Below are 144,179 nucleotides of genomic sequence, written 5' to 3' on the forward strand. Positions count from 1 at the left end.
TGGCCACTGTCAGAAGTCAGGATATTAGGCTAGATGGACAGTGGGTGTGACCAACCTGGCCAGTCTCATGTTCTTATAAACATCCCTGCATTTTCTCACTAACAAAAACATATAAGCTAATAAATGTTCTACAAAATGTATACAAAATGATTTTCAGGCTTTGCCAAGTAGTCAGTAAAACTAGTTTTAGTAATTTGTTACTGGGGGTTCTTTCAACCCAAAGCTCTTGGTAGCTTTTACTCTGTGCGAGGTGGTGTCAGGAAATAAATCAGGGGAGACACGGCCTTCCAACCAATAGATGGCTGGCACAGACACGACAACACAAGAGTGCTTTCACTTAAAGCTAAACTTTACTTAGTCTCAAGCACTTATACATATGTCTGCAACAGGTTAGTAAAACACCCCCAACCCTTGATAATTACCAAAGCTGAGTGTGGCTCTCGAGTGGCACAGCGGCAGCTCGTCTGCTAGTGGGGAACACAAGATGCATCCAGAGGGAGAGTCCAGTCCTGAAGAGTCCCACCACCTCAAACTTTTCCCCCTTATTTATACATTAGTAATAGAATGACATGTCCCTTAAAGAAAACTTGTTAAGCAAGCAGTTCCAATGGGCAAGCAAGAGGCTCCTTCTGATTATCGATTAACCAGGTGTGGGTTTTTCTAGAGTTTGCAGCCTTAAGGCCCCAATAGACATTCCTGGGGCACATCTTACTTTAAGATGCATGTATCAGCAACTTCAACAATTCTTTTCAGGAAGGATGCAGGGGTCAAGCTGCCCTTTCTGTGGCACCCAAAAAACCCCTCCCCTCCTGTCTTGGTTAAGCTAAGCCTGCTGACTTGGCTAACTTACAGCCTGCTGACTTGGCTGCTTTTAGCAATAAGCCTTAGTGGTTTCAGGCATTTTACTGGTTTGCCAAAGTCTCCCCGTAGAATTGTGTTATATAGGAGGTCTAACTGGATGTTAGGCTATGTTGTGCAGTAGGTCTTGAGTTATGAAGGAGGTCAGACTAGATTATCATAATGGTTCCTCTCGTGAGTGCCCCCTTACTTGGATGTGCACCTCTTTCAGTCTGTGGTGACCCCTTCCGGCAGTTTCTCTGGCAGTTTCTAGTGATTCATCCCTCTGGCCAAATCACACAAAATCAATATGGAACACAACTCAAACAGACCCCTTCTGGGTTTTACTCCAATAAAGTTTTTAAGCACTCCTGGTCATGTCCCTGAGCTTCCTCCCTGGAGATTCTTTGCCCACTCTGGTTTGTTCTGGCCCAAGCTGGGCCTCTTAATAGTTCAGATCCCCTTTTAGGGATCTATCACTGTCCAATTGTAGGCCACATCCCCAGTGGCTTATAGAGTAGACTTGGGCCCACCCACTACTCTGGGTCCCAGTCCAGGGACCCTAAGAATAGCAACCACGTACTGCCATATCCCCTTAACTAAACTGCTTTCAGTTCCCTGAGCCACTTCCCCATGACCCCAGCCTTCACAAATGCTTCACCTTTACCTCAGAGCTTTTCTATGTTCAGGCCTAGCAGCCAACCAGGAGCTCTTTCTCATTCCTCCAGTCCTTGCCAGCACTGAGCTGTCCATGGTGCTACAGTCTTTCAACCCACTAAGAGCACCTTTTTCACTCCTCAGACTCCAAGCATCAACTGAGTGACTCTGGCCTTTCAGCTCCTTTTATATGCCCTCCTGGGCCCTGATTGGCTGCTCCCTGCAGCCTCTCTCCAATTGGCTGCTTTCCCCGCAGCCACTCTTGGCAATCTGGAGGACTTCTCTACTACTCTTTTCCTAGGATGGGTGTGACAGCACACTGAGGCCTCCAGCAGGGAGCCTCTGGGTCTAGTCCACCCCATCACATTCCTTTTGACCTGAAAATATATGGATGAAATTCTGACCCCATTGACTTCAATGGGGCTAGGATTTTATCCTGTGAATCTATGACTTGTCTAAATATTATAATGGCTCCACGTATGTTCTTTCAGTATTAAGGACCAAAAAAGGTATTTTAAGGTAACAATGTTGTTATTATTATTATTAATAATATTTATACAGTGCCCATACTGTGTTAGATGCATTGCAGACAGAAAATAGGCTCCAAAGCATAAATCCATATTATTTTAATGTGTCCGTGACAGTTTGACTTAAAAAGTAAGCCTTTAGGAGAGTTTTAAATAAGGAGAAGTAGTCTTGGAGAACTGAAGATATGCAGAATGGGACTAAGGGGATGGCATGGAATAAGACATGAAGATGGCCTACAGACTGGTATCATTGGCAGAACAAAAGGCTAAAAGAGAACATTATAAGAAATGAGATCCAATATATACTGTAGGTTGCCCTGGATTTATGTAGGGCCTTGAAGGTGAGAATGAAAAAAGCTTTAATTGGTACAATGGGTAAGGTGGAGCCAATGGAGGGATTTAAAGAGGGGAGTGATGTGGTTTGATTAACAAAAGAACAATAATTTTAGCAGCAGTGTATTGCCCAGGGAAGATAGGAGCTGGGAGGATAGGGTTTCAGAAAGGTGAAGGTTGCAGAAATCAAGGTAGGAGATGACCAGGACCTAGATATGTATTTTGTTCATCTGGACAGAAAAGAAGGGTTGGGTTTTCAAAATGTTATACAGGAAGAAGCAGCAGGACTTGGTGACAAACTGGATGTATGTAAGAAAGAGAGGGAGGAATTGAAGATGACTCCACAGCTGTTAACCTAAAGGCCAGATTTCAGCTGGACTGTTTGAGAAGTAAGGTACTCCTCAACATGAATAAGGGTATCAGAATCTGACCCTGAGATATTACATCATGTTAGAGTTTATTAATGCAGCAGGAAAGACTGATAGTGAGCAGCAGGCAAAACAAGAGGGCAATAATATTCAATGGAAAATTAAGTCTGTGTATATAGTTAACAAGTTGCCTAAGGGAAGTCCATATTTCAGGATGCTCAGCCTCAACCATCAACTGTTTTGTTTACTAAGTAGTGGATTAAAAAAATGAAGATGCCAAGAAACTAGAAATAATAATGTGTCTTTTGTGAGTCAAGATTTTATATTAGGATTGACTGAATGATTTATATGAGATGTTGATTAGGGTGTGCAGGTAACATCTGACATAGGAATCAAGTGCAAATAAGAGTTCATGGTCAAGTTTGTCAAATGAGCACTGACATGAAGTAAAATAAAGCAGTCCAAAGCTTGTAAGTACAGCTTACGACTCAGAAGCATTTGTAGGCACTGTGATTTAGTCTAAAAATATGAATGAACGGAAGTGTTGACATTTATGGTACAATCCAAGAACACTGTTTTTCAAGGTCTACTACTCATTTAACAAATGTATTAATAGTGAAAAAGACCAGGACATGAGTGCTGAAAAGTGAAAAAAATCACGTCACCTGCCACTGAGCTAGAAATTGTCTCAACCTCTCCTCAATCGCATGCACAAAAATGAAGAATTATTTAAAAGTTAGGTGAGACAAATTGTTATAGAAGAGTATTATTTTATTCATTTTCATTAATTTTATTCTTTTGGCACACAAGACAGAACAAATGCCAAAGACAGAGAATGACTTGTTACTTACCCTCATTTTGGCTAACAAAATCTCAAAAGGTCTGATGAAGTTTACCAACCTTCTTGAAAAACTGAATAGTTAGTCCTCAAGAAGCCTCAACTCGACCCTGAAGATCTCTCCAACTACCATCCTAATTCAGGGGTCAGACCAGGCATGGTACAGAGATGTCTGTAGTGGCACTAAAGTACAACTTCCTCATGGACATGGACACAGGAAGGATCTTTATGCTCCTCTCTGCAGCCTTTGACACAGTGGACCTCAAGGTACTGCTAATATGCCTACCATGTCATATCAGAAGAGGATGGCTCCAGTTGTTCCTCTTCAGCAGAACTCAGAATGGTGATGGGTAACTGCTCCTCCTCTTAGAGGTCCTCACCTTTAAGTCCCACAGGGACAGTAAATTGGTAGTGAAACAACAAAGGCTATTTTAAAGAAGCAAAAAGTAAAGTCCTCATGAATGTAAGCTAATAGGCAACAGAGTGAAATTTCATGGTAAAATAAGAATTAAAACAGGTTTTCAGAAAAAATACTGTATTTCAAATCCAAATGAATAGATCCTACAGAGAGCCTCAGCAGACAATGTCATCTGTGATCCATCGCATTAGCTATGATAGAGGAAATATGTATTAGTGACCTGCCATAAATAACAAATAAAAATTGCAAGGAGTTTTCAGCTCATCTGAATCATTAATACCCAAAAGAAAATAAGTGTAATGATTGAACTGAGCTCCAAGATGCACAAGCTGTCCTGCTCTCCATACCATGTGGGAAGAACGTTTAATGGGAGATTTCAGAATGTCTCAGCACAGCAGGCTTATTAATTAATTTGACTCAAAGTTGCAATATCAGAAATAAAATCTCTAAGAGAATGAAATAGAGTAACCAAGACTGTGATCACAAATCATAATATTTACACATTTTCTTCCACTGATTTTAAAATTAACATGATTTCTAACATCCATCCAGAACACTGAAATAAGATTTTGAGCCAGTTTCTTCAAACCATCTGTTTCCACAGCTGATTTCTTAAGAAAAATGACAGCAGTGGATCACACACATTCATTCCTAACTCTCAAGTAAATTATGTTTCATATATTTTAGCACTGACTTCCCTTATAGGACTATAGCACCCACAGCATCATTTTTCTAGGATTTAAGCTGTTTCAAGTACAACCTTTTCTGTTGTTATTAAACAATGGCAGTGGATTTAATTCAACCAATTTGGACACAACATCGCAGACCTTTCTAACTCATCCTTTGTAAACTGTACGGCAGCAAAAGCAACTATAGGTATAAGCCTTCTCTCTCTCAGCAAATCATGTTAGCGAAATACAAAATCTGCAGATTTTCTCATTTAATTGGAATAAAATCCAATTGAATTCCATTTCATTGGTGTGTTTTGTTTTGTTTTGGTAAGACAAAAATACAGCACTATCTCTTTTTAGTTGATCTGAGATAATTCCTTCTCAATTATTGCATCGGATATTTTCCTAGCAGATCTATATATGTATTTATATGTCCCTAAACACCATGTTATATATGCACATCCCAAGTACTATATTTTTGGATTTATACTTGCAAAATCTGTGTGGTAGGATATTATTATCCACATTTTACAGATGAGGAACTGAAACAAGAGAAATTGAGGGACTGATCCAATGCCAGTTGAAGTCAATGGGGGACTACAAGCAAGATTTTAAAAGGTACTTAGATGCCTAACTCCCTCTGAAATTTAGGCACCTAAAAGCATTTAAAAATCTGGCCCTAAATTATTTTTGCAAGGTTACATAGGAAGTCTTTCACAGAATCAAGAACCAAACCCAGAGCTCCTGAGTCCAAGTCCAATTCTTTAACCGCAAGACAATCCATATCGTCATCTTTCAAACAGAGGCAGATGGAAACTGTACAAAAACTTCTCATTAAGACTTGGCATTCACCATGGCCAATTTTCATTCCACTGAATGACAATATTTTTAGGCAGAACTTTTTGCAGACTTCAGCGACAAGTTGATACCTAATCAACCAGTTTATTCAGGACCTCAGGTGTGTTCTTTGAAAGGAGCGTAGCCAAAGATCACAGTAGCCACAGACCTTTAATGCATATTTGGCAAATGCCGGGCTGACTCCTGAAGTCCTCACACAGTTCCTATTTCATAGTTTACTTCAATGGCCATTTTGCCTAAGTAAAGATGGAGTTAAAAACCTGAGTAAGGAATTCGGGATTTGGCCCTATGATAATAAAATAACAACACCACTTTGCACAAATATACTACCTTCTATCCAAGGATCTTAAAGCACGTTGAAGAATTCAGGCTCACAGTAACTTGAGGATGTACTATTGTTCCTATTTTACTAATGGGAAAACAAGAGCATAGAGAGGTGAACTATTTGCCTACAGTCATGCAGAGGACGTCTGTGGAAGAATCCGGCATAGAACCAAGATTTTGTGATTCTGAGATTTCTGTGTTAGTCGCAAAACCATCCTTTCCCTGGATTCATTGATTCCAAGGCCAGAAAGGACCACTGTGATCATCTAATCTGACCTCCTGTATATACAGGCCATAGAACGCCCCCAAAACAATTCCTACAGTATATCTTTTAGGAAACATCCCATCTTGATTTTAAAATGGTCAGCGATAATTTTCAATCCCCCAGGCATAGTACCTTGGACATTTGAACCCAGCCCTTCTTAGCCTGTAGGCAAGTGCCATACCACTGTGTCATCCAGCAGCTTCCAATATGCAAGGCAGCCACTTACCCTAGCCTTAAAGTGAAGTGTGAGCATGTAAGGCAGCAATACAACAACATGAAAATAATCCGTTTGCTAGTGGAACCACCACATAAAACTTAAGAGGAGAGAGAAACAAGACAATTAAACTGCCCTTTACATCTTTGATGATGCATTAGGCCATTGAGCTTGATAGGCTTTTTCCTCCACCCTTGTTTTCTCTTGACAGCAAATGTTTTGGTTTTAAATAAATATTCTGTGCTGACGTCACAGCCCTCTTGAATGCCCCTCCAACAAAAAAGCCATCTGGGGGGGGGCGGGGGGCGGGAAACATGGTGGAAAAGTATTTCTGGAATAAGGTGGTTTTTTCTGTGACGTTTCCAAAAGATTATTATCTAATCAGCACATACAAAACTAATTTAAATTGTATTAAAAATAGGTTGGTCATATCCTTTTAATGTAGAGATGTCTATCACAGTAAAGCAACTGTACTGTAGCCAGCTGAAAAGATTGAGATGTTCATAAGATACAGGTAAGGACACTGGTGAAATGGCAACTTTTTAAAGTCTGTTCTAATGCTGCTTGTCTGTTATCATTGCAATTTGTGTTGGCTTTAGATTTGCCTGATTGTGTTGACTGGAGGGTTTTCTCAGCTCCTCCTTACATTACAGTCTATTGCTTTGTTTTGTAAGGCTGATGATATGCTTAACTTGTTAGATAGCCCAGAAGTCTGAGCATAACATTCTGAAGACTTTTTTTTTTAACTGTTAATCTGGTATGGTACCAGCTGCTTTAGGGAATGTGTATTTGTGCTGACTTCAACTTTGATGATGAGGAACCATTTAACATAGAGATCAATATTTAAATTCAATGCCTTTATTAGTTCACTCTTGATCATTTTCCAAACAGAATGTGTCATATGTTTCCAAACTAAATGTTGTGGTGGCAGTGGTGTGAATATGGACGACTGTATACAATGACCTGAAGATAAGAGAAACAAAACGACCTTGATTTGAACAGAGGCACCTTATGTGACAAACCAATGCTAAAGGGCAGTCAGATCTCGCTTTGTCATTTCAAAGTGTGTATTCAATATAACTTTTCAGAAAACATGATGAAATGTAATTCTTTAGCTTCAAAGAATTTCTTTTGAAAAGTTGTGATATTTCAACAAAAGATGACAATGTGCCAACACAGAATAACTTGTGAATGCAAATACAGCTCACCTCATTGTTCCTGGTTTCCTTCAGAAGCTGCACATCTTACTTTCTAAAAAATATAGGCTGGAGAACTAATGGAATTGAAAAGAACTTTCTTTCAATGTGAAGAGTTGTAAAGAGTGTTAGTTGTCCAAGTCTTTAAGGAAATCCAATTATACGTCTCTTTATATTCCTACACCTTACCAGAAGAGGAGCTTTTTTCTCCCTTGGTGTCATTTTCTCAGCAGGGACTCCACCTTGACATAGGTGCTGAGCTTCAGTGCCTTTCTCATTAGAAGACAACTAGCATCAATTCCCAAGGCACTAAGGCGGTACCCAACCATCCTGCTCTAGCCAGCAGCACTTTATAAAAGGTTTTTAATGTTCAGAAGCAATAAACACTGGTTCCCCAAAGACCACTGCTTTGAAGCTTTAAAAAGTATATTTTGCTGACAAATACAAAAGTCTTAAGATAATATACATCGAAGGGTTCTCACAATGTACTGTGAACCTCCAATTGGTTATTGTTCATTTTTTATTCATCTCTGTTTATAGCAGAACATAATCACTGCTTAATATACCTTAAGTCTAAAAAGGTGTCAGTTTTATAAATTTAGAATCAAGTAAAATTATAACACCTGTAATTGTCTAATTCATTTTTCATTGCTTTTTGAACTTCAACGTATTTTGGGAAACCTCAAGTTTAAAATGAAGCAAGATATTAATTGATGAAGTCTTGGTAGACCATATAGGAGATTGAGTTGTTCTATATGAGACACTCATAAGACTAATTTTAAATCTGTGGATCAGAACACTTTCAAACTAGCAACATTTTAACTCCTTCAAGAATCATGTTTGCATAACATTCTTGTAACAATTGTTATTTACAGTTATGCAGCCATGCTTTGAGTTTAAATACTGCTTCTTTTTTATTTTGATCAAAAATCTGGAATTTTTGATGCTTTCAGAAAGATTTTCAAAAGTAAAAAGGAGTGACAGGTGCCTAACTCCCCTTTGAAATCTCCCCCTTATTGTTTAAAGGTGAAGCATTATGCTCTTGGCTGTAAAATGGAGAATAATGATTAAGTATGAATTCTGTCATGGCTGTCATGGGAATCGTGATTTTCATGCATACCGTGTTTCCCTCAAACATCAATGACTTGCAAAATTGCTCCTATGATTCCACTATGGCTTTTTCATACAGTGTACCCTGACTAACCTCTAGCCCTAACCTCATAACTTTCATAGTTCTTGTAGATTTACTGAGCCAATTCCCTGCCTCAATATGTTTAAAAGGTTACTACCCATTATAGAGCCACAATATACTTTAGACACCAATAGGGTGTTCTATTAGATATTTATTTTTAAGTAATTAAAGGACATGCTGTAAATATAAACTTTAAAGAACATTTAGAAGTACTAAAGTTTAAGACTTCTATATTAATCTGCCATAAAGAGGTTGAATGTGGCTGATGTACGAGAGAGGGCATTATATTGAAAAAGGGGGAGACAGTGGAAGTGGCAAAGACTTTCTTCTGGTTAAGATGGCGGGGCACGGTGCTTTCCCCCGCTATTTCCATCTATGCCTTACATCACCTGGCGGGGTTGTGCTACATAGCAGCAAATCCAAGAGCAAGTATTGTGGGCTTAGTCTCTTAGAGCTCCTAAGATCCAACCAGAAGTTGAAAGCTTTATATAACAATGTTTAGCACTTCTAAAGCACTGTGCAAACAATAGCTAATTATAATCCATATGAAAGGATTTTGTATTTGGCAGTTCGTGGCAAAGCCTTTTACTGCATGACAATAATTGCTTAGGGGTTTAGAAATCTAACTGCCTTGCAAAAATTGCTGCTCTGTGACACCAGTGGTTCATGATGTGGACAAAGTCCTGCCAAGCACTCTCCTATGAATACAGTTTTGATACAATGAGTATTCTAGTAATTGGTGTACCTGGGACCTTTCTACTGGAAGTAGCCATCTTGGTCTACACAATAGATGCTCTGTTGTATGAATGTCTCATTTTGAGACTGGACACATGAAGTGTACCTACAAATTATTGCAAGTACACAGCAAACATATGGAGATAGACCTTCTGCTAGTGTAAACTGATGTTGCTCTATTTACATGAGTGAAGTTATTCCAATTTATATCAGTCAAGGATCTGAACCATAGTTTATAGACCCATAAAATAAAGCAACATACTTAAAAACAAAGTAAATTATGTACAGCTCTGGAGAGGAAACACATATATGACCAACTACCTCAATCTGTTGATTCCATATATAATAATTAGGATAGCAAGGCTGAGCACAGAAAAAACTCCTTTACATTTGTGATAAATAGCAAAAATCTTGCAGAATTTTTACACAAAAAGATTGCACAACATTAACACAGCCGTATAATTCTAGATACAAATGAAGAATGCAAGGAAGCAAAGTTCCTAGATCAGTTCTGATATTAAAAGTTTTAAGAGAATTCTGGTGAAAAAGTGTGAAAAGGTATCAAAACTTGGAGCTGTGAGTACTGTCTGCAAATGCAACTCCTGGCTTTTGTTCAGCAGTGCTTAACTTGGGCCAAGTCTTGCCAGGGCTGAGCCCTGGCACCTCTAGGCTTGGCAGTTCATAGCCCCAACACCTTTGGGGTTGCTGCATCAGTTATGAAGGTAAAAAATTGCTTGAGCCCCAGCACCTCTCATTACAAATTAAGCACTGCCGTTCATTGCAATAGGTGCACTGTATTTCTAGCATCTATTCTGGCTGATTACAGTATTATAACTCTCCTGTGCCAGGCATATCAAAGTTTACACAACAAAGAGGAAAGTTCCGAAGTTTTTCAGGTAAACATGAAGATAGAATCAAGCCCAAAAGCACAACCATGCCATTGTCCAGCAGTATACAAGTATTTTTTTATTTACTGAGTACCACCAGTGTTCTCAACACTGTAGAAATGTATAAGACAAAGCCCCTATTACCAGCACTTAGATTCTAAGATGATAGGTACTATAGAAATATCATTGATTAGGTAGATATAATAATATAATATAGACTGATAAATTAGGTATCCATTACATCAGAAATGGTTATAAGTTTGAGATAGAACAACAAAGGTTAATGGTTACTCCCATATGTTAGTGCATGATCCCTCCTAATACGGTTTTATGGCCACGATACACTTTTGTGATTGGTATACACGACTCAGAGCGATTGTTTATATTGAAAATGCTGAATAATTTTATGCACCATCTACATTTTCCCAAAAGCATACAACACACCCATATTTTCTAATTCTTTCATTGGCATGTGTTGACTCTTTTGTATTTCGGTTTCAGTTGAGGCCCCTGCTGCTGCTCTTGCAAAAATAGACTGAAAAAAGAGGCCAGTGTAGAATTTGAGATATTTTATTGCAAGGTACAATGTTTGACAGAATGTGCACTTCACATCAAGCAGGTCATGCAAAGGGGCTGTGGACAGTGATGAGGAGCTTCAGAGTCCAAGAAATACTGCAAAAGAATGTAATGAAGCTGATTTACACCAGCTGAGTACCTGGCACTTTTATTTTCCATTCCTAGAGTATGCACATGGTCAACTGGTATAATATAAATACCATGGATATACTAGACAGATGTACAGTTTCTGATGTAGTCCTGTCTGCATGTGACGCTCACTTCTCTGTTCAGAATGTCATACCCAAGCAAAATCATCTAACAATTGGGTTGGATGTCATCCTCTGAGGGATGCAAGTAGATCATTCCACATGTCAAAACTGCCACATGTAGTGAGGGACCACCTGAGAAACTGCTTCAGGAGAAGAATGATGGGCAAACACTGTTCTTATTACATAGCAGTGGTGGCATTTTATCCTGACGTCACAGCACAGTCCTCTCTCTTGGTCACAGTGTTGATCAGCGTTGTCACCAAAGAGCAATCATTTAGTGTACTTCAATCAATTCAAAAACCTGTAAGGAAAGGATGTGGATCGTAGCAAATTTGGCTCACTTACCTACCACTCCTACACATACACCAGAATATTTAGGGTGATATTGACCAAATGCCAGAGAGAGAGATTTTGACTCTTGTAATTATGTTACTTTTGCTTATATCTTGTGCGTGAGAAGTCCTTTAAACACACCCTTTGGGATAAAGATGAATTCATTTGTTTAGGTCTCATGATCTTACAACTGCATAATCAGTAGAAGGTCTTAATAACTCTATTTTTAATATTGTGGATGCGTGGTACACATTTTCATGTTTAACGTTTGGAAGGATTTGAATTAAATATGAAGTGTATTTTTCCCCATGACTATAAAGCCAAATTCTATTCACTGGTGTAAGTCTAAAGTACTTCCATTAGATGGGAGCAGAATCTAACCAATAATCTTTACACTTAACAACAGTCTCACTGGTCTTATATATCTGGGGTATTGTTTGTCCAATAATGCTAACAGGTTTCATGGGGTCAACAGCTTGAAGAAAACATATAAGGACTAGCCATATCTCTGCTTTTCATGACAACATGGCTAGCTGAAATGTATATGATACAGGAAACCCAAGAGATCTTTGTGCTTTCATTCTAAAAATATCCAAGTTCTAAATCTCCTTACAAATATGGCTCACACGCTCAGTGACTTTCCAATGTCATGGAAGCCATAACTGCTCTCAGCTACCTCACTGAGTGAAAATATCCCATTCAACTGAAATAGTTTCAAGAAATTAACAAATTTACCCAAAAAACAATGAGGAGTCCAGTGGCACCTTAAAGACTAACATATTTATTTGGGCATAAGCTTTCGTGGGTAAAAAAACCACTTCTGCAGGTGCATGGAGAAGAAATGGGTTTTTACCCATTAAAGCTTATGCCCAAATAAATCTGTAAGTCTTTAAGGTGCCACCGGACTCCTCATTGTTTTTGTGGATACTAGCAGACTAACACTGCTACCCCTCTGATACAAATTTATCAAGTTTCCTGAGTCTATTTTGGGTCTATGGTGAAAATGCTACTGGTTGGATGGGAATCCCCAGTTGACTCGCTGCCCTTGCAAATTCCCATCTATTGGGGAAAAGCAGCCAACCAGAACCACTCTAGTGTGCTGAGAGGGAAAGCCCTTGGAGCAGCCTGTGCTGCCTCCCCTCCCTCTTGCATATACCGAGCTGGAGCACACCTGCAGGCTCAGCCCTTAAAACACTGCACCAGCGAGAGAGCAGCTGCTCTTGCCAGCCCAGAATCTCCTGTCTACTCAACTCCCCATCCTCTCTGGAGGATGTAAAGTCTCCTCTCCTGCTGTCTCCCACCAGGACTGGAGGAGGTGGGTGGACTTCTTCCTCTTCTACCTTCCTTGATAGCATCTTTTCATTTTATTTATGCTTTCTTCTTTTTGCCTGTTAGTTTGGGGTTAGCATCACCTACAAGACATGCAGAGTGGGTGATAAGAATAGGAGTGCAATGTCCAACACTTATGGAAAGTTACACCACAGATCCTCGCCAGTCCTGCTACCTGTTTTGTGTTAAAGACAGCAAATAGCACAGTTAGTGGCAGACCTCTGCTGTGTCTCTGTAAAGCTCATCCGTGTTCACAACCCTGTCATGGGAAAGCAGCAGCTGGGTGACCAAGTGAGTATCGTAAAGGATTTATGAAGAAATTGCCTTGAGACTTTTTTCAAGTGTAAATATCAGTCTTTTTTTATTACCATAGAAGAAAAGAGCATAAACAGATCTCTACTCGAGCAACAGAAAAACAATAAAATAAACACTTATAAAATGTAGTTCAGGGCCTATTGAGATAACTTCTCCCTATTCAACAATCAAGACAGGACCATGCAAAGATGAGTCAATCACATTCTACAAAGGAAGAGTATTTCCCAGAATTCCCTATTGTAGAGGACCAATTAAAACAAAAAAATATGTCCTGGGATGTTTTTTTGCAGGAACCACCACATTAACTCCTTATGTCAGGTCTCTCCATAGAGATATTTCCCCTAGAGAGGAAGAAATCTGTCAAAAAACTCCCCAAAGACAAGCCTTCAGTGAATAGCTATGCTTTCAACAAATGAAAAGCACAAGCAAAGGTGAAACTGAATTGAATTTCAGTTGAATTTTCAAACTTTACAGAATGATATTGAAAAAGTATTCAGAGAAAAACCACAAGGGTAGCATAGAAAAAGATAAGGTTTTAAACTAGAAAGTTGATTCAGGTCAAAAATTACCAAACTAACAGGCTTGCAATCTACAATAAATTAATAATAATGAGGAAAATAATCTTTATCCCATGCTTTGTTTTTCTCAGGATAAAAATAAAGTCTTGTGGAATGGAAGTTTCAGACAAAAGTTGGTGCATAACCCATTGCTACCCGAGCGGATAAGTTCAGACTTCCCCTACCAGGCTGAGATAAGAAATTCCCTTGCACTCTCACTGCTGGGCCTCCTAGGCTTTCATGATGGTGTACCAAGAATGCCTAGCAACATCTAGTCCCAGTAAAAACCTCTGGAAGAACCAACGTCAGTGATTTTACTTCAGCCCAGATACTAGGGTCCCTTCGTTCTCCTCCTGAGGGAATTCCAACTCACATGTCACTGAAATTGTGTCCACACTCCCCCCAGCAAGGCTCATCCCCTTGGATGAGAATTCTGGTCAATTTGTAGGCATGTAGGAAGTGTGGAGCCAATTATTCACCTCTTCCCCCTCTGTGGTCATTTACATTTGAGCAAAGTGAATGCTAGGCAGTTGAGAATCAGGCTTTGTATGGGGATTAGGGCCTCCCTTCTATTCTGCCCCACTGAGCAAATACTGCATAAAAAAAATCAAATTATTCATTCAGATTCTGAAATGAATTTGTTCCAGCAAGTCTTGCCCCTCCTTTTCATTTGTTTTCTGTGGGCATTCATGAGATTCAGTTTTACTAGCTCAAACACTGACATAGAACAAATTCTAATCTCGCCCACCTAAACCCCATTAGACTATACCCACTTAGATTTCAAATTCTCTTTCTGCAGCCATTCGCTCCCGTAGTCTAATTATAAGAGTTACTCATCCAGTCTGGGAACTGAAGCAGTACCATGTGATTTATGTGACCAATCACAAGTAAGCAAACACAACTTAGACAGCAAACCATTGAACAAATGAGTAGAGTCATGGTGTAAATGAAATTTTTGGGAAAAACCTATCTAATTTTTGATTAATGAACAAACTGGAGAAAATCATAACAGGCTATGAAGTGAGCTGACCCCTGTTATGTGCCAGGGGTATTAACCTTCATAACACCGACTCATGTCATGTTTCTGGCACCAAGAAATGAAGATTGATCTCTTACCAGCAACTCCAAAGTGTCACAGCTTTATGACAATCGTGATTTGTATGTGGACATTCTGTGAAGAGAAAAAGAGAGGAAATATTAAAAATTATTCACTCAGTTCTTATTTCCACATTCACCTGTCTAGGTTAAAGTATGGGGTTACATTTCCCTTAAATATCACCTTAGTGCCTCTAAGCTTCTTACCCTGAATAACATTTTGAGATACAGGCTGTCAAGTAAATAGTGATTCTTTTCTGATATATTAAACCAGACCTAGATATTTTTAGCCTGAAACCTATCAGTTCTACACATAATAATGTATATTAAAAATCTCATATATAGAATTAGATTCACCCCTGCTGGCACATCTCCAGTATTGCCAACCCCAAATGTTCAAAAAGCATGAGTCAGGCTGACCAAAAATCACAAGACTGGCTTTAAAATCATGAGATTATGCAAAAATAATAGATCTGGTGTTCTTTTTCTTTGCCTTCTGCTTTTTTAGCACTTTAGGGTGCACTGGGGTCTCATTTTGAAGCTTTCTCCACAGCCACGAGGACAAGAAACTTCCTTGAAGAATGAAGGCTGAAATCATCACATATCCACTTGACTCTAGGAGCTGGGGCTTTAAGAAAAATAATTATCATGAAACTCATGACAAAATCATGAGAGTTGGCAACACTGCCTGCCGCATCCTGCATCTGTATGCTTGAGGGGCAATTCACTCAGAGTAAGGGCAATATCTGCCCTCCCTCTGAGCTTCTGGCAGGAAATGGCAGCTTTCACTTGCAAGTGAGGTTCTCCAGTAAAGGCTGCTCAGGTGATGAAGTGAACCAACACATTCTCCAGCCACCACATCCACGTCCCTTGTAAGACTAGAAGTCAAAACTGACATATTAGCCAAGATTGTACTGTAATATCCTCAGAACGAAATTTTGCTCCAAGATATGCAACTCCCATTGTGTTTCATAATAAATGTGCAGCACAATATCGGAGCACAAAATCTGGCCCCTACAACTAAAATCTGCTTTCGGTTATAGCTACTCAATCACAGTTATTTCCATGGATTTGCATGGGGTCATACAGGAGGAGCAAAAATGTGGTCCTGCCCTTGCTCCTCTAAATTCTCTTTCACCATTTTGTGGTTTTGTAGTGGTGTGGGGGGATCTTTTTAATCTTTTTTTCCCTTGACCATTAGTTTCCTTTCAATTTTATTTGACAAGCCCTCCTCCATCCTTTAATGTATTGTTATCTACCTCCTCTTTATACATTTCTGTTCATGTCTAGTGTGTTTGAGACCATCTTCAAAATGTTAGAAACAGTGATGGAGAAACCTCTGCAGGTTTGGATTCATTTTAGATAAGCAACCAAACATTACCCTACTTATAAAAACTTTGGCGGTGTCTCTCACACCTCCCCCTGCCCACCCCCCGCCCCAAGCATTCTACCCTCTCTCACCACTCAGCTGCCCTCTTCCGCACACAAGTCTAATGATATTTTCTTCCACCACACAATCCTCTTGTTCCCCAACTGGATTCTGAAGCCTGCAACCTCCTCCCTTCAAGATCACCATGAGAAAACAGGAAAGCCTCCAGCTTTCTAAGAGCTTATTGGGATTGCTAGCTGCTCTGCTCCTTGCTTCTGTTTGTTTCTGCTGGTCTGCAAATGGAGATTGAAGAGTACCAAAAAATATTAAAGGACCAGAAGCAACAGCTGTAATGTGACCAAGCCGAGCATTTCTGCTCTACGCTAGAGCATGGAATGCATTGACATAATGGAATCCTTGACTCAGACATAAGCTGCTTTCCCACCAGAAGACCCCTCAGGGGAGGACTGGAGCACAAAGGCCAGCCCATATAGAAGTACGGAGAGACTGCCTGCATATCATGGAGTAGACTGTAGGCTGCTGGGTATGTGTCTAGGACATTTTCCCACTACAGGCAGAGGACATGATGAGTGAGCCTAAAGGAATGGTCGTACAGTCTCATTCTCCTTTGGAAGGGAAGAAAGCTGGACTAGTCTGTTAAAAAACATGCCTCAGAGGTTTGATTTTCATTCAGTGTCAGGTCTGGTTTGATGGTTGTGAGGTGACATAGGGTGGAAGTGGAGAGTTCCTTCCCCTTGCCCCTCCCCCTCTCCCTTCCCACCTCCCTTCCCCCCCCCACCCCCCACCCCCCCTGCTTAGGAAGCACAGAAGAAAAAGAAGTTCTGAACAGTCTGAAACCATGCGGCCTTTGACATTCTCCTGCAATTAAAGATAGGTGTTCATTTTAATTGCATTGCTCCAATTCAACTGTTTTATCTCGCTAGGTTTTGCAAGCACTTATTTTCTTTCCTTTAGAGCAACTTGAAATCTAGTAACAAAGGTAAAAGGAGAAAACAATTAGTCTGCAATTCTTAAGAGACAATTATCATTGTCCACTTTGGGATGTGATACATCACTACCCCCTCACTCACAAGCCTAGCTGCCAGAGCACATTTGTCATTTGTCAGGGCTTAGATGCACTTAATGAACTATACAGGCAAAGGGTTAAAAATAAGCTATCAGATCTTCAGTTGCTTACCAAGTTCTCTGGAGTCTTTAGGTACTTGATGATGGTTTAGATATTTACGGAAGAAATACATGCTTTAAGGTCAGCCCGAAGAGGTAGAGAGCAAACAGTAGCTGCACTAGTTCACCTCCGCCTTCCGGCAAAGGGAGGAGCCAGTGGGCAGGGCAATTTCATTCCAATCTACCTTCTCCCTTCCCTCACTATATAGGGAAGGAGCCAAATGTTGTTTTCATGACCACTGCCTTCTCTGAGGGAGGGAGCCAGCAGCATTTTCACTGCCCCTCAGCATCTGCCAGCTGAGAAACATAGCCAAAAGGAGTTACATCACATATATGAACACCTTGGCAAAAATCCCAGCACTGGAAAAGCATTGCACTGTGTCTAAGATTAAGGAGATGGAGACTATTGCATCAAGCTATGCACTTCAGTTTACAGTGACTTTTTTGCAGCCCCATCTTATACTATTTATCATCATCATCTTTTAAGTGACATAAGTGTACTCAGCACTGTGCAAGACACATACAAACAAAAAACTTCTGCCCCAAAGAGCTTACAATTTAAGAAATGGATCCAAAAGAACAAGATACGCTGGGAAGCTGTAGGAGGGAGTAGGTTGAAAGGATATTCATTTCTCTCTTTGTAATATGTTAAAATGACACTGACAACTTAAAAATCACATTTCTGTCTATACTTACTTTACCTACCGTTAGTCTACTAAGTAACACATAAGGTTACTGTCAGTGAAAGAGATCAGAGAAAACAATTTTCCATTTTGTCAGTTTGCTCATTTTGTGCATTTGACAGCACTTTGGGTGAAATTCATCCCTTATGCCAGGGGTCAGCACAAGACCTGTGCACTATGGCTTAAACTGATGCACAGGCTTGGTGCTGGCCCTTGGCACAGAGGGGAACATCAGCCAAAGTGCTGTCAAATAATGACAGCCACAAAAACATGGCTCTGTCTTTGGTCATGGCTGTCCACTGTGAATCTGAGAGCGTGTTTGCCCTACAAACACAGAGGACTTTCTCTTTTCACTCAGCCGACCACCAGAACACTTGAAATTCTGACTGTGAAGGCCCAGTTTCTATCAATCACTCATCCTTAAGTGGTTATTGTTATGCAACCTCACAGTCTCCTTATTGGCAAGTTAAAACATCCAGGCAGAGTCCCCAGAATAATGACACTGGCACAAGCTCAGTTTAGCAACAGAACCACATCTTTTTATTGGTGAAAGATAGTACACAGGTAGCTCTACTCCTGCTACTGGTGTCGCTGGTATCAACAACCGCTTCCTCTCTCTCACCATCGCAGAAATTATATACCTCAACTTCTCGAAGTTACTTCCTGAGGCAGCAGTTCTTCCTCTCTGGGAGAAGCCACACCCAATAAGGGCTTCCTGTGCCAAGAGACACCCACTCACCCAGACAGACAGCACAGTAACTCTGTTACAGTGTTACTCAGCATGAATAAAGGTAGTAGAATTTGGCATTAAATTAGTGGCATTAAAAATAAATCCCAAGTGGAAGTAAGTAGTATAAGGGCCCTACCATCAATCAAACCCTGACCCCGCCCTTGACCCCTCAGCCCCGCCCCTTGACCTCTTAGCCCCACCCACCGGAAGTCCCGCCCCCATGGGTTATTACTTCCGGGGTCAAGGCTGCCACATGACCGGAAGCAAGGTGTGTCATGTGACACCCACCCCACCCCCTTGACCCCTTTAACCCCACCCCTTGACCTCTGCCCCCCCCCACCGGAAGTCCTGCCCCATGGGGTATTACTTCCAGGGTCAAGGCTGCCACGTGACCGGAAGCAAGGTATGTCATGTGAACCCTCTAACAACTCCTCCCACTGCCCTCTACCAATCAGGATGGGTTTCGCCCCGTAGGACTTCCCCCCCAAGAGGAGCTTTGACCAATCAGGGCGAGTTCTGGAGTGGGGTGTCCTCTCCGGAAGTGGGTCTTGTGACCCCTCTAACAACTCCTCCTCCCCCCCCACCAATCAGGATGGGTTTTGCCCCGTAGGACCTCCCAGAGAGGAGCTTTGACCAATCAGGGCGAGTTCCGGGGTGGGGGTGTCCTCTCTGGAAGTGGGTCTTGTGACCCCTCTAACAACTCCTCCCCCCACCCCGCTACCAATCAGGAGGGGTTTTGTTCCGATAGGACCAAGAGGAGATTTGACCAATTAGGATGAGTTCCGGGGGCGGGGTGACCCGTCCGGAAATGATTCGTGTGACCCCTCTAACAACTCCTCCCACCAACCTCTACCAATCAGGCCGGCCCGAGAGCAGATTTGACCAAAATAGGGCAGGTTCTGGGATGGGGTGAACCACCCAGAAGAGGGGCGTATGACCCCTCTGCCAATCAGAGCGCAGCACCATCACCCCATAAGGCCCAGCGTCGGGCAGAAGAGGCTGTCTTTTACCAAGAGCGCGTGTTTTAGAAATCGTGGAAACATGGACTCCTTCACCACCCCCGTGAGAACTTCGGACTTTGTTTTAGCCCCGAGGGCCTTCAACAAACCGCGGAGAAAGCGCTACATCAGCGACAGTTCCGAGGAGGAGGAGGGGGCAATTGAGGGGAGCCCTTTGGCCCAGCCATTGATGGATACCCCGGACCCTGAAACCCAGCCGCTTGTGGGGCCCCACGATGAGCGTGATGGCCTCTTGTTGTCCACCCCCCGGGAGGAGGAAGGTGATCGCAGCTCGGGGAAGTCACTAGTGGACAAGATGAACGCTCAGGTAAATGAATGCTTAAGAAGTGACGGTCGGGATGGGGTTGTAACGGGGCTAGGAACCAGGGATTGTGTAAATCAAAAACCGAGCAGTGGGGTGCTTACGCTGTTTCTTTTTTGAAAAAAATCTCTCAACAGCTCAATGATGCCTTTCTAGAGGACCCGGAGACTCTGGACAGCGTTGCACCAAGCAGCGAAGATGAACCGGGCCCACCTTGTTTTTGCTCAACGCCAATACAAAACGTTGAAGAGGACTCCGAGGATGACGGCTATGAGGAGTTTAGGAGGAGGCTTGGCATGGAACTGACTGAGCCAGTGCCACGTCGTGAGCGTAACAAAGTCATGCGGACTATTGTACGCGTTGCTGTTTATTCTGTTCTTAATCACTGTCTTAGGGAAAAGCTTTTTGAAGATTGTGTGGGCTGTGTCATAGATGCACCAGGCCAGCGGCACCATGACTGTGTGACTTGGACTTCAGTGGATATAAACTGCAAGCTCCGGGGCCTGTGTGCTGAGCTGTGTTTGGAAAGCTTATTAAACACTGTGATTGCCATAGGTTATGCTATGCAATGTCTATGCCTAACCCAAGAACATTTAGCACAAGGGGTGACCTTGATAAATGCTGTGCAATTCAGTGGAGACCCTGACCATGTTTTAAAGAAAATGACCAAACCGGAAGATGCCTGCTTAGAGCGTTATATTGACCGTCTGGTCCACACAAAAAGTTACAGAACCCTGCTTAAGAAAAAGGCTATTTGTAAGAAATCTAAAAGGATTAAGTTAGAAAATGGTGAGGTGCCAAACATGCGATATAAAACTTGGTAGCTGTAAATTTAAAAAAAAAAATCTCTTGAAAAGGGCTTTGTGACTATTTGTATTTCTGTTAAAAGGTCTCTGGCCCTTAAGGGAGCTTAAAGTCTTTTTTTCTTTCTTTCTTTTTTTAATGGAGCATCTTGGTTTGTTTTGAAGGAGCTGTATGTCTTTTAAATAAAAAAAAAATTGTTTGTGAGAACCTAGCTCTTGTGTCTTTTGTGTAAGAGAGACCCATTTACAGCAAAAAAAAAAAAAAGCTGAAATGTATGTTGTGGGAGGGGGAAAAATACCCTAAAAATGTGTTTACAATAAAACAAATGGGGATGGTTCAGACATGTGGTTGAGTACAATAGAGTTGACTTATTCTGTTGAACTGAACGGGTTTAACCACCCGCCCCCCCCCCCTCACTGAATAGCCAGGGTGACTGTGATTACTCACCCTTGTTGCCATAGGGTTAATTTTGATGGGGGTGCACCCATAGTAAGGGAGGTGGGTGGGTGAGGATGGTGAGTTCTGATTAATATGAAATGAAATAAAACCTCAGGAGTTATCAGATGCTATTGGGCAGTTTAAATATAACCCCTGGAGTTGGTGGAACGCTATAGGCCAGTTTAAATATGGCCCAGGAGTTGGTTGAAGGCCACGGGGCACTTTTTCTAGACATCACCCCCCCCCCCCGTCCCACCAAACTTTAAGCATGAAAGAACATGTTTTTAAAAACAAAAACAAGCCCCAAGACATTCATTGATATCTGCAAAGGGCCCCTCACTTGAAATGGTTACTGTAAGAAGGCCCTACAGGGTGGGGGGAACAAAAAGTATTTGAACTTAAAAAAGAAAAAAAAAGAAAAGCAGCCCAATTGTGCAGAAAAACTTATTCCCCACCCCCGATCACAAAAGGGAATGCTAGGGAGGGGTGATCCAATCAACCTGCTAACTATTTTGAAACAAAAGAGTTAGGATGGTGTAAAAAAAACAAAACAAAACCTCAGGTAGCTTGGAGACTGTCTCTTTCAACAGAAACTCTCTTGAATTGCTGCAGGGCTGCAAGTGGAGGTATGTTCCCTGGTTTTTTTTTTTAACTCTGAAAATATATATATATATTATATAATGCCATTTTTTGGCCATGCTATCTTAGTAAATAATGGTGCATATCTGTATTGCAGTGTGATCTGTTTAGCATGGAGCCGGTAACTTTAAGTTGCAGTTCATCACCAGGCCAAGGTAAAAACCATTTTTAACTGTAGTTGTGCTTAATAACTTCAGGTATTACATAGGTTGAATAGGGATTTGGGAGCTAATACTAACTAACATTTTGGCTTGTTTTTCTTACCCCAAAGACCCCAAGCACACATGGCTGGGGCAGGGCGGGGGCCAGAACAACCAGGGATCTTTTTAAAAGCATGTGGGTTTATTGAAAAGTATTTTGTTGCAAACAGTGTTTTAAACTGTGTGTGTGTGTGTGTGTGTGTGTGTGTGTGTAAAACATAGGCAGTTTTTAAAAAGTATATGTCTACAAACTGATGGTGATGGTGTGTTTCCAATTAACAGGGTTTTTACTTTGCAAAATGAGATGTATTTTTAAAAAAAATATATTTGTGGGGGTTGTTTTCAAAGTGGTAGAAATAAACTCAAAACCTGTGATTGTTGTACAGCCTGAAATGGATTATTTTGTTTTAAAGCTATGACTTTTTTAAATAGAAAAAACACTCTAATGGATATTATTTTATTTTATTTTAAAGTTTACTAGACAGTTTCATGTGTTTTATTAGAATGTTGTTTGCTTTACAGCACGGTCAAAACTTGAGCGGGTAAAAATGCATTTAATCGACCGTGAGGAGTTTGCACAGGGTTACACCATGTTTGCCTTTGACCTGTCCCCCAACCAGGAATGCTCTTCTCCCTCCAGACAACTATCACAGACAGAAAAAGAGATATTCGACCCCATCTATCCAGTGGCTGTTGTATATCTCTCAAAAAGAACATATACAAATACGGCACGCTTTACAGGGTGGGGAACTACAGGTAGGCCCCTACTTTTTAGACGGTTATGCCAATATTGACGGGGTACACACAGCCTTTGAGTTTAATGGGTGTTTTTTTCACGGCTGTGTCGTCTGTCATTGTGAAAAAGCACAAAACCCTATGATGGGTACAACTTTTGGGTTTCTTTATTACAAGACGCAGCTCAAGACCGACTATCTAAAACGGCTTGGTTTTGTAGTGAGGACTCTTTGGGAGCACGAGTGGGTGGTGATGAAAGAAACAGACAGGGAGCTTGCGAGCTTTTTAAACCGAGCCCAGTTACCCCAGCCTCTCATGCCTAGGGATGCTCTTTTTGGGGGGAGGACGAACGCCATCCGTCTATATTATAAACCTAAGCCCGGGGAAGAAATCCACTATTATGATTTTACCAGCTTGTACCCTTTTGTAAACAAAACGAAAGACTACCCTATCGGGCACCCCGATATAGTTTATGACAAATTTGGACCCCTTGCAAATTATTTTGGAATTGCAAAAGTTAAAGTGTACCCCCCACGAGGCCTCTTTTTCCCATTGTTACCTGTCAGAGTGGGCGGCAAGCTTATGTTCCCGCTATGCCGAACCTGCGCGGAAACCATGCAGCGGGAGACGTGCACCCACACTGACGAGGAGAGGGCCATCCTGGGGACTTGGTGCACTGTGGAATTGAACGCAGCCATAGCGAAGGGGTACGTGGTGGCTAAAATCTATGAAATCTGGCATTTTAATGAAAAATCTGATAAACTCTTTTCGGAGTACATAAAATTACACCTCCGCCAGAAACAAGAGGCTTCAGGGTATCCCAGCTGGTGCACAGACGAAGACAAACAAAATAAGTATGTTAACGATTTCTACCAGAAAGAAGGCGTGCTTTTACGCCGACACGAGATCAGGCTAAACCCCGCTAAACGCCAAATTGCTAAACTGTTTTTAAATTCTCTGTGGGGTAAATTTGGCCAAAGAACCAACCTACCCAATACCAGCATCGTGAGAGACCCCGACGAACTCTTTCAGTACCTATTTTCCCCCAACTATGAGGTTTCATCCTGTGAGTTTATCGACGATGAAACAGCGTGCGTATCTTGGAAGCACGCAAAAGACCGTTATTCTGTCTCTGGCAATACCAATGTTTTCATAGCCTGTTTCACCACTGCTTATGCCCGCTTAGAACTATACAACCTCCTAGACGGATTGCAAGAGCGGTGCCTGTACCACGACACTGACTCTGTGATATTTGTGAAAAGGGAGGGGGCCTGGAATCCCCCTCTGGGGGATTATTTAGGGGACTTCACGAGCGAGATCCCACCAGATCAACACATCACCGAGTTTGTGTCGGCAGGCCCAAAAACATACGGGTACAAACTGTCGGGAGGAAAGGCTTGTATGAAGGTCAAAGGTATTACTCTGAACGTAGCAAACTGTGAAAAGATCAACTTTGACAGTTTGAAAGATCTAGTCCTGGACTATTGCACGGGTCTGCGAGAGAACCCCTCAAAAAAGATAGAGGTGCAGCAACCCTCTATTGTAAGAAACAAAAATCAGTGGCAAATAGAGACAAAAACCCTTAAAAAAACACAGAAAGTCGTTTACAACAAGAGGGTCCTAGGAGAAGGGTTTAAAACCCTGCCCTACGGTTTTTGAAAAATGGATACGAGGTGGAGACACCCCTTTTCTGCAATTCTCGCGGGGCCTAGCAACTGCGGGAAAAGTTACTTTATAAAAAATGTATTGGATAATGCCAAACAAACATTGTCTGTTACGCCTGAGAATATTGTGTGGTGTTACAGTTGTTGGCAACCCTTGTATAAAGAACTGCTCTGTAAATACCCCTTTATCAATTTTGTGGAGGGTCTGCCTGATGCTTTTGACGATGACCGTTTGTTTCCTACCAATAAAGTGAACATGATTATCATAGACGATCTGATGAACTCCGCTTGTGAAAGCGATGAAATCGAGAAAGCCTTTACCAAGTACGTGCATCACAGGAACCTGAGCATTATGTATATAGTTCAGAATGTATTTTGCCAGGGAAAAAAGAGTCGCACTATTAACCTAAACACAAAATACATGGTTCTGTTCAAAAACCCCAGGGACAGATTACAAATTGCTACACTTGCTCGGCAAATGTACCCCAGCAAAGCTCAGTTCTTTCTAGAAGCTTTTGAGGATGCTACCAAAAGGCCTTATGGCTACCTGGTGGTGGATTTAAATGCTTCCACACCAGAAGCTTATAGGCTAAGAACTGGTCTTTTCCCTCCAGACTGGCCGGCAGTTTATACTTTAAAAAGAACAACAGCCCTGTATAAAAAGAGATGAATTATTGGCAGGTCCCTTTTTAGCAGCCAGGGTTGCTGACTGAAAACATGTCTAGCTGCGTGAAAAGAAACCTGGGCCTTTTAAAATTACTTAGCAAATCGTCCCCACAGCAAAGGAGGGCTATACTGTGCTCGGCCTCTGACGATCTAGTAGCAGCCATCTCAGAAATAGCGCTCAACACCTTAAAAGGAAACGTACCTTTAACACCGAAGCAAGTGCGTGTGCTGAAAAAGAAACACACGCTTATAAAAACTTTGTGTAATAAAAGGGTTTCACTTAAAAGAAAGAAGCGTCTGGTGAAGCAGTCTGGGGGGTTTATAGGACCCCTGTTAAGTTTTGCTATCCCTCTGATAACGGGGCTTTTAACTAATCGATAATGGAGTATGCAGAAAAAATGTACCTGGTGCCCAGCCGGCAGTTGGAGCAATTAAGTGCTCCCCCTCCGGCAGAGGAAAATATCAGAACGACTGCAACTCGCTTACTGGATGCTGAAATGAAATCTGTTCTTCAAAGAACTGACTTAGGTGAATATGAAAAGGCTAAACTTTACAGCACCGTGCTTCAAAGGTACCTAACGTACGTGAAGCAGAGCGATGTGGACAAAGGAAAACTAAGTCTGTTTCTACCAGAACAGGAACAGAGTGTGACTGCCAAACCCTCCGAAACACCAAAGACCTCAGACTCTGTTGCTCAGGAGGTGTTGGATAACGTGAATAATCGTTATAAGAAAAATGCATCAGTATTGCTAAATAAGCTGGGCCAAGATAAAAACATTTCTTCATGGACCGATAAAGGGTCTTTTGTGTACAAAGGCTCTGTGGTTAATGGTTCTAACATGCTCGACTTAGTCAGGGCCGTCACCCAGACGCGCTCTGTTCCTAGCAGACATGTACCTAAAGGATGGGATGTGTTTATGAATGCCATGGCGGAACTGAACATGCCATCTTCCATCATGGGCAACGCGACCAACAGAGATCTTTTGGAACGCCTCAAGGCCTCAATCGCCGACACCGGTGTGGACCAAGAAACAGTGACCCCTTTTTTGCCATCTAAAAAACGAAAATTGGCTAAAAGAGCCGAATGGCTCAGTTTGTGATCTTTTTCACGTTCTATTTTTTTTTAAAACTGGTAATGTTTTGCTTTAAATAAAACATTTCTGAATTGGGTCATTGTGTTTTGTTTTTTTTTAAAAAAAACCACGCCAAACATCGATTGTCTTTAAACTCCCCACCTGGGGTGCTTTATTGGGTAACATGACTATGAAAATCGTTGCAAGATACGCATGTCTGGGCTTGTTGAAACATGCTTTGAGCAAGGCTAGGCATGGCCAAGTATTTAAATTTATTTTTTACAAAATTCATCACCATCCGGTCGTTTTGCACTAAGTCATTAGAATACAATTTTAAAATCCGGTCAAAAGATAAACCCTTGCTACGATGGTGTAAGAAAAACACGCAGTGATAGCCGCAGGCAACGGAGCTGGGGTCTTGTAATTGTCTGTTGTGAAACACAATGTCTGTGGCATTTTTGTTTAAAAATTTCATAATGCTTTTAGGAAAGAACACACTGTTTGGGGGATGCCCGTATGAGTCAAAAAACTCTCCAAGGTTACGCTCCACCAGATACACGGCAAGCCAGTGTTCACCCGGTCGGCTGTGTGGATGTGTGTTGACCACCAAACCTAGGGGTCTCTGAGACAGCTTGCCGCCAGGGAGCCAATCGCAGGGAAACACGTCTAAGAAATTCTTTTTCGTGTAAGGGTCTGTTGATAAGACACGTGAGAGCTGCACGGTGTCCATGTTCACATGTAGTCAAACAGAACATTTCTCCTCTGATTTATCTCTATGACGTTGTCAAAAACCCCATACACGATCATATTGACGGTAATGGTTAAAGCCTTCCCAAAACGAATTTCTGCTCTCAGGTTCCCGGTTTTAATCAGGGAATAGTGATCGGCGCATTCCTGGTCGGGGGACAGGTCAAAGGCAAACATGGTGTAACCCTGTGCAAACTCCTCACGGTCGATTAACAGAGAACGATCTTTCATGTGTTTACCGGCCGTCTGTACCAGATTCATGTATTCTCTCACGCAGCGTCCTGCCTCGAAGTCTGGTTGCAGAGGCCTGGTCGGTATCTGCTCACCATCCACATACAAGGCCACAAAATTAATATCGTAATGCTTAAAATGAAAGGGATTTTTAGCGTAACTTCCGCTAAAGGCATCGTTATCCACGAACCCCAGGACAAGCATTTTGGGCAACTGTCCCAAGAACAGGTTCTCCTGGTTACTGACCCTGCTGCCCGCAGGGATGCTAAACACTTTCATTCCCACACGGTCCACGGGGTATTTGGCATTAGCGGTAAGCAGGGCTTCGGCGTGCCCCAGACGAACGCTCGGGGCCACACGTACTTTCTTCACAAAAAGGGATGCTGATAGAATGCGCAGTTTAAAGCCTTCGGTTCCGCTGCCCATTAAACAGAAAGGATCTTTACTGCGCGTCAGTTTAATTTTCACATCCACTCCGTTCAACAATAGTTTTTCTTGAAAAAACAGGTCGCTGTGTAGATGACCCAGAAGCTCTACTGTTCTGCTTTGAGCGGTCAGCTTTGCACGCCTCACAAACCCTAGATTCTCGCCATCCAAGTCTGTGTCTTCCTGTTGTCCGGCAGTGTCTTTGTAAAAGAGGCCAGCGGAAAATTGCGTGGCGAGGGTGTCGTTGCTGTAATTGAGCACCGATTCTATAAAGGCCCTGTAAGGGTAACAGTTGTTGCTTTGGCTTACAAGACGGTCTCCGAGCGTGACATCCAGCTGACTAAAAATAGAGGCCACTGGGTAATTCACCAGGCCCACCTCGGCACCCGCGTTGAGTTCAGTTCCGTCTCCTTTTACAATCTTGCAACACAGGTACAGCAGTGTGTTGTTTAAATCCATATAATCTACGCCATTCCCTGCTATAAAGAAGTCAATGGGGGCAGACTCTGTAACGGCCGACAGAGGTGGCACCTCGATGTAGATGCTTTTCTCAATGCTGGTCTGCGTAGGGGCTATTTGGAACAAGTCTAGTTCGGATTTGGTGCATTCTTCAGACCCGCAGTGAACGAAAGCCATGTTGATTAAAATATATCTCTCGTATCAGCCGGCGAGTGTTTCCTCTTTCGCCCAGGCTTCCTCTTGGACTTTCGCTTATGGCCGACCCTGCGGGTCAAAGCCCTTCTTTTAAAGGGTTTCGGGGGACCTGCGCGTTGCGGGTATGACGCATTTCTCTTTCTCTTCTTCCTCCTTTTAATGTACATCAGCCCCAATCCTTCCTGTGAAGCTGTGTTCCCCACCTTCTCCAGAACAGCGCGGAAGACGTGACCTACCACGTCTTTAGCTATGTTTTGAGCGGCGGTTTTTACGTGGGGTTTAATAATCTCTAGCCCCCTCCTCAAAAGCGGTACGGCTTTTCGAAAGAGGCTACGGAATATTCCACCCACGCCTGCCCCATACATCACGGGGGCCCCATGATATCCGGGAAGGGCGTATCCCGCCTGGGCTTTGTAATAGTTTCTGTAGACGTTGGGGTCGCCGTAATTTTTTAGGATCGCCATAATACTGTTTTGCTTTTTTAGAAAACTCGCTCTCTCCGGGGGCGCAGGTGTAGCTTGATGATCACCTTGCCAAAGCGAAATGAGACGCTTTTGTTCTGATCTGTCTTTATTTCAATGGTAATTGTGTCGATGTGGTGTTTACTGATAGGGATGTAATGAGGTTTATCGTAGGTGATGGTGACAAACTCGTTGTTCCTTCCTTGGACGGGGACACAACGTAACAGGGGAACAGAAAAATCCCCCACAAACTGATGTTCTACGATATCCGTGTACAGATACAAGGAATTAAAACCCCCTGTAATGTCTGCCGAGAAAGGGAATTTTTGGACGCTGTGTTTGGGGCCCAAGCCCAGAATGTTAGCTAGCTCCCCGCTGGTAGAAAACATATAAGTAAAAGCGGCGGATTTAAGTCTAATTTTTCTACCCACAGGGTCATAGTTCATGACCATCTCAGGCGGTCTGGGGTGACGAGCTATGATACTGTTCATATGATCCAGTAATTCGGGTATGGACGCGTAATAACCTCGTCGTAGGATGAAACTCCATGCCATATCTCCAAAGGTGACTTCAAAAGGGGTGTCTTCGTTGATAGTGTTCCAGCTGTGCGGGTATTGTATTTCCACTAACCCCACCTCCCAGGCACCCCGGAGATCCAAGGGCTTAATTAGCCGTATTGTAAAGTTCGAGCTGGTGTTTTGGGGAAAAACTGCAGCGCTGGCGTTGCTGGGCAAAGTAATGTAAAACCCGCCGTCGCTCATCTTCTCTGACTTTGCGGGGAGGAATAACTTTTGTTTGTTTGTTGTTTGCGTCTAAATGTCACAGAGTTGAGAAGCTTTCACCCAACTGTTAAACTTATCAGGCCACCCCAACCATTTTACCAGTAGTTGCTTTTTTCTCCCTTTTCCTTTCTCCTCTAGAACTTTTTCAACCCTGTAAATCCTGTCTCGTTTGGGGTTTACTTTTTGTAATTCTTCAGGGTAAAAAGATCCAGTAACTGTCTCACCCTCGTAGTCTTTTAATCGGTATACAGGTCTGTGACCCCTGGTTAAGGCTTCATCCACTATGAATATCTCATCGGTAAATGTCTGTTCATAACCTTTTTCAAAAGCTCCTTTGGTTTTAGATAGTCTCACGTGGTCGCCTTTCCGAAAAGGGGCAACAACCGGTTTTATTTTAAAATCATCTCCATAAACCATTTTCCATACCTTCAGAGAATTTGAAGGGTTAACATCAGCGGGTCTGGTATGTATAGTTCTGTGAAAGCTCTGGTTGTAACTCTTTATAAAGTCAGGTAACACATCGATGTAGCGAAAGGTGTTATGGGCTGTAAAATATCTCCACATCCTAGTTTTTAAAGTTCTGTTAAACCGCTCCACAACCCCTGCTTTGACTTCATTATTAGTAACAAAATGGTGAATGCCATGCCGTTTTAACAATCTGCTTAAGGGTTTGTTTAAAAATTCTTTCCCCCGATCGGTTTGTAATTTTTGAGGCACACGCCCTTCGCTAAAAATAGCTTTAAAGGCCTTGCATACCTCACCACTCGTCTTGTCCCTTAGGCCTAAGGCCCAGGCATATTTGGATAGAATGTCTACCACTGTTAAGATGTACTTAAAATTGCTGTTCTGTTTGGAGAACTGGTGCATATCCACCAAATCTGCCTGCCATTGCGCATCCACATCTGAAACAATGGTCTTGTTTCTTTTAAAACATATTCGAGCCGGTTTGTGTAAAGTATAAGCATCCTGGTCTGAAAGCCAAGCTGTTACTTGTCTTCTATTTAAAGTTTTACTATGCTTTTTGGCCACTTGAAAAAGAGGGTTCACCCCGCCAAAGCTCCCAACTTCCCCGGGGGTATAATATATTTTCTTTAACAGAGCTGCCTGTGGAGACATGACTGTTACTGGTACCATCTTTTACTAACACAAGTGTGGGTGGGGGACAACATTCATATTAACACGTTTAAATAAGTTTTATTAATCGCCTGGTTTAACACAACCTTTTACAACCGCCTGTAAAAATGGACGCCATGACTCCTAACATGAGGGTGTCTGTGCTGGTTCATTCTTCCATTTTGTCCTTTTCCTCTTGAGATCTGTGTCTCAGACATGAGCAAAAACAGCTGACGCATGATACATTTACTCCCACAGGGCTACCGATGTGTAAGTTCTCAAAGGCCTCCAGAAAGGCATCATCGAGCTGTTGAGAGTTTTTTTTTTTCAAAAAAGAAACAGCGTAAGCACACCACTGCTTGGTTTTTGATTTACACAATCCCTGGTTCCTAGCCCTCCCCCCCCACCCCCATTACACACCCCCACCCCGACCGTCACTTCTTAAACATTCATTTACCTGAGCCACGTCTTTTTCATTCACCTTGTCCGCCCGTAACTCCCCCAAGCCGTGATCACCTTCCACCTCTCGGGGGGTGGACAACAAGAGGCCATCACGCTCATCGTGGGGCCTCACAAGCAGCCGGGTTTCGGGGTCGGTTTCCGGTGTGTCCATCAACGGCTGGGCCAAAGGGTCCTCCTCAGAACTCTCGCTGATGTAGCGCTTTCTCCATACAAGTCCAAAGGCCTTCGGGGCTAAAACAAAGTCCGAAGTTCTCACGGGGGTGGTGAAGGAGTCCATGTTTCCACGATTTCTAAAACACGCGCTCTTGGTAAAAGACAGCCTCTTCTGCCCGACGCTGGGCCTTATGGGGTGATGGTGCTGCGCTCTGATTGGCAGAGGGGTCATACGCCCCTCTTCTGGGTGGTTCACCCCATCCCAGAACCTGCCCTATTTTGGTCAAATCTGCTCTCGGGCCGGCCTGATTGGTAGAGGTTGGTGGGAGGAGTTGTTAGAGGGGTCACACGAATCATTTCCGGACGGGTCACCCCGCCCCCGGAACTCATCCTAATTGGTCAAATCTCCTCTTGGTCCTATCGGAACAAAACCCCTCCTGATTGGTAGCGGGGTGGGGGGAGGAGTTGTTAGAGGGGTCACAAGACCCACTTCCAGAGAGGACACCCCCACCCCGGAACTCGCCCTGATTGGTCAAAGCTCCTCTCTGGGAGGTCCTACGGGGCAAAACCCATCCTGATTGGTGGGGGGGGAGGAGGAGTTGTTAGAGGGGTCACAAGACCCACTTCCGGAGAGGACACCCCGCTCCGGAACTCACCCTGATTGGTCAAAGCTCCTCTTGGGGGGGAAGTCCTACGGGGCGAAACCCATCCTGATTGGTAGAGGGCAGTGGGAGGAGTTGTTAGAGGGTTCACATGACATACCTTGCTTCCGGTCACGTGGCAGCCTTGACCCTGGAAGTAATACCCCATGGGGCAGGACTTCCGGTGGGGGGGGGGGGCAGAGGTCAAGGGGTGGGGTTAAAGGGGTCAAGGGGGTGGGGTGGGTGTCACATGACACACCTTGCTTCCGGTCATGTGGCAGCCTTGACCCCGGAAGTAATAACCCATGGGGGCGGGACTTCCGGTGGGTGGGGCTAAGAGGTCAAGGGGCGGGGCTGAGGGGTCAAGGGGCGGGGTCAGGGTTTGATTGATGGTAGGGCCCTTATACTACTGAAGTAGTCTGGCAGCCTAATGCAGAAGCTGCAAGTACAGCATTGCCAGCTCTTGTGATTTTGGTATTTTCCTGAGAGCCCCAGCTCCTGGGGATAAGTGATTATATAGGTCATACTGTCTGAAGTGGCTCACAACTGTGAGTGCCTCCCTCAGGGCAGACTGTTGAAAACAGGGTAGGCACCCCAAACTGGTGATGTGTTCTATAACTAGATTTCACCAAGCCAGTACCAAATGTGAACTCTTGGATCACTATACCAGCCTTACCATGTGGTCACAGACAGTCCTCGTAGACTCTCCAGTCTATCTTGCCACCTAGACAAACTGGACTTACTGATAAATGGTCACTTATATAAAAAATCACCCCACGATCAGGTTGCTTCAGTCCCAAGAGACCAGTCATTTATCCCCAATCAATTGGTGTCCTAGATCTTACACCACAGACAATGCCTGTAGCCAATCCTGTAATAAACAATCTAACAGTTTATTAACTTGGTAAAAGGAATAAGAGTTATTGACACGTTAAAGCAGGCAAACATATACACACAAATGAGTTACCATCTAAATCCTAAGAGTGACAGAGTTGTAGTGACCTGTCCATTCAAAGTGCTCTCAGGGCAGCCTGAGGAGGCAGCTCCTGTGAATCTCTGGCCCTTCAGAGTTCAAACAGCCCAAACAGATGGAAAATTTTCCTGTGGCTTAGTCTTGTTTTCTTCATTCAGCTCCCAAGTCCACAGAACAAGCTCTTGCTTGTATATAGCATTTCCCAGGTGTGATAGGGCCATTAACCAAGTCTTTGAATTGCAATGGTCCTTGATGACATCTGATTTTGATAATCCTTCTGGATGAACAGGGGATTGGGGGAGTATGATTCCCATGCCTGAGTTCATAAGTTCAGAGCAAACATTTTCAAAGTTATAAAGCAAAACTTACATATTTCCTGGCTTATAGCATGGAATACAGACATTGTGAGATTAATGCATGCAGCAGCTTACAAGCATTTCCTACAGTCAAAACACTAAATACGTTCTTATTAGACTAATACCCATTTTGAGCAAAACTAACATTCAGGTGACCTGCTTTAGTTTCCAGCTATGAGGCTGTCAGTTCTTAGCTAATGCCTGCAACCTGGGCAAGCGCTGGCATCTGGCCTGCCAGCATTACAACATAACAATCTCCGCTTTCATTTTTAAAAAAAAAAGTAATTTCTCCAACTCTTGTGGTTGCAAATAAAAGCTTGAAAACATGACCCGGGTGCACCCTAAAATCTCAAGAACCAGTGGGCAAATAAAAAGATTCAAAAATTATTTTTTAAAATCAAGATTTTTAAGCCAGTCTCAATGATTTTGGCAGAGCCGGGAGGCTGACTCAATTTTTGAACGTGTGAAGCTGAGATGGGTTTTTAAAGGTATTAAGTGCCTAGTGGAATTTTCAAAAGCACCTCTGTGCCCAAGGGTGCCTGAGGAGTTAAGCTCCTAGCTGCTTTTGAAAATCCCATTAAGCTCCATCTGCATCTTTAAGCACCTCAGTACCTTTAAAAGGTGCCAGGGAGGGAATAACACCATGCAGTGCTGTCCAGCTATGAAAGTGACATTGTTGGACTCCAAGGGTGAAGGTGTCCTCTTCAGTCAATGACTTAGTTGCCACTGTGCAGGGACTTGGAAAGTGAAGGGACAGAGGATAACAAGAGAAATTAGGAGATCCCACAGGAGTCCCCACCCACTGAAAAAGAAAATTTAAATGTGAACATCCAGTGGGAATTTTTTTAAGTAAATCAAGAATAAACTGATTGTCAGTTTATCATATAGTAAATCTTTCCCCATTGGACCCATATCCCTTGCAAGGTGACTCAAATCTGGATGAAAAAAAAGGTTTGAAGCCAGCTTAATTGTTTAGCACATAGGGTACATTTCTGGTGTGGTGTGTCACCTTCTAAGGCAATGAAAGTGCACCCCAGAGTGTCATGAGTTGTAGCATGACCTAGGTAGGAAAATATGTTTGGGACCATTGCCACTCATAGATTCATAGTTGGATGTCACAACAACCTTTATCACTTTCTGAAAGCTCCAATAAAACAAGCATGCAAAGCTAAGGCTGTCGTTTCTGCCTATTGATTTATTGACATCAGTTGCTCTCCCTTTCCCAAACTCTATAAATATGAAGCAAATGGCAGCCCAAAAAACCCCCCAAAAACAAAAAACCCTGCAAATCAGGCTCTCGTGTAACATTTTCACATTTACTGCTACTTGACACTTACTTAGAATAAACGCAGTCACCAGTTTAGGATAAAATATATACTTAGCTGAACAGTGAAACTGGGGAAATGAAAGCAGAAAGAAAGGAATATACAATTCTCGCTATCCAAACAGATTCCCAACCCTAGTTGTTTACCAAGAATATTTTTAGGCTTGGCAGAATTTGATTTTTCTCCATAGTTTAGAGGGATAATATCAACATTTATTTTTAAACATTTTTTTATTTGTATGAATTTAAATGTTCACAGTTGCACAAAATTATGTGTTTTAAGCTTTTTCATTTTTTATTGATTTAAATTTTCACAATCGCAGGAACTTATGGGGGGACAGGCAATTATTTAATGACAGTAGACATTGTGATTCAAAAAGATAGAGATTTATAATCATTAAAAGACAAATTGTCAACAACACATGTCAAAATATAAAAAGTAAATATCCTTAAATCAAACTCTAGTAAGTTCTCAAGCAGCATTTTTTTTACTTTGCCGATCTGTAAATTTCTATTACTGATGAGAATATATACTGATAAAAATCTAATCCTTCCAAAACTATATAGTTTGCTGTCTTCCTCTGTCTAACTTTACTGCTCCTAGGACAAGGCAGCTTCAGTGTGTATGCACCAAGTTAAAAAAAAAGTAGGGGAGGAAAAATGCCAGGGAGGGTCTGTGACGGGGTGTACCAACCCCACACTGGGGCAACGGGGCAGACCAATCACCATGGGCCTAACAGGCCACGCCCCCACTGCTCATGCTTCCAGTGGAAGGGGCAGATAAAAGGAGCAAGTCCTGCTCAGTCTGGTCTGACTGAGGAGGAGGAAGGATGTGTATTGCAAGCTCCTTCAGAGATGCCTGAGACTCTCCAAATGGTAGGAACCGTGGACCCGGACTATGCTGTGGATGACCAGATGACTGCAGAGATTGACAGGGACTCTGAACTGCTGCCAGCCAAGGAGATGCCTGAAATGTACCTCACGGTAGGAAGTGACCCAGGGAATGTAGTGGAAGTTAGTGCTTAAACCCTTAATGGGGAATCCCTGGGCTACATTGGGCCCTGAGTCAGAATCCGGTGGAGCAGGGTGGGTCCAAGTTCTCCTACTCTACCCCATTTGCCATTAGATGTGGCTACTGTTTGCCTGCCCCAGCCAGAAGGCACAGGGGTCCTAGACTGTCTGTTTACTCTGCCCTGCCAGGGGGCTACAAACTGACTGTTTGGCCTTGTCCAGAGGCTTAGAACCCCCATTACTGTTTGCCTGCCCCAGCCAGGAGGCTCAGGGTCCATATACTGCTTGGTTGTTCAGCCCCACCTAGGGGCTATAGACTGACTGTTTGTTCTGCCCTGCCCAGAGGGTCAGAAAACCTAATTGTTACTATCTGCCCTGGCCAGGAGACTCAGAGGGTACGGACTGCTTGTCCTACACAGCCTGGGGGCAGTGGGTTGATATTTGTTCAACCCCACCAGGGGTCCTGAGACAACATTGTTGCAAGTATTTGATCCCACACCACAGGGAGTCCAGACGACTGTGTAATGGGGTGTACCAACCCCACACTGGGCCAACAGGGGCGGCCCCACTTGACAAACAGCTCCCCATGTCACAGGGACCTTGACTCATTCTAGGACCTATGCCTTATTCTTTTATAGCTCACAAATCAAGACAGTCCTGCTTCTGATCAAAATGGAATACATTTCATAGAACACATATGTGTATCCACTGTTCCTACCAGACAATTTTCATAGCACTGCCATAAGCTATTGAGAGTCTTTTTACCTTCCTGTAATCACTGCTGACATTTGCTTCAACAACAAAAAGGGTATTGAGATAGCTGGGGGTGGCTGGTGTTCTTGTTTTGAAGTTCAGCAGAGGAAGGAGAGAATTTATTCTTACTAGATTCCTAGTCTCAGGTGGCACTCTTTGTTTTATTGTATTGTTTTTCTGACACGTTACTTTGAATAAGCAGAGCTGCTGTTACTGCTGTTTAGGGTGGCACATGCTACATCTTCAACTTACAAGCTTCTTACACTCCTTTGATGTTCCTTGTGGTTGTTTCTCAGTTTCCCTTTCCTTCTGAGACATCACTGGTCCTTGTTTCATTGTCGAGTCACGCAGGAGATGGAGGGATGGGCTTGTGAGGCAATGACGAAACGGGTACTGAGTCTGCACAGTCTGTAGCAGTTTATTATTGCTGCCAGTGAAAAAGAAATCTAACCTTGGCAGGCTCAGCCTGCTGTGAATCAATATTTTACAGGTAGTGTACTTTGAAGAGATGACACAAAGACAGACTTTGGCAGGGGAAGGGGAGGGAAGAGAGTGAGAAAGAGAAGAATTTATCCTGACATGCTTTGACAGACTTTTCCAGCAAAAATGAGGGAAAACAAGCAACAATTGCTGCTGCTGCTTTATCACAAGGCAGGACTGAATGCTTTACAAATGGTATTATTCCCCTTTTGCTTTCTCCACAATTGCTCCACCACAAAGGGGAAAAACCAGCCGTGATTCAACTCAGCACACCCAAAAACTGTTCTTTGGAATTACTACAGAGTAAGGGAACAGAGTAACACCCTCACAATGGGATACATCAGAGTCAAAGCCTCTGGGCAGCAGAGGAAATGGTAGGGAGGGGTAAGATATATTTGATGCCCCAAGCTTTTCTTCCTACCATTTTAGGGCTCTTTGCAAAGCTTGATTTTTATTTGTTGACTTATTTTGGTGTGGTTGGATGAGCCATTCTTCATTAATTATCAGTGTACAACTGACCAGTTTCCTAATACACCATACGGTTCTAAGGCATCTAGTTACTCAGCACTGGCTGCCAGTTTACTTCCATGTGAAATTCAAGGCATCAGTTACAATATACAAAGCTCTGGCTATCTCAGAAACCATCTCTGCTCGCCTGCCTCATCTCTACATCTGCATTTAGCCTGGATACTTTGGCTGCTGCTCCAAAGGGTGAAGATTGCGGAAACCAGGGACATTTTCATTTGCAGGCCCTCAAACTCCAGAATTCCCTGCCATCACAAGTAAGTTTGGCCCGAATCCACAAAGGGACTTAGACACTGCAACACTCAGCATCACAGTGCCTAACTTCTTGTGGTTTAGAAAATCACAGGGCAATGTTGCAATCCACAAAGCCTGAATTAGGTGGCTAGGCTCCCCATACAATCAATGGGGAGAGATAGGGACCTCGGAATGTGACCCACAAAAGCCACCATTCTAGGTGGGGAGCCACCTAAGCTAGTCAATGCAAGATGCCAAAGACAGGAGTGTGTCCTAAACGCCTCCAATCTCACAGAGACAGGTGCCTAAGTCCAGGCTGCAGGGAGGCGCGTATCTTTGCTCGTGATCCACAACCAGGAACCCATCTCCCGGAGTCAGGCAGCTTTGGTGCCTAAGTTGTTTCTTGTGAGGATAAATGAGATGCTGGCCTTGTGCCACATACAAAATGGCAGGGAGCAGGGGAAGGTTGTGGTGGTACAACTTTCAGCGCACTAGTTACAGCACTCACCTGGGGATGTGAGACACCCAGGTTCAATTCCCCCCACCCATGGGGGTGGGGGAAGGTGGAAAGATGAGACCTCAGTTCAAATCCCAGACAAGTGCTCTAAACACTGAACTATGGGATATTCTGTTGTGGACGCTCTCAGTCTCTCCTGGGCAAGCTGTTCCACTGTGTATACACAGTTAAATAGTCACTGGAGTAGGGGGACTAGACCCTGGGTCTCCTACCTCCCAGGCAGGTACCAGGCAAGAGTCATTCTCTTTCTTGCTCTCTCTTTGGCTCAATGACTCTTTCAGTGTTTATATTCAGTGGAGCAGCTTCAACAGGAGAGAATGAGGCAGCTCCCCAGCGCAGAATAGCCCATTGCTCAGTGGTTAGAGCACACCGTTGAGAAGTGGGAAGCCCTTGTTCAAATTCTTTCACCCCCATTATGCAGAGGTGAAAACCTGAACCTGGGTGAGTGCTCTAACAACTGAGCTAAAAGTTATAAGGTAGGCATCAACCCCCCTACTCCCACCCATATTTGATCCAATCTGAGTACACCTCTTGGATCAGGCCCTGCAGACGGAGATAGGCATTTGCCCACCTATCTTCCCCCAGTCTGTGAATTGCTCTGGGGCTTAGGTAGGAGATAGGCATCTGGACACCTAGAGTGAGTCAGCAGTGCACGTGACCAGAGGCAGAAACATAGGTTCTGAGAAAAAACAGCGAGAAGGCCTTGTGGCACCTTAGAAACAAATCAATTTATTTGGGCATAAGCTTTCTTGGGCTAAAACCCACTTCATCAGATGCATGGAGTGAAAAATACAGTAAGCAGCATATATATTACAGCACACGGGGTGAAAGTAAAATACAGCTCTTACTGGTATGGGTCCTACTCTCTCCGCACACCCCCCCCAGAAAGGGTGGGGCCTCAGGCGGAAGGGGCAGGGCCAGGAGTGGAAGTAAGTTACATTTCTTACCCCTACAGTCCAAACACAAGCAACGCACCTCTCCTACATACTTCATGGATCCCTCCCATAGCATGACTTAGATATAGAAAATAAAGCTACTATTACTACTACCAGTACTCTCTGTAATAAAACTTTACTATTGGAATAAGCCTGAAAACTCACGGTGACATTTTTCTCCTTGACCTCCCTCCTCCTCCTCCTCCTCCCGCCAGGCTGCCGACGGGGCTAGGCTCCGCATTCCCCCGACCCCCGCACTCAGCATGGGCTGCAGGGGCTCCCCTCTAGCTTGTAGCAGGGAGCAGAGGGACTGGCTGAGGGAGAAGCCTCCCCAGGTAGCCTGCTGCCTGCATAAGTACAGTTTAAATTTAGCTGTTCACTCCACGGTCTGAACCGTGGGAGTAGGGGCTATTTCTGGCTTCCTTGTTAATTTCACACAGGGTTATTGCTGGGAGTGGGGGAGGAAGCGTTGTGTGAAACCAAGGCAGGGGCAGAATACAATAGCCATTTGGCTGCACAGCTTAAATCCAGAGCTAATAAAAGCCAGTGGAAGGGGAAAACTCACCGTCACATCTGGATTTAAGCTGTGTGGCCAAATGGCTGGAGGAGGAGAGGGGGAGAAACGACAAACAAATGTGACAGTGAGTTTTCCCTTTCCAAGTTTTTATTAGCTTTGAGATTGAACTTTTTGTTCTGCAGCCAAAAGAGGTGAAAGTAAGCCAGTATTGAATGCTCCACTTCTTTGCCAGTACACTACTGTATCTTTTTTTACCGGTACTCGGTACGGGACCGGACTGGCTTACTTTCACCTCTGACAGCACATGAAAAGATGGGAGTTGCCTTACCAAGTGGGGGGGGCGTCAGTGCTAACGAGGCCAATTCAATTAAGGTGAAAGTGGCCTATTCTCAACAGTTGATTACTTTTGTAATCAAGGTGGATGTTGCCCATTTCGAACAGTTAACAAGAAGGTGAGAGTATCAGCAGAGGGAAAATAACGTTTTTGTAGTGACCCATCAACTCCCAGTCTTTATTCAGGCCTAATTTGATGGTGTCCAGTTTGCAAATTAATTCCAGTTCTGCAGTTTCTCATTGAAGTCTGTTTTTGAAGTTTTTTTGTTGAAGAATTGCCACTTTTAAGTCTGTCCTGGGAGACTGAAGTCCTCTCCTACTGGTTTTTGAATGTTACAAAGTTCTTGATGTCTTATTTGTGTCCATTTATTCTTTTGTGTAGCGACTGTCCGATTGTCCGTTTGGCCAATGCATGGCAGAGGGGCATTGCTGGCACATGATGGCATATATCACATTGGTAGATGTGCAGGTGAACAAGCCCCTGATGGTGCGGCTGATGTGATTAGGTCCTACGATGGTGTCCCTTCAATAGATATGCAGACAGAGTTGGCAACGGGGTTTGTTGCAGGGATTGGTTCCTGGGTTAGTGTTTTTGTTGTGTGTGTGTGTGTAGTTGCTGGTGAGTATTTGCTTCAGGTTGCTTCAGGTTCCTGTAAGTGAGGACTGGCTTGTCTCTCAAGGTGTGTGAGAATGAGGGATTGTCCTTCAGGATAGGTTAGTAGATCCTTGATGATGCGCCGGAGAGGTTTTAGTTGGGGGCTGTAGGTGACGGCTAGTGGCGTTCTGTTACTTTCTTTGTTGGGCCTGTCCTGTAGTAGGTGACTTCTGGGTACTTTTCTGGCTCTGTCAATCTGTTTCTTCACTTCACCTGGTGGGTATTGTAGTTGTAAGAACACTTGATAGAGATCCTGTAGGTGTTTCTCTGTCTGAGGGATTGGAGCAAATACAGTTGTATTTTAGAGCTTGGCTATAGACAATGAATTGCGTGATGTGGTCTGGATGAAAGCTGGAGGCATGTAGGTAAATATAGCAGTCAGTAGGTTTCCAGTATAGGGTGGTGTTTATGTTACCATAGCTTATTTGCACTGTAGTGTCCAGGAAGTGGATCTCTTGCGTGGACTGGTCCAGGCTGAGGTTGATGGTGGGATGGAAATTGTTGAAATCATGGTGGAATTCCTCAAGGGCCTCCTTCCCATGGGTCCAGATGATGAAGATGTCATCAATGTAGTGCAAGTAGAGTAGGGGCGCTAGGGGATGAAAGCTGAGGAAGCGTTGTTCTAAGTCAGCCATAAAAATGTTGGCATACTGTGGGGCCATGCAGGTACCCATAGCAGTGCCACTGATTTGAAGGTATACATTGTCCCTAAATCTGAAATAGTTGTGGGTGAGGACAAAGAAACAAAGTTCAGCCACCAGGTTTGCCATGACATTATCGGGGATACTGTTCCTGACGGCTTGTAGTGCATCTTTGTGTGGAATGTTGGTGTAGAGGGCTTCTACATCCATAGTGGCTAGGATGGTGTTTTCTGGAAGATCACCAACGGATTGTAGTTTCCTCAGGAAGTCAGTGGTGTCTTGAAGATAGCTGGGAGTGCTGGTAGCATAGGGCCTGAGGAGAGAGTCCACATAGCCAGACAGTCCTGCTGTCAGGGTGCCAATGCCTGAGATGATGGGGTGTCCAGGATTCCCAGATTTATGGATCTTGGGTAGCAGATAGAATACCCCTGGTCGGGGCTCTAGGGATGTGTCTGTGTAGATTTGCTCCTGTGCTTCTGCAGGGAGTTTCTTGAGCAGAGGGTGTAGTTTCTTTTGGTAACCCTCAGTGGGAGGGTATATGCTCCTTAATTTGTGTGTCCTCATCTAAATTTTACAGTAAAGGCATCATTTTTAACCAAATACTAAATGTGGGGCTCTTTATTTGACTTCTTTTTTCTGGGCCCTTAGGGTACATTTGGTTCATGTTTTCAAACTTTCATCCATAATCATGAGGGCGAGCAGTGTACTTTATTTTAAAAAAATAGAAAGCTAAGATTCTCATGCTCTCTTCATTCCAGTAGCTGAAACACTTTAAGAAAAACATTAAATAGCATGAGACTCACAATAAGATCACAAAAGCTGACAACACTGAGTGTACCCAGATACCACGGTGACAGGTACCTTATGAGGGCATATGATGATGTTGCATTAAAATTAGCATAGAAGTCAAAACAAGGAAATAGCTTGTTTATAGCACTCAGATCAATCTCTAATCAGAATAGGAAGTGTAGTGTCCTTGATATTCATTAATGCAGGGACCATAGATTGTGAACTTTTGACTAGCACAGCAACACTTATTATGTTTTATGTTGAAATCTGAATAAAGCTAAACTTTCTAAAAGGAACTAGAATAATATTTCTCAACCTTTGCAGAGTGATGTCCAAAATGAGAAACAGAGGTGAGATTTAGTACAGCAGTTAGTCCCAAGGGATAGAGAAATAACTGTAAAGATAACGTCTGCCCATAGTTTTACCACAAGAAGGCTAAATTTCTAAAATTAATATTTCATGGCAGTAAAGTAATGGCTCTGCGCCTTTAAGGGACAGAGAAAGTTTGATATCAAAATAAGGAAATTCCCGATAATGATAGACTAGTTACAAACCAATCTCATTAAAAAGTTGTTAATGATCTTCAGTGAACTCTATGGCACAAAATATTAGTGATTACAGACCCACTAGCAACTGCCTGTAGCAAAAGGAGAAGGTTAGGCGTACAGGAGTTATTGTGACTCAGTTCTGGACTTCTAGGGTGATTTGAAATTTGTAATAGATTTCTATACAAGGCAGATACCAGTGCCCATCTCCCAAACTTACTCATGAGATAGATTAATTGAACTTGCATTTGAGGCATTCTGTCTGAAGTAGACATCAGATCTCTTGTTCTAATATCCTTATCTTTAAAATCTGTGAAACATAGTGACCAATGGTTCAAAGCCACACTGTGATGATAGTTATTAGCAATAACACATGAACTCTACAAAGTAATTTTGGTCAGGTATAAAAGGATTATTTGATTTGATCACAGAGAATTATAAACCAAATTACTTCCAATACAAGAGATATTATTAGTGATCTCCATGGCCTCGCCAACTCATTTAAAAATTATTTTGCAAATTTGAATAATGGAAAGTGAAACAATATAGATTTTTCTCCTCCAAAATGTATAGATGAAAAGATCCTTAATCCACCTGTGTGTACCTAGAATAATAACTGATCCAGGCTTACTTTTAAGTCTGTGCTTGCTGATGAGGTTGATAATGAGCTGACATGAATTAGAGTAAATAAAACTCATGAGACCTATAACCTGGAACCTCAGTGTATTGGAATTGAGGTCTTAATTAATGCTTAAATTACAACTCTATCATTTTAAATATTGAATACAAACAATGAAGGAGAATACTACAATATATTCGTTGTAAAATATATGTTGAGATCTCACATACTAAAAATGGATCCATCACTGCTTTATGTCTTTCAGTTAGTTAGTTAGACTCTTCTTGACCTGCTGCTCACAAACAGGGAAGAATTAGTAGGGGAAGCAAAAGTGGATGGGAACCTGGGAGGCAGTGACCATGAAATGATTGAGTTCAGGATCCTGACACAAAGAAGAAAGGAGAGCAGCAAAATATGGACCCTGGACTTCAGAAATGCAGGCTTTGACTCCCTCGGGGAACTGATGGGCAGGATCCCCTGGGAGAATAACATGAAGGGGAAAGGAGTCCAGGAGAGCTGGCTGTATTTTAAAGAGTCCTTATTGAGGTTGCAGGGACAAACCATCCCGATGTGTAGAAAGAATAATAAATATGGTAGGTGACCAGCTTGGCTTAACAGTGAAATCCTTGCTGATCTTAAACACAAAAAAGAAGCTTACAAGAAGTGGAAGATTGGACAAATGACCAGGGAGGAGTAAAAAAATATTGTTCAGGCATGCAGGAGTGAAATCAGGAAGGCCAAATCACACTTGCAGTTGCAGCTAGCAAGGGATGTTAAGAGTAACAAGAAGGGTTTCTTCAGGTATGTTAGCAACAAGAAGAAGGTCAAGGAAAGTATGGGCCCCTTACTGAATGAGGGAGGCAACCTAGTGACATAGGATGTGGAAAACTTTAATGTACTCAATGCTTTTTTTGCCTCTGTCTTCACGAACAAGGTCAGCTCCCAGACTACTGCACTGGGCAGCACAGCATGGGGAGGAGGTGACCAGCCCTCTGTGGAGAAAGAAGTGGATCAGGACTATTTAGAAAAGCTGAACAAGCACAAGTCCATGGGGCTAGATGCACTGCATCCGAGGATGCTAAAAGAATTGGCGGATGTGATTGCAGAGGCATTGGCCATTATCTTTAAAAATCTCATGGTGATCGGGGGAGGTCCCAGATGACTGGAAAAAGGCTAATGTAGTGCCCATCTTTAAAAAAGGGGAGGAGGAGGATCCAGGAAACTACAGGCCAGTCAGCCTCACCTCAGTCCCTGGAAAAATCATGGAGCAGGTCCTCAGGGAATCAATTCTGAAGCACTTAGAGGAGAGCAAAGTAATCAGGAACAGTCAGCATGGATTCATCAAGGGCGAGTCATGCCTGACTAACCTAATTGCCTTCTATGTCGAGATAACTGGCTCTGTGGATGGGGGAAAGCAGTGAATGTGTTATTCCTTCACTTTAGCAAAGCTTTTGATATGGTCTCCTACAGTATTCTTGCCAGCAGTTTAAAGAAGTATGGGCTGGGTGAATGAACTATAAGGTGGACAGAAAGCTGGCTAGATTATCGGGCTCAATGGCTCCATGTCTAGTTGGTAGCTGGTATCAAGCGGAGTGCCCCAAGAGTCGGTCCTGGGGCCGCTTTTGTTCGATATCTTCATTAACGATCTGGAGGATGGCGTGGATTGCACCCTCAGCAAGTTTGCAGATGACACTAAACTGGGAGGAGTGGTAGATACACTGGAAGGTAGGGATAGGATACAGAGGGAAATAGGTGAGGATTGAGAAAGAAATCTGAGGTTCAACAAGGACAAGTGCAGAGTCCTGTACTTAGGATGGAAGAATCCCATGCACCGCTACAGACTAGGGACCGAATGGCTAGGCAGCAGTTCTGCAGGAAAGGACCTAAGGGTTACAGTGGACGAGAAGCTAGATATGAGTCAACAGTGTGCCCTTTTGCCAAGAAGGCTAACAGCATTTTGGGCTGTATAAGTAGGAGCATTGCCATCAGAGCGAGGGATGTGATCATTCCCCTCTATTCGGCATTAGTGAAGCCTCATCTGGAGTACTGTGTCCAGGTTTAGGCCCCACACTACAAGAAGGATGTGGAAATATTGGAGAGAGTCCAGCGAAGGGCAACAAAAATGATTAGGGGGCTGGAACACATGACTTATGAGGAGAGGCTGAGGGAACTGGGATTATTTAGTCTGCAGAAGAGAAGAATGAGAGGGGATTTGATAGCTGCTTTCAACTACCTGAAAGGGGGTTCCAAAGAGGATGGATCTAGACAGTTCTCAGTGGTAGCAGATGACAGAACGAGGAGTAATGGTCTCAAGTTGCAGTGGGGGAGGTTTAGGTTGGATATTAGGAAAAACTTTTTCACTAGGAGGGTGGTGAAGCACTGGAATGGGTTACCTAGGGAGGTGGCGGAATCTCCTTCCTTAGAGGTTTTTAAGGTCAGGCTTGACAAATCCCTGGCTGGGATGATTTAGTTGGGGATCATCCTGCTTTGAGCAGGGGGTTGGACTAGATGACCTCCTGAGGTCCCTTCTAACCCTGATATTCTATGATTTTATGAATTTCTTAAACAATATGAATCCACTCAGAAATAAAATACATGACCTATATAAGCAACCCCTGGATGGGTCTGGTCTGCAACCTGTTTGACTGCCTGTATGTTTCCCTTACAGAAAAATATCGAGTGTGAAGCAAGCGTATTTTGATGGAAGAAACGTGTTTGAAGCACATATGCTGCTTGCCTCTGTTTCTGAAAGGGAACAGTCTGAGCTAGAAGATGGTTCAATCACCTTTCCCATTCAATTCTTCATTTACCTAATGAAAGAGCCTGCAACATCCTCATTTTGTATGTGTTTTGCGATCGGAATGCCTAACACTAGGAAGTGAACTAAGTCCACTAACTTATTTCTTGTGAAGTAAGTTAATAGTCTCACTTTAGTTCTTACTGGTCATTATTAATAATAAAAAACCCGAGGAGTACTTGTGGCACTTTAGAGACTAAATTTGTTAGTCTCTAAGGTGCCATGAGTACTCCTCGGGTTTTTTTGCTGATACAGACTAATACTGCTACCACTCTGAAACCTGTCACCATGCAAGGCACTGAATTATTAATAATGATATTTTTCATAACTAGCTCTTATATCGTGCTTTTCATCAGTAGATCTCAAAGTGCTTTATCCCCATTTACAGAATGGAAAACTGAGGCACTGGGCAATTCACTTCCAGTCTCTAAGTCACACATCAGACCAGTGGCAGAGCTGGGACTTGAACACAGGTCTTCTGAGTGCTCTAGCCACTAGGTAGGCAACACTGTGTCCCACTAGTTCCCATTTATTAAGAAAGTGAAAGGATTGAATGAGCATAGAAACTTATTTGATTAAGTGTGATGAGAAAAAAGCTCTTACTCAAATGTCCTTTCCAATGCTAAATCCATTTCTTGTACCATCTATAAAGCTGATAGGCACTAATATACAGACTTTATACCATTCTGAATAGGGAATAGCATGCACTATTATCCCTATTTTAACTAACACATTGCCCTTTGTGTATATATACACATGCTTTATGCACTGTAGTCAGGCATCCAGGTAATTATTATTACCCAGCTACCCACACTGATCTTTGTCTGTTGGCACATGCAGAATAGTTGCACAGGGATTTTCACGTTATTGAGAAAGTAAAAATTTCCTGTGCACCAGCTCTCTCTGTCTCACTCCCTAATGTTTTAGCTGTAAACTTTCCACTTACAGACTGCTGGTCCTCACATCTCACCAAACCTGGCATCTGTTGGACTGTGAGAGACAGCAACCTGTTTCTAGACACAGTCCTATTTCTGGAGCCCAGGTACACAAGCTCACAGTGGCTTTTAGCTAGCAATTAATTGGGTATTTTTCCACTTCAGTCAATGGTTTGCTTATCATAGGATTTCCATTCTGTATGATGTATTATAGCAGTGTGAAAATCTAACTTCTCAGTACAATTATCTGGAATATATGGGATACCCAATATGCACTGTACATAAAATACTGAGGGGAAAAAAGTCTTTCCCCTTAGTCTGTCCTACTGAAATGTGGCTGCTTTTAGAGGTTAGGTTTTGAAATCTTGGTACATTTTCATAGTTAAATCTCAATTGTGGAAGTTAAATGTTAAAAACTGAACTGTACAAAAATTAATTTACAAGCTAATCAGAAGGATCTCTCACCCATCTGAACTTGCTCTCATTTCTTAATAAGTTATTAATTTTTCATCTGTTTCTATTACTCCAGTGAAACTATGGATCACTGGTACATATGGTCACAAAATTACAGACAGGGAGGGGATGAACTCTGCTGTATTTGATGTTATGTCATTAAAGAAAATTCCAACAATTCTTCCCCTAATCTTCTTATCAACAGTCCCCTCAACTTTGTTTATCTCCGTTTTCTCCCAGTGTCTCATTTCTTTCTTGTCTAATGGGAGAGTGCAAGGAGCCTTCCATACTCATACCCACTGTGTAAAAACCAGGCTCGATAGCCATTCCAGCTCTCTAAGTAGTGGGATGGATACCTTAAAGTATCCCCAAGGGCAGTAAATAGCCCCAAAGAGGTCAAGGTGGAAAGGCTCCCTCTGGGCTTGTCAGTAGAGGGGAATGTACACTGTACATTTCTAAGGGAAAGCACACAGGGCACTGTCAATCAGCCTGGTAGTGAGCTCTGGCAGGCACTGTCTCTAGCTAAAGCCAAACTGAGCCAGTACTTTAATGGACCAGTCTGGTCTTTCAGGTGTATAGGTTCAGTGCTGTAAATACTGCCTGCCCCATGGGCAGAGCTTGTCACCATGGGTGCTCCTTTTGAAGCCAATGGAGCTGTTCCAGATAGTAAGACTTATAACCAATAGCAAAGGTTTTCAAGATCAGGACCTAAATTTGTAAAGCACAACATCAATTTACAATATTATATACATTATTTTTCATGCTAAAACTGTTGGTATCTTTGGTGTACAGAGAAAAATAGATGATCTGTAAGGGGCACCTCAGAAAGCTCAGCCAATATGCGGTGTTCTGTCTGACCTCATCTGCCTACCCAAATAAAAGGAGCAGATGTCAGTTTTTCACTCTCGATCCCCTGGGTGTTTTTTCTCTCCTTGTATGTGGCCTTATTTGGTGATAAGGAAAAGATTTGTTACATACAATTTCACTTTAAAATCAAAGGGAATTTGCTGGAAACTGAAACACTTGATCTCTCTGAATAACAATGCTGTATGATTTAGCTCTGACACTGAAAAACACTGAGTATTAAAAAAAAGAGAACAAGAATAATTACAGTGTTACAGAAGTAAGATTATATTATACACATCTCTGAAGTTCAGATCACTGTTATACTTAATTCTACCATTCAAAGTACAGTAGTTGTAAACATATCAACATATCTGTTCAGTTTAGGTAGAACGAGTGCTTTGGATTTTGAAAGGAATCAACTTTTAAATGGCTAAGACAGTTTTATGAATCTTTCCCTGTCTACAAGATGAAGTATATAAACCATTCTCATTCATGTGCCTGTATTTTCAGAATGCTAACAGACGGTTTCCTTTCTATATACTGATGACTGCTTACTAGGCTGGCACCTTTTGTGCAGTATAATAGGTAACACATCTGCAATGTCGTTCTCAGATACAGGAAAGGCAGCTGTTAGAATTACACTTTTCCTGCTTTAAAACCATCAGCTGGTTGCAAGGCTTGTGAATATCGTTAGGGAGTAATCTTACCTCACCTCTGCTTCTGAACTACAAAACAAGACCAATGAAAAACAACTTCCAGGCACACTGCTCATGCATTTTCACAACAGTTCCATTTAAATGAAGCACAGTAGCATAGTCAACACCAACTAATTCTCAACCACTCGGAAATCAGGTTCCCATTACATAAAACTGAATCTATACACATATATAGACATGTATACAGGAAGATTTGGAGGTCAGTCCTTCCCCCACTGAAGTCAATGGGTGATTTGCCCTTGACTTTAATAGAAGCAGGAGTGGGTCCATGGTTGGTTATTATTGTACATATTCCTCATATTTTTACATGCAGATATTTGAATTGTTCATAACAGTGGCCAGAGCAAGGTACAACCAGGGAATGACATACAATGTCTTATGGGAACCCTATGAGGTTGCTAGCAGGAACGTCAGTTAATAAAGGGCAGAAAACCAGTCAGCAACTCAATATTTCAATAGAAAATACTCAGCATCCAAACAAGTAAGTAAACTCCCATGTTAAAGATCATAGGTCTAATCTAATCTATCATAGATCTAATCTAATCTGTCTGCACATTTGTAGTTTACTATACTCAACATTCTAGCACCTTAAAAAGATAATCACAGCCATAAAATAGAGGCTTACATGTGGCATGCTAATCCAGACATTCTCCTTTCCCTTTTGTCTACCACAGGAAGCTCTTCAATAACATACGTTATCTGGATGGTAGACTATATGTAGGCATTTCGGGGTAGAGGATTTTTTCTCCTGTGAAGAATGTGGGAGATGATGGTATTATTTTTATGAATATTGTGTGTACCTCTGTGTATTTGATTGTTATGCTCTTTGCCACTGGGTTCAAAGGGTTAACTCCTACAGAAGCTTGTTCTGTATGCATGTTCCAGGAAGGCAAATATTACTTTCAATAACGCAGTCAACAGTACTTAACTGACAATACAGGTGTCAAGGCCTTTGCAGTTTGACAGACCAAGCTGGGCACAACACTGCCTACCTTGGGACAGAGAAGGGACTCTTCAGATAGGAAGCCTTAAACAAAACACTTTGGAACCATTGTGGGGGGGCAAAAAACAAAACCAAAACAAAACACAGAGAGGGAGATGCAGGATCTGCAGGAAAGCAGATAGAACCCCAGTCTCCAGAAGCCAGAATACTTGGAATAAATTGGGTCTGTCTAAGTCTCAAGGGGAAAGGGGAGATGCTAAGCTTTAAGTAAAACAGATGCGTGTTGGTCTTTTGTTGTTTTAACCCTTTCTTCTCTGATTGCTATGCTCCTATGGATAAATAAATACTTTGTTTTGAAGAAACTGTTCTGAATCACTGTATTCACCAACTGGCCAAAGCTCCAGAAGGGAAGTCTCTTGCAGGGGTTAAACCCAGCTGGACCTGCTGAGGAAACACAGCTGGTAAACAGGGGTGCTCTTGCCAACTTCAAGCACAAAAAGGACTATTAGATGGAAAGGGATCTTTCTGGAATTTGAGCTAACATTCTAGAGCCCCTCCTGACAGTTATATTTAGCACACATGGGGTCAGATCCTTTTCCTATTAAAGTTAATGGCAAAACTTTCATAGACTGCAATGGGTACAGGGCTGGGTTCATATAGTACTTTTCACTTACCCCTCATCGTTATGCAAGACACAAAATGAAGACACTGCCTGCTCTGAAGCTCCTACAACTGAACAGATGAAGGTGAAAATGCAAGGTGCAGTGGCAGAGGCATACACATAATCCACATTTTACAGAATGGAAACTGAGGCAGAGAGGATAAGATCAATATTTTCTAAAAGGTCAACTAATTTTGGGTGGGTGCTCACCCTAAGTAAACTAGGCCCTACTTTTCAAAGGTACTGATCAATGGTTAAAGTGGACTGAAACAGAAAGGGGCAGCCAAGGAAGAGCAGGAGGTCTAGGGGAGATTACACAGAAGAGAGGGAGATCCCCTCTGCTTTCAAGCAGAGGAGGGAAAGCACTTTAACCTGTGATCCTGGTCACCCACGCCACAATTCCAGATGAAGTTAATAGGAGCTGTGCTTGATCTATACCTCAAAAATCTACCTCGGGGGTACTGGTAGGGTGAAGAGATTCATCTTTGCACTGTAGCCACTTTGTGACAGTTACACTGGTGCAAAGTGGTTGCATAGCCCTACCAATGACATTTCCAGTGCATCAGGGCCCTCTGCTAACTGTACCTTTTCAGAAGATCTTAGTGCAGGGGACATTCTGGGGCAGGTGGCTATGGGCTGGAGAAAGGAGGATACAGACCAAGGGCAAGAGATAGTGTTGGCCAGAATGTTCTTATTCCCCAGTGACTCTGTGTTCTGAGGGATGACCTTGTCTTTTCCAAACTGGCCCCTAGTGACCAGGATGAATCTGCCCATAGCTAGGAACTCAAAAATTTAGACACCAAATATTAGTGGACACTAAGGAAAATGTGGGCCTAAGTGATTTACCCAAGGTCACACACAGTGCATCAGTGGCAGAGACAGGATTAGAACCCCAGGAATTCTATGTTCCCCTTCCCGTGCTCAGGTCTCGAGGGGGCTGCCTCTAATGAACTCTATTGTTATCTATTAAGCCTCATGTCCTTATATCCTTAAAAAATAGTATATGCTTCCATGATTTCTAGAACTTCACAACAAGCTCTGGTGAGGTCTTTTAACACCAGCCTTTAACGGAATGTTTAAAAAAATCCATAAAAATCACGTATACAAGCCCTAGTACACAAGATACAGGTAAGATACATGGTTATGGTACCCAGATATCAGCTTTCCATGGCACTGTTTGTCCCTCATTACTAAACATTTTCTTTAAATTATCTTGGCTACTCATTAAATATTATCAACTACTTAGAACCAAAGGATAATTATGAGTTTAATGAAGCGTGTACCAGCTTGCTCAAGTCTAACATTTGTTTCTCTGCTGGGACTCCATTTTACTTTGCACTTATCCCTCAGCAAAGCTACTCTACAAAGTCACTTTGGCAATAAGAAGTATTTAATTAGATTAATGAATTTTTATCACCTCTCCTAGGGATTAGGCTTGTTAAATCCTGGCGACCAAAGAACAACAGATTTTTTATTACAAAATGTTTAGGGATGCATTGGTTGTGTTGCTGTGGCAGTCCTCGTAAGTCAGGCTGCTCTGGGCAGTTCTACCTTATATATCCCTGGGTAGGCTAGGGATATTTGGCAGGGATAACCTGTGCCTTCAGTTAAATCACAGAAATCGAAATGCAAATGAAGGCATGAGTACTCCAGACAGGGCTTCCAGCAGCTGACTTTATTCCAAAGTTTTCTGAGTCTTAGCTCCATGGGAAGATTAATGAATGGGTTCTTCACTGGTCCTTTAAAAAATAAAAATAACACTAATATTATGGATTTGGTTTAGCATACAAGCTGAAGACTGAGGATACTGCAAAAGCTGATGAGATCATTTATTATTATGTGTATTATCATAGAGTCTAGGAGCCCTAGTCATAGACTGGGACCCCATTGTGCTAGGCGCTGTACAATCACGGAACAAAATGATGGCCCCTGCTCCAAAAGAGTTTACAATCTAAATAATTTATAATATCATTCTAGATACACAAGATCAACGCGGGGAGCACATTTCTTTATGGAATATATGCCACCTGTCAGTGGTGGGTGGGTAGTCCCCACATTTACTGTAAATGCTGTAAAAATGCTTTGGGATCCATCAAATATACAGTACTATATTGTAATGATCTTAATACTTAGCTCAAACATATGGCTTGGCATTCTCAAAGCACTTTATAATATTAATTAGTCCTTCAAACATTCCTGAAGAGTCGGTATATGAGTTATTAGGTCTGTGCAAACAGTTCACCTAGAAATCTGAACCCACTCCAAAACAAGTGAACCTCTGCCGGAGTTTAAAAATGGGGCATGAATCTGGGCTGATGCTTTTCACAAATTGAACTTACAGGGGATTGCTTTCACAATGCAAACCTTGAATCACTTGCTCAGGTCTAATCATTATCTCCATTTTACACATGAGGAAACATGTGATTTGTAGGAGGAGATTTGCAAAAGTGCCAAAGGGATTTAAGGGCATGTGTCCCAACGAAAGCCAGATGTGTGCTCCAAGTCACTTTGGCACTTTTGAAAATCACCCTCTCAGTGACTTGCCTAAGGTAACAAACAAAGTTGGTGTTAGCACTGGGTTTAGGATTCGAGTGTTCCTGGCTTCCACTCCTGTACTCATACCATGCCAATTATTATTAGCACTCTGCATTTTCCATTACCATACCATATTGCCTCTTTCAGCATTGCCCAGCACCTACCAATGAAAGCTACATATAGTACTGGGTTTTTCCCTGCCAGACTCTGTACTACTTACTTATACACTACTTGTACACTAATCTTCCCCACAGCAGCAACTGTAGTCAGGCATTAATAGGAAACATTGCCTCTCCCTTGAGCAGAGTTGCCAATAGTCCCTTATTACAAGAGATGTCCCTTATTTTTTCATGTCTGTACAACAAGATCGGGAGTTGTCGAGTGCTGCAAAAAAAGCAGCAAGAAATACCCCAGGCGAATGTAGGTGAGTGCTGCTTATTAATTATTATTATTGCTAATAATGACAATAATATCAGGAGGAGCGGTGGGCGGGGGTGCTAAGAAAACAATCCCTTATTTTTGAAATATCACGTTGGCAACCCTACGCCTTGAGTGACTTAAGAGAGCCTGGGACAGGAAGTCAGGCTAGTGGCAGCAACAATTCTAACAGTAAAATCCTTTTAAAATGACTGTTTGAAATAATAAAAAAGAAAATACAGTATTGATGCACAGGGGCAAATTTTCAAAGATAAGTCTGTGCAATTGTATGCATGCATTTGCAAAGGCATCCAATATATGATCGGTATGTGCATAACAGGTGTTTGCATGTGACCTTTTAGACACCGAGCTGACTATGGGCATGAACAAATACCCAAACTGCCTGTGCACATTGAATCTCTTTGCACATAATCTAAGCACGATTAATGTGTGCATGCCTTTGTGTACCCCTGCCTTTACCAATGTCTCACTGGACTATCACAGGGGTGGCCAAACTGTGGCTTGTGAGCCGCATGTGGCTCTTTTACAGTTAAAGTGCAGCTCCTAGAGCTCCCCAAACACCCCTATTCTCTGCCTACCAGACTTGGGGGAGGGTGAGCTGATGGTTTCTGCCCTGTGGTGGGGCAAGGGGCTTCTGCCAGGTATGACTGGTGCCTGCTAAGAATGGGGGGGTCACAATTTAAAGGCTCAGAATCACACATCCCTTTTTCCCTCAGCAGCCCCTCCCTTCAATTCCCAGGTATTAGTTCTGCATGGAGAGGCAGCAGCAAACAGCTGGGAGCTGCAGGGCGGGGCCTTTGCTTTAGCTCCTCAGGGAGAGGCAGCTGCAAAAGCATGAGCTCTCCAAGCAGCTCCCAGCTGTTTACCACTGCCTCTCCACAAAGTGCAGCTCCCAGCACACAGGCTCCAGCAGCTTCCATGCCAGGGCGGGGCCCTGGCGGCACCATGTGACTAAGCAGGGCCAGCAAATCCTGGCAAAAACCTGGGAGGGCACATGACCCCATGTGTCCCCCTCCAACATTGCCTCTGGCTTCAGCCCCGTGAGGATGGAGGTCTCAGGGTGGGGATGAAGCCCCAAGCCCAGCAGTTGCGCCCTGGCTCTCAAACTTCTGAAGATTGTCGTATGCGGCTCGGAGGGTCAGTAAGTTTGGCCACCCCTGGATTATTATAAGGAAGCAATCATTAAACTGTTCCATTAGGGGGAGTGAATGCTTTTGGGCAGCTAAAGTAAAAGGCAGTAATTGTATAGTCATTTGAACTGTTAGTGAAGATTACTCTGTGCTAGTAATGCTAGGAGAGGAAGACAGAGTTAAGAGAACTAGAGTTTATCTGTATTCTGCAGAGTGCCTCTTAGTAATAAAGTCACCTTCCTCAGAAACCTTGTGCCCAAGAGTGAACTCTATTCACAGTTTAAAAGAGTCTTATATTGTGCCTGCATGAATAACAGTGAGTAATACTTGATTATAAAACTTTTCAAGATGAGGGACACAAAGGGGAAGGACAGAGAAGAGAAGCAATGAGTGGGAGGAAACAAAGTGAAAGGGGAATGTTAAGTTAAAAACTTAGGAGACAAGCAGATCTCCCTAACACGTACCAAGGGGGCTGTGGAAATGCAAAAGCTGGGATTTTCAAAGCAGTTCAGGGGATTTTTTATTCACACATCTGCTATTTGTTCTAGAATAAGATGGGTGGCTGAATCTCCTGTACTGCTTTGAAAACCTCAAGCAAACATGTATTTAAAGGAGTGATTTTTTAAAATAATTTCTGTCTTAAAATATAACATTAGAAGCATCCTCCAAATTTCAGCATATTAGACACCAGAAAATTGTAGAATGCTGCTAAAATCATAATAGTCAGAAATTTTTAAAAAAACCCTATGATTGTGCCCAGCTCCTTTCCATGGCAGGATAGGTTTCCCCAACATACCAGCTATTTAAACCATTGCTATGTTTGATCTTTTTACTATCTGATACAGTGAATTAAATATTTCATCTGCTTCCAAATGGCTGTCTAGCCCAACTAGTTTCCTTTTTGCTTTTGCTTTTATTCGGTCATTAAAAACTCAATTTATAAATTCCACAGAAGGGTATGTATGGCTGGTCCAGAATGAAACTTCACCAACTCACTGACAAAATGACCCTTTCAGTTTGTACCTGTACAAAGAGTTGAAGGTACACAGCCATTATCCTAGTTACACAGACATTGTTATGTTACTGGAACCTACCCATTTAGCTCTGCTCACGGACCAGGTAAAATCTGCATTCATTGACCCTGTGGGCATCCTTTGCTAACTGACTTTTTTCAGAATAGAATGCAGCCCCCATCATTTATTTAAGTAAGGAAGGAATGATGGAATGGTGGGGGAAAGAGAGGGAGGGGACAGAACAACACTTGAGCAAGTGGAGAAGTAGTAATAATGAGTACAGAATCTTGCAATCTCCTGGGCTATTAGTCAGGATTGTCAAAACTCTGCTACTGAGAATCTGGCCAAGTAGGGAAACAGGTGGGAGAAGAAGTGGAAACGAAAAAGAAGAAAATAAAACAAAAAGGAATAAGAGGCCCTAAAAGTGGGAACAAATGTGAAGTGCCAAAGCCTAAAACTCACATACCTAAGATAAGTTTCAGAGTAGCAGTCGTGTTAGTCTGTATTCGCAAAAAGAAAAGGAGTACTTGTGGCACCTTGGAGACTAACCAATTTATTTGAGCATAAGCTTTCGTGAGCTACAGCTCACTTCTTCCAATGAAGTGAGCTGTAGCTCACGAAAGCTTAACAGAGGTGCCACAAGTACTCCTTTTCTTTTTGCGTATACCTAAGATAAAATGCTAGCTTTCATTTCTTTTATCTGCAGTTAAAAAGACACAGTTTAAAATAGCTGAGTGGTTGCCTTTGTGCTAATATCATTTAACACTGTGGTTTGAGTGGCAGGTCTGATTCATCAAGGAAGCGAGATCTATCCTGGTTCAGATGGCTCTTCTTCACCTGGGAGACAGTTAAATGACTGAAGTTTAAGAATCTGCTCTTGAAAACGAAGTCCAGTGTCAGACTACCCTCTGGTGGCCAAAAAAGTAGAAATACACAGACATGGGTATTTAGTTACTTTTTCCTATTTTCAACAATACCATCTGAACCCATTTATGATTTACAAGCCTAAGACATCTTTGCTAAAATTCCAAAGCATTTGCCACGATTAGATCTTTCACAGATTTTTACAAACCCATCCACAGTTACAGTTCAGTTTCAAGCTTATGATACCTATATCTGTCAAAACTTAATGTGTCCTAATTTCTCTCAGCAAAAGTGCTACAGTTTATTTTCTTTATATTTTCAGATTGACCATGAGTCAGTGTGGCCAAGAGGTAGAGGGGTTTAGTGCAATATGTGCATCTGGTTTATTAAATGCGCAGATTAATCAAGCAACGTTAGGTTTGCAAAGGCCAACACTCTAAATCAGGATATTTTATAAGTAAAGGTTTCTGATGCACCAGAAAAGTTCGCAAAAAGAAAAGGAGAACTTGTGGCACCTTAGAGACTAACCAATTTATTTGAGCATAAGCTTTCGTGAGCTACAGCTCACTTCATCGGATGCTTATGCTCAAATAAATTGGTTAGTCTCTAAGGTGCCACAAGTACTCCTTTTCTTTTTGCGAATACAGACTAACACGGCTGCTACTCTGAAACCAGAAAAGTTGTGAGTGATACAACTACTATCATATTGGGTCAAGGAATTGGAAGGAGTACTATTTTAGTGCAACTCACAGATACAAAATTAGTGTTAATACATGCACATCAGCAGAGCTGGAATCTAAATGAGAGATTTCCAGTTTCAAACTACACTACTGCTCAACTAGCACAAGGTATAAGTTCAGCATGTGTTTGCTTATGGTAGAAATAGAAAACAGAGCTTAGGAAACTTACAAAAATGACGTGCATCCAAGGCACAACACTGGATGACCCAGACAAACCGGGAGTGTTAATTTACCTGTTTTGATAGTAGCACGCATGTAGCACCTCTAGACTGTCCCACGAGGGAAGACTTAAGATTGTTTTTAGAATGTGCAATGTGATATTTTACCTATGTACATTTATTGAAGAAACTGGATGAAATGTGAGGATATTTAAATATTTATCTACCTTCCTACAACTGGTCATTTCACCTTATAAAATACTTAAGTAGCTTTTAACTGTAAGCTTCTCAGTGCAGGGACCTTCTTTTTGTTCTGTGTATAGTGCCTAGCACAATGGGGTCCTGGTCTACAATTGAGTTTCCTAGGCTTCCTTGCAGTATCAATAATAATCACAATAATTAATACATGTGTGTTTCAATTTTAATGTTAAGTAACAAACCTGCTCAGTGGTTTGAGCATTGGCCTGCTAAACCCAGGGTTGTGAGTTCAATCCTTGAGGGGGCCATTTAGGGATCTGGAGCAAAAATTGGGGATTGGCCCTGCTTTGAGCAGGGGGCTGGAATAGATGACCTCCTGAGGTCCCTTCCAGCCCTGATAGTCTATGATTCTATGAAACCTAAAAGTAACCAAGTTTTTCACCCGATTTCCTTTTTTGGAGACATTTCAGTTCAGGTTAATAGGTTAATTTATAATTCTCTGTAACTCAAAAATAGTTAGTTTTCTGACAAGTTTGCAGTAGAATTCTCTCTTGCCTTCAATTTTCAGGTCAAATGAAGTTTCCTAGCCATCATTATATGGGGACCTAAAAATGGAACCTAATTGCAACTTTAACTATGCTTCCATTATAATTCAGGAAGATTTCATTCCTCGAAACCAGACTGCAGTTTGCATAGTAATTTCTTAATAATAATTCAATGTAATTTACTGTGAAATCATCAGGCATACTGTATGACAGTGCTATTGTGTAAACTCGGACCAATATGGACAACACTGGAAGATACCAAACTTTGCCAGCTGAAATTGAAACTCTAACTAACACCTATGCAGTCACCATATAAGTCACTTGAGTACCTAAAGCACAGGATAATTTTATTCTGTATCATAAGGGTACGTCCACTGTAGTATACAACATTTTGGATTTCCGCAATGGAATCTGTTATGCCTTTGTAAGAGCTGCACAGTGTGTATGCTAACTACTTTCTGCAAAGCCTTTGACAAACATATGAAGTTTAATTCAATATTGCCAGCTTCTGTTTTAGCAATAAAATAATTTCAGCATTATAAATCTTTCTGTTTATCTGTGCACTCACAGATAAAGAAGCATGATGGATATGTCATAATGTTATCTTTGTTGTTGCATATAGCATTTAATTTAATTTTACGTTATATGGCATTTATTTTATCTGTTATGATTAAACTAATTCTTCAAGCGACACATGGAAGGTGACTGAAGGTGACCCATGCAGTCTCGTAGAATGTGGATCTGCATAGGCAACCCTTTCTATCCAGCTAAGATTGGAAAAGCCACTGAATATGATTAGAGGGAAGGTCTAGACAGCGTCTAGGCTATTTGGCACTATTTGGGAGGGATTACAAAAAAAAAAGAAAGGTAAAACTATAATCTAATTTTGAAAAATGAGGATTAAAGTTTCCATTATTCATGCTGTTTTCACTGTGTATGCTGAGGTAACTACATATGATTTTACTGAATGAAAATATGGGCCACATACAAAGCTCATGTGGTGCATATAAATCCCCACAGGGTCTGTAATGAATGCAGGTTAGTGCCGAGTCGGTGTGTGGCTGGAAACCGTTTTAGGTTTTGAGCTGGTGTAAGAAGAAGAGATTGTTCCTTGCCGTACTGGGGAGAACAAAACACATCCCAGAGATACAGCGTGGCACCATGCAATATCTTCCTGCTTACCGTGTTCTAATGTGAGGATTCAACATGTGAGTTCCCAGCTTGCGGTGCTGGTTGTTTATTTTCTCTGAGATTACTTTAGTTTTATATATTTGGTAAATTGGTATTTTATAGGAGGGGTTTTTTTTGGGGGGGGGGGGACTAGAAATGGAGAGTGAGTCAGTCCAGTCAGTAATAAATAATGCAGATAGGGCTGCACGGCCCTTTACAGAGGCAATGAAGGGGGCTTACGTTTAAATTAGAGATAACACAGCAAGTAGTGATGGCCTACAAAGATAGGGAAGAAGGAGAGTTTCAGTAATAAAAGATCCACATGACTTCATCTACATGTATCTTATTAGTTCCAGTGTTTTCATAGCTGGACAGGCGCATCAGGAGTAGATGGATGAGAACCTAGCCAAAAGAAGGGAGTTTTGAAGAGAGATTTGAAGGAGAAGAGAAAGGTCATTTGAGGCACAGATAAGAAAGATGTGAGCAGTTTTGCTGCACCTGTGCTATCAATAGTATATGTTCTAAGCAGACATGTTTTTAGCACTGGGTTAGATGACATGGTGGTTTACTCCGGAGTTTGCACCACTGCTGAGGAGTGGTTCGCATTTTTCCTAGTTTAAGTGCAACCACAGAGGGAAGCTTGGAGATGGGGTGAAACGAGGAATAGAGTCATAAATACGAAGATGAGACAAAAGGAGCAGCATGGTGAGAGAAACCGGTGAAGCATAAGGTGCAACAAGAGAGACTGATGGAAATAAGGGAAACAACTAAAAAGGCAACATTTTGGGTTTAGTCCCTTTTTACTGGACTAAAATAATACATACATAAATAAAACTATCCTGAGCTTTTGTGATTTGCAGGGCCACATTTTCAAAAGGCCTCTGGAAGGAGACTGGCTTACATGGGAGCAGTTACACATGCAACAAAGGTTCCCATTTTGTGTGCCTAAATCTAGGATTACATATTACCTGGAGAGGTGAGTCTGAGCCGCAGAGATTGGATCTGGACTTTCAGTGGGGCAGAGATCTGGGGGGGTTTCTTCAGGCCTACTTCTAGTTAAAGTATTAATATAGTTCAGAACTCCAGGCTGAAGTAAGGAAGAACGTTGTCCTAAAGAACCTTGCCATTTTCACTGATTCATATTTACCCTCTTTTAATGATGGTTCGCAATGCAGTCAAGTCTCTCATTCAGGTGTCCAGAATCAACCTTTTTGCCACTCTATCTATTGCTTGATCTCACTCATATTCCAGGCACTGATAGAGAGACTATGATTTTCCAAAAGTCATAGCTGGATGTCTTAACTAGGAGGCTTTTTAAACTTGTCGAACAAAATCTTACCACCAAGAATTTCCTGTTGGTTTTGTTCTATGATTAGGTGGGTTTTCCTGATTTAATTTTGGTATTTAGTGCCTATGTTATTCTATTACTGTTCCCTGGGATGCACTTTCTGCTCCATTTCAATATGCCAAATGTGCATAATAACAAGGCCAAACATTGGCTGGCAATAAGCAGACAAAAGGGGAAGATGGTTGATGGGTAGCAGGGTCCCAAGGAGAAGAAGCAGGTTTGTCAGTTGTCCACACCTGACCCATTCAGGCACTGTGTGTTTTCTGGAATGCGAGACACAGACACTGGGTTAAATTTTGGCCCCGCCAAAGTCCATAGAAGTTTTGCCACTAACTTGAAGGGAGCTAGGATTTCACTTTTTGTTGTTTGCTGAGAGTATATGGCTGCTCTGAATCATTTTTCACTGTTGCATACTGTACCTAGAAGGGTTCTTACTAAACTTCCTAAAACAGGTCCTAGCTAGCTTGGAGCAATGGACAAGACCTGGTCCAAAACACTACTATTGCTGCTTGAGGACTGAAGGTGATGCTCCATAGAAGAACAAAAGATGGTGGTGAATTAATGACTTAAAGAAATGCTACCTATTGCTATAATATAAATATCTAGTATCCTAGGCGTTCTATAACTTTTTCTCATTTTATTTAGTGCCAGAAGACATGACCAATTATATGAGTATTGGCAGTCTCAAGCGTCCAAAATCAGGAGCCAGGCCTCAAAAACTCATAACGTTATAGAAAAATAATAAATTTGGGGTTCTTTTGTGTAGCCTTCAGTTTTCCAGCCTAACTAATAACCATGAGGTCTACAAACTTATTTTTTTCTTTTTAAATGAAAGCTGAGATACTCATGTCACAATATAACTCTAGGTACTCGGGCTCTGAGAAAAAACACTAATTTAATATTGCAACTGATGTCAGTATTTTGCACAGAGGCTGCCTAATTCACTTGACAAGCCTAGATTGACAGGTATATTCCATTTATTAAACAAGCAAACACTGCATGGAAAAGGACAAGTATACAAGTCTAGGCTGTTTTGAGCTCTCGGCCAGTCTCTTCGAGCTGTTAATGTTTTAAAATTTTCCCTTCTCCAAGCTAGTGCAGATTACCCTGCACGGTGTGGTTGGTGTTTACAGAACACACAAAAAAAGGCCAGTAGCCTGTGATGTCTTTGCCTGGTATTGATTCCTATTTCTTCTCTTTGTGTCTTCCAGAAAATAGCTAAGTCCCTGATATGGTCCAGCCTTTGTTTCTAATTTGTTTATGTGATTTATTTTAGAGACCTTCATCACCATGCTGTATAATAATTAAAAATGTTAAATATATTGTTGGGAGACTCTTTGTTTTGGTCCGTTATAATATAGGTGTCCGAATGTGTGCACATACGCATGAAGAAAAAGCTTTACTTGCATCTGCAAAGCAGCTCTACAAAGTATGGGCTTGGCTATTGTAAGAGCCATAGCAAGCAAAGGAGGAATGGGGAAGACCTTGACCTCTAATAATCAGCGCACAGAAATAAACCTGTACAGACAGTGCAGTTGCTATTACAGCAGTTTTCCTGGAAGCCCTGAAAGATCTTTTAGACTAGAGCACAGGGTTAAGTGCAAGTGCAATCAGTGCTAATGAGGGTGTGACTGGCTGGCGTCTTTTCACAGTCTTTCAGCACTTTTGGATTTGGGGTTGGTTGGTTGGCTTTTCTATTGTTGTTTGTTTGTTTATTGGGAGAGAAGTTTTTTGTGGGAGTCTGGATAAGTGTATTTTAAAAGGAACTCAGGGAGATTGCATAACCCAGGGGATTGGAAGTAAGATATAGAATTTTTCACCTTTAGGTCACTGGTTCAAATACAATCCAGATGTCTTTTCAGTGGTCACTGTGAAACTAGTTGGTGATCTCAATCCAGGACAAATGAAATTAGTTGGTGTTCCCAGTCCAATCCCTGCTGGGCAGCTATTCATTGTGGCACTCTTGTTGGAAATCTTGTCAGATGCTTCAAAGACTGAATCAAGTCTAAATAAGATGGCATGAAGCTTAAACTACCTCTCACTTCTAGCACTGGCTTGTGTATGTTATGGTTGAATGAATCCACTAGTGGGTCTAGTGACTCTAGTGGTAGAGAACAGAAAGGGATTTTTTTTGTAATGAAAATGAGGAGGATTCTTTACTGAGGCTGCTGGACAAACAGATCTGTAATTTTCTCTGGCTCTCTAGCTTCAAGACTGGCTAGCAGCCTATGCCAGCTAGCGTAATCACACAAGGCTTCCTTAAATTTTGGGCTTCATTTATAGTCATGGAACATTCAACTACTACATTGTACTGGGGAAGCTTGAACTTCCACTGCCCATGTTATGCCTGTTCTGTGGACAGGTCTCCAGGTCTGTCAATCTGGCACTTTACATAAAGACTAAAATAATGTAGTTTTATGCTTTAAACAAACCATCATTTCTGGCACCATCATCCAGTTCCCAAAATTCAAGTTTCCATGGCTTTCTGAATCTTGCTTGCTTTAATGTGTGGTAACAGGGCACTGCACCTCTACCCTCAGAGGTGTTTATTATATATACTGTGAAGATTTATACAGCAATCAACTGCTTCAGCATCCTGAATCATTCTAGCAACAGACAGTCCGTAAATAGGGAGGGGGCAGAAAACGTAAGCTGAAAATGGAGTTGCTCTAGCAAGTGAAATACTTAAAATAGGGGATGATCTTCACTTCTCAAAAGAGAAAGCTGACAACCTCCTCCATAAAGACATTCTGATGTTGTAAGGCAAGTTAGAGGAAAAGTAGCTATAATACAAAACGGGGCCTGGAAAAATGGAGGGCACAGAAGACGACTTTTCATCATTTCCTTTCCTTCCTATCAATACACTTGTGAAACATGGACCAAAACTAACATGGTGATGGTGCTGAATAAATAAAGTCCCACAAAATTTTGGATCCCACTTCAAACACTACCAGTCTGTAATCAGCCCTCCTTAGAGACACAGGAACTACAGATGGTCAAAATAAAAACCCCAGGTCCTAAACGCTCACAGACTTAGGGGAAGTTAAGGCCCAGATATGAACTTCGTGGCTCAGGTCGACCTCTAACTAGTACCCTCTTACTGAACCAAATCTAGGGACCCAGTACCCAGCTTAAGTAGCCATTTTGTGCTAGGTATTTCCAGCTGATAGTAACAGGACTGAGAAGAGAACAGAGCCACTCCATGGAGGCTACTTTGTGACAGATGTCAGTCACCTTGCTCAGTGCCTTTGTGGAAGGCATTCACATATTATGATGATGAGCGTGGTATCAAAATCTGAAGAGAAAAGAAGAGAATGAAGCTTTCTGTGCTTCCTACATTTCCTCCCTAGTTGGGCAGGAAGGGAAAGGACTGGATGATCCACACAGCAGCAGATCCTCCTCCTGACTCGGAGCAAGCATGTCATCTGAACTACCGCACCCAGTTATAAAAGACCGTAACAAACACAGCAGGACACATGCCTGCATCCCCAGGCCTAGTGCCCTGTTGCAGTCCCCTACATCACATGATTTTATTTCTCTTCACTGACTGAACGACTGAAACTTTTAAACATGAGAATAATGAACAACAAATAATGACGCGTGCATACTGTTGTTCCCATGGTAGTGCCCCTGTTCACATGTAAAAGTGAGTAATCATATGAACAGCAATTCCCCAACCACTCATGAAAAGAAAATCCAGCCTCATGTATCATGTATTGTTTGATGTGTGTTATGCATCAGATCCACAGAAGCTAACGGGTCTGCCAGATGCCAACTAGGGGACATAGTCTTTTAATTCAAGCTGTTGAGACTCATGCTGTGCCAGGCCCAAGCTCATACCCCAACAATGACCGAGATGACAGTCATTAGCCTTGTAAGTATTCAGGAATAGCAAATAATAATCGCCAAATCAAACAGCCATTTGGAATCTGAATGATGTTTGTGAAAATTGGTTTTGCATTGTCAAGGAGCTCTGCCCACCACCATCACTAGAAATCAACAGAAGCCATTAAACCAGCTCTGCCTGTCAATGTGTGTCTTCTTCCTGTCTGTGCACTTACAGCCCACTCATTACTAGTAATGGAACATTTTCACAGTGCTGTTGCTTCCATTTTAGTCTATGAACAACAGAATAAAACAAAGCTTGCTTCCGCAACAATTTCCTACTGAAATACAAGTACAAAGACAGCACTGTGCTGCTCGTGACTGCTCATGTCTCAACAAAACACGTGGTTCTTGTAAAATAATAACATGCTCTCACAGATGTTCATTGGAATGGGAACAAGGTTTGAAGACGGTATCTTAATTTATTAGAAACATGGTGCTGCTCCATTCTCACCTTAACCCCCAAAGTCTATTACAGTCCAGAAAGGGGCATATGCTCAAATTATTCTGATAAACTTGCTTGTGCCACCTTGTGGATTGCAGTTATAAATGCACTAGCAGCGAGACACTGCAAAGCTTAGCTTGCAAAACTATCTATTCTTAGGTAAACTTCTAAGGATAATAAAAGAAACTAGCACCACGAAAATCTAGAACTGCGTAACATGCATTACTATCACATAAGAAGCTCTTCCAGCATTCACCTGGAAACAATCATAGGTGACTTTAAGTCTAAGTTGCTGTGTCTAGAGAGTGTCTAAATTGGTGAAACTTACATAATCTTCCAGCTGCTCCCCACAACACATATGGTACACCAACTTCTTCATTGAGCAGGGATCAGTTCTTGGGCCTACACTATTTAACATTTTTATCAATGACCTGGAAGAGAACATAAAATCATCACTGATAAAGTTTACACAAAATAACAAAGAGAACATGTTACTGATACAGAGTGATCTGGTCACTTGCTAAACTGTGTGCAAGCAAACAATGTGTGTTTTAATATGGCTAAATGTAAATGTATACATCTAAGAACAAAGAATGTAGGCCATTCTTACAGGATGGGAGACTATCCTGGGAAGCAGTGACTGAAAAAGATTTGGGGGTCATGGTGAATAATCAACTCAACATGAGTTCCCAGTACAATGCTCTGGTCATAAGAGCTAATTTGATCCTTGAATGTTAAATAGGGTAATCTTGAGGAGGAGTAGAGAGGTTATTTTACCTCTGTATTTGGCACTAGTGCAACCACTGCTCGAATACTGTGTCTAGTTCTGGTGTCCATCATACAAGAAGAATGTTGATAAATTAGAGAGGGTTCAGAGAATCACCACAAGAATGATTCAAGGATTAAAAAAACATGCCTTATAGAGCAAGAAAAGGAATTCAATCTATTTTAACAAAGAGAGAGTTAGGGATGAGAGGAATACAGTCTGTAAGTACCTACCTTGGGGGGAAAATTGGTAATGGGCTCTTCAGTCTAGCAGAGAACAGTACAACACAGGGGTGGGAAAACTTTTTGGCCTGAGGGACACATCTGGGTATGGAAATTGTATGGTGAGCCATGAATGCTCACGAAATTGGGGGTTGGAGTGTGAGAGGAGGTGAGGGCTCCAGCTGGAAATATGGGCTCTGGGGTGGGGCCAGAAATGAAGAGTTCAAGGTGCGGGAGGGGGCTCTGGGCTGGGGCTGAGGGGTTCAGAGTATGGGAGGGGGCTCTGAGCTGGGGCAGGGGTGCAGGTGGTCAGGGTGAGGGCTCCGGCTGGGGGTGTGGGCTCAGGGGTGCGGGTGGGGATGAAGGGTTTGAGGTGCAGCAGGATGCTCCAGGCTGGGACTGAGGGATTTGGAGGGCGGGAGGGGGATCAAGGTTGGAGCAGGGGGTTGGGGCATAGGAGGAGATCACGGGTGCAGGCTTTGGGTGGTGCTTATCTCAAGCAGCTCCCGGAAGCAGCGGCATGTCCCTGCTCTGGCTCCTACGTGGAGGCGCGGCACCAGCCAGGTAGCTCTGTGTGCTGTCCCATCCACAGGCACCACCCTGCAGCTTGCATTGGCTGCGGTTCCTGGCCAATGGGAGCTGCAGAGCCAACACTTGGGGCAGGGGCAGCGTGCAGAGCCCCTTGGCTGCCCCTATATGTAGGAGCTGGAGAGGGGACATGCAGAGCCATGGCACATGTGAAGCGGGGCAAGCACCCGGCCCTGCTCCCTGGCTGGAGCGCCGGAGCAGGGCAAGCCCCCGAACCTGCTTCCTGGTGGGAGCTCAAGGACTGAATTAAGAGGTGTGACGGGCCATGCACAGCCCGCAGGCTATAGTTTGTTCACCCTTGGTATAACATGATCCAATGGCTGGAAATTAAGCTAGACAAACTCAGACTGGAAATAAGGCACTGATTTTTGAAAGTGAGCATAAGCAAGCATAATCGGAAAATTTTAAGATTGTGGTGGATTCTACATCACTGGAAATTTTTAAATCAGGATTGCATTTTTTTAAAGCTCTAGTTTGAATGTGGAAGTCCTATGGCCTGTGTTATATGAGGGTGGGGTCAGACTAGATCATCACAATGAGCACTTCTGGCCTTGGAATCTATGAACTTGGATTCCCAAGGCTTGATTTTCCTTACACGTGTGTAGTCATTTAACTGTGCAAAGCACTGTCAAATCAGAATGGTCATGCTTCCCACTGTATTATCACAGGTGTGAGTACCTAAACAGGGTGTGCAGCAGTGGAGAATCAGGCCTCCTGAGATTTACCTTGACTCTTCTGACTGACTTCTCAATTACACCAAGGCTCCTTATACTACTCTGGCAGCATTAAGGGCTTCAAAGTGGTAATAAAGTGTAATTTATATCTGCTTCAATGCTCGTTTACACAGTTGGATGGGTGCAAAGGGGCCTTAGTGAAAAATGAGAGTCAGGCCCTTAGGATCACATCCACTTACCAACATGTAATTTAATCTCTTCACCTGTATTATCCTCTTGATTTGGCTGTCTGAAACTAGGGAAGTGTGGGCTAGTGAGATTCACACATAAAAAGGCTAGAAAAGAGGAGCGTATCAAGAAAAGTTACTAGTAGGAGAGTATAGGAAAGTAGGTGAAGTAGGCCACTCTCTACTTTAACAGAGGGCTTATCTATATGAAGGGATTAAACTGGATTAAGTTGAGTGAATCCAGTTTGAAAACATTTGCATACACACAAAGCAATTCAGTATTCATATATATAACTCCACATATATCACAAACTCAATTCCTCTTTCACAATGAACTAACTTTGCTGTGAATTGAGCTAGTTCAGTCTGTTGTTTCTGTGTATGCAAAGCTGCTGCACGCTTTTTTGAAAATCCTCCAACAGCTATCCCACACTGCTTTGCGGGTAACTGTTACGGATCTGCCTGTTTACCTTCCTCTGCTTTCATATCAAGTTGACTGGATGTCCCCTCCTCCCTTTTTTTTTAAACTGGTGGGGGGCAAGATTTTGTCCATTTGCTCCTGGATTGGAGTATATCAGCACTGCTGCAATTGTTATTCATGAAGCCCTATAACATGCCACAAGCAGCCACTTGCAGAAGTGCTGAGTCCCTGGATCTCATTGCCATCTGGGAGTAAGCGTCAGTGCAGGAAGCTTTTATGGCCAGCCACTGGACTAAAGATTTATTTGTGGACAGTGCTAAATAGATTTGGTTGCTGACTCCCAGCTACAACCCTCTGCTATGCTTTCAGACTGTGACTCTGGTAAAACTTTTAGCTTAGGCTTTGGTTTCTGGCATCCAGCTATGACCCTTGACTTCACTCCTTGACTGGCCCCATCTGGATTCAGCTCTCACTGCTAGGCTGACTCTTGCTCCAACCACTAGGTCAGACCACCCATGACTCAGTGGTTGACAGTTTGAGCAGCCCACTGTGAATGACTGAGTCATGGATGGTCTTGCCTAGTGGATGGAGCAGGAGTCTGGACTACCAGTTTGAAATGAATCAGAAGAGAAGTGAAGGTTCAGATCTGGGTATCGAAACCAAAGCCTAATATGAAGGGTTATCCAAAATCACAGTTAGAAAACAGAGATGAGGATCTGAGCTGGGACTCAGAAGTCAGGAAGAAGCGAGGGTGAGAGAAGGAGTGGGCACAGGTTAGGACATGAACAAGGCTAGAGACAGCAGAGGCAAGGACAAGACCAAGCACAGTTGCAGGCTAGGAATTCATTGAGCAGCCACTGGATTGCTGCTGCTGCTGCACTTAAGTATCAGCCTGCTGACTCCTTCAACCAATTAGGTGGCACAGTTAATCAGACAGTTTCTATCAGTTGCACTCATTAGTTACCAGGTGACAGGCTCTGCTGCAGGCTAGGCTCCTGAAAGAATCCTACCAAAAGCTGAAACATGGACACATTGTAAGGAGAAGTACAGAAGAACAGCACAAGCATGTAGGGACAAAATGAGCTACACCTAACAAAGGACATAAAATGCAATAAGAAGAGGTTTTTAAATATATTAGGAGCAAGAGAAAGACAAATGAAAGTGTAGGTCCTCTACTTAGCAGGGAAGGTGAAGTAATAACTGATGACATCAAGAATGCTGAGGTGTTTAATGTCCATTTTGCTTCAGTCTTCACTAAAAAGGTTAATAGTGGCCAGATACCTAGCACAATTAATATTAACAACGGGAAAGGAAAACAAGCCAAATTAAGGAAAGAACAAGTTAAATAATATTTAGATAAGTTAGATGTATTCAGATCATCAGGGCTAGATGGCATTCATCCTAGGGTACTTAAGGAATTCACTAAATCAATCTCGGACCCATTAGTAATTATCTTCAAGAACTCATGAAGGATGAGTGAGGTCCTATAGGACTGGAGAAGAGGAAACACGGTACCTATTTTCAAAAAGGAGAACAGGACCAGGGAATTAGAGACAAGTCAGCCTAACTTCAATATCTGGAAAGATACTGGAACAAATTATTAAACAATCAATTTGTAAGTACCTAGAGGATAACAGGGTTATAAACAATAGCCTATATGGATTAATCAAGAACAAATCCTGCCAAACTATCCTATTTCCTTCTTTGACAGGGTTACTGGTCTAATGGATGGGGGAAAATGGTATAAGTGATGGATCTTGATTTTAGTAAGTCTTTTGACATAGCCCAACAAGACATTCTCATAAGCAAACTAGGGAAATGTGGTCTAAATGAAATTACTACAAGGTGAGTGCACAACTAGTTGAATGACCGTACTCAACAAGTAGTTTACTGTCAAACTGGAAGACCATATCTACTGTGGATCAGTGGGGGTCTGTCCTGGATCTGGTACTAGTAAATATTTTCATTAATGACTTGGATAATGGAGTGGAGAATGTGCTTATAAAATTTGCAGATGACACCAACCTGAGAGGGGTTGCAAGAACTTTGGGGGACAGGATTAAAATTCAATATGGCCTGGATAAATTGAAGAACTGGTCTGAAATCAACAAGATGAAATTCAATAAATACAAATGCAAAGTACTATACTTAAGAAGGAAAAATCAAATGCACAAATATAAAATGGGGAATAACTGGCTAGGCAGTAGTGCTGCAGAAAAGGATTTGTGGTTGTAGTTGATCACAGATTGAATATAAGTCAACAATGTGATAGAACTGCAAAAAAAGATTAATATAATTTTGGGGTATATTTACAAGACAAGGGAGGTAACTCAGCACTGGTGAAGCCTGAGCTAGAGTATTGTCTACTTCTTGGCCACACTTTAGGAAAGATGCAGACAGGAGAGCAACAAAAATGATACAAGATTCAGAAAACCTTACCTATTAGCAAAGGTTAAACAAATGAGGGATGTTTAGTCTTGAGAAAAGAAGATGAGAAGGGACCTGATAACATTCTTCAAACAGGTTAAGGGATGTGAGAAAGAGGACAGTGATCAATTGTTCTCTACATCCACTGAAGGTATGGCAAGAAGTATTGGGATTAATCTGCAGCAAGGGAGATTTAATTTAGATATTAGGGAAAAACTTTCAAACTGCAAGGGTATATAAGCTTTGTAACAGGCTTCCAAGGGAGGTTGTGGAATCCCCATCCTTGGAGGTTTTTAAGAACAGGCTGGACAACCATCTGTCAGGGATGGTCTAGGTTTCCTGCCCTGCTTCAACGCAGTGGGTTGGACTTGGTGATCTCCTTTCCACCATACATTTCTATGATACTATGTAAGAAATCTGTCTTTACAGTTTATTATTATTATCATGCTATGCTGCCATGCTGGCTTCTTTTCCAGGTGCCAGAGCTATTTTAGGCAGATGTGATCTGGGAGCCTTTCTGAGTCGAGGCCCACGCTGTCCATTCAGCCCTCCCAAACATTTCCAAAATGGCAACTGCTCTGGTCAGGCAACTGGCCTCTGTCTCATGATAAAGCAGCTGCTATTGACTGTTTTTAGGCCCCTGGCATAGAGGGCACATGCCCATCCACCTATTTTTTCCCCTCTCCTCATTTGCTCCAACCACATTCACCAGCTCAAAATGGCAGCATCCACAGCCTCTACTCCACCCAACCTCCTGCAGCAGGTTCTAATCATGAAAATGTTCATTTGTGTGAAATGCAAAAGCATATTGAGATAGTGGTTACAGGAAAAGAAATCTGGTTAGTGTTCTCAGTTTACAGGATGTAGACATGGAGACTGCATGCCCATAAAGGGACAAGGATTAAAGCTCCACTCTGAGGTATAAATGCCCTGTAACATGAATTATTACAGGAGAAGAGCTTTACCGTAGTGATAGCAAAACTCTTAATGTCCTTTGACAGGTTTGTATAGAGAAAAACTGGGAACAGTGCATGCTTCACACAATCATTGCAGAACCCTCAGTATTTTTCTCTACACTTTCACCATGTCTTCAGGGAAGATAAAGCAGAATCTCAGGCTACGAAATTGCTCTATTTTTGTCCAGACATTCTGAGGGATAGCTGCATGGTCATTCCCACCTCCCCCCAGGTATAGTTCACTACTTCCTTCCACTCCTGCAGCATGTCTGGGGGCGGGGACCATCTTAGCGCATAACTTTACAATATATTTCACTGGTCTGCCCTTTGGTTTTTTGAATAAGGCCATTCTCTGCTTCCTCATCACCCACCTCAGTGTAACAACATCAAGAGTCAGGATAGCCTAATGGGGATGTAGAGGGGATTTCTATCCAGCTTACACCAGATCTCACCTGCCGATCACTTCCAAGGTACAGCAAAACTGAAAGCCAGATTGTGAACATAATTTCTGATCCACTACCCACACCAACACCTATAGAGACTCCAAGGCACAACAGCAAAGCCAAAGACTGCACAGACAAAAATCCCAATACAGCTTTCCTCTCTGCTCACACCACTTACCATCTCAGAAGTCCCTCCAACCCCAAGACTGGGAAGAATCTCAGAGAGGGGGAGTCAGAAATGCATATAAAAATGCTAGCCTTGCTTCTCTGGAATATGAGCCATCACCACTTGTGGTTTTTTGTACTCTCACAGCACCTGCACTACCCCGACTCTCAAGGACAGGGCTTTTATCAATGGCTTAGCAGCTGGCTATCCTGAGAAGGAGAAAAAGCAAAACTCGTGATGAAATGTTCATTGATGTCATTTCAGAGTCTTCAAAAAACCCGAAAGTAGCGGAGAGGCGAAGGCCGTACATGAGGACAGAGAGGGAGACAGACAGAGCTCTCCAGAGAGCTCCTGGTGTGGCCAAGGACAGTATTGCCATGGCAAAAAGGCAGTATTGAAAACAACGGGGAGGTGCAGAGGCAATTGCTTGAGGCAACACAAAGCCAGAGTGCCCTGTTGCAGCATATGTTGCTGTTAGGGCAGCAGGCCATGCAGTGCTGTGAACCAACAACCAGACATGTCATGCAGCCCCTGGACAATACAGACTACTAGGACCAGCAGCAACCCTTACCCCTGTGCCTCCACAGCACTGCTCTCAGAAGCCCAGGTAATATAAGAATTGCCAGAATGTTGCACTTCCCACCACCCATAAACAACACTGAACAGCTCACAATCCCATCCCCTCCCCTTCACTCCCCACCCACCCACACCTATCCTCTATGAGTTAACAGCTGGATGTACAGCTGCCAAGTTTCAGGCTTGAAAGTCAAAATAGGAGCAATAGCATCCCTGATAATATTGCCCCAGTTTTCTGCTGGATGCCTTGTTGGCTGCTCAAGCCACTGAGCAAGTCTCTGTGCCTCAGCCTTCCACCCATCGCTAAGGCTTTCTCCTTACTCTCACAAACGTAAGAGAGCTGCGTTAAGTGGTGGGACCTGAAGACATCCCGGGGCGGATTGGCGATCAGTTGGCAGGGTGGCCAACAGTGAGGTGCAGTGGACAGCCAGCAGGGCAGCCAGCAAGGTGGTTGGCCAGCAGGGTGGCCAGTGGAGAGGTGCTGAGCACCAACTGTCCAGCAGGATGGTCATGGAAAGGAGCAGCAAGCGAGTGCCCAGTCAGCGGAGCAAGTAGGGTGTCTTCTTACCCCTCCTGCCACTTAGGGTGGGAGGTGAACTCTACAGATGCACCTCTGAACTCTGGGCCTGTACTGGCCAAGAACAACAACTGTGAGTGGGGTGCAGAGAAGGGACAGGCACATTAAAGGGACTTTTGGTTGCTGGATTTAAGAACCTGAGGCAAAAGTGAACTACCCAATGTATTTGGGCTTTTGCTCATGGTTTTATGTTTATGACTCCTGCTTGCGGCATTTTCCCAAATTAATGACTTCCCGCCTTTTATTAAAAGTTTCTTTCCTACACTCAGACTCTGTGCTTGCAAGAGGGGAAGTATTGCCTCTCAGAGGCACCCGGTGGTGGTGTGTAAATGTCCTAAGTTACTGGGTGGGGGCTCGAGCCGGATTTGTGTTGTATTGTTGAAGAGGAACCCCTAGATGCTGAACCCTGCCCTTGTTGCTACCAATTCCAATGGGCAGAAGGGTTAAACAAATATTGTGCAAAATACAGTACGCTGCTGTAATCTTTTACATGGATGTTTCCTGCTGCTTCCAGGCTATTCCACAGACAGTGCCACCTTCTTTTCAAACAGCCAAATGCACACGCCACCCTGCAGCTACTGAGCCGATAGTTAACCAGTTCCTCCCTTCTGTCCAAGTGGCCTGTGAATGGCTTCGTTAACCAGGAAAGCAGAGAGTAAACTGGGTCTTCCAGGATTACCGGAGCAATCTCCACAGCATTAATATCCATAGTGTTTCTGGGGCAAACAGTCCTTTTTCCATTAAGGTAAATAGAGCTGAGTTCCAAAAGATCCTAGCATCATGGGCCCTTCCAAATCACCCTGCATTTGTGTCCATAAACCTTCCCCAGTCATCAACCAGCCCTTGAGGCACCACAGACAAATACCCCTTTCTGTTTATAAATTCTGAGCCCTGATTGGTGTGCGGGACAAATAATAGACACCTGGGTCCCATCAACTGCCTCAATACAGCTTGAGACCCTCATGCATGCAAAGCCATCAATATTCTCCTGAGCATTACCCAGCTCTATAACTCACTGCAACAGGACCTTTTCCATGGCATCACACACCTTCATGACAATAGCCTGAATGGTCGATCTCCCCACGCTGAACTGGTTCAGTATGGAGCTGTAGCATTCAGGGTCAGCCAGCTTCCAGATGGCAATGGCGAGCGTGGGGCACAGCTTGTTTGTATGCTCCCGCTGCAGCTTCAGAGTTAGTTCAGCACATATCCTTAAAAGGGCTGCCTTCCCCATCCCGAAATTCTCTTGACACTGCTAGTCATTCCAGGTCTGCACAACAATCGTTTCCCACCACTCTGTGCTGGTTTCCTGAGCCCAGAAATGGCACTGCACAGTGTGAAAATGATCCTGAATGATCAATTGCTCAGGGTCTCCCTCTTCTTCCTCGTCCCGCTTCTGCCTTTGAAGGCTCTCCCACTGCTGCTGCCACATTATCCCCTTAGTGGTGTGGTGGGCAGAGTTCAAACCCGAATTCATACAGCTTTGAGTGCAAAATACAGACCAAGCAGCCTCTGCATATGCACAGTTGCCAGCAGAGCAGCACAGCGCATTGGTGGGGCCGTACTGACCAACAGCAATTCAAAAATGACACTAGCGCATCAAGAAAGAATAAATGGGGCAGAGCCACTGGAAACATGGGATTTTTTTTTTAATTTGTACCCACCTGGCTTCTGCTATGCATATCACAGTGTACAGTGAGAGAAATTCCAGCATGCACACTGCTGGCAGAGAACTAAAGGCCACACATTTAGTAGACAGGAAGCCACCGCCATGTGTACATCATGCACATTGAAAGAGGGAGCACCATCCCATGTGCATGCTATTAGTGCAGTTTTAGTATTGAGCATGACCTCAAAGAGATGAGAATTAAAGCCCCCCATGTAGACAAGCACTTACTCCTTTTTCCTAGGCATGTAAGGTACACCAATTTAGACACCCATTTCATGTTGGGGAGTGGGTGGCAGCAGGGAGTTTAAATTAAACCAGCTTCCACATCACCTCCGAAACTGACCCACTGTCTTTGTTTTCAGATGTAGAGTTTCTAAACTGTCGATCCAATTCATCCCTACATCTAAGTTGAAATTGGTCTCCTTCACTGAAATCAGTTACCTGATTACACTTCAAAGGGACTTTTGAAAGTTTATGAATGTAATGTTTCTTAAATTTAACAGTCACCTTTGAGGAGGAAAACTTTATATTCTGTTTTAACTGAGAAGGGCCCCAGGCACCTGGGTTTAAGAAGTGGTGTGACAAGAAATGAACATTGAATTTCCTTGACATATGCACAAGTGACACCTCAAATAAGTAGTAGAGCTTCATGAATTTAGCATAATCCTCATCCACAGCTGTAGACCCTACACTTGACAGTTCCAGAGTTGAACTGTGCTATGCTGGATAACACAGTACAATGCCAGTACTATTCGTGTATTTTATTTTCAATGAGGAGAGAAAAAAATCTCTTATTTCTCACTGCTTCCTTTTCATCAAAAGAGATTTTACTTCCTCATGGTTATATCTGATGTTTAAAATTTTGCCACGATTATCTTAAAAAACCCAACACACGGGGACACAGGAGGAAAAATGGAGAGATACAGAACAAAAGTGACATGCTGGACTCAGTTTTCGAACATGGATGCCTGAATCAGACATCCATATCCAGAATCTGAAGCTAGATTCTGCCACGGGGTACAACACATGTAGTTTCCACTGATGTCAATGGGAACTATGCTTGTGCATATGAGGTCAGAATTTGGCCCCAAAGTACTTAAATCTATATTTACCTGTGTAAGATTTTGCTCCAGAGTACTGATCTAAGTATCCAGATGTAGGATTTTTGGGCCCTGTTAAAGTACTCATGTTTACTACAAGGTGCTCCCTTTTCAGAAAGGATTTAGTAAAATCTTCATTTTTTCTCACTCTCTTTACCTAAAGTATTTTTCAAAAGCTATATTTACAAGGCCCTCTTCTCTATTCTCATTCTTTTTGATCCATTCACCTCTTTTGATGCAGGTCATCAATCCCTGCTTCTCTCTTCCCAAGACTTCAGAGACTCTCTGCTCTCCTGTCACTCCAATCATCACACTGTATGCTTCGTGGCTCAACTTCCTCCCTCCTCTCTAGCCATATTCCCCAGTTCTTTGTCCTCTGCTTTCTTCTGTTTCCCTCTAGATGCTATCCTTAGGTGACATCTATTCACATCACTAGTCGGCTGACTCACAACCCTACTTCTCTGACCTCATCCCTTCGGTTATGTCTCTGGGATGTAGCTATGTTGCAATTTAGAAATGTAAAGGTGCAGTACATGGAAAACTAAGTAGCTTGGCTGTGTGGAGAGGCAGCTGCCATTTTGGAAAGCGGGATTAGTTCAACATGCTACAGAAGAGACATGTGATCTGTCACCGAGGGCTTTTCTTGATTTGTTGCTTCCCTTAATCTAAAATAAAAATAATTCAAACTGAAAGTATATGATTGTTCTTTCTGTTTAAAAAATAGAATAGTTTCCTATAGTTCACTGTTTAATACCCCTCCTAGATGTCCCATCTCCAGTTCAAACTCAACATGGCAAAAAGTGAATTCCCTATCTTTCCTTCCTCTTGCTTTTCTGTCATTGTGGACAACCCTCCCACTTAGCTAAGCTAGTAACACACGTGTCATATTGGACTCCTTTATTATTATTTGTATTTCAGTAGTGCCTACAGGTCCCCAGTCAAGGATCAGAGTCCCACTGAGCTAGGCGTTGTACACACACAATGAAAAGACAATCCCTTACCTAAAGAGCTCTAGTCTAGTCTTACATTTTAAAACGCTTCCCCCCACCCCCACACCCACCCCCATCCCATGTACAAGGCTGTCACTGAACACTGACAGTTCTTCATGTTCAATATTCATTGTTTTCTCTACAAAAGGTTCATCAATGCATTGGTCGTCTCTCATATTGTTTAATGCAACTTCCTCTCCTGCCTTCCAGTCTGTTTCAAAGAGTGCATCAAACCTCAGATTCTCTCTTACCCTAAGTCATTGGTATTTATATTGCAGATGTTTAAATTCTGAAATATACTGACAGTTCTGTTGTAGTGATACATGAATCTCAAAGACTCAGCTGTTTAACTTTTGGGTTCTTGTCACAGGATGCACTCACCGCTGAGGGCACCTCCTACTGTTTAGCTCTGACCATGCATTGCACCCTCCCTGGCGGTGTCTCTCTCATTGTCCTTTTACCCTGTAGACCCCTCTCACTCCAGGAACTGCAGTCTCCTCCCTCCAGCCAGGTCACTATACATGTTCCCACCTTCCAGGGTTTCAAAGTCCTTCTTGACAAATGGGCTCAGGCAGCTTTCCTGCTCATTGCCCTGCCGGTGCCACTTCATCGGCGACTGGTAGGGGGACCCAGACCCACACTCACTCCGGGTCCCAGCTCAGGGGCACTCTCATCAGCAGCCCAGGTTTGACCTACCCCATACCTCGTTGCTCTTTCCCCTGAGTCTCCCCCTTCTCTGGGCTTGCCAAGCCACATTTCCTCTTCCCAAGGAATAACTGTAGACTATTTCCTGCAAGCCCCAGATACACCCCCCTTTTCCCAAGGAGTGACTGAGGACTCCTTCCCTCCAGCCCCTTTCTGTTGCCAGCTTCCTGGTTTATGTAGGTTGCCTCCTCTTCCTGCCCAGCTGAGCCTGTTCTACTCAAATCCCTGCTCCCTGTCTCCTTCTCCAAGTGCAGCCTGGGCAGTTAATTGTCCCACTTTGCCATCTTAACCCTTCCGGCCCTGTGTGGGATGAACACCCCATCACAGTACTGAATCTCTTTCGCCTGATTTTCAAAAGTTGCTGAGAATCCAAGGCTCCTTCTGACTTCAGTTAGAGTTGTGGGTACTCTGCAACTTTGATAAAAATCTGATCAATAGATTCTACAAATTTCAGAAAGAAATATCAAACAGCCAAGTTCTCTTGTGAAATTTTCAATACTTTCCTCTTCCACCTGGGCTAGAAACACTAGAAAGGGCAGCCTTTCTCCCCATATTCTGGAATTTTTGGCTCTAGTAAGAATCAAAATGTGTAGATGGGGTGTGAAAAATGAAAAATAGATGCATTTTTAACATTAACCAAACTTATTGAAACCTCAAAAAAATCCATTTGGGATTGTTCTGAATGAAGGTTCAAGATGGTTTCTATTTTAGCCCAAGTGCTTTCTTCATCCCTGTGCAGCTGAGGGAATTCAAAAGCACCTAACACGCGGTTGGGGCTATGATATAATGCTAATTTATAATAATTGTATATTGCTCAGTGTAAGGTTAGTTGTGACTTACTCGTCCAAAGCAGAGTCCAGTTCCTCCTTTGGGGAAAAGGGTAAATCCACTTAATTTTGGCCAAGATTTGTCTGTGTGTGTGATCAGTTCCCACAAGAATGGTCGAGAAAACAATGTGGTAGGCTGGAAAATAAATGCTTGCTCCCAAGCCCACTGAAGTCAACGGGTATTTTTCCATTAATATCAATAGATGATGGATCAGGCCCTAAATGAGGTGTCCGCTTTAAGATGATTCCTGTCTAATAAAACATAGGCACACCATGTGACTCTGATGGCAGAATTTGGCCCTAAATCATCCTGTCACATCAGCTATACAGAGAAGTGCAATAATTCAAGTGGGTTATGACAGTCTGTTGAAGTGTGAGATAACTCCTTTAAAAGGAAAAGAAAGCTACTAACCAGCAGTGTCAAAAAATCAGGTGATGAAAGAGAATGATCATGGAGGGTTTTTCACTCAGTTATACAGCAACAAACTCTCCCAGTCACAGAAGAGGACACCAGTATTCTAAGCGCTTCTTTTCGTACATGATAAGTTGCCTCATGTAGTAGAATCTTATTATTCAAAATCATTGACTGAGGGAGCTCAGATACCATAGCAATTAGTGCATTATAAATATATAGATAGGTCAATTGATGCCTTACCTACATCACAGTATTGATTTAGAAGTATATTTAAAACACGGAGATCCCCCTTATGAAAAGATCCCCTACAGACATACGAAGTATTATTCAATATTAGGGTTTCCTTTATTTCACTGAATGCCACTACTAACACAATAGGTGAGGTTGTAAAACACTTTCAGTTTCAACTCTTTGTTTTGATATCCTTACAACTAATTTTTTAAGTTGGCTTTTCTGTTTTTGGTCTCTTCCAAAAAGAACATGAGACAAAAAGAATGAGGAATACTTGTGGCACCTTAGAGATGAACAAATTTATTTGAGCATAAGCTTTCGTGGGCTAAAACCCACTTTATTGGATGCATGAAGAGGAAAATACAGTAGGAACATATATATATACACAGATAACATGAAAAAATGGGTGTTGCCATACACACTATAACAAGAGTGAGCAATTAAGGTGAGCTATTATCAGCAGGAGAAAAAAAACCTTTTGTAGTGATAATCATAGAATCATAGAATATCAGGAGGACCTCAGGAGGTCATCTAGTCCAACCCCCTGCTCAAAGCAGGACCAATCCCCAACTAAATCATCCCAGCCAGGGCTTTGTCAAGCCTGACCTTAAAAACTTCTGAGGAAGGAGATTCCACCACCTCCCTAGGTACCGCATTCCAGTGTTTCACCACCCTCCTAGTGAAAAAGATTTTCCGAATATCCAACCTAAACCTTCCCCACTGCAACTTGAGACCATTACTCCTTGTTCTGTCATCTGCTACCACTGAGAACAGTCTAGATCCATCCTCTTTGGAACCCCCTTTCAGGTAGTTGAAAGCAGCTATCAAATCCCCCCTCATTCTTCTCTTCTGCAGACTAAACAATCCCAGTTCCCTCAGCCTCTCCTCATAAGTCATGTGTTCCAGTCCCCTAATCATTTTTTTGCCCTACGCTGGACGTTTTCCAGTTTTTCCACATCCTTCTTGTAGTGTATGGCCCAAAACTGGACACAGTACTCCAGATGAGGCCTCACCAAAGTCGAATAGAGGGGAACGATCACGTCCCTCCATCTGCTGGCAATGCCCCTACTTATACGTCCCAAAATGCCATTGGCCTTCTTGGCAACAACGGCACACTGTTGACTCATATCCAGATTCTTGTCCACTGTAACCCCTCGTCCTTTACTGCAGAACTACTGCCGAGGCATTTGGTCCCTAGTCTGTAGCAGTGCATGGAATTCTTCCGTCCTAAGTGCAGGACTCTGCACTTGTCCTTGTTGAACCTCATCAGATTTCTTTTGGCCCAATCCTCTAATTTGTCTAGGTCCCTCTGTATCCTATCCCTACCCTCCAGCGTATCTACCTCTCCTCCCAGTTTAGTGTCATCTGCAAACTTGCTGAGGGTGCAATCCATACCATCCTCCAGATCATTTATGAAGATATTGAACAAAACCGGCCCGAGGACCGACCCCTGGGGCACTCCACTTAATACCGGCTGCCAGCTAGACATGGAGCCATTGATCACTACCCATTGAGCCCGACAATCTAGCCAGGTTTCTATCCATCTTATAGTCCATTCATCCAGCCCATACTTCTTTAACTTACTGGCAAGAATACTGTGGGAAACCGTGTCAAAAGCTTTGCTAAAGTCAAGGAACAACACGTCCACTGCTTTCCCCTCATCCACAGAGCCAGTTATTTCGTCATAGAAGGCAATTAGATTAGTCAGGCATGACTTGCCCTTGGTGAATCCATGCTGACTGTTCCTGATCACTTTCCTCTCCTCTAAGTGCTTCAGAATTGATTCCTCGAGGACCTGCTCCATGATTTTTCCAGGGACTGAGGTAAGGCTGACTGGCCTGTAGTTCCCCGGATCCTCCTTCTTCCCTTTATTAAAGATGGACACTACATTAGCCTTTTTCCAGTCATCTGGGACCTCCCCCGATCGCCATGAGTTTTCAAAGATAATGGCCAATGGCTCTGCAATCACATCCGCCAACTTCTTTAGCACTCTCGGATGCAGCGCATCCGGCCCCATGGGCTTGCGCTCATCCAGCTTTTCTAAATAGTCCCAAACCACTTCTTTCTTCAAAGAGGGCTGGTCACCTCCTCCCCATGCTGTGCTGCCCAGTGCAGCTGTCTGGGAGCTGACTTGTTCGTGAAGACAGAGGCAAAAAAAGCATTGAGTACATTAACGTTTTCCACATCCTCTGTCACTAGGTTGCCTCTTTCATTCAGTAAGGGGCCCACACTTTCCTTGACTTTCTTCTTGTTGCTAACATACCTGAAGAAACCCTTCTTGTTACTCTTAACATCCCTTGCTAGCTGCAACTGCAAGCGTGATTTGGCCTTCCTGATTTCACTCCTGCATGCCTGAACAATATTTTTTTACTCCTCCCTGGTCATTTGTCCAATCTTCCACTTCTTGTAAGCTTCTTTTTTGTGTTTAAGATCAGCAAGGATTTCACTGTTAAGCCAAGCTGGTCGCCTGCCATATTTACTATTCCTTCTACACATCGGGATGGTTTATCCCTGTAACCTCAATAAGGCTTCTTTAAAATACAGCCAGCTCTCTTGGACTCCTTTCCCCCTCATGTTATTCTCCCAGGGGATCCTGCCCATCAGTTCCCTGAGGTTGTCAAAGTCTGCTTTTCTGAAGTCCAGGGTCCGTATTCTGCTGCTCTCCTTTCTTCTTTGTGTCAGGATCCTGAACTCGACCATCTCATGGTCACTGCCTCCCAGGTTCCCATCCACTTTTGCTTCCCCTACTAATTCTTCCCGGTTTGTGAGCAGCAGGTCAAGAAGAGCTCTGCCCCTAGTTGGTTCCTCCAGCACTTGCACCAGGAAATTGTTCCCTACACTTTCCAAAAACTTCCTGGATTGTCTGTGCACCGCTGTATTGCTCTCCCAGCAGATATCAGGGTGATTGAAGTCTCCCATAAGAACCAAGGCCTGCGATCTAGTAACTTGCGTTAGTTGCCAGAAGAAAGCTTCATCCACCTCATCCCCCTGGTCCGGTGGTCGATAGCAGACTCCCACCACGACATCACCCTTGCTGCTCACGCTTCTAAACTTAATCCAGAGACACTCAGGTTTTTCTGCAGTTTCATACCGGAGCTCTGAGCAGTCATACTGCTCTCTTACATACAATGCAACTCCCCCACCTTTTCTGCCCTGCCTGTCCTTCCTGAACAGTTTATATCCATCCATGACAGTACTCCAGTCAAGTGAGTTATCCCACCAAGTCTCTGTTATTCCAATCACATCATAATTCCTTAACTGTGCCAGGACTTCCAGTTCTCCCTGCTTGTTTTCCAGGCTTCTTGCATTTGTGTATAGGCACTTGAGATAACTTGCTGTTTGTCCTGCTTTCTTAGTATGAGGCAGGAGCCCTCCCCTTTCACGCTTTCTTGCTCGTGCTTCCTCCCAGTATCCCACGTCCCCACTTACCTCAGGGTTTTGGTCTCCTTCCCCCTGTGAACCTAGTTTAAAGCCCTCCTCACTGGGTTAGCCAGCCTGCTTGCAAAGATGCTCTTCCCTCTCTTCATTAGGTGGAGCCCGTCTCTGCCTAGCACTCCTCCTTCTTGGAACACCATCCCATGGTCAAAGAATCTAAAGCCTTCTCTCTGACACCACCTGCGTAGCCATTCATTGACTTCCACAATTCAACAGTCTCTACCCAGGCCTTTTCCTTCCACAGGGAGGATGGATGAGAATACCACTTGTGCCTCAAACTCCTTTATCCTTCTTCCCAGAGACACGTAGTCCGCAGTGATCTGCTCAAGGTCATTCTTGGCAGTATCATTGGTGCCCACGTGGAGAAGCAGGAGGGGTAGTGATCCGAGGGCTTGATGAGTCTCGGCAGTCTCTCCGTCACATCGTGAATCCTAGCTCCTGGCAAGCAGCAGACTTCTCAGTTTTCCCGGTCGGGGCGGCAGATAGATGACTCAGTCCCCATGAGGAAAGAGTCCCCGACCACCACCGCCCACCTCCTCCTCTTGGGAGCGGTGGTTGTGGAACCCCCATCCCTAGGACAGTGCATCTCATGCCTTCCAATCGGCGGAGTCTCCTTCTGTTCCCTTCCCTCAGATGCATCATCTAGTCCACTCTCCGCATTAGTACCTGTGGCGAGAACATGGATATGGTTGCTTACCTCTATCTGCGCTGCTGGTACATGGACGCTCCCCTTTCTTCTTCTGGAGGTCACATGCTGCCAAATTTCTTCACCGTCCTCCTGTCCCCGCTGCGCAGCCTGCTCTGAATCTTCAGAACATTGTGTCCGTAGAAGCATATCCTGATGTCTGTCCAGGAAATCTTCAGTTTCTCTTATGCAACGCACGGTCGATACTTGTTTCTCCAGACCTTGAACCTTCTCTTCCAATATGGAGACCAGCTTGCACTTTGTACAGACAAAGTCGCTTGTGTCCTGTGGAAGAAAGACAAACATGGCACATCCAGTGGAGGTCACAACAGCTGAACAATCCCCATCCATATTACCTTCCTTCTATGAGCTTCCTCAGGAGTTGTAATAACTACTCAGAGAAGCCGGCAAGATGTAAGTCTCAGTGGGCTCTCCCCAGCAGATCCCAGGCAAACTCCCTCTGTTAGCCTCTCTGCTGTTCACGGCTGAGCTGGTTTGCAGCTGACTGGCTTTTTATAACAGTCAGGCCCAAGGCTCACCTGGAACAAAGCACTCCCAATTCACACTTTTCAAACAAGCACACAGTCAAACTGTCCCCACAACAGACACTCAGATACTCACCAACACAGCCTCCCTAATGCAGTCCTTAGCGTACCTTCTCTCAGACAGATCCCAGGCAAACTCCCTATGTTAGCCTCTCTGCTATTCGCCGCTCAGGATGGCCCATTTCCAACAGTTGACAAGAAGGTGAGAGCAACAGTGTGGGAAGGGAGGGAATAAGCATGGGGAAATAGTTTTACTTTGTGTAATGACCCATCCACTCCCAGTCTTTATTCAAGCCTAATTTAATGGTGTCCAGTTTGCAAATTAATTCCAATTCAGCAGTTTCTTATTGAAGTCTGTTTTTGTAGTTTTTTTGTTGTAATATTGTGACTTTCTCCTGCTGATAATAGCTCACTTCACCTTAATTGATCACTCTCGTTATGGCAACACCCATTTTTTCATGTTCTCTGTGTATATATATATCTTCCTCCTGTATTTTCACCGCATGCATCCGATGAAGTGGGTTTTAGCCCACGAAAGCTTATGCTCAAATAAATGTGTTAGTCTCTAAGGTGCCACAAGGGCTCCTTGTTGTTTTTGCTGATACAGACTAACATGGCTACCACTCTGAAACATGAGATTAAAAAAAATTTCAGACATTCCATTACAGTGATAACTAATTGTAAGTGGGCAAAATTACATTAATTTTCTTTTTGCTTGCTCAGAAAAGTAATTTTATTTTCAAATAATATAACTGCCTGTATTACAATATCTGATATATGTTTATAAGGGCCCTCCAGCCTGTGTCTTTTTGGAAGCAAAGTGCTCACTGTCTGACCAAATCCTAAAACTACTTAGCTGTACTTTCTGGTATTTTGCACAAAAGCTCTTATAAATATATATGTACAGCAAATAATTGCAACCCTTCAAATGCTTACTAATGTTCACAGAGCACCCTTTTCTTAAAGATGCCATCCATGGATAAAGCCTGCTTCGTTGTACCAGGAAATTCTGTAACAGGACAGCACAGCTGCAGTCTCAGCAATGTGTACTGCATAACATTGTAACAGCCTCAGTCTTGAAAGATTTATACAGTGATCAGCTGCATCAGCATCCTGAATCACTCTGGAGACAGTTTGTAAAGAAGAGGCCTTAGGGAACAGAAAAGTGAGCAGGAAGTGGATTCACTCACTCACACACACACAAAATAGGAATTGATACAAGAGGGGAACGGCGAACCGTGGCCACTGAGAGCTGTGGGCGGCCATGCAAATGTAAACAAACTGTCTGGCGGCCTGCCAGTAGATTGTCCTGACGGGCTGCAGGCTGCCCTCCACTGCATTAGACTGTCCAAACCAGAATGGACTTTCCTGTAATTTCTTTACTGAACATAACCTGTCCCTCCTTAGTAAGTAAGATTAGTATAATAGGCCAAATCCTGCCGTCTCTTTCACAGCTGTGTAATTTTCCCAAACACATTAGAACCAGCGTAGTTCTGCTGTGTGAATTAGAGGGCAGGATGCGTGGCCCCTGGCAGGAAGTCACATCTCCTGTGCTGCATGGGAATGAGGTCTGCAGGGTCATCCCCCACCCCCCCACCCTCCACTTCTGTTGAAGAAGAATTTGGGAGAAGGGTAGTGGTTGACCAGGAGATCAGTGGGAGCTGTGGTTCCACCTGTCATGGACTGGTTACAGAGAAACTAACTACTGCAGCCTGAAGGCTGACAGTAACAACCCTGGCCCAGCTCCAGTGCTACGTTTCTCTGCAGTGAAAGCTATATCTCCGCCACACTGAAACTCTTCACCCCCAGCCTGTAGGACTGTAGTTAAAAACAATTGTCAGAATGTTTAGAGAATGGTGGGGGTGGGGGAAGAGATGTATATTTTCCTCACTCTTCTCATACTCAAAACCAACTGAGCTATTTTTACTCTAAACTTTCAAAATATCTACTTTGTGCAGAGACCAGGTCTGGATAATTTTAGTCCAATAGGTAGGAGTTTTGGAAAGTTATGAGTGACTCAAAATAGGAGTTTGGAATGGAAATGTGTCAGCAACCTTAATTGTGTAAGTTGCTACCATTCTAGCTATAATCAAAAGCCTCAATTAACCCCATGAGATCCACACACACACATCTCGGGAAGTTAAAGTGCAGTTCTGCTGTGAAAAGTGATTCTAAAACTGGCATTCTGGTGTCTTATGTTTATTCTCTCTCCTTTTCTGTATTTCAGGTGTTCAGTTTACAAGTAAAAGGAAGTTTCTCTAACTGCCAGTCCTGAGAACTCAGCCTGGAATCTGAGATTCGTACTGGGTTCTTTCCTTCTCATGCATCATCACTTGTAATAAAGATTTGCCAGTCAATTTAGGCCTTCTAATACATTTTTGCAACTCCACTAGCTTCTGATGTAACTGACTGGAATTTAGCAAACCATAATGTTGATAGTACATGAAAAGGAATAGAATCCATCTTCCTTAGTTGTGCTGGTTCTGCACTGCCAACAGAATCAAAAAGCAGCTAAAAACCTACTCTTGCCATTAAATTCAACAGCTATTACTCTGAATACACATAGGTGAAGAAATGGTTGAGCAAAAAGGTGCCATTTTTTCCAGTCACTTTTCCAGACTAGAACCATTTAAGGAAAAGTGCGTGTGAACTATTTGACTTTGAGTTGGGAATGCAGCACTAAATCCATTTCTTCAGTTCTCCTAGGCATATCTTTGAATGTTGTGTCAAGGTTCTCACAGTAACTCTAACCTTCAATCCATACATCACTGGGTATTCCCCTATTAGAAGAATTCAGCATGCACATCACCAAGATAAGTTTAAATAAAAAGTTCAGCAGAGAAATCAGACTGACATTAAATATTTTTTTATTGCTATGTAAAAATCAGGTCTAAGTGATACAGCATATTTTCCCATGCTTATATACGTACCATTCCCATTCAGACATATGGAAGTTACATGTGAGCATCAATGTGAAAATACATTCCTTTGAGAGTTGTTCTCATTAGTGACTTTTGTTGAATTACACTCTTTAATACAAATATTGGAATTATTGAGATGATGTAATTTAATTAGCTAAACAACAAGTCTTCTTTATCTTTCTTTTAAAAGATTGGTTATGTTGGCGACACGACTAATTGTTGGAAAATTTCTTCTGCAAGGAATGCTACCAATTTAAAACTGAAATCGTTCAGTTTGCCTTTCATCTTAACTCGCTCTTCAAATCCAGTCCTGGGCATCCGTGACTGGAAGTTGCTACTGTCTGACAGCTGTTCATTAGGATCTGTTGGTGGTCTCAGTCCAGTTCCTAGTGGACAGGTGGCCACATGACAAAATAAACTTCTTACAATTAGCACTAATTGACACTCTTATGGGCAGTACTCAGAAGGGAGGTCAAGGATTGAATGAGATGAGGGACTCTCATTCTTAGAAGTGCTCCCAGAAGATCCGGTCAGAAGCACAGCAGCAGGGGCATGTGAGGAACCTTACATTACTACCACTGTCGGTGCTGTAGTATTTCTAGGTATAAAACAGAAAATTCGATCTCCAGTGCTTTGATTCCAACACGATTCACCAGTATCTTCTCACTGCCACCAGTCCCATTGTTCACTGCAACAATGAATTGGACCATTTGGGCATTAAGTGAGTTGCAAAAATGCTTCAGTCTGCAATTACACTTTTTACTGTCTCTCTGACTTTGCGCCTCACCCTCCTCTGTGCTCCCACCCTGCTTTCACCCTGGTGGACCAGCTTTCTGAGTAGACTCAAAGGCTGTTGCCATCTTCCACTTTTTTTTTCTTTTAGGAACATTTCCACGTTAAAAATGTGCGGTCGATTGACTGGCTGCCACCCCTTGATGCTAAATCCTCTCTAATCTGGCTTGGGAACACTGAAATTTACAACGTTAGTTGATTATGCAGCTTCCAAAAATAATTGAGTGCAGCAAGGTAAAAGGTTAGCAAGTGAAGGGAAAAGGCACGTAAACTCCTTGCTATTATTTGTTATTTGCCAACAACTTTCCTGGTGCTGTTACAAGGGAAATTTACCCCTTTGCAGAAGACAAGTACAAAGCCTCTGCGCCACTCAAATGTCACAATTTTGGGATGAAAAAAGGGCCTCGTGCTGGTCTTCTGCACAGTAGTGACTTTCACTCAAAATGGAGGCAGCCATTGCCATGCAGATCTTGTAAGCTGATTGGAACTAGGCTAGCCCAAAGGGGTGGAATAATTTGGGAGATGTTTGGGTTCTTTTAACATTTGACTTGGTTCATTTCCTGTGGGCATCGCAAAAGGAGCAAGTCTTCAGAAGGGGGCTCCCTGTGTCAGTCTTGGAAATTTACTGTACACAAGACAAAATATATATATTTTTTAAAATATACTCTAATAAAATGATCATGGAGTATCTAGATGCCCCCAAAAGATTGATAAGGAAACCTGAAGCTTCTCATCTCTAGATTCCAATTAATACTCAACCTACATCAGTATCAGTAATTCATTGTCCCCCCTTATAGCCATCTAGTAGCTTTTGCAAAATGAGATGGTCCATCCGTCTGCTCAGTACTGTAGTAATCAAGTGCCCTGGGGGTTTTAGTCTAGTCCTGTAGAGAACAGGTGTCCACATCACAGTCTCAGTAGTAATGTCCAAGACTGAATGGACATGGAAGCTGAACTGCTCTGACTTCTGCAGAGATGGTCCCCATGCCCTGGTCAAGCTTGAGCCACATTATTAGAAAAGTGTTGCCTGTGCCATACAATCTTAGCAGATACATGTTTTAAGAAACGTGGAACCAAAAAAAAATGGGTTGGGTGTGGCGTGATGTTGCTGAATCTACCTTTGAGAAGAAACTCAGAATGTGACTACACTGGAGCTGGTGACGGAGTAATTTCCAGCTTGGGCAGTCAGACCTGCACTAGCTCTGATTAAACTAGCATGCTAAAAATAGAAGCGAAGCTGATGCGGTGCAAGCAGCAGGACAGCTAACCACTGGGTTTCAGACAGGATCATACTCCGGCAGCTAGCCCGTCCTGCCACTCACACCAGCACAGCTACACTTCTATTTTTAGCATGCTACCCTGATCAGAGCTACCACGTATGTCTACCCAAGCTCTGGTGTAGACATACTGTCAGATAGCAAGTTTGAACCTTGCACATACATCTACACACCATTATTCTCCTTTGTAATGCTGGGTTTTATGAGTGTAACCACTTAGGAAACAGTCCTGGGTGTCACTATGAACATCTGAATCAAAACCTCTGCTCAATGTGCAGTGGTGGTCAGAAAAACAAAGACTGTTAGGATGCATTAAAGATGAGATAGGAACATATTGAAAATACTATGATGCCATTATATAATGCTTCAATCATTAAAGTAATCTGATGCTAACCACTTCCTGTTGCACCCGCATGATGTAGATGAGATTACACTTCACAAATTTTGAACAGGTTTTTTTAATTAAATAAGCCCCAAAGGCATAGGAACATAGAAATTCCTGTAGTAGATCAGCCAATAGGTCCATCTAGTCCCATAAGCCCACATCCACACAAGAGGCATCAGAGACAGCTTTGCTTATGTTAGTTGTTCTAACTAACAAAGCATAAGATGGGGTACTAGTTGGTGACTGTAACAGACCACCACATCATACTAGGGAACAGGATGACTGCTTCTTATATGCACTGACCTACGACATGTAGGAAAAAAACTGTGAGATCAAGGGGGACTTCAATTTGAGTGACATATGCTGGAGGTCTCATGCCACCAGTATTAAAATATTCTTGGAATTTCTAGACATTATAAATGACAATTTCCAAACTCAAAAAGTGTTGCAGCCAACTCAGGGGAATTCTTTGTTAAACCTTGTCCTAACAGATAAAGAGGAACTGATCCCAGAACTAAAAATTAAAAGGTAGCTTAGGTACAAGTGATCATGACTTGATCACATTTATAACATGCAAGCAGAATAAAATTCAGAGCACTAATATATACGCTTGGTGCTTTAATAGGGTGAATTTTACAAAGCTGAAAACAATTATGAGCCAAATCAACTGGAAGGAAGAATATACTCAAAAAATGGGAATGATAATTGGCAATCATTTAAGAACACCTTACTAGATGCCGAAAAAGCCACAACTAAGGAAAAAGGCCATACTGGTTAAAAAAAATGACGTGGTTTCGAGGGGAAGTGAAGGCAGATATAAAAAAATTATAAGAAAGAAAGGGGAAGTTGATTGTAATGACTATACGCCAGAAGTTAGGAACTGTAGAAAACTGATAGGGGACACAAAGAAAAATCTATAATGAGCAGAAGTAAAGACAATAAGAAGATTTTTAAATTTATTAGGAACAAACAGAATCATGACAATGGTATTAGTCCATTACTAGATGGGAATGGTAGAATCATCAATAATAATAATAATGCAGAAAAGGGCAGAAGGGTTCAATAAATATTCCTATTCTGTACTTGGGGAAAAACAGATGATTTAGTCTCATTGTATGGTAATAACATTTTTTCCATTCCACTAGTATTTTTGGAGGATGTTAAACAGCAGGTACTGAAGTTAGAGATAATTAAATCAGCAGGTCCAGATAATTTGCATCCAAGAATTTTTAAAGAGCTGGCTCAATGGATTTTTCATTTTACTTTTCAATAAGTATTGGAGCACTGGGGAAGTTCCAGAAGACTGGAGGCAAGCTAAAGTTGTACTTATTTTTAAAATAGGGTAAATGAGATCAAGTGGGTAATTATGGGCCTATCAGTCTGACATCAATTCTGGGCAAGATAATGGAGCAGCTGATACTTAATAAAGAATTAAAGGAGGGTTATGTAATTCATGCAAATCAACATGGATTTATGAAAAATAGAACCTGTCAGACTAACCTGATTATTTTTATTTTTTTTTACAAGATTACAAGTTTGGTTGATACAGTTAATAGTGTTGACGTAATATACTTAGACTTCTGTAAGGGGTTAGACTTAGTAGCACATGACATGTTGATTAAAAAACTAGAATGATATAAAATTAACAGCACACATTAAATAGATTAAAAACTGGCTAACTGATAGTTTTCAAAATGTAACTGTAAATGGGGAATCGTCATTGAGCGGGTGTGTTTCCAGGGAGGGTCCCACAGAGATTAGTTCTTGGCCCTACATTGTTTAACATTTTTATCAATGACCTAGAAGAAAACATAAAATCATCACTGATAAAGTTTGCAGATGACACAAAAATTGAGGGAGTGGTAAATAATGAAAAGGATAGGTCACTGATTCAGAGTGATCTGGATCATTTGGTAGACTGGAAGCAAGCAAGCTTTTTGAATTTTAATACTGTTAAATGTAAATGGATGCCATTATATAAACTGTATATGTAATACAAAGGTATGCATCTGGGAACAAAGAATGTAGGCTACATTTACAGGATGGAGGATGCTATTCTGGGAAGCAGTGACTCTGGAAAAGGTTTTGGAGTCCTAGCGAATGATCAGCTGAACATGAGCTCTGAGTGTAATACTGTGGCCAAAAAAGCTAATGCAATCCTAGGATGCTTAAACAGGGGAATACTGAGTAACAGTAGAGAGGTTATTTTACCTCTGTATTTGGCACCAGTGCAACTGCTCCAGGATACTGTGTCCAGATCTGGTGCCTTCTCTCAAAGACAGAGTGAGTTATATGTCTATAAAGAACTTACTAAGGAAAAAAACTAAGAAGAGATGAGTTTTGTGTTTAGTACTGAAAGTCACAATGTCCATGGTCATTCTTATCTCTTGCAGAAGCAAGTTCCATAGTCTAGGTGCAGTGCCTGTGAAGATTCTGTCTCCTTCACTCACAAGCCTTTCCCTGTTGGTTCAATCCTACGAAAAAGAGCTTTAACTGTATTCAGTGTGGAGTCAGTGCAGAGAGTGAAGCACCAGCATGATGCACTCACAGTGACCTGTGCTGTCAAACAGGTAGGTTGTTGTCAGGTTACAAGTTGGAACTTTTTCAGGGTGTTGTGGTTCCACTCCTACATGTAAGTAGTCAAGCAGAAGTCAAGCCTAGAAGTCAATAGTGCCTGGCTCAGCATGGCCAAGGCTGTATCTGATGAGATGAGACTCAGTTTTTCTGACAACTTGCAAAAAGAAGTGAACTTTTTTTTGTCACTGTGCTTATTTGAGCATCTGATAGCATTGGGAAGAGTCCAAAAAGATCCCAAGGATGTACTATAACTTAATCTAAGGCTTTAGGTCCTCAGATAGTGAGGTTTATTACAGATAAGGCAAGTTCTTCAAAGAACTTCCCTCTCCTGACCAGCAAGACTTTAGTCTGACTTGCGCGCCACTCTTTGTCCAGGTGCTTAGTTCATGCAAGCATTATGAAAACTGGAAGATGGTGTTATTTATACTTGCCCAAAAGGAGATGTAGAGAAGAGTGCTGTATGTGTATTGGTGGCATCAGCTATCCTAACAGTCTCACATAACTGCTGAATAATAAGAGGGAGAGGACAGCGCCTTTGGACAATGAAGGTAAGATGGCAGAATAGACTCTTTTGGTTGGGTCCAAGAAGAAGGATGCGACTCATTTCAGAGCATTCCTGTTTACCATGATGGCTTCTTAGAGGCAGGATAAGAGTATTTTGTTATCTACATCAAATGTCAGCAGGATGAGTATCAGTACTTCCACAAGACTACCCTTGCTCTTCTAACCAAATAGAGCTATGACCGCATTCCAGATCACTAATAATTTGGAATGGCTAGCTGGAATATTTCAGGTACAGTTAAATTGTGAAAATAAACTATATTTATTCAAGCTTCAGCTAATAATTCTGTCATTCAGCTTTAACTCTAGCTTTAACTCTGTCTCTTCAGCCACATAAATCACACTTCAGTTTTACACTTCAAAACAATAAATAAAGGTCAAAGGAGCACTGACACACAGTAATTATCAGGGTTGAGTTCGCAAAGTGCAATGCAAAAGCAGGATGCATTGCTGTTGGTTCTTATGGAGAAAAATATAAAATAGAAAAAATTAGAAATGCACAGAATAAAAACGGAGATTACTATTAGGACGTGCGCTCCTTGCATCATTTGTACCATATATCTCTGCACCTTTTGTGTTGCTCTTTATCCTTTACTGGAATTAAATTAGCTTTCAGTCTTTTTTTTTTTTTTTTTTTACATTTGATCTTATTTAAATCAGCCCCTTAGCAGGTTGGCTGTATTCTTGAAAACCTAGCCCAGCTTGCAGATGTCTGTCTGTGCAGCCACATGGCAGAACCAGGCTTTGGGAATCCCTAGAGCCTAGCATAGGACTAGGAACTTCTAGGTACTGGTTCCAAAAATCCATATCCCTTTCCAGTTCATTACAAACGCCTATTGTTTGCCATATTTATCTGCCATCACTGCTGTTTGTTAGCAAATGGAAAAAGAAATGCCAGGACTAAATTTCAGCCTTCCCCTAGAATAGTGGAAAGGGGCTACAGGAATGGAATGACAGATGGTCTTTGAATGATATACAGAACCTCTGCCCTTGGGCCTGCTTTGGAGGAGCTGTTTTGGTTGTTGCTCATCAGAGTGGGAGGTTGTTGTGTGATATGTGATTATTCCATAATTATTTTAATTATTTTGCCTGTTTTCAAACAATAGTCTCAGCCTTTTTTAATTTTTACACTCACTGAGTTGTGACACGAGCATTCTTTTCCCTGTGTTAGCAGGGATTAAAAAATCAAGCCCTGTATCCCTTCCCATTTTTCACATAATCCATGTTTAAATAAATTACCTCCGTCTGGAAAAGTGAGTTATAGGGCATTCTCCTGGTATTCACAGTGGCAAGGATAAAAGGAGGGGAGGGAGAGAGAAGCTTTATTGTGTTTTCTAGCATGAGATTGTCACTGTAAAAAGTTTCAAAAAGAGGCTGCTCTTTAACTCTTCTTTCTCAGCACTGAGAGCACGGCTCTGGGAGCCTCATTTACATGCATATGGGTATCTGATTGGATCTGTTCAAAGGTACAGTCGGAGTCAGTCAGATTGCATATGATGTGCATATAAATGAAGTTCCCAAAGTGGGGTGTGATGCTTCAGGAGAGACAGGGAAAATATGCTGCTTCTGCTTCATCCAAAGTCCATAGAAACTTGGAGATATTTTTTAATTGGCTACAGATAAGCAAAAGTGCAAGCTACATTCACCCACCCACCTCCCCCCCATCTTCAGAATTTAAATTTGATACCAAATGCAATTCATCGCTGAAACCCCACAAGCTATGTTATCTTTTCGCCTTCCTCTGTAGCATGGGGCACGGGTCACTTGCTGGAGGATTCTCTGCTCCTTGAAGTCTTTAAACCATGATTTGAGGACTTCAATAGCTCAGACATAGGTGAGAGGTTTTTCGCAGGAGTGGGTGGGTGAGATTCTGTGGCCTGCGTTGTGCAGGAGGTCAGACTAAATGATCATAACGGTCCCTTCTGACCTTAGTCTATGAATCTTTGTACCGATAGAACACAGGTTGTTTGGTTTACAGGACTACTTCATACCCCAGTGAAATCACTGGATTTAATTCCCTTGCAGCATGAACAGTACATGAGACATGCCAGTGCTGCTGCCTGCTGTGTTGTCCCCCTGGCAAATACCACCCCATCTCTGACAAATGGAAAGACCAGCAATCTTTTCTTGATAGCATATGGGCTACAATGAATCCTGTTCTGGGCAGAAACCATAAATGCATTAATATTCTAGTTATGGTCTATTCACTGAGCATAACAGTGCATGACTGCCACTGGAGTTTGTTTCTCACATTCAGTTCACAAGGCCAGGAAAGGCTGTGGATAACTCGAAGTTTGCAGGCAAAACTGACACAAAACGAGGCAAGGTGGATGAGGTAATATCTTTTATTGGACCAACTTCTGTTGGTGAAAGAGACACACTTTCAAGCTACACAGAGGTCATCAGGTCTGAGAAAGATACTCAGAGTGTTATTGCTAAATAAAAAGGTTAAACAAATTGTTTAGAATAAGAGTTAGCACATATTCTAAGGGACCATTCAAGGTGAAGTGGCCTGTTAAAACCCCTGCAGTCACAGGACAAAAAATTGAGGTTATTGGGTTACCAATTTACTCCTGAGGGAATTCTGTGCCAAAAAATTTAAAAAATTCTCCACACAATATTTTAAAATTCTTCAAAATTCTGCAAATTTTATTGGTCAATAAATAAATGTGGCTCCATCATGGCAGTAGGGAGCACAGGCCACTGACTGCATTGAGGTGGGAGATCACCCTGAAGCCCCCATCTGCCCCGGTACAGGTACTCGGCAATGAGGCTGCACCTGATCCTGACACAGTGCAAGGGCTGGGCCTGCCCCAGAAACACCCTGGGGCCCTGCCCTTCTGCACCAGGTACACCAGGAATGGGTGAGCAGGCTCAGCCCAGCAGGATCCAAGTGTGGAGGGGCTTAGTGTGGGGGGATCCAGGTGTGGGGTAAGAGGTTTCTGTGTAGGGCAATTTGGGTGTGAGTGGCTCAGTGGGAGATCTGGATGCACAGGGGCTCATTGGGGGGTTCTGGGTGCAGGGCAATGGGACTCTGCAGGGGATCCAGGGGAAGGTGATTGGGGCTCAGAAGGGGGGTCTGGGTGTGGGGGGCTCAATAGGGGTGTCTGGATGTCGGGGAAGTAGAGCTTGATAGGGTGGGGGACATGGGCGGCAGGTGGAACCCCCCTTAGGGGAGGCTAGGCCTTGGCTTCACCCCTTCCACCCCCTCCCTGAGCCCCTCACCCCCTGCAGCCCAAGCCCCCCGCCCTCCCTCCGAACCCAGAGCCCCAAGACCCCCAGACCCCCCTCTGCAGCCAGAGCCCCGAGACCCTCTGTTCCCCCTCACAGCCTAAACCCTCCACTTCCACGGCCAGAGCCCCAAGACCTCCTCCATTCCCCATGGCCGGAGCCCCTGTTGCAATGTATCAATGTGGGGGAAGAAATTAAGGATGTTATGGATCCCCGCTAAGAAGTCACAGGTGCGGCTGTCCCTGAATTAGGATCTATCACCTAATTGATCTCAGTGCAAATAAGGATAAGGGACAAGAAAAGGTAAACTAAAAAGGTCCTTCATTTAACATAAGGTAAGTATATGGACAAAATATCTCAGTGGCTTACATGGGCATGAAGCCCAGAACCCTCTCCCTCTACAAATGACAAAGGTGTTTATACTTTACAGATCAAAGTTCGTCTGCCTCAGCCTCGAGATGTTGGATCCGAACCTACCACTGCACTTGGGAATGACAGGCGGTGCAGGCAGGACTCGGACCTTTGATGACTACTGGATCAGGATCAGGATCACTTCTCAGGTAAGTAGCTGTGGTGGTATGTCTCAGAGATCTTCTGGTGGTTCTTGATCCTATGACACAAAGGTGGGCTGCCACTAGGGAGGACCACACTCTAGAGCCTGTGTGTGGGGATTTTATCTCCTACAGTCTCTAGGCCGGGGTAGGCAAACTTTTTGGCCCGAGGGCCACATCGAAGCTGCAAAACTATATGGAGGGCTGGGTAGGGAAAGCTGTGCCTCCCTAAACAGCCTGGCCCTGCCCCTTATCTGCCACCTCCCACTTCCCGCTCCCTGACTTCCCCCCTCAGAACTCCCAACCCATCCAACCCCCCCTGCTCCTTGTCCCCTGACTGCCCCCTCTCAGGATCCCCACCCCTAACCACCCCCCCCGGGACCCCACCCCCTATCCAACCCCCCCTGCTCCCTGTCCACTGACCGCCACCCCCCAGAACCCTCTGCCCCTTATCCAACTGCTCCCTGTCCCCTGACTGCCCCCCAGGACCCTCTGCCCCTTATCCAACCCCCCCGCTCCCCACCTCCTTACCATGCCGCTCAGAGTGGCAGGACTAGCAGCTGTGCAGCGGTGTGGCTGTGGGAGGGTGAGGGGGGACAGCAGGGGAAGGGCCAAGGGCTGGCCTCCCTGGCCGGGAACTCAAGGGCCAGGCAGGATGGTCCTGTGGGCTGGATGTGGCCCGCGGGCTATAGTTTGCCAACCTCTGCTCTAGGCAGATTAGTGATCACCTGACTAGTCCTTTTCCCGCCTTTCCACAAAAGAGCGCCAAACTCAAACAAAAGGGCGCCAAAGTTCCAAAGAGAAGGGTAGGCAACATGGCTGCCAAACAACTACTAGACACCATTCAAGATGGTGATTTTAACAAATTTTTGACATTCCCATTTCCCAGGTAAATAATACAAGATACCACACAGACATAAATCAGAGCAAAACATATTAAAACATAAATGCATGAATAATGCTGTACACCCTGAGACCCCCCTCCCTGCCATTGGAACTCTGAGACCTGCTGTCCCCCCTCCACCTACAGCCAGAGGAACCCCAGGCCAGCCGGAGTCTTGAGCCTGCCCCCAACCTGCTCAGAGGAGCCCCAGGCTGGCCGGAGCCCCCACAGCCACGCCTCCCCTCCGCAGCCCCCAGGCTGCCCCGCAAAAATTCAAAAGCTCTTCTCTTCTTCTCTCTTCCAGAAGAAGAACCTGAGCTTTTGCTATGCCCCATACAGGTTCCGGGGCAGCTGAGGAGGTGGTATGTGTTACTCAGCATCTCAGGTTCATCAGTAATCTCCCTGGAGCCCAGGGAGATTACTAATGAACCCAGGAAGCTGAATAGCACATTCTGGCTCCTCAGCCTCCCCGGAACCTGCATGGGGCATAATAAAAAGCAAAAATTTCCCCCGCCAAACCTGCAAGTGGGGTCCCGTGGCAGTGGCTGCGCTAGGGGAGGCAGAGCCTCCTCTGGCCTATTATACCCACTGCCCATGGTGGGGATCCAAGGAGCAGCTGGTTGGGGATCAATGGGGTGGGGAACTGGGTGTGTGGGGCTTATCTGAGGGGTCCAGGTGTAGGGCGGTAGGGCTTGTCAGGGTGAGGGTTTGATGGGCCTGCTTAATGGGGGAACACCAGCTGCTGCCAAGGCTACACTGCATGCCGGGCTCCCGCTTCCCCCCACAATTCGCCTATCCCCTTTTCTTCTCCATCCCCTTCTCCTTACTCCCTCATTCCCCTCCCCCTGCCCTATTCCACCCCTTTCCTTTCCCACTGCCTCTTTCCCCCATCCTACCCCCTTCCCTCATTTCCCCCACCCCCCGTACCCAGCCCCACTGCATGCACTCACTGTTGAAACAGAAAACAGGAAGGCTCCCAGCACACAGAAGGGGATCATGACTGACACTAGGACCCAGGAGGTGGCATTCAGCTTCAGAATCAGCAGAGCAGAGAGGCAGCCTCCTTCAGCTGGGCAGCTCTGCGCTTGCAGAAATGAGTGGGCGGCAATGGCATGTAACCTTGTGAGCCTCCCCCCATGCCTAACCTCTATTTAAACTGAGCCCATGGTCACCCCTGCCCCTCCCCTCCCGATGCAGCTTCCCTGCGGTTTTCTGCAGGGAAGCATGGGAATTCTGCAGGGGAGGGGGGTGTTTTATGTAGGCACACAGTCACGCAGAATCCCTCCCAGGAGTACCAATTGTTGTAATAAGCCATAGAAGCAGTCTTTTTATTAAGACCATGACTTTTAATGTCTAGCAAAGTTATAAATGTAAGCTCCCATTCTCATCTTTTGAAGGTGTTGTACAAGTTTCCTTTGAGGATTAAGATGGAGAGGTCGGATATGGAGTGATCATTTTCTGAAAGTATTCCCCTACAGGTGATAGGGTGTTTTTCTCTTATCTATGAGAGTTTTCTGTGAGAGTTCATTCAAGAGCATAGTGATTACATGGTTTTACCCACATAGTTGTTACTGGGGCATTTAGAGCCCTGGATGTGGTACACCATATGTGATAATCATGCATAACAGTAGGCTCAGTTTTCAACAGCAGTTAAAGATTATACTTGATGTGACTGAGAACTGCTGGACTACCAACGTTCTCTTTGTTCAAACTGCTCCTTAAAACACACATGCTCCATGCATCTTTCATTAGAAATCCGCCATCAAAAAAAGCTTTTAGAAGACTATATAAACCAATTTGTAATTAGGCCTCCCAGTCCATGGTGATCCAGTATTTCATTTGTGACTGAACTAGATTGTCTGTCCAGGTTAGACTGTAAACTTCTTTTCCTCCTCTACATTCTGTTAAGCACGATGACCATGCTCAGTAATAAGCAGAATCACTCAGAAAAAAAGGAAACAAAATGACACAATTTTTTGTTAAATGTTGCTGACCAGTTTTAAGTCATAATATGTTACTGAACCAGGGTTAGATGAAACAACTCTGCCTACATATAGAAGCTACCACTAACTAACAATGTGATCCAGTGGTTAGGCCGCTAGCCTAGAAATTGAGGGAGCTGTGTTCAAGTCCCCACTCCACCTGACACTTGCTCTGTGATTTTAGGCAAGTCACTTTAACCTTTCTGTGCTTCAGTTCTATAGCTGAAAAATGGGGGATTCATGAGGGTGATGTGAGGAGAAACACATTAAAATTGGGAGTCGCATAGATACTGTGGCACTGGGGAACATATAAGTACCTAAGATAGATTCTCAATCCTGTGCCATATAAGCTTTTGAAAAACATCGTCGATGTCTGTCTTGCCTACTTAGACAGCAACAGCAAAGTGTCTTGCATTTCCCTTGTCTCAAATTAGCTGATCGGCATAACTTCTAAAATAAGGCACTGAGCCTATGTGACTGACTAGCAATGGTTGTTACAAAAGAGAAAGACAAAGCTCATATAATGTAAGCTATAAATAGAGGACTCCTACGTATAATTCGGGGGACATATTCTGTAACGTTTGCAGTTTTATTATAATCAAATCTTAGGCACCTCTCTGTAGAGAAAGAGTCCAACTCATCCAGCAGTTATTACTCCCCTCACATCAGTAGAGAGTGCCTAGGAAATATAGTCCACCTGTCCATAGGGAACACATGCCAGTGATGAAATCTAGCCAGTCCCTGCAGGGTTCTGTTACACCAGAGGCAAACTCAGAGAGCATTTATTCAAGAGTGGGGAGGGGGAGGGAAAAGATTCACAGTATTCCCCAGCACTCACCATTGCAGATAGACTTGAAGAAAACAGTATAGACAGTGATGAGGATGCTTTGATAAACAACAATAGCCCCTCAAAGTCACAAAAGGTTCAAAATCCTTAAAGTAACAGTGTACATCTCCACAAGAATAATTTCCAAGTAATTTTTGAAATTGAACACAAAAGCTTTTTGACCTACCGAAACCTGTGTTTCAGGTGTTATCTTCTCTCATGACATAACACATTATATTAACACTTAGGAAGGTATCATTAAAGGGGATTAGCAGCTGCATTCACTGCACTGCATTAGATTTTACCAAGTGATATCATCAGTCATAAAAACAGCCTGGAACTTAGGCGAATACAAGAGAAATGTATTTTCAATTCTGATGTTTTAAAATAATTGTTTCTATAACTTGTGGATGTTTCCTACTCCTGGTTTGTAATCTAAACAATTTATCTTCTCCTTTCTCTCTAAAATATGTTCTTAACTCCAAAAATATAATCAATAGCAAGCAGAGAAGCAGTCATGTCTAAATGTTAGCCATTGGAGCCTTTTTCCAAGACAAGGAAAAGTAAGAGGACTAGATGACACAAGGAACTAGTAATGGAATCAGATCCTTCTACTTCTAAATCACTTGCAAAATCTGATGCACGTCAGTAGTGACTGAAAAGTTATTACCATTCCCTGGCTATTCAGCAGCCTGCTACATGTGCAATGAATTTTGAGACCTCAGTGTCAAAGCATCCACATCTCAAAATCCTATACCAAATTGGTGCTAAATAGTTCCAACATAGTGGTCAAGGATTTACTGGGCATGGAGACTGAATACCCTAAACCCTAGAGTTGCTTACTTCTGATTAGTATTGAGACAATTGACATGGCAGTGAATGGAAACTTGAATGGCTGCAGCCCATCTAGTGTTGTTTTCTATGGTTAAAGGACATCAGTCTTTATGTTTGCCCATTTGCTGTGACCTGCCACGGTCCCTGGTTATTTTTCCTTTGTCCCTCATAAATCTCTTGAGTTATGGGCTCTGTGGCCCCTCCCTCATTTTGCCAGGTCTTTCATGCTTTGGTGGGCTCTGCCCACCAATCCAGGAACCAAATAGGTTAGCAACTTTCAGAAACACTAAATTCACATGCAGAATAAAAACAGAACAAAACAACATGAGGTTTCATGCAACTGAAACATCATGTTTGCATCTGCGCTATCTGGCAGAGCATAAAATAAAAGAACCCACAATTTTGCTTGGTTGGATTAATTTAGGAGCCTCTTTCGTGACATGTCTTCTAGGAGGAGGAGAACTTCTATGCAGTGATCACTATTAAAACCTTCAGAAATGCTTTACCAATTAATTAATACTATCACTTTATGCACAATACTCCCTATTAGTAGTATAGGAAATATGTATAGCCTGTTGCAACACTGTCACATTCTGGTTCTGGGGTGCAATCCAAACCAGTAAGGAGTTGTGTCACCACTTGCCCTGCAACCCTGGGTACCTTACAAATTCTTTGTTGCTATAGCTCCCAGACTGGGATGCTCACAGCCATCCTACAAGTATGTAGATTACTGAGGGTCTATGTCCTAGACAGCCTGGGTTCAGCAGCTCTGATCCCTGCAGCCTGTCTACAGTCCCACACTGCTTCCACCAGCCTGGGTTACGCCAGCAAGATGACCCCAACACACTCCCAGTCCCAAATTTCACCAAAATTGTGTACCTTGAAGCATCCAGCCTCTGCTGGACAGCTCAGGAAAATAATAAGGTGTGTTACTCCATCAAAGGCACAAAAAACATTATATATTAACTTAACTGGGGTAGATACAGCCTTCCTTTCAAATACAACACTATCTGGTTTATTGTAAAAATAAAGCAAATTTATTAACAAAATATACCCAAGAATAAGTGAGTTCAAATATAGGGAATAAAGTTAGAAAGGGTTAAAAACAAAAGTGAAAACACACATCTAGAAGTCTAAAACTTAATTGAGCAAGGTACAAACTTTGTTCAAGATGGTTTCTCTCACCAGTCATTCCTCTTCCCAGCCCTAGTTGGACATTCCACAGTAGTACAAGATGCTGGCTTCCTGTGTCTTCCTACGTGTAAAAGAGCTTTGCCTAAGCAGTCTTCTCAGATATATGCAGAATTTCAAACCCCCCATCCCTTGGTTGAAGGGCCCATCTTTCTCAGCTTGCGCTTTGTTGAGCTTTGTTTCCTTGTGTCTGTCTAGTGATGGAAGCCAAAGATGGCTTCTGTCTTTACTTATTGCTTCCAAAGTTCAGTGACCTTTCTTCAAGCGCCAGGATGATGTTTTTTCCTTTCCTGTGGGTTTCCCATCCCCAGCTACATAAATGGTACTTTGTTTGTTTTGATTCTACTGTGCTTAATTTACATAGGAGACAGGCAAATAGCTGTGACTTCCCCTCCTGTCTGGGAGAGACCTGTTTCTCCCTTTCTTTGGGCACAGACTGTAAAGCCTAATATCAATGAGTATCCATAATGCCTTATATAGTGTTAATACATACATTTTATTATTATATTAATCACATGTGTGTTATTAGATTTCAAATGATATATTACATATCACCTTTTGAATAGATATCATAACATCAGTGTGTGAGGTTTAGTGAGTTTGTCAGGCCTGACAAGAGTTGCTGACAGAGTAGTGAACCCAAATGGACTTCTGTGTTACAAACACCTACTTGCAAAGTCAACATGGTAAAAATATTAATGGAAACCATCATACATAGCAGTAAATTCATATAAAAGTTTTGGATAGTTAAGTATATATCTAGCTTTAAGCATTAATATTAGTAATTATTATTATTATTATTATTAACTATAATCAAATCTTATACTTTATTTAGGTTCTTATGCCACATCCATCACCATAGCTGTATGCTCTGCAAAAGTGGGTATGATCCTCATATGAGGAACAGAGATGAAGAGTTTGATTTTCAGAAGTGCCTAAGACCCAGAATTTTAAAGGTACTTAGACATTGCAGTGCTCAGCTTTGCAATACCTAACTGGCTTAGACTCCTAAGTCTCATTTTTCAAAGGGATTCAGGTTCTTAGGAGCCAAAATCCCATTGACAGTCAAATGCTGCAATGCTGAGTACAGCAATGCCTAAATAACTTTACAACTCTGGGCCTAAATGACTTAGGAACTTAAGTTCTATTTTCAAAAGTGTTTAAGTCACATTTTAAAATAGGAGTTAGGAACTTTTGAAAACTTGCACCTAACTGACTTTTATTCAAGGTCACACAGTGAGTTAGTAACAGAGCTGGAAATAAAACAAAAGTAAAAAAGTTAGTGTAGAATTTTGCTATGAATTATCCTTTGTGCACACACCATGTTACATAGCTAGTGATTAAATATTTTGGCTTCATTCAGCTGCCATTCTGTAATGCAGCTGCTCAGTGATTTTGCAGTCTCTTCCCCTAGTGAAACAAGCTTGCTCACAGAATTTTTGCATATTTCCAAAAAAATTAGTTCAGTATATCTTCTACATAATGTTGTTCCTTGGAGCCAAGAAATGAGTGAGAGCAACATGTATGTCCTGAGGGTTTTACTAAAGGACTTCAGTGGAGTGGAAAGCCAGGGATCAACAGAAGTCTCATAGTAAGAGTTGTTTTGCCATGCCTTCGAGCAGTGCCCTAAACTGGATAGAACGCAGAATATTGGATTTGAATCAATGTTGAATTAGATATTAGAATATTGGATTTTTTTTGTAAAGAGCCCAATACTTTGAAAGTTACATTAGACAGCCATGATTTTAAAACAACTTTTTCTGTATGTTGAACTTGAAGATTTAACTTCTTATGTCCAAGAGTGATATCTAATTCTTAGTTGTCATGGGTTTTATAGAACTATTCTGAAATTTGACTTAAGGCCCAGAAAAATATTGTGATCTGACAACTATTTACGGGCTTGATCCTGAACTCCTCTCACAAGTCAATGAGGGGCTGCTTGTCTAAGAACTGTAGAATAAGGTCCTTGCTGAAATTACATATCACCTTTCAATATTCATTCGATAATCATTTTGATTTTGATAATCGATTATGTCGATATTTTTGATCATCAGTATTTGTTCTCTGAAGTCTGGAAATACTTGTTCTCACACTTCTTGCAAATACATCAGTACATTTTTTCTTGTGAACCAAGGCAAAACGTTTCTCCCTGAAAAAGCACATCCCTGGTTTAACTCCGCTGAAAGCAAAGGTGTTAAATATGAGTTGTGCTTCTTGGCCCCTTCTCTTTACTGGCTGGCAGGGTGAAGACATGATATTCCCTCTCTAATTTTCAAACACACACACACACACACACACCTTTTTATAAAGAAACCAAAAGGTGCATCCTGGTATTTTCCGAGGGATCTAGGGAAGTTAAGTGCCCACTGAATTCAGTGGAAAGTGGGCACTAACTCCCTTAATCTCCTTGGAAAATCTAAGGAGCAGTTGCTCGGACCATCCAGCAGTAGTACAGAATAATGTACGCTTAACCTGAGTATCATAATCTGATACTCCAACTCACTTTGAGTAGCGCCTTATACAATGAATTGTCCCATGACTTCAGTGTTTTGTTTTTGTAGTGAGGTACCATTCAACATGAATAAGGATACCAGTATTTAAACATTAGATTTTCTTGCTTATCTAACCCACTCTTTCACTTAAAAATATACTTATGCCAATGAATTATGCATCACAGGATGCCCTAATTCTTTCTTACAATACAAACACTCATTAGTTATTTAAATCAATGGTATGGATTTCAGATTTAAACATGTATATTGTAAAAGACAAAACGCACTACACACATTTACATATATGTCATGCACGTGACCCAAATGTAAAAACAATCAAACTTAACATAGAATTTGTGTTACAATCCTTGTAAAACTATATCTAACATTGTAGTTTAACAGTAAGCTTATGGAAAAATAAGGATAAAAAAGTCAAACACAAATAGTTCTCCTGCAATTCTATGCAGAGATATATTACATAAAACAAAAAGCAAATTATAATGCTGGACAATTAATAATTCCTGAAACAGCATCTCTCTCATTAGCAACTGCAGCAGTAGAAAGGAGTCAGTGAAATTGCAGTGATTGTTAATAACATGCGCAAAGAGGATAACTCTGAGCACAAAGAACTCATCTGCACTGCACATGTGACTGTGTCGGAAGACCCAGCCAGTGTCCTGGACGTGGTTACAAATACAATTTTGAAGTGGCAGAATTCCCTTAAGCATGTCCCTAAACACAGCTAAAGCCCTTGATTGAGTTTCCACATACAGGTATCACTGTTCAATTTTTAGTGTAGTATAGATAATCCCTGTTCATTTCAGTGGTCCATATCACATGCATCATCATCCACTAGAGCTCCATTGACCAGACTAATGGCAAAAGGGGGGACAAAGATGCAGGTGTTTGTCAGATTGTGAGTACAATTGCTTTTATAACTAACTTTGCTTGATGTGCTTGCATTTGACTCAGTAAACAGCTTGTAAACATCATTTTTATTTTAATGAGTATCATTTCTGCAAGATAATAATATAGTGACTTTCATTTAAATATCATGGATCAGTAGCAACATGGTGGATGCCAATAAAATATGAGAACCAACAATATTCACATCGTAGGGCTTGTCTACACGGGGAAAATTACCAGCATCACTATACTGATATTCTGCTATCATTATTCCAGTATGACTCTTTGTGGAGACACTCCTAATCCAGAATAAGAGTGCTTTCTGTGTAATGTATACCACCTTCAAAGAGATATAAATTAAACCAGAAAATGGCACTCTTATTCCATAATAAGAGCATCCACACAGGGAGTTTTATCAGTGTAATGATAGTGGTCTAGTTATGCCAATCTGTTTCCCCGTGTAGACAAACCCTTAGCAGTTTGGTCATATTCCCTAATACTCTCTCATCATTAGTAATATTTGACACCGCTGAGAAGAAAAACACTGAAATTATCCTAAATATAGATGTTTAGTGGCGAAGTTGTGAGAATTTAAAGGCTTTAAATATTGAACGTTTTAAATACATCTTTTTTATATTCCCATTCATTTAGGTCATCTTCAGTACAGTAGCGCGAACAAAGGGAAGTCAGGAACTGTCAAAAAACATTATTGTAATCAAGGTGAAACCACCACATTTACAAATACTTGTAAATTCTGTAAGTATTTTGCAATGGGATTTGTCAATGTATTCATGGTTTCTGCACATGACTGGGAGAATAGAAGGTAATAATTTATCATTTTTGCTGACAACTGGCTAATAAAAATTATAATAATCTACATATCCAGTTCTGAGCTCCTGATTTTTGACTGTCACATCACTCTTCTAGCTGACATACGTATTTTCAGGTAAGACAGCGACTGTGTTACAATTTCGTATAATATTCTGTGGAACCCACCAACAGGAGAGGGGCTCTAGGAATTCTACAATAATTCGCACTCCACCTTCACTCTCCAAAATCAGTTACAGGAGGCAGGTTCCAAAGAGGTGGTTGGGGCAGCAGTCAGAAAGGGGCGGCAGCTTCCCCCTTTTGCTGTCCGCGGCGGTAATTCGGCCATAGCTTCTCTCTTCTGTCGTCTGCGGCGGCAATTAGGCAGCGACCGTTTTTTTCTCTGCTTGGGGCAGCAAAAACGGTAGAGCCGGCCCTGACAGTAGGTCAGCTATATTATGCATTGCTGATCCAATAACCCAGAAATTAAGAGTGCTGGGGTCATTGCCCTTGGTATCTTGCAGTAAATTCTAATAGATTCATCTCATCTGTGTTATAGCAAATCACATTATTAAAAAGACATTGACCTCTACAGCAAGTATTTAGGATTACAATAAACTTTCCAATAATCCTTGTGCTAGCCATTCCAATTGGCAGAGTTTTCTAGCTCTTTTTAAAATTACGCCTCTAAGTTTTCTACAAACAAATGTTTTCTTTAAAAAAAGATCAGAAAAATAACAATACTGCAACAGATGAAGTACTGATATGAGAAAAGAAAAGGAGGACTTGTGGCACCTTAGAGACTAACCAATTTATTTGAGCATAAGCTTTCGTGAGCTACAGCTCACTTCATCGGATGCATCATGGATGAAGTGAGCTGTAGCTCACGAAAGCTTATGCTCAAATAAATTGGTTAGTCTCTAAGGTGCCACAAGTACTCCTTTTCTTTTTGCGAATACAGACTAACATAGATGCTACTCTGAAACCTGATATGAGAAAAGCAATTTGAGACACTTCATATCTTGGGGAGCAACTCAGTAGCAAAGCTCTTCACCATGAGAATTTAGGCTGAAACAACATCAAACATTTAACAATACTCCCTCACAAGAACAAGTCTTTCATATTACCACATGTAGAGTATGTCCTCAGTGAAACACAAACAAAGTCATGAAAAAATCAGAAACTTTTCTGATTACAGTTCATCAAATAAAGTTATTAAGATTTCATAAAGAACTCCAAGTCTTTTTAATGTCTGATGTTTCATTAAAACGTCTCTGCTTGTGTGTCCCAGAGTTAATGTGGTGGGGAAACAAAGCTAAGAAGAGAAGGATTTAGGGACATTTTGTCATGTAATGGTTTGAGAGAGCGACTTTAAAATGTAATTAAGACGTCTGGAGTATGTTTCCAGTAACTCGGGGAATAAACTAAAAATCACCAGTTATTAAAAATGATGTGTAAATAATAATCTAGTGTGATGGGACTAGAGCATTTATTGTGGTATGTTTGAATGCTTCTGGAAGATCGAAAGATAACTCACTGGAGAAGATGCAGAATAAATCTGAGGGAGTATGACAACCAACATGGTACGTCATTTCAGTCTGTAAAAACCTGTTTCAGAAGAGTTTAATTCTCTTATTGCCATTTGAAAACCCAGCCTTTTACAAGCCAAACACCCCCATAAGGCAAATAGCCTAAAAGGTTTTGCTAGGAGATGGTCTTGTGGTGAAAGCACAGGACTGGAAGTCAGGTGATTGGGGTTATATTCCTAGTTGTGTCCCAGACATTCCGTGTGTCCTTGGGGAAGCCACTTACAGGCCACTGATTTTTGATCTCCAGCTTGACATTCCTAGAATACGATTATCAGACGCGCACAGCACCCACTCCTCCCACTGAAATTAAGGAGTAATGTCTGGAATCAGAGACCATCAAAGTTTACAGAAAGATTCCCATCAATTTCAAATCTGGCCTTAACATGAGTAAGGAGGCTGAACTATCATCCGACTCATAGGAGGTGGTCCTCTCTAGATCATCTTCAAGGCACACCGGCAGACCACTACCATTGATCTAATTCTGTTCTGATTTTAAATAAAAGGCTTCTGCCTCCAGTGGCTTCAACCTGGCCTGTTTCAAAAGCAGTAAAATACAGGGTGGGTTTTTTTAATTGTTTTTAATCATGTTTTCTGGTTGCTCTTTGATAATTCTGGTTTTGTTCTCAAGCCTTTTTTTCAGTGATTTATAATGGAGGTGAGAGGGAGAAAATATTTCCCATGGAAAAAAAATCTATATTAGCAAAAGTGGGTTTCATGCCACTATAATTCCATTTAGATCCCTGTCAGTGACAGACGGAATTTACTTAAAGATATTTTCTGTGCTTTACAGTTACTCATTCATGCAAATAAAGATAGCCCTTGAAGCCAAGTCACCTTGCCCTCTCAATCATCAACCTTGCCCTCCATAGCTCTGGGGGGAATGCTAAATTAAAATCTCGCCACACTGGCAGAGGTGGAATTTTTGATATAAAGTCAGAATAATTATTCAGACATATGTTTACAACTGCAAGGTTACATTTTTCTGAAGATTTTTTTTCAGTGAAAACTCAGTTGCTAATGGGTTTTTTGCTGAATGACTAGGAGTGCTCACAAATATCTCGTCTTTCATTTCATCTCATGAAAGTTTTGTTTCTTTACTTCTTAATAAAAAAAGTATTCACATTTTTTAGTGCAAGAGAAAAATCAGTCACAATATTGGGGGGGTTATATTTGTGTATAGAAAAAAGGTTACAAATGTCTCTAGCTTTTATCACCTAGTATACTCTGATGACAATCACTGGACACTTCCAGGACTGAGGAAAAGATTGCTGGAAGAACATAACTGTGGTATTAAGAAGAGTTCAACGGAGGGCTTCAAACAATATTTAAAATAGCTTTGCAGCACTGAAGATTAGCTTAAAAGATGACAAATGCAAATGCAAAACGAGAAATGCCTAGCTAGAATTAACAAATCCTTCCATAATGAAAATAGATCCAGACTTTAATTTTTTTGAGTCATAAAGCTCCCTGAAGCAACTGGGAGAATAGACGATCTAGAAGGGGAAAATTCTGAAGTGGAAGAAGAATCTGCATTTGATGTTTTAATGGAATTCATGTTGCATAACCCTTGCAGCAACAGGTAGTAACATACAAAATAAAACATTCCAACAATTGAGAAGATTTTGCTCCAACTATTAAAATCTTGGGTAGTGATGCATCTAAAGAAACTAACTGGAGATGAGACTATTGAAACACCTCTGACCATCCTCCCACTTTTTATTTAGGCATACTTTAGCCTTAGATGACCGGCTCTGAAACTGTAATGGGCACAGTATGTCAGGCTATCCATTTCCACCTCAACAGCTGGAGGATAAGTGCAGTAAATAATAAAAGCAGTGCACTCTGATTTTTTTCCTTTTCTTTTGTAAGTGTAATAACTAACTGCCTCAGAAAAAAATCAAGTACAGGTAGATCAATGATTCTCTACTTTTACCATACCACAAGACCATGTTATGCCATAAAAATATCTTTGGCAGCCTTGTCTCATGGAGTTATAAAGAAAGGGAGAGTAGTCATGACCCCCAAAGTTGTGAACAACAGGAAATTTAAAAAATTGGAAAGGATTCAGAAAAGAGCTACAAAAATTATTCAAGGTCTGGAAAACTGGCCATAAAGTGAGACACTAAAAAAGCTCCATTGAATTACTGTAATTTATCCACAACAGTAAGAGATGACTTGATCATGGTCTACAAGTATCCGTGTAGGGGAAGAGATTTCTGATGGTAGAAGGCTCCTTAACCTGGCAGAAAAAAGGGCATAATGAGATCCAATAGTTGGAAGCTGAAACTAGATTAGAAATTAGTCACTTTTTTTTTTTAAGAGGAGGGTAATTAAACATTAGAATAACGTGATGGATAGGGATGTGGTGGATTCTCCATCACTTAAGGTCTTTAAAGCAAGACAGGTTATCTTTCTAAAAGACATGTTACAGTGCAAACAGAAGCTCTGGGCCCAATGAAGAAATTACTGAGTGAGGTTCTATCGCCTCTGTTAGGATAGATTAGATTACTTTAGTGGTCCCTTCTGCCCATAAAATCTGTGAGCCCATGAGATTGATTATGAAAGTAGTGAGTTCCTCAAATGACTCCATGGAAAACATTTTCAAGCTACAGGGCCTGCAGGCTGAGACATTTTGCCTGAGAGCCCAGGCAGCTCGGGTTACCTTATTTCTGTGAATCAAATGCCCTTGAAAGTTACCAGTGTTTATGTGGGAGGGAATGGGTGGAAGAAAGAAGAACAATTTTAAAATGAATCCAAGGTTTTCTTTATCTGTCTGTCTGTCTATGGTTTATGTACTGCTGTGAGATAGTACTCTGTAAATCACGAGTCAAGGCTTTCTTAATTATTATTAACAAATGTATCTATGTATTAGAAAAGTCTTTTTCTCACCTATGAATCTGTAATCCTGGGTAATGACATTACATTTTAAAAACAATATTGGGATCAAATGTGTATCTGAGCCATATTCCTGTATTCACTTACAGTACTTTCATTATTACATTCATTTGTCCTTGCACAAATGCCTTAAAAGACTCAAAGCACTGAATCAAAGTAGATATTTGTGTCCCTGTACATTAAGATTTACCAAGGCTTGATATTTTTGTCTCAGGTCTGATTCACAAAAAAAAAGCCAAACCATGTTTTTAAGTACCTTTGCAGGTAAAATACCTTTTCTGAATAATTACAGGACCATACTACATATAGGAGTTTAGCACCAGGAATAGACGATGTATAGATTTATTAGGTTCCTGGGATTAATGAATCAATGTGGAATTAGCCAGGCTCTTTTCGTCCTAGATATGTGTCATCACCTTAAACAAATATTTTTCCATTAATTTAATCTAAGAATGAACTTTTTGCCAACATTGTTCTTTGAACAATCAGGAATGAGGTGGAGTGTTGTAGAGGTTACTTTTCTGAAATGATTTTTTTCCATTTACAAATAGTAAAGATGCCTCTAGACTTTCTGGGAAAAGCCTGGGAATGGACTTTACTTTAAGGAGCTGTTTGTTTTCCCTTATTTTGTCAATGTCACAAAAGGGATTATCCTCCTGTTTAAATGAACAGCTGATTTGCTAGTTGTGAAAAATCCAACTTGTGGATTGACTATTGATATGGCAAATAGGTATCTTCTTTCATTAGGCATATCTAACCGTTACAAAAAATGGACTGTTGTTGACCAAATTTTGCCTTTAACTGGCTTTTTGAATCACAGCAAAAGGCTCGTTTTATGTCTAAAATCCTCAAGGAATTTAAAATGCCAGGTGCTCTTCTCAGTAGCTTTATATTATAAACAGACAACTGTCAAGAAACCCTGACAGTTTGAGAAGCTATAATTCACCGCTATGCAGTGAATACAAACTAACTCCATCACTTCACTTTCTGCAATATTGTAAATAGGCATCAGTATTATTCTTAACAAAGAAGTGTTTCTTTTTAGCAAGATTATCAATAGGAGGCTTGATACTTCAACCTTTATTTCCACTGTTATACCAAGTAGTACTTACTTATGCAAATAACAGTCCCATTGAGCTCAGTAATGAGCATATGCTGCAGAACTGGCTCCAGAGTAAGGATGATTTTAAACGCATGAGGGAACATGACTACACCAATGGAAAAATAAAGACAATACTGATCAATGTCCATCACAATGATCCAATCTGAAGGCCAATATTTGCAAGGATACTTGGCTTAGGGTACGTCTACACTGCAGTTAAAAACCCATGGCTGGCCCACACTAGCTGACTTGGGTGTGACAGGTTGTCACCCCCACGGTACAGTCTGGGAGCCTTTGAAACCGCTGTGCCCCGTGACAATTCAGCTGGGTTGGCCTCTCCCTCTGCTCACCTGGTGACTCACAGCCAGCCTTCTCTGGACCCTGCTATCACCAAACATGACAGCAGGTGGTGCCACACATCCAACTGAGTCATGGACCAATGATAATGTCACCAGCCAATTTCCCAGCTCCCCAGCATTGCACCCCTACTGGAGTATGAGCCCGGAATTATACAATCTTGTACTGCATGGGAATCTGTCCAATGCCAGCTCATTAATTAATCCACTCCCCCCTCGATGTGGGGAAGATATGCAACAGCTTTTGTTACCAAAGGTAAGATTTCCTAGCACTTCACTCAAAAAACACACTGGTTAAGATAAAACATAAAACAAGTTTATTAACTACAGAAAGATGGATTTTAACTGATTATAAGTGATAAACAGATCAAAGCAGGTTACCTAGGAAATTAAACAAAATTGCAAACTAAGACTTATACAAGCTAGATAGGATTTGAATCAGCAATATCTCACCCTGACTGATGATACAAACAGGTTTTAGCTTCCTTACACAGGCAGGACTTTCTTCTTTCCCACCTGGGACCCCCTTCCCAGTTCAGTCTTTGTTCCTCCAGTGTTGTCTTGTAGGGGAGTGAGGCCTAGTAATGTCACTTCCCCCTTATATAGTTTTTCCATATGGCAGGAACCCCTTTGTTCCAAGACAGATTCCCAGCCCAGATTGTGGAAAAGTACAATGGAGTTCAGTATTATGTGATCTGGTCACAAGCCCTATGCTCCCAATGAGTCATCACAGCCATTACTCATAGGCTGGCTGAAATGTTCCCAGGTGAGGACAAGCCTTTTCCATGGCCCATTGTGTTTGTTGATGAACCATTAGCACTGTCTAGCTTCTTCATTATTGTACCTGAAAGGCTAGTTGTGAGTCTTTCCAACTTCACAACATCTTTCTGTAATACCTACATAGAAAAACTTTATAACTTCACATACAATGACAGCACATACAATCCAATGAGATATTAATGTTTAGCAGATCAAGACTTTTAGAATGATACCTCACAAGGCACACTTTGTACAAAACATATCATAATTACAGCACCAATATGGGGTGCTTTGGAGTGCAGAATGTCACATTGGGCTCGTGCTAAGGGGCTGTTTAATTGCAGTGTAGACATTCAGGCTTGGACTGAAGCCCAGGCTCTAGGTGCCTGCAAGGTGAGAGTGTCATAGAGCCCATGCTCCAGGCTGAACTCGAACATCTATACCGCAATTAAACAGCCCCTTAGCCTGAGCCTCGTGAGCACAAGTTCAGCTGCAATGGGGCAGCCATGGGTGTCTAATTGCATTGTAGACATATACTAAGAGCCAGATTCTGATGCCTTTATTCACAGTGAGTAGCTCCTTACCCCCTTGAGTAGCTCCCAATGGTGTCAATGTAAGAGTAGTAATGTCTGTTCCTTAATATCTATAAAAAATATCTTGTAGTTGTAGCCAATAGCGGTGCAATGATGTGTATCTTTGATTTAGGAAAAATCCTTCAAATTCCAGGTATACTATTCAAGCAACAGTGAATGATGTGATGCTTTCCATTGAGATATATCACTAGTTTAAGGTAGAGCGTAGTGGCATCATGAAACCTGTCAGAAAAACAAAAACAAAAAAGTGTTTCCATTCTCTCCAACCCTATCTCACAAAAGGCCACTCCTTCACTGATTCTGACCCCCCAGAACTGGACTGGAAAGGTGTGTTTTATTTTGCTGCCAGTTTGCCATTATAGGAGCATGGGATACCATAGGGAAAACAAACAGAGGTACAGAGAAAAGAATAGGCCAGAACTGAGTTGTAGCCCTAGGATGAACAAACAGAATTACGGTAAAAATAAGTTCTGCATTCTACACTTTTGAGGGGCCAGTCTTTAAAATACAGTACTATACCAAAACCTGATTTTTATACCACATGATTCTCTGATTTTATTAGGGGTATTAGTATTCTATTAATTATTTACAAGGAGCCCATCTCTGTATTATCTGGCTGCATTTTACATGGCGTAAATTAAAAAAATTAAAAATCACAAATAAAGGGAGCAAATACATTGACCTCTTGCAGCACCATATCTTTAAAGGCAGAAGAACAGAGAAAAATGAAATGATTAAATTAAAGTTACCACCAAACAAGAAGCTGAAGATAAACTACAGTTACTTTTTTGTCCCATTGCCTGACAGACTGCTTTGAGGGATCTTGAAATATCCTGACAGGCCCAAGGGACAGGATACCACAGACTCAGACAGTGTTGTTTAATCCAGCACTAATTCCTCTGAACAAGCATTTCATAGTCACAATGTAACACCAACGCCCTGATCTTCAAAGGTATGTAGGCACCTACCTCCCATTGAAATCAATATGAATTAGGCACCTGAATACCTTTGAGGCTCTGGACCCACGTGGATTAAAATTGACAATAAATTGAACTTAATGTTCCAGGTAATAGTGAATATTAAAGCTAGATTTCAGAGTAACAGCCGTGTTAGTCTGTATTCGCAAAAAGGAAAGGAGTACTTGTGGCACCTTAGAGACTAACCAATTTATTTGAGCATAAGCTTTTGTGAGCTACAGCTCACTTCATCGGATGATTTAACTGTTACCACTCAAGAAAGAGATCTTGGAATTATTGTGGATAGTTCTCTGAAAAAATATTCGCTCAATGTGCAGCAGCAGTCAAAAAAGCTAACAGAATGTTGAGAATCATTAAGAAAGGGATAGATAAGACAGAAACTATCATATTGCCTCTATATAAATCCATGGTATGCTCACATCTTGAATACTCTGTGCAGATCTGGCCACCCCATCTCAAAAAAGATATACTGGAATTGGAAAAGGTTCAGAAAAGGGCAACAAAAATTATTAGGGGTATAGAAAGGCTTCCATATGAGGAGCGATTAATAAGATTGGGACTTTTCAGCTTGGAAAAGAGACGACTAAGGGGGATATGATAAAGGTCTATAAAATTCATGACAGGTGTGGAGAAAGTAAATGAGGAAGCGTTATTTACTCCTTCTCATTACACAAGAAGTAGGGGTCACCAAGTGAAATTAATAGGCAGCAGGTTTAAAACAAACAAAAGGAAGTATTTCTTCACACAACGCACAGTCAACCTGTGGAACTCCTTCCAGAGGATGTTGTGAAGGCCAAGACTATAACAGGGTTCAAAAAAGAACTAGATAAATTCATGAAGGACAGGTCCATCAATGGCTGTTAGCCAGGATGGGCAGGAACGGTGTCCCTAGCTTCTGTTTGCCAGAAGCTGGGAATGGGTGACAGATCACTTGATGATTACCTTTCTGTTTATTCTCTCTGAGGCAACTGGCATTGGCCACTGTCGGAAGACAGAATACTGGGCTAGATGGACCTTTGGTCTGACCCAGTATGGCCATTCTTATGTTCTAACTTATTTGTGACAGGCATTCTACAGTTTTTCAAAGTTCCTAAAGTTGCCCAAGAGTGAAGAAAAAAGGAAATTATCAGCAAAATACATTCAGCCCTCCTTTAGTTAGAGAAAGACAGAAATGCTTCTTTCCACTTACAGTAGGTTTTAAGGCATGTTTTCACTCAACTCAAAAGCAGCTGAAATTTACAATTCGAGGTTTTCAGGTTATCTAATTCCTCACTGAGAACTAAGATCAAAGTGTTCAGAGTCGGATGCCGAAATTTAGAGACCTAAATCCACATTTAAAGCATCTCAATAATTAGCCAGATTTTGAGAGGTGCTAATCTGCAGTTCGTTGGCACCTCTGGAAATCAAGATAATTATTTAGATGCAAATATGAATTTAGATGCCTAAGGTTAGGCATACAATTTTGAACATTCTAACCTAGGCATTTTCATTATTTTCAAAAAAATAAAAAAAAGACAACTGGAGATACAAATCTCCAATAGACATGGAGTGCAAGTGTATAGAGTATGCCCTATTCTGACATATAAATCAAGGCAAAAGAGCCTCTGCTGAACTCAGCTGCCATGAAGGCTCATGGGATAAGAAAACCAGCACCCATAATAGGGCTTTAAACATCAAATACATTGAACTGGTCCTGACAGCAAATAGGAAGCCAGTATTATCTCTGGAGAACTAGCATTAAGACAATATGTTTCCTATGGCTGCCACCGCTTGGTAAGAACAACGTCAAGCTGGAGCTTATGTGCAGTGCTGGGGAGGAGTCAGTGCTCATGGTACATGTAGGTACCAGTGATATAGGGAGAGAGAGAAGAAAGATCCTGGAGGACAAATTTAGGCTGCGAGGTAAAAGATTGGAGGTCCAGAACCGCCACGGTAGCATTCTCTGAAATGCTTCCACACACCAGGCCAGTTAGACAGGCAGAACTGCAGGGTCTCGATGTGTGGATGAGAAGATGATGTAGGGAGGAAGGCTTTAGATTTATTAAGAACTGGGGAACCTTTTGGAAAAGGAGGAGCCTATACAGGAAGGATGGGCTCCACCTAAACAGAAACAGACTGCTGGCATGTAAAATTAAAAAGGAACAGAGAAGTTTTTAAACTAAGGACTCGGGGAAAGCCAACAGGTGCAGAGGAGCATGTGGTTTGGAGAGAGACATCCCATAGGGGAGGATCTATTAACGGGGATTCTCTATGTTCTAGTGAATAGGAGAGGATAGAGGATGATAAAGTACAGGTACGAACTGATGAGAAATAGTCAAATGAAAAAAAGTCCCATTCATTTACATCATATGAAGGCAGACAACTAAATATTGACAGATTTTATAAGTGCTTGTATACAAATGCAAGAATTCTAAATACTAGTGTAGCCCAAGGTTACATATGCTTCAGTAGCAGCAATGGGAACGACAAGTTGTGGATTACAAACTGCTGCAAGTTGAGAGAACTTTCTGGTTCCTGGGAGGAAGTACCCTCCACCCTCCCAGCAGGAAGTTCCAGTGCTGTCTGAAGCTGGGAGGAGGAGGCAAGCAAGCAGAGAGGAGGAAATTGCTGGGCTGTAATCCTGTTCTATGTTTACAGAAATAAACTTTGTTCGTGGTGGATTGTCTGAGTGGGTCTGCTCTGAGGTGTTATACATTGACACTCAATGCCGTGCACAAAAAGAAGCCTTAGGACTAGTTTCCCAAAGTTGTATAAAAAGCCACAACGCTGACTTACCCTATCTTGAACAATCTCATACTGGGACAATGAACAAAGGGAGGGGGGAGTTACACTAAGGTGGGTGACATTGAGTTTGAGGATATTGATATAATAGGCATTATAGAAACTTGGTAGAATTATGATAATCAATGGGACACAGTAATGTCAGGGTACAAAATATATAGGAATGACAGATTAGGTTGCACTGGTGGAGGAGTGACATTATATGTGAAAGGAAGCATAGAGTCAAATAAAGTAAAGAACACTTAAATGAAACAACACCATAGAATCTCTATGGATAAAAATTCCTTGCTTGGCTAAACAACAGAGTAAAAGAGGCGGTTAGCAAGAAAAAGACATCGTTTAAAAATTGGAAGTCAAATTCTCCTGAGAAAAATAGTAAGGAGCATAAACTCTGGGAAGTCGAGTGTAAAAGCATAATTAGGCAGGCCAAAAAAGAATCTGAAAAGCAACTAGCAAAGGACACAAAAACTAACAAATTTCTTTTAAGTACATCAGAATCACAACAACATCTGCCAAACAAATCAGTGGGGCCACTGGACCACCAAGGTGCTAAAAGAGCACTCCAGGAAGACAAGACCATTGTGAAGAAGTTAAATGAATTCTTTTCATCAGTCTTCATTGCAGAAGACATGAGGGAGATTCCCATACCTGAGCCATTCTTTTTAGGTGACAAATTTGAGGAACTGTCCCAGATTGAGGTGTAATTCGAGGAGATTTTGTAAAAAATTGATAAAGTAAACACTATTAAGTCACCAGGACCAGATGGTATTCATCCAAGAGTTCTGTAGGACCTCAGATATGAAATTGCAGAACTACTGAGGGTCATATGTAACCTGTCACTTAAATCTGCTTCAGTACCAGATGACTGGAGGATAGTTAATATAATGCCAATTTTTTTTTTAAAGGCTCCAGAAGCAATCCTGGCAATTTACAGCCCAGTAAACCTAACTTCAGTACAAGACAAATTGGTAGAAATTATAATAAAGAACAGAATTATGAGACACACAGATTAATACAATTTGTTGGGGAAGAGTCAACACAGCTTTTGCAAAGGAAAATCATGTCCCACCAATCTATTGCAATTCTTTGAAGGGTCAAACATGCAGACAAGGATGATCCAGTCAACATAATGTACTTGGACTTTCAGAAAGCCTTTGACAATGTCCCTCACCAAAGGCTCTTCAGCAAATTTAGCAGTCATGGGATAAGAGGAAAGGTCCTCTCATGGATCAGTAACTGGTTGAAAGATAAGAAACAAAAATGGTTATGAATAAATGGACAGTTTTCACAATGGATAGAGGAAAACATGATCCCAACTATACATACAAAATGATGGGGTCTAAATTAGCTGTTACCACTCAAGAAAGAGATCTTGGAATTATTGTGGATAGTTCTCTGAAAACATTTGCTCAATGTGCAACAGCAGTCAAAAAAGCATACAAAATGTGAGGAACCATTAGGAAAGGGATAGATAATAAGACAGAAAATATCATAACGCCACTATACAAATGCATAGTATGACCACACCTTGAATACAGTGTGCAGTTCTGGTCACCCCATCTCAAAAAAGGATATATCAGAATAGAAAGGGTACAGAGAAGGGCAACAAAAATGAATAAGGGTATAGAACAGCTTACATATGAGGAGAGATTGAAAAGAATAAGACTGTCCAGTTTAAAAAAGAGACAACTAAGGGGGGATATGATAGAGGTCTATGAAATCATGGTGTGGAGAAAGTGAATAAGAAAGTGTCATTTACCCCTTCACATAACATAAGAACCAGGGGTCACCCAATGAAATTAATAAGCAGCAGGTTTTAAACTAACAAAAGGAAATACTTCTTCATACAATGCACAGTCAACCTGTGGAACTCATTGCCAGGGGATTCGGTGAAGGCCAAAAGTATGATTGGGTTGAAAAATGAATTAGATAGATAAATTCCTGGAGGATAGAACTGTCAATTTGTTAGGCAAGATGGTCAGGGATGCAACCCCATGCTTTGCAGGGATGCAGCCCCTAGCCTCTGACTGCCAGAAGTTAAGACTGGATGACAGGGAATGGATCACTTGATAATTGCCCCGTTCTGTTCATTTTTTTTAAACATCTGGGGAAGAGACAGGAGTGGGATAAGGACAGTTTGGAGGGCATAGGGTAGGAGGGGTCATGCTTGGGGGAATGGGCAGGAAAGTCTGTGATCACTAGAGCATACTCCCCTTCAAAATCTGGAATGGAACACAAGTTCCCAAATCCCACCATTCTTCTGCTGTCCGCAAATATTGTAAAACCCACTGGCAACGTTTCTCCCTGCCCCCACTCCTACTGAGTCCTGGCTCACACAGAGGATGATTACCTACTAGTATTAATCAGTCCATTTGCTCCAATGGCAGAGGTCTGTGTGGTGGATGAACCCTGTTGACAAACCAGGTGGGTGTCAATATGATGCACAAGAGAGAATCTGATCTTTCAGTTTGCTTTATTAAAACCTAGTTATTTTGTGTGTAAATTCCTATGTTAAAAACATTACGGTTGGACGGTCAGGCACTTAAAAAATAGGTTGAATGTGGCACTCAGTGAAGTGAAGCAAGTCCACTTTGTATTCACTTTTCCAGCTTCAGACCTTTCATGTGAACCTTCCCACTGAAAAGAATTTGAATAAAATTTTTGAAGCTGAAATCATAACATTTACTTTTCAATTAGGACATCAAGCAGTTGCAAAATCCAGCTCATTAAATCCAAGTTTCCCCTAGTTTTTATTAGCCTTTAATAGACGCATGTTACAAGACTGTTTAAGCCCCTACAACCCATAGTAGGTAAAATATCTCTTTCTGATCATGCCATATGGCATGCATAAAAAGTAAATATTGCTCTTTTAGTTTTGGCTCACAGTATCCATTATGAGTGTGCTTCCCTCAGAACTCTTTGATAGTATCTAACCAGCCTGGGGTTTATACTGATGTCGTCTCAGCTACCACAGAATCCGAGCTAAACTCCCAGAAGTGAAAGCTGAAATGTTTACCAATACTAGGTAGATCCCATGTGTAGTATAGTCAGTGCAGTGTACACCCAACTCATGTCCAGAGGAAACCAATAAGATGAAATAATACTTTATTTGCTGATGTAGCAGTACTGCCATCTGTTACTCTTTCCACATTCCTATCACAAGTGAAACATGCCAATACCTGCAATGCTCGTGCTCTACAAGTGAGAGAGACTTAGTGTCAGTGAAAGCAATAGGATCAGATATCCCAGAACATTACTTTCCATGGGCTGGGTCTGCACCATCATTAGGGTCTCTAACCTTGCCAAGCAGATGAGAGTGTTATCTTCAAGTATCCTATTTGTGCAATTTAAGCTTCCCGAGGAAGAAAAATAAAGACAGACTTGGTTTCTAGATTAAATTTTATACCTCCCTCCACTATTTCTCAGGTTGCTTTCAGAATCAGGAAATCCAAGAAATATATTCACAGATGTTCCCTTGTTTATTTGTTGACTCTGTGTAATTTGTTTGCCCTAATTTGTTTTTGTCTATCAGGGGACTTCCCTTTTTAATTTCCCTTTCTCTGTTTACCACTCTTTGTGGAGCAGCGGTCTGTTAAGCTGTGAGAGGCGCATGCCAAATTAAAAAAAAAAGGCACTGCAGATTGTTTTAAGCATTGGCTGCCCCTTTGGGCCTGAAGGCCTTGCTTGAAGCCTGCACCTGCTCCTCCTCCTGAGACATAGGGCTCCTGATCTTTATCCCCTGCCTTTAAGCTGCCTGATTCCTATTATCCAAAGTCAAACAGCGTTCTCTACATTCACGCCTCCAGCATTTGGCATGAAATTAATAAGCCTGGCTGATATATTTCCCTGGAAGCCTGCCACTCTTTAACAGTGGTGTTAGATTAAAAATTTTGGCATGGTTAATGAACAGGGAAAAGCTGAAGCCAAAAGTTTCATGCAGCAATGCAAAGATTTGGGGGTTATGAAAAGAATACCAACTTTGTTCACATTTTCTGCATGCCATCCTAATTACAGGGTTAGATAATAGACACAACAACATAGTCATAGCTAGAAGAAAGGGCATGTTCTTTTCCTTCCCTCACATTTAGATTTTATCTTCAGTCTTTTCAATCACACAGTATTCTGCTGTATTGTTTAATGCAGAAATAGCTATTTATGTTCAAAAGACCTGTCTCACTATTGTTACAATTAGCAACACAATTCAGTTCCAAATCCACATTTTAAGCATCCTAAAATTTAAAAATGAGCATTGGAATTGTGGGGTTTCTGATTTGGCCTCCTCCGGAAATTGGAACCAAGTATGAATCTTGGATTTAGATTTGGATTCCAAATCCTTCTTGTGTTCAAGGTATTTCAGATATATGGTTTTGGTTCAACCCCATCTCTGGGTACAATGTATTTAATGACCAAGATTCTGACAACGTTTAGGATCAAAATTTCATCCTTGAAGGAAAGTTAATTCCAAGAAGCATCCCTGGAGTTAGGTGGTGGGGAAGCTGTGTGGCGTGTGTGTTTTAAGAAACAATGCCTGAGTCCCCCAGCAGTATCCCTTCAGTAAAAATCACGCCACCCCAATGGGGAACTTTATACCCACTTGCTTTAACATGAGATTTGTCCTTCTGCTCCGCCTCCCCCCAACACACACACACTTACTTTGAAAACATCTTATTGAAAATGAGTGGCCCTGGAGTCTCCCCACACACTACAAACAACTTTCTGTCTCATAGCTGGTGGCAGTGTTCACATTGGTAAAGCTACAACAGCATGTCTAGACATACACTGAGACACTGTCAAAGACAAAAGACAGAAAAAATGCTGAACAAACAAGGAGTCCTGAATGTGCCACCTAACAGTTTAATGTTAAAGAAAATTAAACCCAGTGCCATCTCCAGGAATAACTACTCCAACTGTTTGCCTCCAGTGGATTCAACAAACTGCAAAGCAACATCAGAAGCAAAACAGTACCATACCTGATGGTGCAAGAAATGCTGCCACATTCCATTCACAGAATATAGCATCTTTCATCCTGAAAATCCCTCAAAGCACTTTACAAACTGTACTGTATGCAAAGGGATCACTTCCTCTCTACCAAAATGCAACCATTTCTGAGAAGTGACACAGCAGCCATTTTGTGCCAGAAACACTGCAGAACAAGGTTAATGAGAACAGTTGAGTTTAGGAGGCAAGAGGAATAATTTCTACAGTTCAATCTTCAAGGGAATTTAGAGAGGAAAAGGTCCAGTCTCTCTCACTTCGATCATCCCTACCTCTCCCTATCATTCACTGTTTGCTCTCCTCTGTCTTCTTTCCCTTTGCCTACAAGCACACTCTCATTTCCCTACCTTGAAAAACAATTCTGAGCCCCAACCACCTCCCCTGCCACCACGCTACCTCTCTTCCCCTTTACCTCCAAAATCCTTGGACATGCTGTCTTCTTCTGCCGAGGCTTCCTCTGGACCTACTCTTTCCCTGATCCCTTTTAATTTAGATTCCTCCATCTACACTCGACCAAAACTTCCCTTTCAAAGCTCACTAATGACTTTCTTCTAGCCAAGGCAAGGGGACACATTTTTCACCTTCAGCGTCCTGATCATTCTGCTGCCTTTAATGCAATTAAACTGTCCTCTTCGTCCCTGGCTCTGTCTACTGTACCATTTTTCTAAAATGTCCCACTGTTGCACTACCACCAGAGGTAGGAGCACAAGTTGTATCGGCTATTTGTGTCTTAACCATTAAGTGGTCTAACCTTGCTCAGAGCATGTCTAGACAACAGGCATGTCTAATTGTCTGTTTACATTTCCATTCCCTATCATTGCTTCAGCAGGTGTAATGCCAAGGTGAGAAATATTAGAAAAACTGTTAGTATACACAGAGCTCATGACTAAGTTTTCTATTCCTACCTTGCTGACTGCTCCTTCTGCCTGTTCTGGGATGGCTTCTCAGTCTCTCCCTCTCCCCCAGGGTTTCTCTCTCTCTCTCTCTCTCTCTCTCTTTAGGTCACCTCATCAGCCCCCAAAGTTTCAGCTACCACCTGAATGCCAAAGACTTCGCAGTCTATCAGAACTTTTCCTCATTCTCACATCTCATCCCAGCCCACCTCTACTTAAACTCACTCTAACATTTCACATCTTATTTTTCCTCCAAGTCCTTCTCTTTCACTTCCCTTCTTTGTTACAGTTAATACATCTACAGTCCTTTCCATCTCCTAGGCTCACATGCTAGGTGCCATCTTTGACTCTTCTCCCATCTTGTCTCTAATGTATGTCCAGTCTCTCACTAAGCCCTGTCACTTCTACCTCTTTAATACCACCAAAATCTTTCCTTTTCTCATTATCTCCCACTAAAATCATTGTCCACACCTTAAGCCATCTGTTGCCCTTATTACTGAAACCCTTTTCTCTGTCTTCCCTACTTTTCTGCTCTCTCACCTCGTCTATCCTCAATGCTGCTGCTAAAGCCATCTTCCTTTCCTGATGCTTTGACCATGTCAACCCTTTCCCTGAATCCCACACCTGGGCTAAATTCCAGTCTGCAATATCCAGCGTTCCCATGACATGGTTCACTTCTTACAGACAAACTGCTGCTATCATGTTTTGCTAGAAATAAGTGATGTGTCAGGCTGGCAACATTGCAGGAAAGAGATCTTTACTGTAATAAATGTAATAATGTGTAATAAATCCAAACAGGACAGAGGTGTGAAAGTGCATGAACCAGAAATTGACAGTGACCTGGTCAGTAGCTGAGGTTGAGAAGAGGAACCAATCAGTACATTGTAGAGGATGAAGCTGAATGACTTAATTGCTTATTTATTTCCTTTGTATTGTTTGTGCCTGTGGGAAATTAATTTTGGAGGGGAATTTCCCATATTTGTAATATGTTGTTATAGCAGGCATCACCCAGCGGTGCAGTTACTCATAGACTTCCAAGTCCTGTTTTGTGGCATATGACCAAATTTTGACTCTTGGAAAGACTTGTTGTGCTATTATTTCTGAGTTGTGCATTGTTTTGGTGAAGAGGCAGCATTGTGAGACACAGACCCATGGAAGTAGCTGGAGAGTTTCCTCTTTGCCTTGGGCTCTGATTAGAGTCCATTCTTGAGGCAAAGTTGCTCCCTGGGAAATGGGCTGTGGTGTTGGGCTGGTATTCCTGGAAGGAAGAATTGCCCAGCATGCTGTTAGTGACCTGGTTTGGTGAGGCACCTGGAAGTCAGGAATGTAGGCTTTTGGCCAGGCTGCCACGGGGCAAAGACAGGACACTCAACATGTAACGCTGGCTCTGTGAAATTTTAAACACTTTTCATTTAAATGTACTATGACTACTAATTTCACTTTGACACTAACCAATATACTAATTCTATATTAAATTGATCAAAAACTCCAATTGATTGCTATCCAGAAGTGGATAAATGCACCTTGCATAAAGTTTTCCCCTTTCCCCCAATCTCAACATCCATATAACACCCCCACTCTTCCACTACAGCACACATATTCCCCAGTAATTTCACTTCTGCAGAAAAAGCCTGAGAAAATAGATAGGGCTTGCAGTGTGCCCTAAGTAAACAAGTCAATAACATAAGAATAATCATATTAATCAATTTTTGAAATTAGGAACAAAATTCTATTTATGTTAGGTTTTGTAAAACTGCCCATTTTGGGCCTAAACTGTACCCCTGTAAATTGATTTTTTTAAATAGTGCTTAGAACTCATAACTTCCCTTCTTTATCTCAGAATCCAATGCTACAGTGAGTGGAGGGCTAGGGAAGGTGAAGCTGGAAAGTTATTTGTTTCTCCATCCCTAGCCCACATTGCACTATGTTTTATCAGCTACCAAAGCATTTTTTCAAGAAGTTATCCCCCACCCCAGGCCCAGAACATTAATTATCTTTGTCCTATAGATCCAGCCATACTTGTCTGGTATGTGAATCCTGCTAAATATATTAATGCTGGGGTTTTTAATTCCTGCCAAAAAGCCACTAATTTATGCATCTAAAGGGTCTAGAATGAACAAAAGAGTCCAACCTGGAGAAAGTAACACAAAGAAACCAAGAAAGAATTAAATCTTGGGAGGATGGGACGGGGTGTGGAGTTGTTGTGGGTTGCTGGTACTGGCTTGAGGGGCTGCATTTGTGGTTGCTGGGGTTCTGACTGGGGATGGGGATGGCTGATGGAAGTGGGAGGGGTCTAAAGCTGGCTGCTAAAGCAAAAGCGTGTATTTTCTTCACCAAGAGGCTCTGAATGCAACTGCAAAGCCCCTAGCAGCACGGCTTTCCCCAGTTCCAGAGCTACACAATTTGCAGACAGGAGAGCGAAGGAAGATGAGAGCATCAATGTGACTGGGGAAAAGAAGAGCAAAGGATGGGAGGGGCAGCAGGAGGAGGAGGTGGCGGAGGAGGAAAGAGCAGGATCGAGTTACCCCTTCTTTCCCCTCCCCTGACTCCTTCTGGGTCCTACCAATTGCAGGATTCTTCTGATTTTTTTTTCCCTCAGCTGAAGGGTATGATCCATTGGGTGCCCCATTGTCACCAACTTCCAAGTCACACCCCATCAATTCAGAAAGTTCTTATACACACACACACACACACACACACACACACACACACACACACCCTTTCTTTGTGTTTTGTTCCATTTTAAAGCACTGGAAAGTTCTCAAATAATCATTATATGATTTATAAGGATCAAAATCCCAGCTGAAGCTGAGCATATGTAATTAGATAAGAGGAGACTTTCCTCTCTCCCCGAGCTATCAGTGAATCACTTGTGCTACTCTGTGGGCTTTGCTAACTTGCCCTCAAACCAGTAAAAGATCATAAATCATTTTACACCAGTGCCAACTGCAGGTTTTCAACTGACCCAAATGAAGATGGCAAGCTCCCATCTACTCTACGTGACCCATAGCAAAACCCTGTACAATACTTACATTCAATCAACTTTGACACTTTGCGCTATAGAATTTTTGTTATTGTTGCTTTTTCAGGGGTCTAAAGATCAATCTTCACCAATTTGTGGAACACTGACCTTGCAGTTACAAAATGATTCATCTCCTTAAGGCCCCAGAGTGCACAACTGCTCTTAGGATCAGAAAATCCCAGACACCAGAGGCACCTAATTCAAAACACTATGCCACAGTCTCAGTTCTCACTTCATATTTGCTGGGACACTGAAGGCCACATACACTGAAGATGTCAGGCACTATCCTGTGGGTATTACTGATTCCCTGCCAAGCATCCGACTGGCATCAGCTACCAAGGCAGATGCTTGCCCATATCTCCCAGCAGGAGCATTGCTGATCGGTGACTATCCATGAGAGGCAGAGAAGCACAAATAAAATCCTCATTAAAAGGCCATAATATGCCCACAAAAATCTGATCTTATATTTCAAATTATTTGACTCAACACTTTTAATGTAACCAATTAACAAGAAAGTGCAATTGCTTGTGATATAGGAATTGCCACATCAGATCAGATCAATGGAACTCTCTGTAAGAAGGGTAAAGCTTTTCATATGGGCTGGCCCAGAACTGTGGGACAAAGGACCATCACAAACTTCACCATCTTCCACTCCAAAGAACATTGCTTCAACCTTGCTTTTTCCAATATATAAAAAAGTAGTGGTGTGTATATTTTAAAAAAATCCTCAACAAAACCCTACCAAAACAAAACATGTTACTACATACACATTCCTCTCTCCCCAAGGGGAAAATAAGAGAGAACAAATCTCACATGATATAACTTAGCCAGATCACCTAATGCACTACTGGAAGGTGCTCAGATATTAAGGTGATGAGGGCAGTATAAGATCCTGTATAGAATATAATAGATTTACCCATTTTGGCCTAGCTGGTTAGCCAATATTCAAGGTCTTGTGATTTTTTTCCCTTAGGAAGAGAAATGACAATACTGAGGTATTTGTATTTCTTTGGTGCAATCCTATTTATTTGCAAAGAATGTAAACAAGTTCCTGTTTCCCTGGACACAACAGGAATCAAACAAAAAGCAGTTTTTTGATCCCAGCTCCAAGCGTCTTTCCAGCAAGCACTCTGCCCAAAAGCTCTCTCTGATTTCTCACAGGAAAATTTTTCAGTGATTCTCTTGCTGTCTGCTTGGACTTTTCTTATCTGCTTCTTTCTGCCTGTTCTCTAGTTCTGTGTGTGCTCCTGTTCTGTGTGTGCTCACAGACATACACAGCCTCCATTAAACAATACACAGCTAAACCCCTCTGCACACATTGTTCAGATTCTGAACAGCTGTGAGCCAGGTCACTCCTGGGCTCAGGACAACCACTATCTAATCCTCGGCTGAGTGTAAAGAAATAAAAGGACTTCAGAAGGGGCACCACCTAGAGTCATTTGTCCCTGCAAGAGCAGGCAAGACACCAGTAGCAAAGCAAAAGAACAACAGTCCTCCATCAGGCCTACCTTCCCTGCCTACCTTCCCTCAAAGGGGCAGTATTAAAAGGCACCAACTCATGAATTTTCCCATATTCAAAATGGCCACCATCTCTTATTACTGCCAATGGGGCTGAAGCCAGCAAGATGGCCACCATTTCCCTACAGTCTATCTACATGTGGAGGTGAAGCTTCCCTTAAAAACTTTGTATGCGATGTAGTTATTGTCATGTCAGTCCCAGGATATTAGAAAGACAAGGAGTGTGAGGTAAAGTCTTTTACTGAACTAACTTCTGCTTGTGAGAGAGACGCTTTCAAGCTTACACAGAGCTCTTCTGCAAGTCAGGGAGAGGTACTCCCAACATAGAATCATAGAATATCAGGGTTGGAAGGGACCTCAGGAGGTCATCTAGTCCAACCCCCTGCTCAAAGCAGGACCAATCCCCAATTTTTGGCCCAGAACCCTAAATGGCCCCCTCAAGGATTGAACTCGCAACCCTAGGTTTAGCAGGCCAATGCTCAAACCACTGAGCTATCCCTCCACCCACCATAACTAAAAGCAGGGTGGAACAGATCAAGCCCCCTGCCGCCCGTCAACCCTTCCCCGTGTAGTGTGGGCTATGTATACACCACACTGGCCTTGCACGTGGCCTTTGTTTTGGGGAGTGATTCATATTTTAGCTATCCACCAGCTTCAGAGAGGTTTCACCCAACCTCCATCATAACTATATAATAGAATAGTTCAGGATACTGTTTCTGTTTTACTGGCCAGCACCATAAGCTTTAGGGAAAGGTACAAGAAACCCCCATATGGACAATCATGGCACAACCTAATCACAGACAAAGTTTCTGCCTAATCCCTGTCAGTGAATGGTTTGCATATTCCCTGAAGTGTGAAGATTTATATCCCTTTTACATTGTCTTCCTAATACAACTCTAAATGTTCTAGTTATCTATAAATTGCCTTAATGATAAACGTCTAATCCTTTGTTCGTCTAACTAAGTTCTTGGGCTCTATGATATCTTGCAGCAATGAGTTTCACAAGTTTATTTTGCAATGTGCAAAACAAATTTCTTTTTTTCAATTTTAAATATGTGGCCTTTCATTTATAAGACATTCATTTGTTCTTGTATTATTAGAAAGGGTACATAGAAGCACCCAATTTATTCTCTCTATGGATTCATTATTTCATACACCTCCATTATGTCCCATCTTACTTATCTCCTCTCTAAACTAAGCAGTCCTGATCTTTTTAACCTCAGTGGAGAACCCTCCATTCTTATGGCCATTTTTGCAGTCCAACAGGATACTCTTCTTATTTCTGCTATATCCCTCTGGAGACAGTGTGGTCAAAACTGAAAAAAGAATTCTAGCTGAGGCCATACCTCTGATTTGTGTCACTAGGCCTCAATCTCATTCTTTACATATCCTAAAATTTTGTTTTGTTTCTTTTTACTACAGCTGCACATTGAGCAGCTGTTTTCATTGAACTATCAAAATGATATCCAAGTTATTTTCCTGAGTTGTTACAGTTAATTAGATCCCAGAAATAGGAGTGAGCAGTTCTAATTATTCCTTCCACTACACTTTACCTTGCATTTGTCATCAGCGAACTCACTCAATTTTAATTTTAGGGTCTTTTGATTCGTTTCTTTATTTTTTTCGTTTCTTTTTTCCCCCCAGTCATTATGTGACCCAGGTCACTCCTGGGCTCACAACAAACCACTGGAGGGTCTTCAGTCAGGTACAAAAGACAAAAGGGTTTTATCTGACTGTCAGCCCATTCAGGTAGGGCAGCAGTATTCCTCAGTAACAACAGGCAAGTCACTGGTAGCAAAATCAGAACAATAGTCCTGCTTGAGGCCTACCCCGGGAGGCTTTGGCAGACATCAGTATCAAGTCAGTGCCTGCCCGCACAGGCAAAGAGCTGAAGGTCTGCTCTCCCTCCCAGCCAGCTCCCAAATGATCTGGGCTCCCTCCCTCTATTGCAGGTGTTGCAGGGTGGGCTGATTAAGATAGTGGTCCCCAAACTGTGGGACGTGCCCCGCATTCTGGGGGGCATAGCAGGACACAGGCCAGCCCCCCTGAGGGGTGGGGAGGGAGCGCCACCCAGCCCCAATCTCCCCCCAGCTCCGCTCTGGCCCTACCCCCAGCCACAGCTCCAAACCCCAGCCCCAGCTCCCAGCCCCTGGCCACGACGGGGTGCAGGACAGGTTCCATTACGGGCGAAGGGGGCATGCCAGAAAAATTTTGGGGATCACTGCCATAAATGCTTGTTAACTCTCTCCTGGCTAGCATAGGGTTTGCATACCCCATCACACCTCCTTTCTGAAATTCAGCCTCACCTTGTTAGTTATTGGCATAGTCCCTCCTGTAAAGATGTTGAACTTTATTATAGTGCGGTTCCTGTTACTTAATGACTCCATTACAGTTACTTCTTGAACAAACTCCAATGTGTTACTTAGAACCAAATTCAAAGTAGTAAGTCTCTCCCTCAAAAGCTCTAGAAACAGGCATTCCAAGAAGCAATAATTTAGGCCTCAAATGCAGCAAAACAGTTAAGCACATGCTTAACTTTAAGCATGGGGCTTGAGCACATGCTGAAGTGCTTTTCTGAATTTTAGGCCTTGAGCTGTCAAGGAATTGTTTCTCTAAACCTTGCCCTGTTGTGACACACAACCTATTTAAATACAGGTAACTGAAGTAATACATCACGTCAGTCATTGCACTTTCTGCATATACAAAGAACAAAATTTGTAGTTTAAATTTAGCTTACTTTTATTTCAGATTAGGGAGAAACAACAAAGAACAAAAGTCTAAAATTTCCACCAGTGGACCGAGGGGACTGAGTGTACATGACTTACTGACATTAGACATCTGGAACAAAACACAAAATGGCAACTCCCAGTGCAGCAGGAGAGGGAAACCTCTCCACTTAAAGGTGCAGTAAACAGAAGCAGAATGACAATTTCTGCTTTTGGTGAGATATCCTCAGGCAGCACAATTATCACCTGAAACAAGCCTTGCTATTCCAGATGTAAGTAGCCTGTAGCTTTATCACATCCAAAGGAAAAGCATGCAGTTATATTTTGCCCAAAGGATCTCAGCAATGAAATAATACCACTGACCAAGCATGGCGACTGGAAGAAATAAAGAAATAGACCAGAAATAAATGCAATGACAGGTATTACAGACAGTGCTAGAAAATAAGATATATTTATCCAGTTACTAAAGATAAATACTGATCAAACAGTTTACTTACAACTACCAACTTTCCTCAAATCACTGTCACCTTCCCATAAGAAAAATGTAGCATCTTTCTGTAAGCACTGAACCAACCTAATCACTTTGGTTATGTCTGTGCTTCAACTGAGGTGTGAATGCACCATGGGTTGTCATACCAGCACTAGCTTTAATCTAGCTAGCACAGCTAAAAATAGCAGTGAAGGTGACACGGGCTTCAGCACAGGCTAGCAATGCGAGTACAAACCCAGAGTCCTTGGTATGCTTGTATAGTCCGCGCTGAAACCTGTACCACCCTGTCTTCACTGCTATTTTTAACCACGATAGCTAGCATAAAGCTAGTGTGTGTATGCCTATCCAGATTGCAATCATACCTCCAATTACAAGGTAGAAATAGCCTTTGGGACCGACCCTGGGAGATACTGGTACTCTCAACTTCCAGTGGATCCAAGGGATTTTGACAGTATAAGCATCTCCCAGACTTTGCAATATGAGACCCGTTAGGCCAATGTCAATGGAAGTTTCACTAAATTTTAATTTGGCCACTTTAGCTGAAGAGATGCTGTCACAAACATCTTTATACTTTGGTTGTTGTTGTGAAAAGTCATGAACTGACAGCCCTGAAGCCTGTATCACTGTGACTCAGTGGGTCACAGCTGAGGATGCCAAATTCAGGACAAACTGATGAGAAACAGGGCAGACTTATCCCACGCTAGTGGTTATTCTATCATCAGATATACCATGCCAGTAACAAAAGTAAACTGCTGTTTAACAGGAAGTCAACAATGCAGTCTCCTTAGGCATCCCAGCCCTTATTTCACCACCCAAACACTAGACTTTATGATAAGTGCCTATTGAAAATGAATTTCATCAAACAAAGGGTCCTTCTGATCTCAAGAGACCAGCCACATAGCCAGGCCAATATATAACTTAGGTCTTACCCAATACTAAGGGATTGGCAACAGCATGATTATCTAAAATCTAAAGGTTTATTTATAAGAGAAAAGAAGAAGAGAGTTAAAATGGTTAATAGCTCATATATATATATACAATCATTGCAAAGTTCTTGTATCAAGTTTGGAGCAGTGATGGAATAAACTGCTGGCTTGTAAAGTCTCTCTGGTGACTTCCAAAGGATTGGAAGGTCCTCAATCCAGAGATTAGAATGCTCCCTTTTAGTTGAAAATCCAAGTCCAGAGACTCAGAGCAGGAAAGAGGCAAGATGGAGATGTTTCCAGGGTCTTTTATACCCTCCTCCATGTGGAGGGAATTTTATTGTCCCAAACAAAGCTCTCAGTCTCAGTTTGTGGGAAACTACAAGCACAAGATGGAGGCCATGGTCACAAAAGCATGTCACATGAGCATTTCATATGCCCTCACACGACTTTTATGACTCACAGGAGCAGCCATAGTCCACTTGGAGGCTAAGGTGTCCACAGGAAGACCTTCTGGGCAGGATGAGTTTCTTCAATGGCCCATTGTGAGAGTCGATAGTCTTTAATGAGTCATCAACACGAAGCTGTCTAGCTTCAATCTAGATGTTACCAGGTGGGTGTTACCCAGGAACAAACACATTTGGGATACAGATCTATAGCCAATATTCATAACTTCAGATAGAGTGATGATAAATGGATTTAAACAGGATAATCGTCTTTAGTGAATCATAACTTTTCCATTGATACCTGACGTGACATACTTTGTACAAGTTTTGTTGCAATTGTCTAGTAGTGGCACTATGAACAATATAAATTGTCATATTTCAATCATGCAGCATCACACCCCCAGTGCAAAAATGATGCAGGAAGGGGTCTCCCAGACACTGCTAAATGCATCCTAGGAACTTCCCATTCTTGTTCCTGTATTATTTCAGCTTCTAGCCCAATATTAGAAGTATCAGGGTATAACAGAAATGGTTCATCCAAATCATGTTTGACTAAAAACAGGCTTTTTCTTTGTAAAGTCCATTATGAAAATAACAATGTTACTGAATCCCCTTGCAAATCCATGGTAATATTTGGTTGGACCTGCTCTTGCAGCTTAATCCCCACGTGTTTTATGTGATCTTGCCATGAGCTAATGAAAATAGCTCTCTGGCAAACGTTTGGAACCTATTTAACATCAACTCAATGTAGCTATTAATGTTCCCCCATAGTATAGGTATTCTGGCATTTAGCTAGGAAAGCAACATGGTAGTGTGCCTCAGTTTTCTTTTTCATACAGCAAATAAGAGCTATAATGGCTTTTCTGCTGTGAAAAGTTCTAAGATTGTTTACAGGCACTAGCTGTGAAATCTCAATATCATAAAGCTTTTTAACATGAAGTGTGTCCTCATGTAATGAAACAGCATAACCATAAGGGTTTCTAACACACAGTGTGTCCTCGTGTACCACTACTAACATGTTCAAGGGTTTTTTCCAAAAGATCATATACATTATACATGTGGACAATTCTTGTTATTAGTAAAAAATTAATCACAAGAGTTAACATTAGCATTAATATTAACATCAAATCTATCACAAGAGTGTGCTTACAAGTATTTTTGTCATGCCACGCCTTCCGTTCAGATAGTCCGTCTCGGAGGTCAGTTTGTTCAACACACACTCCATCTCTCTGAGCCTCCCTGTAGAGGCTGCTAATGAGAATGCCAAATAAGTACCAGTTGTGACGATGCTTTTGTAATGTGGACACATGCCAAATAGAAACTGGGATGAAACTCATTGTTTGTTCAGCACCTTGAACATGCAAAGTGCTGCAGATATATATTGTACGTGCTATAAATGATTTAACTTTTAAACACCTGTTCTATAATAGCAACGGACAATCATTACTAACTTGGACTGGATTTGTGTCAGATTTATTCCAGTTTAAAATAAAAAACACAACTATATTCTAAATATGCAGATCTGATAATTACATCATAATATTGTATAATACTACCTAAAGACTGGTTTGTTTCTCTGTAAGTGGACAAAGCAAATAAGCTCATAATTCTCATGCTCAATGCCAGCAACGAAAGGGCATTATAAGGTTTGGTAACACTTTATTTTCTGACCATCAGTGAACTGAAAATGCTATATCAAATTCATCTCTGAGTTATACCCAAAATAGCTCCACCAAAGTCAATGGGATTGCATAGGATGCAGCCACAGCAGCATATAGCTCCATTAGAAATTAGAGAAACAGAAACTAAAATACTGTAGCTGCCTTCTGAAAAGAGTGAGACTTCAAAAAAATCTACTTCTATATTAAGAATACCATGAGATGACCCTAGGCTCTGTTGCCACCCTTTTGCACTGCTTGAATTTAAGATTGAACGTCTCTTGCAGTTTGACCTCAGCAAACAGAGCCCCTCAAGTGGGCGATTACCCTCTGCCTTCCCTCTAAAGCCATGCATAATCCTCTATATATTTATTACATTTTTTAAAAGCTACAGCAACAACAAGAGTGCATAGTCAAGCACTCAAAAGTTGAGAAGTGCCAGAATTAATGTCGCTCATTAAATGGTTAATTCATCCCACTTGAGTGCATAGGCATTGTGATAGTCTTTAATTGCATGAGCACATACTAGTTTTCCCACAGGACCCATCATTCAACGCATAGGATGGACAGCACTCGATCAACATTTTTTTTTATTCCTATAATTTACTATGCACAGGTTTACCCTTGAACCAAATACAGAATTATAAACGTCCTCCTGGGCTTTTTTATGACACTCATTACTGTGCTATCTGAGCAGTCCACAAATATTAGTTCATTCATCTTTACAATGCCCCTGTGATGTAAGAGGGTATTTTTATCTCCATTGTACAGATGAGGAACTGAGACTCTGAGAGATTAATTTTGGGTGCCCAACTTCACTCTACAGCCCAATTCACGTCCTGAGCACCATACGAGGCAAGGATCCTTGCAGGCTATTTACAGCCCCTATACACTTCCACTACAGGGAACACAGGGTGGAATCCACCAGGGTACTTAGGCGCCCAAGTCCACTTTTTACACACCACTGAGATCCACAAACCCCCCCCCAGTTAGCTGCTGCCTAACCCTGTCGGCGTCTAAACTCACACTACATGCGACTTAGAGACTGAACGCCTATCTTCCCCCAGTTCATGAATCACAAGCAGAAATAAGTGCCTCCCTGCAGTCCAGACTCAGGTGCCTATCTCCAAGATAGGGCAGGGCTTAGCACACGCCCTTGTCATCTGCACTGCCCACTGGCTACCTGAGGCAAGCAGGCTGGCTTTTGTGGATCACATTCTAAGGCACCCGTCTCCCCCCAGTCATTGTACAGGTGCCTGGGCATCTAACCCAGGCTTTGTGAATTGCAGTGCTGTTCCTGTGATTTTCTAGGCACTTAAAGGTTAGGCATTGTGGCACAGTATCACAAACACCTAAGTCCCTTTGGTGGATCCCACTCACAATCCCACCCATGATCTAAACAAATGCTATGGTTTGACAAACTTCTCTGAGGCCTCCGTTCTCCTATCTTGAAAACAGTGGCAAGAGCCCCATTAACTGTAACAGGAGCAGGACTGAGATTAACAAACAACAGTTAATAAAATAAATGATCATTTTTAAAGGTTGCTTTTAAATTAGCCCCTGCAGAGCTACTCAAATGGTGGGGTTCAAAACAGGTATATCTGGCCTTCAGCATCCATATGGTTTAAAGATAGAAGGAGGTAAAGAACATAGATCCAGAAGAGAAAGTGGGAGCATGTTGGACAGTATAGAATTAAACAAGCAAAAAGAAAATGCGACAGCATTATCAGATACACTGATACAAATATGATAGGTCATACAAATGTTCAGAAGATTAGAAAATACAATGGGGAATCTACAGGACAGACAACACAATATGATATGAATCTGACACAACAGGATCAAAGAATCTGGAGGACGAGGAAATTATTTCATTTAGAATCAAAAGGACTGTTACAAAGGCAAGGAAGATCACAGGTAACAGGGCTGGCTTTCAGCCACAACATCACCACATAGCCCAGAGGAACTTTACAGGTATGTATTTAAACTGTCTGAATACCTAAATGAAAACTTTAGGGATCTCCCAGCTAGATATGCAGCATTCTGTCTCCAAGGTAGTCTTACTCCAGCAGAAATTATTGCTTAAGTATAGGAGAACATTAAACAATAGAAGGTTAAAAGCAGGAGGGAAGTGATGGGAATCTTCATTTGCACTTGATTTGTCAGCAAACAGATTTATTTGGAATAAGAGAAATCCATGTCTTTCACTACAGAAGAGCTCTCAAAATTCCAGGGTCCATTGCAAATTCATTCATGAATTTATCAGAAGGTTCCTGATAAACATTCTAACAAAATCTGTGTCCATCTGGGAACTTCCTGGTTGTCACTCTGGCCTGGTTCTGCACCAGTATAGTCCTCAGAATCCTTTTATAATGGAAAGACAATCAGACTGAAGAGCAGGTGTCAAGGATCCTTCCCCACTCTGAACTCTAGGGTACAGATGTGGGGACCTGCATGAAAGACCACCTAAGCTTATTCTGACCAGCTTAGGTTAAAAGCTGCCACCACCAAAGTGTTGCACAAAGAACAGGGGAAGTGCCCACTTGAAAACGTCTCCCCCCCCAAAATATCCTCCCAAGCACTACACCCCCTTTCCTGGGGAAGGCTTGATAAAAATCCTCACCAATTTGCATAGGTGAACACAGGATCTTAAGAACAATGAAAAAAGCAATCAGGTTCTTAAAAGAAGAATTTTAATTAAAGTAAAAAAATCACCTCTGTAAAATCTGTAAATACCTTACAGGTTAATCAGATTCAAAACATAGAACAAAAACAGGAATATACATTCCATTCAGCACAACTTATTTTATCAGTCATTTAAACAAAACAGAATCTAACGCATATCTAGCTAGATTGCTTACTAACTCTTTACAGGAGTTCTGACCTGCATTCCTGCTCTGGTCCCGGCAAAAACATCACACAGACAGAGAGGACCCTTTGTTTCCCCCCGGCTCCAGCTTTGAAAGTATCTTGTCTCCTCATTGGTCATTTTGGTCAGGTGCCAGCGAGGTTATCTTACCTTCTTAACCCTTTACAGGTGAAAGGGTTTTTCCTCTGGCCAGGAGGGATTTAAAGGTTTAAAGATTTACCCTTCCCTTTATATTTATGACAGCAGGTGATTCACATCAGAAGCTGATAATGAACTAAATTTCTGGTCTGCTTGACAAAACTAACATCCAGGCATAACAAGCACATTTTGTCACACTTTAATTACTTTAAAAGTGCACCTTAGAGACCAACTAACACTGACTTCAATGAAAGTTGGATAAGACCCTAAGTAAAGTTTAAAAGTATTGTGGACATATTTGGCTAAATACATCCCTGGCAGAACTCCATTGGCTTATAGTAGAGATTAATTTGGTCTGTTCTTTTGACATTTTCATGATATGTTAAATGTTTTATCCTCTACCAGTTATAAGAAATGACAGCATGCAATGATCAAACAGATATCCTACATCAAAAGGGGCCATATATTTTATTTTGCTGTCAGACAATTGCTGGCTAAATGCACCCTTCTGTATTAGTATGCTAGTGGCACCCGATCAACAAAGTGCCATTGAGGGTAAGCAGTTGTTTTGGGTTTTGTCCATCTTGTATTTTTAGCCCTCAGCATTGCCTCCAGCCACTGGCACTTACTTAAGAGGGTCATTTGCTACTGATATTTGCTTGAAGCATCAACACAATGTGATGGCCCTGCCTTGGCCTAGGGAAATAAGCAAAGTTAATGACCAGGCAGATAGCCGGTAGGGATTACTGATGATTAGGGATTAACATTTCTTGTTTATTTTACCTTAAAAAAAAACAAACAAAAAAGCCTATCTAGAAATTTGCTAATTGGGGATACGGCTACCCAAGTTAACCTTGGGTTTCTATCATGTTACCATCTTTCCCCAATCTAGTCCCACTGTTAGTCACATCTACTTGTTGTGTCTTGTCTTAGAGTAAACTTTTCAGGGCAGGGATTATCTCTTCCTATGTTTATACAGTACCCAGCACAATGGATCCAGATCCTGACTGGGATCTCCAGATGCTACTTCAATGTAAGTAATAATAAATTTACAAAAAGAGTGAGGCATGCTGCCTTAGTCATCAGGGAAAACCATAGAGCATAGAAGCTCAGGAAAGAAACCGCATCATTTCTTAGATCGGGATCCTCTGGTAGTGCTCCATACAACTTCTCAGACAAAAGTATACCTGGCAGGACATGATGAGCTATGTTAGGTTATCAGCTTCTGTTGGCTTGCCTGTATCTTTAATACCTGCTATTGTTATTTCCACACTTACAAGTTGTCCCCAAGTTAACAGCATTCCAGCATCCTATCCTGGGCAACTGGGGCGTTCAGCTCATTATAAAGATTTATCCATGGTACATAAATGGCCTCCATTGCTGTTGTATCTGAGCACCTCTGTTGTGACAATTGGGCCTTCACATTTACCTGAATTGTGAGCTCAACTGTAAAATATATGTTATAGTTCAGCGGTTCTCAAACTGTGGGTCAGGACCCCAAAGTAGGCCATGACCCCAATTTGATGGGGTCGCCAGGGCTGATTTAGACTTGCTGGGGCCCAGGGCCAAAGTCCAACCCCGAGGGCTTTGGCCCTGGGCAGCGGTGCTAGGGTTGTCTGGGGCTAAAGCCCTTGGGCTTCGGCTTTGCTCCCCCTCCCTCCCGCCTGGGGCAATGGGGCTTTGGCTTTGCCCTCCCCCCACTGGGGCAGGGCTTGGGCGGGCTTAAGCTTCGGTCCCCCCTTGTGGGGTCCTGTAGTAATTTTTGTTAGCAGAAGAGGGTCAGGGTACAATGACATTTGAGAACGTCATTGTATAGTTCATAAAATGTTATAATAACCTACAATAACAAACACTGATGGGAAAAAGTAGGAAAGGGAAACAGAATAACTGAATTAGTCTACACAAGAAGGTCAAATTGCTATGACTGAAGGACTGTGTTGAAATTATGAATATTAAAAATGGGAGATGTGGAGCCAGAAATTAATGAGCCAAAATTGGTATGCCAGATATGATGCCTATTTGGTGGATAAAATAATGAGGGGATGTGTTATTTCACCCATCACTGTCTGTTGAGCTCCGTAAAAGAAAGATATTTTGTGGAGAAAGTATTAAAGAACAAAACAAAGCACAGACGGAAAGAACAGCGGCTACTGGAGTGAGCTTCACCACCATGGCTGCCACCCCTACCATGGGACCCCAGGCCTCCATCACCCTGATCCTGTGATGTGTCCTGACCAGAACAGGCCAGATGACATCAACATCCCTACCAGCACCAACTGAATCTTAAATGCCACCTGGGATGATAGTTATTACCATCTTTGATACCATCTAAGAGACTGTCAAACAAGCAGGCTTGTCCTTCTAAGATCGGACTTCAACAACAGCAGCAGCAAAGACATCTCCAGCCCACCTCAACTAACTTCTCTTTTCCCCAGAAGAACAGTTATCATCATCTTTGATACCATCCAAGTGACTGTCAAACAATGGGGTGGGAAAGAGAGAAGGAGGGGTCCTTTTAAAAAATTCTCTCCAGCTAATGGGAAAGGGAACAAGAAATGTTAAAATGAAAGCCTGATTTAATACCTTACATTTCAAATTCTTTAACTGGTTTTCCTCCTTTTCTGTCTCTTTAATAAAAGATTAAAAGGACTTTTAATGTGCATTTGTTATGGTCCTAGCCATGTACCCCAAAACTCACACCTTATTTAATTCTCTTTAATGCTGGACAGTTACTGGGTTATGTTAACATCAGGCTGTCAAACTATTAACAAAATAATTGCAGTTAATTGCAAAATTAAAAAATAGTCATGATTAACAGCAGTTTTAATCACACTATTAAACAACAATAGAATACCAGTTTAAATTCAGCATGGAAGCATGTCCTCTGGAATGGTGGTCAAAGCATGAAGGGGCGCATGAATGTTCTGGGATGTAAATACACCAGCTACAACAGTGCCATGCAAACGCCTGTTCTCACTTTCAGGTGGCATTGTAAATAAGAAGCGGGCAGCATTATCTCCTGTAAATGTAAACAAACTTGTTTGCCTTAGCGATTGGCTAAACAAGAACTAAGACTGAGTTGACCAGTAGGCTCTAAAGTTTCACATGGTTTTGTTTTTTAGTGCAGTTATGTAAAAAAGAATAATAATAATTCTACATTTGTAAGTTGTACTTTCACGATAAAGAGATTGCATTACAGTACTTGTATGAGGTGAATTGAAAAATACTGTTTCTTTTATCTTTTTACAGTGCAAATATTTGTAATCCAAAATAGTAATATGAAGTGAACAGTGTACATTTTGCATTCTGTGTTGTAATTGAAATTAATATATTTTAAAATGTAGAAAAACATCCAAAAATATTTATAATAAATGTAAATTGGTTTTCTATTATTGTTTAATGGTTAATTTAATGTTTAATGGTTTGATTAAAAATAGATGATTTATTGCAACTATTTTTTAATCTAGTTAACTTGTTTTGTGTTAATCGCTTGAGTTAACTGTAATTAATTGATAGCCCTAGTTAACACTTTGGTCTACATATTCCATCTAAATTGATACATCATGTCTGTAAGGTAGGGAAGTGCTATTATCCCCATTTTACAGATGGAGAAATGAGGCACAGAGAAGCTAAGTGACTTGCCTAAGGCTACACAGGAAATCTGCGATAGAGCAAGGAAATTGCACCTCAGTTTCCTACGTTCTAGGTTAGCCCCCTACCCACCGTATCAGCCATCCTCTTCAGCAGGAGTTAAATGTGAAATTCTGATCTGGGTCCACCTTCAGATCCCATCCCCAACACTAAATTATGCATTCATGTGTTGTTCTTCCAACCATTATTTATACATGGTACAACACAGTTTAAGTGGAGCCTGCTGTCTGAAGCAAGCTGCAGTTCACTGTTCTTCCCCTAGTCTCCAGCACTACCTTTCAAGATGGCAGATGATCCCTTTCTGTAGCCACACCTCATGCCCTTACCTAACAATAGCAGCTGCTCCACACAATTCAGATGTGGTTTTGTGCAGGCCTATCTTCTAGTTTACTATAAACCATCCATCCCATTCATTCCTCATTCCCATGCTGACTGTGAGGCAGAAGAAAGAAGCCTTGATCTATGTGAGGTCTGATGTGGTGCACAAAGAAACAGAGACAGCCTCTTTTTGTACATTCTGTACTGTTCCCCAAAAGGTCTGAACGCTGAAAGCCACCCTGCTGTACAGGTACCACCGGCAGCACACTGTCTCAGACTTCACTGAGGGCTCCTACTCCTTCTGCATTACAATACATTTCAGTCATGGGAGAAGAGACTTCAGACTGATAAATGTAAAGTAATGCACATTGGAAAAAGTAACCCCAACTACATATGATGGGGGCTAATTTAGCTACAACTAATCAGGAGAAAGATCTTGGAGTCATCATGGATAGTTCTCTGAAGATGTCCATGCAGTGTGCAGCAGCAGTCAAAAAAGCAAACGGGATGTTAGGAATCATTAAAAAAGGGATAGAGAATAAGAAAAAGAATATCTTATTGCCCTTATATAAATCCATGGTAGACCCACATCTTGAATACTGCATACAGATGTGGTCTCCTCATCTCAAAAAAGATATACTGGCATTGGAAAAGGTTCAGAAAAGGGCAACTAAAATGATTAGGGGTGTCAAGGTTCCTTCCCCACGCTGAACTCTAGGGTACAGATGTGGGGACCTGCATGAAAGACCCCCTAAGCTTATTCTTACCAGCTTAGGTTAAAAACTTCCCCAAGGTACAAACTTTGCCTTGTTCTTGAACCGTATGCTGCCACCACCAAGCGTTTTAAACAAAGAACAGGGAAAGAGCCCACTTGGAGATGTCTTCCCCCAAAATATCCCCCCAAGCCCTACACCCCTTTTCCTGGGGAAGGCTTGATAAGAATCCTCACCAATTGGTACAGGTGAACACAGACCAAACCCTTGGATCTTAAGAATGATGAAAAATCAATCAGGTTCTTAAAAGAAGAATTTTAATTAAAGAAAACATAAAAGAATCACCTCTGTAAAATCAGGATGGTAAATGCCTTACAGGGTAATCAGATTCAAAACATAGAGAATCCCTCTAGGCAAAACCTTAAGTTACAAAAAGACACAAAAACAGGAATATACATTCCATTCAGCACAGCTATTTTAACAGCCATTAAACAAAAGAAATCTAATGCATTTCTAGCTAGATTACTTACTAACTTTTTATAGGATTTCTGAGCTGCATTCCTGTCTGTTCCCTGCAAAAGCATCACACAGACAGACTGACCCTTTGTTCCCCCGCTCCAGCCTTGAAAGTAACTTGTCTCCTCATTGCTCATTTTGGTCAAGTGCCAGCGAAGTTATCTTAGCTTCTTAACCCTTTACAGGTGAAAGGGTTTTGCCTCTGGCCAGGAGGGATTTTATAGTTCTGTATACAGAAAGGTGGTTACCCTTCCCTTTATATTTATGACAAGGGGTTTGGAACGGGTCCCATATGAGGAGAAATTAAAGAGGCTAGGACTTTTCAGCTTGGAAAAGAGGAGACTAAGGGGGGATATGATAGAGGTATATAAAATCATGAGTGGTGTGGAGAAAGTGAATAAGGAAAAGTTATTTACTTGTTCCCATAATATAAGAACTAGGGGCCACCAAATGAAATTAATGGGCAGCAGGTTTAAAACAAATAAAATGAAGTTCTTCTTCACTCAGCGCACAGTCAACCTGTGGAACTCCTTGCCTGAGGAGGTTGTGAAGGCTAGAACTATAACAGAGTTTAAAAGAGAACTGGATAAATTCATGGAGGTTAAGTCCATTAATGGCTACTAGCCAGGATGGGTAAGGAATGGTGTCCCTAGCCTCTGTTTGTCAGAGGGTGGAGATGGATGGCAGGAGAGAGATCACTTGATCATTACCTGTTAGATTCACTCCCTCTGGGGCAGCTGGTATTGGCCACTGTCGGTAGACAGGATACTGGGCTCGATGGACCTTTGGTCTGACCCAGTATGGCCATTCTTATGTTCTTATGAAGGTTCCACAGCAGATCCTCAGGCTTGGTAAACAAAAGCAGATACTGGGGGAGGGAAGGTTCTGTGCAAAGTAAGAACAGAACTAGACTTTCCTACTTTCAACATTTTTACAGGTTTCAGAGTAACAGCCGTGTTAGTCTGTATTCACAAAAAGAAAAGGAGGACTTGTGGCACCTTAGAGACTAACCAATTTATTTGAGCATGAGTTTTCGTGAGCTACAGCTCACTTCATCGGATGCATACTGTGGAAATTGCAGAAGACATTATTATATACACAGACACCATGAAACAATACCTCCTCCCACCCCACTCTCCTGCTGGTAATAGCTTATCTAAAGTGATCATCAAGATGGGCCATTTCCAGCACAAATCCAGGTTTTCTCACCCTCCGCCCCCCCACAGACAAACTCACTCTCTTGCTGGTAATAGCCCATCCAAAGTGACCATTCTCTTCACAATGTGTATGTGTGTGTGGGTTTTTTTGGGGGGGGGGGTGAGAAAACCTGGATTTGTGCTGGAAATGGCCCACCTTGATTTTCATGCACGTTGTAAGGAGAGTGGTCACTTTGGATAGGCTATTACCAGCAGGAGAGTGAGTTTGTGTGTGTATGGGGGTGGGGGGGTGAGAAAACCTGTATTTGTGCTGGAAATGGCCCACCTTGATTTTCATGCACGTTGTAAGGAGAGTTTGTGTGTGTGGTTTTTGGAGGGGGATGAGGGGGTGAGAGAACCTGGATTCCTGCAGGAAATGGCCCACCTTGATTATCATACACATTGTGAAGAGAGTGGTCACTTTGGATGGGCTATTATCAGCAAGAGAGTGAGTTTGTCTGTGGGGGGGCGGAGGGTGAGAAAACCTGGATTTGTGCTGGAAATGGCCCATCTTGATGATCACTTTAGATAAGCTATTACCAGCAGGAGAGTGGGGTGGGAGGAGGTATTGTTTCATGGTGTCTGTGTATATAATAATGTATTCTGCAATTTCCACAGTATGCATCCGATGAAGTGAGCTGTAGCTCACGAAAGCTCATGCTCAAATAAATTGGTTAGTCTCTAAGGTGCCACAAGTCCTCCTTTTCTTTTTGCGAACATTTTTACAGATCACCCTGGTCCTTGTTCACACCCATATTTAGGTTCTTCTTCTCCTTCCCCTGCTTTGGAAATTAAGCACATCACCATCGCTATATGCCCTCAGCTTTACTGGTACCATAATGGGACACACAAGGCTGCTCCCTCCCTCCACCCCCACCCCCGCCTTCTATGGCCCAGCATATATAGTTTCACCTAAGCCATCTGGATGGCACAGATCGTGGATTCTTAAGGATTTAGGAAGGCCCATGGGAAAACCGAGCTATTCAATTTGAATAAATGGTACAGTCTCTCTCTTTTACAGATTAGTGGAATGGTTTGGATAAATAAGAACTGACATGAATTTTTCTGAGTTTTGAAAACACTTTGGAACCTTACCGCCCTTTTCACACATATCTGTTCTTTCTGGGTCTGGAAGCAGAAATACTGAAACACGATGACAACGACTCTTCTGGGTGTATTTCCAGTTGGGTCAAAACTGGTGAGGACTGGAAAACTAA

Source organism: Natator depressus, chromosome 3 (genome assembly GCF_965152275.1).
Source record: "Natator depressus isolate rNatDep1 chromosome 3, rNatDep2.hap1, whole genome shotgun sequence".
Lineage (NCBI taxonomy): Eukaryota > Metazoa > Chordata > Testudines > Cheloniidae > Natator > Natator depressus.